A 144,179-nucleotide genomic window follows, 5' to 3' on the forward strand; every position below is an offset into this window, starting at 1 on the left:
GAATTCAACTCTCGTTGAATATCTTATATATAGTCCTAATATCTCACCATGTGATTACCACATGTTCGGTCCATTAAAAGATGTACTAGGCGAAGCGCGTTTTGATGAGGATAATCAAGTGGAGAAATTCATGTGCAATTGGTTAGATATCTATCCTCATTCTCTTTATGAAAATAGAATGCAGAAACTCCTTAGCCGCTGGGAAAAATGCGTACAGAAGGAATGAATGTATATAGAAAAATGAGGTATTGTTTAATTTTTATAATTATAATTCAATAGAAGGTTATTAGCAAAGTTCGGTTCATATTTTATTCACCTCTCGTAATATAATATACTATTTAAAGGGATCTCATCCTGGTAATTTTTTGGTGGCTCAGCTAGCATGTTTATTTTTTAACACTGATAACGATTGTGTAAGAAATCGAAAACGTTCTTAGAGCTTAAAGGAATTTACTAAAAAGTTTTATGCCTTTTACAAAGGATTTTTCAATAAATTTCAATAAAGTGTTGCCGTTGTCAGATATTGTCATGCAAAAAAACTTTGTCGCTGTTAGATATTAGTTTACTATATCGTAAAATATAATTTACTTATATACTGTACCATAATTTTCCAACATTTATTGCAGGAAGACTTTATTTACAAAAAGCCTTGAAATTTACGACACGCGTCCGTTCCCCAATTATAACTTCATTTAACCGCCTTTTGGAAGGTTTCATTAGCTTATCATCGGGGAGAAAATTAATCGTCCTTTAAAATTATGCAACCACTTGGCCTCTTTCCTATTAGACAAGGCGAAAACGGCGGTTAGTTGGGAAAAATATTCCCATGAGATTTATTTGCATAATTACATTCGTGAGACATCCCAGAATAAGGCTCAAGAAGTCGCCCACGTGAAAAGTGGGCCAAATTTTTTGTAAAAATTTTTTTAATCAAATTGCAAAAATCAATATTTTTGACCCGGACAATTTTTTTTGTAGGTTTTTTGGACCATTGTGGATAAAAGAGGTCTCTTATGACTTTTCTCTAAAGTTGATAATTTTCGAGTTATAAGCAATTTAAAATTGAAAAAAAAAAAACGAAAAATGGCGATTTTCAAGGCTTAATAACTCGGTTAAAAGTTATCATTATGAAAGTCAGAAAGTGACTAAATCAAAGTTTAATGCCTTCTCTACAAGAATTTGAAGAAATTTTTGTCATTATTTTATTACTAAGCTGTTATTTTTAAGTAATAATATTGAGCGTCATGCACGTGGTAGGCGGCCGTAAATGTGAGAGCAAGTAATATGCACAATTGGACTGCCGGAGTGGCATCTCTCTCGCACGCAGCATTTACGGCCGGCTACCACGTGCATGGCGCTCCATATTATTACTTAAAAATAACAGCTTAGCAATAAAATAATGACAAAAATTTCTTCGACCGCATACTGCTGTCCTAACCCAAGAAAAACTAGTCGAAATGAATTAAACGCTCGTTGAACATCTTGCATACAGCCCTGATCCTTCACCATGTGATTACCACATGTTCGGTCCATTAAAAGATATACTAGGCGAAGCGCATTTTGATGATGATAATCAAGTGGAGCAATTCATGAGCAATTGGTTAGATATCCACCCTCATTCTCTTTATGAAATCAGAATGCAGAAACTCCTTAGCCGCTGGGAAAAAGGCGTACAGAAGGAATGAATGTATATAGAAAAATGAGGTATTGTTTAATTTTTGTAATTATAATTCAATAGAAAATTATTAGCAAAGTTCGGTTCATATTTGATTCACCTCTCGTAATATAATATACTATTTAAATGGTTCTCACCCTGGTAATTCTTTGGTGGATCGGCTAGCATTTAGCCTGTTTATTTTTTAACACTGATGATGTTTGCGTAAGAAATCGAAACGGTCTCTGATGTAGACCTTAAAGGGATTGAATAAAAAGTTTTATGCCTTTGACAAAGGATTTTTCAATTATATTCAATAAGTCTTGCCGTTGTCAGATATTGTCTTGCAAAAAACATTTTGTCGCTGTTAGACATTAGTTTACTATATCGTAAAATATAATTTATTTATATACGTCTAACAATTTTACAACATTTATAGCAGGAAGACTTTATTTACAAAAAGACTTAAAATTTACGACACGCGTCCATTCCCCAATTATAACTTCATTTAACCGCCTTTTAGAAGGTTTTATTAGCTTATCATCGGGGAGAAAATTAATCGTCCTTTAAAATGATGCAACCACTTGGCCCCCTACTATTTAAAATTGTACGGATAACATTTATTCTTTAAAGAAAAAAATATTCGTTGAAATTACTTTGAAAAAAAAAAGTGACCGGTTTTTTTATATTATATACGGCACTGAAAATTATTATGGGGGATATTGAAGGAGGATTATTATTTTTAATCTGTATTTATAATAAATATTAGTTCCTTACCTGTAGATGCAAAAAGTGAAATTAAAGCAACTTTCAGGAGTAATCCTTCCAATGACACCATCTCCCTTTGTTTTCTGTATTCTTTATCACTTTTAGTTTTCAGTACACTTCACTTCACTTTAAAAACAGCTGCGGATAGATTTTTGTTAACGTAGCACATCGTAAACGTATACGCTTAACCTGGAAATAAAAAATACAGAAATAAGCAAAAATGTGAAAACTAAAATTATTTGAACAAAATACGTATACAGTGTATAATATAATTTAACCCTTAGGTTAAAAAAATAGATTTATTATTTATTTGAAGTTTTATCATTTTAGTGACATTAAATTAAGTGTGTTTTTTATTGGTATTTTTTATTGGTACCCCACTTTGCTTATTCAACGTATGCCTCAGCGTGTTTTAATTCAACTTTTAAAAACGCGCCTATTTTAACATTACCATCACAATATCAACAGTTTTAAATATTGAATAGACGTAACAGAAGTACATACCTTGTAACGTCAAATAAATAAAATATGAATAAATTATTGCTAAAAAATATTTCAAAAGCTTTTTTCAAATATTCGAAAATCTTTAAAATAAATGTGAAAATTACAGCTGGTATTGTTTGAAATATTTATGTAGATCAAACCGGCAAACAGGCGTATGTTCTCAAACAAATTTTGATAGTGTGTAAACATTTTTTTTATGATCAGCTAAGTACTTTCAACAAATTACGTGCCATCTTTACGAGCTTTGTCCTATTATAAAACCTTTATTGAAGGGCAATTGCTAAACAACACAATAAAAAACATACTGGGCAAAAGCCACAGATCTTGGGTACCTATAAAAACCCCATAAATTTAATAAACTCACATCTAATTTTTTTAATTTAAAAAGACAACATGGCTGAGTCAAACCATTGTGAGTTAACGTGAACAGCTGAGGAGGACTCAGGTAGTCCTGAGTAGTAGGTCAGGTAGTAGTACATTTTTACACACTATCAAAATTTTTTTGAGAACATACACCTGTTTGCCGGTTTGACCTCCTTAGAAGTGTGTACAAGTCATACAACCTTTTTCATTTTTCAATTTGAAATATTTATACCTTCGTTTTTTAAATCAGAGGAAATGCTGTTTAAGTTATATACCCTATTCCACGAATCTACGACTGTTTTGGATTATCTCGACAACGAATATTTTACTGTGCAAAATATGAAGAACGAAAGTAAATTGCAAATTGCATTGTTGCTTATTGGAATAATTATTAGAGTCATTTACTTTCGTATTTCTTATGTTGTACACTAAAATATTCGTTGTCGCGATAATTCAAAACAGTCGTGTATTCGTGGAATGGCCTATTGGGACCGTGCAAGTTCGAAAAAGCGACACCTGATTTCATAGCTTTTTTCGCACTTTTAATTATATTGGCCAATCATATTGGTCCTGGTTACTGGACAATTATCAAGGCCATAGCCCAAAAAAATTTTATGAAGAAAAAGTAATATTAAGGTTATGTTATCAAAAGGTAAACAATTCTATGTAGTAAATAAAATTAATTATTAAAATGCACTAGAAGAAACTAACCAAATATGGAATGTGCCCTAATATGGAATTCCTTGATTTCTCCGAAAATATAAGTTGGAAGCGCACTACAAGACCATCCTCTATTTCAGTCGCTCTCTTTATTATCGTATTCACACCTCTGTGTCAGATGCGCGAACGATACGTGTCTGACAGTTGAGTTTTGTTTTATCGACTCGCAGAAAATTTCAAAGGGAAATATATTCAACGAGTATTATTGGTAATTATGCATGAATACAGACTTGTTATACTATGGCGTATATCGATAGTACCTTTATTTTGATATTTTATGACCTTCTGTAATTAAAACATTATGACTTGAAAAATGTTGATAATAGTTTGAACTAATTTACAAATCCAAATATGGACAGTCGTTGGTGCCTAAGTATGGAATAGTGGATTAAGTGTAAGTGGGCTCATTATGATTGTGCTGGTCCAGAGTTTCATACATGGATCTGTTTTGTCTGCAAGTGAATTAAGCTACTTCTTTTATTTTTCACAATTTTCTTATTTAAATTTATTTGATCTCAGATGTTTATGTCTATTTTTGTTATTGATACGTTGGTTTATGCCTATATTCCATATATGGGTACCTATTCCATATTTGGTTACTCATTTGGGATTTTGTTTTTTTGTTCGATTTTTTTTTTGTTAATTAAGATATTTAGTAGAAGGCTTTTAATTACTACATAAAAATGTATGACTGATGTGTCATAACATTAAATTATTTTCATTTTTATAAAGGTATTATTTTATATCCCCAAAACAAAATGGTATTCCATAATTGGCGACTTTCCTCTACTACAAACAAGCAAAATACAACTAATAAATTTACTTTTATATAATAATTGCATATCATATCAATATTGTGGAGCAACATATAATTTTTTTTCTTCATTGACAGTATATATGAAATATAGGTCAATTTAACAATTTAATTGGCAATGAATTATTTAGTGGCAAGATTTCTCCGCTATTTTCTCGTATCTCTTCCAAGTATGTACTTGCACACGGCGAATAGCAACACATGATTTCAAAGTGTACCAATAAAAAAAATGGCGCAAAATATTTGCTGATAAGTGATCTTCAAAACACTTGCTCTATTTCAAAAGATCGCGCGTGTTTTAAAGACCTCAATATCCGCTTATACTTTAATATACTATTATTGCTATAATGCAAGATGCAAGTACTGCAAGGGAGGTGGTTTTAGTTCAAGATGGTCGTAGCCAATATTATGCATATGAAATGTTAGGTGTTAGTCGATCTGTGATTCAAAGAGCAGATCGGCGTTATAATGACACCAGTAACTTCACAAGAACACCAGAATCAGGTCGTCCTTCACAAGGGCAACACCCGAACGAGATTATCGATTTATGGTATCATCATGTTTGAAAAATCGGCACCTAACTTCAGTTGAACTGACAAATCTTCTGAGCGAAGTAAGAAATGTGGATGTAAGCAGATGGATATTTCTTTGATCATTTGTAGATGGTAATTCATTATCCAAAATACCAGCCCTATTAGTATTTTTTAGATAGAATTGATTCAAAAAATGACATAACCCAGACATCCAAAGTGAAAGTTATCCTCCAACACCAAATTGTTCTATATGGTCCATATAATGTTCAGAAAAAAGTCACACCTTTTTGAGCGTCGGGTTTGGGGGGACAGGGGGGAGAAGTCGGTAAATTCGTAGTTTTTTAGGTTTTTCGTCCATATTTCTAGAACTATGAGGTTTAGTATGAACAAGCCTCTATACAAAAATGTTTTACATTAAATTTGAAATAAAAAAGGTCCTATATATAATCCTTATAAAATGAAGGGTTCCAAAGTTACGGAGGCAGTATAGTATAATTGGTCCAAAAAAAGGCCTAACCCAGACATCCAAAGTAAAAGTTTTCCTACAACACCAAATTGTTCTATATGGTCCACATATTGTTCAGTAAAAAGTTACACCATTTTAAGCGTGCGGTTTGAGGGGAGATGGGGGAGAAGTCGGTAAATTAGTAGTTTCTTTACGTTTTTCGTCAATATTTTTAAAACCATGTTTAAGCGTAAACAATGTTCTATACAAAAACCTTCTACATAAAATTTAAAACAAAAATGATCTTAACGATAATTGTTATAAAATCAATGGTTCCAGAGTTACGGAGGGTGAAATGTGGAGGTTTTCGATACTTTTTATATTTTTTGGGCAATTGGTGATGATTTTGGGTGGTGAGGTTGACGTTTCTTCAAAGGCTTATCACTAACATACCATCGGCCACTAAAATAGCAAATCCTGTTAAAAAAATTTCTTTCAATCAGTAAAAATATTATAAATTGCTCAAAAAATATAAAAAGTATCGAAAACCTCCACTTTTCACCCTCTGCAACTCGGGAATCGTTGATTTTATAACAATTATGTATAGGACCTTTTTTTGTTTTAAATTTGATGTAGAACATTTTTGTATAGAACACTGTTTACGCTAAAGCATATTTTTTAGAAATATTGACGAAAAACATAAAAAACTACTAGTTTACCGATTTCTCCCCCATCTCCCCCCAAACCGGACGTTCAAAATTGTGTGACTTTTTACTGAACAATATCTGGACCATATAGAACAATTTGGTGTTGGAGGAAAACTTTTACTTTTAATGTCTGTGTTAGGCCTTTTTTGGACCAATTATACTATACTACTTTCGTAACTTTGGAACCGTTCATTTTAGAAGGATTATGCATAGTGCCTTTTTTGTTTCAAATTTAATGTAGAACATTTTTATATAGAAGGTTGTTCGTGGTATACAGCATATATTTAGAAATATTGACGAAAAACTTCAAAACTACGAATTTACCAATTTATCCCCCCTCTCCCCACCAAACCCGACGCTCAAAATGGTGCGACTTTTTTCTGAACATTATGTGGACCATATAGAAAAATTTGGTGTTGGAGGATAACTTTCACTTTGGATGTCTGGGTTTGGATCTAGTTATACCATACTATATCTCCACTACTCTCCGCATAACATCGCAGAATTCGCCTAGCCTTTGCAAGAGAACACGAAAACTGAATTATTGCAGATTGGAGGAATATATTGTCCTTAGATGAGTCCAGATTTTTTCTACAGTCTTAAAAACAAAGACTATCATGATTTGCTCACGTTGGACGTACAAATAAAAACTATAAGCGACGAAGGATACAGCTGATAGAAGTTGTTGATAGAAGGAGAGGTAGAGAAAACCCGAGGAGAAGATTTAAGGACTGTGTGGTAGAGTACTTGAGAGAGAAAGGTTTATGTGAAGAAAATACGATACGAGTGGCAAAGAAGGAAGAGCAACAGTGACCGCAAAAAATAAGGGAAAAATCTGAGAAAAAAGAAGACACTATCAAGTTAAGGAAAGCTCGAAACAAAAGTAGACGATCGTGGGAATAAAGCCAACAGAGCCACATAATGTTCACATAATGTCTGAATAAAATAATATGGAAACAGGGAAGTCTCTGAACAAAAGAGTCAGACTAATAATTAGCCAGGTTTCTTTGTGGATTCCTATTCCAAAATGTTCCGTTTAAACAAATCTGAAGGGTACCGGGCGGAATTTTTGGGCATCAATTGTTTAAACAATTTTTTTAAACAAATACAAAAGATCATGTTTTTTTGCTCTGGGCATATATTTTCGATTTTTTGAGTCAATATAAACAAGAAAGGTATCTTGTAATTTTTCTCAGAAATTGACAGTTTTGGAGTTATAGGCGATTTAAAATCTGAAAAATGCGAAAATACTCATTTTCGAGGCTTAAAAACTCATATTTAAATTAGTATATTTGAGGTTTCCAGATACTTGATTGAAGACTCAACATTCAGCTTCAAGATTCTGAAGAGTGATCGCGACTACCTTTAATTTATACCGTTGTTTTTTAATTGTTAAATATGCGTGTTTATCCGATTTTTTTGCCGGTGCGGCGCGCTCCATTTCAAAAATCTCCTATTTTCCTCCGAGTAATATTTTTTCTAAATTTTTTGTGATATTCTAAATAAAATAAGTTTCTTGCCATTTTTCTCAAAAGTTAATAGTTTTTAAGTTATAAGCGATTTAAAATCCGAAAAATGACAAAAAAAAACGCATTTTCACTCTTTAGAATCTTGAAGCTGAATGTTTAGTCTTCAATCTAAGTATCGGGCAACCTCAAAAATACTAATTTAAATATGAGTTTTAAGCCTCGAAAATGCGTATTTTCGCATTTTTCAGATTTTAAATCGCCTATAACTCAAAAACCATCAATTTCTAAGAAAATTTACAGGATACCTTTCTTGTTCAGAATGACCCACAAAACTCAAACATATTATGTTCTGGAGCAAAAAAAATCCGTTATCTTTTGTATTTGTTTAAAAAAATTCTTTAAACAATTTCTGCCCAAAAATTCCGCGTGGCACCCTTCAGATTTGTTTAAAGGGGACATTTTTGAATAGGAATCCACAAAGAAACCGAATCAGAAATTTTTCCAGACGGGAGCGGTCTCACCACATGGACTAAATAATATGAATTGACGACCAGTGTGAAAACCACCAAAACGATGGAAAAACAACTGACCCGAAAGACATTGAAAAAGAGACCGACACATATCAATTATAGTTTTAACCTGTTTTAAATTCTCTACTGTGTATACTTCTTTCGCATACATTTGGGATTAAGCCGCTTTTAATTTGCATAAATTATTCAATTCTATATCAAAATAAATGTATGCCTGAACTTCAAGTCGTCTATCTATATTTTTACAGTAGATTAATTTGTATTGATCGTTCTACCACAACATGATGCTTTTTATAATTAGGCCAGTAATGAACGTGAAATACGTGAAACTTTTGATTTAGGTTCCTTTTGCCCTCTACTTCATTATTGAACTTGAGCACAAGGTTGCATTTACTTAGGGGTGAAATGCATCCATTCTCGGGAGTAAAAAATATAGATTTAAGATAAGCCAGGAAATGAATAAATCGACTAAGTCAAAGCAATGTATGTTCTCCAGGGGTGGCCAAACTGCGGCTCGCGAGCCACATGCGGCTCTTTGAAGGATTACTTGTGGCTATCGATTGTACCCGAGTTATTTTTCAATTTTGTATTAGATATGATTTAAAAAAATTATTATCGTTCCATAATATGTGTTTCAAAATGTCTTTTAATTTACTGACAACAAACATGAAAGACTTTATAACAAATTCCATTTCCATCCAAGATAAGAATGATATGACACATCGAAAACTGCACTAACGAACATTACATAAGAGTGGCGCAATGTAAAAGTCAGTAATCAACCGAATCCAGACCGATTTTTGTATAACTCTTGCTACAAATGTAATTTGTAATTTGTATTAGGTACACATTTTGCATTTAAATCATTTTACTCGACTTAGAAAAAATTTTTACCATATTATACTAGAAAAACTTAACGAGTAGGTATATAAAAATGCCGGAAGGAATATTGACCTAACTCCAAAATAGATTTGAAGACTTAAAATATGTTAAACCGTCTCTTCATTTTTTTCCGAATTAATTTGAAATGAATATATTTCATAAGGTGAATTTTTTATTATTACTAATATATGACCCAAACAACATCTCGAGAATTAAAATTAATAGAGACGCAAGAAAATCAAGCTCGAAAATAAAACTATACGCCGAATACCGAATTTTGGATTCTTGTACCAGAATCCAAGAAGGTACCCTAAAAAAGAATGCTTGTCGAATTATTTCCATATTAGGAACAACGTACTTGTGTGGACCCTTTTATTCCATTTTATAATTCGTGAAATCCTAACACCGATCAATATTACCTAACCAGCATCTAAAAGAATTACTGGGAAGTCACATATTAATCACCAAATTCTAAAGAATTATCAAAAGAAGGAAAACAAAAATGTAATTAAGTTTAAATATTTCGTAATTGTATTTCGGTTTTTAGTAAGTAAAAGTTCTGTTAAAAAAATTGTAAATACCTTCTATACATAGATACTTTTTGAATAAGTATTTTATTGCGGCTCGCGAAAAACTTTAACTTGTGAAAAGTGGCTCGGACTTTTAAGAAGCTTGGCCACCCCTCTATTCTATATATTTTTTTTTCGTTAAGTCAATTCTTTTCGAGTTAATTGCGAGTGAAAACTTTTCAGGCACTTTCTCGCAAATAACTCAAAAAGTAAGTATTTTATCGAAATATATGTTCCTAGCAAAAATGTAGATTATAAAAAAAATCGGTGTCCTTAGGAAGTCTGTAGACCCAAGTTGTATATCTTACAATGCTCCAGTATACGCGTTAGGATATTTCCTGAAATACAAAGGTATGCTAATGGTTTTCTACTCATAGCCCGGTTAGCTTTTAAGCTATGAAATACCGATGGCTTAGTGTGAAAACCTCGTATCTCATTTTTTTTTTTCGAAAATGACATTTCGGTGGTTTTAGTTTGAAAACCTCACGATTTACAACTGTTAAAAAAATCCAAATGCACTAGACTATTTTCTACAGCGGAAAAAAGAAATAACGTATATCAATTGCTCTGTTGATTTAGTGTGAATACCACGTATATTTATAACCAAGAATTTGGTACTTAATTTGGAGTGTTTGTCTGAGTGATTCGACTTGCAGAAATGTTTTTTGTGAACAAAAAAAAGTAGTCCGGCATATAGAAACATTTTATGAACTTTAAATCAAAAGATTTGTATTGTATCGACCTAGTATTTGGAGGTGTGCAATAAGCTATGAAAAATGAAAACCTCGTAAATAATAATTAACAACCTCATTTGAGATGAAAAACACATATATCAAGATATACGAGGTTATCATAGTTACTTGGGCAAAGGCTCTATATACTTCAGGTATATTTACGTGTTTTTCATAGTTACTATTTGTATTTCCAATTTAATAGCAACATTTGACACTTTTAGCTCTGGGCTAATATCAAATATTTGTCTCAATGTGCTCGAATTAAAAATACGTAACGTAATTTTTGTTTTTAGGTTATGTTATGCAAAAATTCAGTTTTTTGCCTCTCCTGTAAAATTGTAATTTAATGAGATAGGTACGAGATTTTCACACTAAGCCATCGATACATACTTAAAAACCATTTGGTCTTTTTTTCAGAATTTTTTCGGTTTTTTTTAGGTTTTTTAAGAGTAATAATGTCATAGTTTTTTAAGGGCGATACGATCATTCTAATTATTTTTTAAACTTTTATTTTTGATGACGTTGTAGTTGAAACGGCTTGAATGAGTCACTAATCACAACTGTTTTCAAATTTTAACAGCCACATCTGAACCAATTATTCTTAGATACAGAAAAAAACTACATCCAAAATATTCAAAAAAGCAGAATCTACATTTTCTTACTCTTCAAGATTATTCGAATCGCCAATAATTTTTTAGTTATTTTAAAAAAATGTATATTTGCAATTAATTTTTTATGCACTTTGAATCAGTTACACAAAGTTACACAAAGTTGAATCACATTTTACCTTAAAATAAAAAAAAAACTTCACGTTTTTTGCGTTTAGCTCACTACAATTAAAGTTCAATTTTAATTTTTTTTCTTAAATTTTTTATAGCATATACTTTTCATCTTTCTGAAGACTATCGTCCTGCTGCAACCCTTAAACGTATTCTAATAAAAGTTATGATCTTTTTAAAGAAAGGGTGCACATTCGTTAATTATTTTGGGGTGTACCGCTCGCCTATTATACAAAACTATATCCATAAAGTAAATTTTAAAGCGGTAATGATTAAGGTGATTTGGATTGCTAATGTGAGCAAGATTTTTTCACAAAAAACAATGGGACTAACTTTATTTTGAGCGTTTCGATAAAAAAAGGGACCAACTCGTTAGTTTTGATGTTAAAAACGCTTTTTGTGTAAAAAATAAAAATTAATTTTTTTAAATGCTTTAAAAAATCTTGAGGAGTCTTCCCCGAAAACTGCTTAATCTTTTGGTTATTACTCGTGGAAATATTCAATTTGAAATTTGACGAATAAAAACCTATTTTTCTTGAGCAACTTTGCCTCTACTGAATCCACAATTAAAATATTTTTTTCATTTTTTATAGGTTAAATTTTTTCTATAAATTTTGAGTTATTTGCGTAAAACCGTCGAAAAACGTGGTTTTTTGTTGAAAAATTAACAAATTCATCATTGACTTTGTGAATTTGAAATTTTATTTATTTCCGCAATTACCTTGAACATATACAGTAAAACCAGCTTATTAGAATACCTGCTATAGGAATATCCCCGTTTAAGGGATATAAATTTGAGGTCTCAAAACGTTTTTACTAGCTACCAATAATCGGTTATATTATATAAGAATATTTTGGTTCTAGTAATACTTTTGCTTGACAAGAAGGCTATTCCAATAAGCGGGTTCGACTGTATTATATTTTTGTTCATCCCCGAAAAGAAGTGGCTTTCACCCCCGAAATAAAAACAACTCTGGGTACAAGTCATTTAATGAAGTAGACTGTAAGAGGAACCTATTTAAACAAATCTGTTGTGACGCTGGAGTATACTCCAAAACGGTCATTTACTGGACTAAATTTACCATCTACTGACAGGAATAATTTATTAATTTTCAAAAATAAAATATCCCGGTTGTATCCGTTTGAAATCGATAACGCAGAGTTTTGTATGCATTTACAGGGAACATGTGGGATTATCTTCTAAATTCACTTATGAAATCCGGCGATGCATAGAATAAATTAAAAACAACATTGGGGTAAATAATTACGTTACAAGTTTGAGGAATTTATAGTAAAGTTTGCATACATTTTGTGGTTCTCCAATAGAATAGGGATAGAGAGTTATTTTCTTTTTTATGTACCTTTATGATTTATGATCAATTACTAGTTTCATATAGGTGGGTATATAACAATCGTCTGGACTTATATTACGGGATCCGAATATAGGTCGACCTGCACCATTGATTAATAACTATACCCTATTCCACGAACATAGGGGAAAGGCGGGCAAAACGGGGTAGCTGCCTAAAACGGGGTACCCCTTTTTTTTTCAATATCACTCGCTCGATCTATATGACGTTAATGAAATTATATTATAGACGCCTGTTTACGCCTTCTCTCATAAAGCAGATATAATTAACTGTTAGTCGATTGTTGTGAAGAGTACATGTGCATTTTTAGTTAACCAAGTTATAATATCGGCCGAAAAATAATCCATCGTTATTATTACTAAAACAATTTATTATTTAATATTATTACTTCCAATTAACAGTGAATGTGTTCTAGAGTATTCGTTTGTCATTATGTTAAAAAATAAAAACTTGTAATAATTTAAACTGGTCATAATCTCAAAATTTGCTCTTTGGGCAAAACGGGGTACCAATAGGTAGGGTAAAATGGGGTACCCTTTTTACCACACCTATTGGTAGTCTTTACCCTTTTTACCATACCAAGTAAGATAGCCGATGATCAAACCAAACCACAGACGAGTAAGAAATCTAAATTGAATAAAACTAAAAAAGTAGAGTCAGATTCAGAAGGCGAAGATGGTGACACTGACTGGTTCTGCGGAAACTTTTATTTAAGTTCCACAGAAGGATGGATAAGCTGATCCAGTTGCCTTAAATGGGCTAAAAATTAATGTGCAGGTGTAGAAGATGAGGATGACGAAGCAGTACTTGTATGCGAATTTTGTCAATAACTTTTTCTTGGTTTTAATTTGGTACCCAATTTTACCCTATATGACGGGCATAATGGGGTACTTTACATTATTTTTTGTTTTTTTATATGATAAGAAAATCTTTTACTTTTTTAACTTTAAGTTATATTAATAAATAGTTACTACTATCACAATGGTATTTGGCTTATTTCCAGACCTTAAAAGTTACAGATGTGTTTTAAATCCTAATTTAAACCTTAAGTACCCCATTTTGCCCGGGTTTCCCCTACGCCTGTTTTGGATTACTTCGACAACGAATATTTTACTGTGCAACATAAGAAGAACGAAAGTAAATTGCAAATTACATTGTTGTTTATTGGAATAATTATTAGCGCCATTTACTTTCGTACTTCTTATGTTGCACAGTAAAATATTAGTTGTCGAAGTAATCCAAAACAGGCGTATGTTCGTGGAATGGCCCATACATAGATACCTCACCTTTAGGTAAAACCGAATTCAGTGTTAAACTCCGCCCACTTACACCTCTTTGCCCCTCAAGTCTAAGTACTAACTGGCTGGACGGTGGCGACATTTATTAAAATTTTTGCCAAGATTGAAAAATAAATTTGAGTTGCTTGGCTGGCGTAATAGACAACGATATAAGGGTAGTATTCAGCATTTTAACAAATAATTTTAACGCGATTGTAATCTCTTATTCTGAAATTCCTATTTTGCTTCAGATAAAACGCTAAAAACTAATTAATAAAAATAGTGAAGAGGTTTCTTAAAAATTATTTAATTATTAATACACTACAAAAAAACAACAAAATAGAAAATACATAATAAAATTAGCAGTGATAATTCACATGTAAATTATTTTTTGCAATTTGTAAAAGAATGATATTTTCAGAACTAATGCGAAATAAACTACTTGAAGTTGATATACAGAATTTCTTTCCAGATCTAACCCATTCACTCGTAAAATATTGCAAAACCTCCGAATTTTAAAGAATCCATTGGATTGGCATGAAATTTGGTATACATATATCTTGATAAAATGACAGGGAATTTCCAACATATAAATAGTTGAGGGCCATCTGCCTAGGAACAATAGGTAAAAGCTGATAAACGGACAGGATTAGAAAGCTTAAAACATCACTAATTAGATCATATTTCAAAACAAAGTAAATAAGTATATTTGAATGTTAATTCTTTTCCAACTAAAATAGTAAAATTAAAATTTTAGGAAAAAAAGATATTTATTATTTCTTGTTCTCAAGAAGTACTTTCATTATTGACAATATCGAAACATTTTATTATTAAAAGTCGAGAAAAATTAAAAACCATATTCATGTTTATATGAAAGTGCTTTAAAAATGAAGGTATATTACTCTTGGGAAGAATTAATATTTTTTAACAAACTTGCTATACGACTCATAATATTTGACATCTGATTCTTTCATTTTGAGTTTTAGGACATGCAAGTTTTTATCAATAATACATTTTTCCCTAAACTGAATAAAAAAGTTTCCATATGATTCCAAGGTTTTAAGACATACTGATATTGTTTCCTGATATTATAAAATACTTGTTAATATCTACTGTATATATAAACTAAAGCTAATAGTGTAGTTTAACATTCAGTTGAGTCCACGATTATTTACCCGTGGGTCGTTAATACCTGACGAGATAAAACACATACTTTTGATCTACAGTATTTCTCATGATCATCTTTCAGTGCGTCACAGTTCTTCGATTTCTTTCTAACGCATTAAATTGTATGTGACAGAAAAAAAGGCACGTCGGTGATTACACTTCTTCGGTGTTATTTTTATAACATTTATTCTAGTTATTCTAGTTGTCGATAGATGGCGCCATAATAAAAAAATATTTTTTTTTTAATTAGATAATAATATTACAAATATAATCTGTATAATTTATAAGACTATACAAATCAAAGAAAATACCATTTTATAAATGCAAGAAACACTTTTGATTTGTTTTTATTCCAAATTGAAAATAAAATGTGACAACTGTCAGATTTAACTAAAAGGTCATGTTAGAATAAATGTCATAAATGTGTATTATCACGGACTTACCCTTTTTCCTATCATTTGTTACGCACTGAAAAATGATCATGAGAAATACTGTAGCATCATTCTCTTCCACGCATGAAACTAAAGACAAACCAGCTACCACCTCTTATTAAGTAAAAACACATGTTTTTTATGAACGCACTAGACTAACTCTATTGCGCACAATAGAGAAAAAAATTTCTAGAGGATTTTGGTTTAGAAAAGATGTTAAAAGATATGACACATTATATTATTTTTGAAGTTCCTCCCACAAACATAAAACTGACAAAATGGTCCACTGAAAGCCGTGTAGACAGTGAATATTATTTCTCTCTTTCTGATTTTAAAAAACTTTAATTTTCTTAAAATATTCTAAACCTGCTTTTAAGTTTTCAGTTGACTTGCTTAAAGTTGACATTGGCTTTCTGTTTGGTCCTCGTCCCGGTCGTCGAAGAGTAAGGTCACTGCTAGCACACCCCACTCTTACCGACGAACAGCGAGAAGCCTGAGAGCACCAAGTGCTGAAGAAGCGGCGCACGGTTAGTCCTAAGCGATTAGTTTGGACTCAGTGTGAAAAACCAACGACGCTTGGCCGTGTAAACCAAAAAGGTAGACGGATTGCGGGGTTTCAGAGGAATACTCTGGCCCTGGGCTCGAGCGAGTTCGCCCGCCCCGAACTCTACCTAGTGTTCACATACGGCTCCAAGAACAAGTGCGAGTAAGGGGGCCAAACTAACCGCGAAAAAGGCTTACAACGAGGGACCCACCAGCAGCAGGGTAAACTGCACCCATCAGGTAGATATAGTCACTGTCTAAACGCCGGAAAAGCACGGAGGGGTGAACAAGCCACCTTTATCCCTGGGGTTTACCCCCCAGAACACCTTGAGGCTGAGGTGCCCTCCGATCGCTAGACTTGCATCCTCCCAATTGTCATGCCTTCATCAGTAAGGTCCGTCAGTTCCACCCGGTCGCTTCGTCCTCGGACGACGACCTCGACAAGCGTTGCCACCACCACTACCACCACTACAGCCACCACTACAGCCAACCAGTTTGCTTCCTTGCAACAGGATGGCACTGTACCCCCATCCAGAGGCTACAACCGTGTCACGGCGGAGCTGGACCTCGAGACGCTTAGCGCGGAGATGCAAATCGTCCGCGATAAGTATCGCGAGGCCTACCTCCGCATCGAGCGGGACGACGCCTCCAACCCTCTTCTGCAGCGATATGCAAACGATTTTCCGCCTTTAACACCAGCACAGGCTGGTCCTCAGCGTCAGAGCGTTCGGAATAGGCATGGTGCTATACCAAAAATTCCAACCCAACCGTCTAAACAAGCACCCCAACTATCTCAACAACAACCCACACAACAGCCACCCTCTCAACAACAAGCATCCATCAGCGCTTCCAACAATCCTGAACCCAACGATTTCGTCTTCCAAAGAAGACAACTAAGACAAATGTCTTATGCCAATGCCGCAGCCAATCCACGCCCCAAAACTCAAGCCAGAAACCAAAACGTCATTAACGCCATAAACGATCCTACACTGTCCGAATATCTCATCAAAGATCTCCCAAAAGATCTGTGTAACAAACGCACCTTCTTTCGGCAAATAAATGCCACCACTCTCTTAGCCAACAAAATCCATTCTTGTAAAGTACTCTCTCATGGCATCGCACACCTTCGACTTTTCAATCCGATAAATGCAGGGGATATAAAAAAAGCTATCCACACAGCAACTGGCCAAACCATGGTTACGGTTCACAGCCGTAGCAGAACTACTACTTCCACTTCCACTAAAGAGCCCACCTACCTCCTCTGCATTACTGGTATCGACGTAGATTACTCCGAGCAGGAGGTCACCGACTTCGGCCCTGACACTACTCCTACCTCCTCACAAGTCAGAGAGAGAATGAGAAATCTCGATACGGTTTTCGAGTAGCGCCATCTAGTTGTTGATACGTCTTTCGGTTACCAAGAGGTGAGCTATCTAGTGGAATATTTATAATCAATGCCTGCACCCATCTGCGTTCCGGATGAAATTTTTTTTATTAAATTTCATACATAGACAAACACGACCAGCATTGGTTGCCTATCAAGTTCGTGTCATAGCTATCCTTAAGAGGGACCGTAGCGGTTAAAATCAATATTTCAGTTACATTTTTGTTTTAAGTAGTATGGTAGAAATATTTTATTTTTAACACGGGAGCAGTCGCGCCGCGGATAAAATGTGAGATTTTTCTCACGGTGCGCCGTGAGAAAAAAGCTCACACTCTATCCTTTTCCGTGATAACTTGATGAAAAATTTTTCAACATTGCTTTCCACTCGTAAGTGCCTCGAGGAAGATCGTAGTCATGCGGAGAATTTTTTTTAAATTTTATTTTTAAATTATGTTTTAATTTTTTTTTATTTTTTTATTTTTTTTTGTTGAATTTACGGCTTTGGTGAGAACTAATTAGCTTTAAAATTGTTAGAAATAGATATTTTTAACACAAGTAAATAAAAATATTACAAAATAGAAATTCGATTTAAATTCGTACTAAAATCTATATTGTAGTGATACGCGAGACTGGTCTTGGTCTTGCGGTCTTGGTCTTGGTCTTGCAGCAAGACCAAGACGAAGACCAAGCTTGCAAGAACAAGACCAAGACCAAGACCGAACCTTGCAAGACCACGCAAGACCAAGACCAACCTGCAAGACTCTTGCACTTTTTTGAGAAAAATTGGTTTTTATTATTTAACTTTATTTTTTAGTTTAATAATATATACTGACATTGTAAGAAACCTTAAACAATATCGAATTTTTAAAATACAGAATATTTTGGTTATATTTTAAGTCGTTTTGATTAAGTCAAACGGTTTGCATTTTCTCAACCTTCAAAGTGTCCAGAAGGCAAGTTTTCAAACGGCGACAGTTCAGGGACAATTAAAATTAGTTGTAAGACAAAAAAATGTAATTATAGATAGGGTAATCCATTTAAAAAAAAATGCAATTAAAACCGTTTTTATGTACCAGTAGTTTTCGCTTTTTTGTCTAATAAAAATACTGACACTTATTTCAATTCTTTTCGCATAATCGAGGAAAAATTTAGGTCGTTAAATTTAAAATTAATACAAAAAATATCATAATAAATTTTGAAAAGGGATTCACAATGCTGTGAAAGCATTGTGGCCTGAATAAAAAATAACTGGTTGTCGATTATAATGTGTCAAGCTTGGTATCGCAAAATCCAAAGCTTAGGTTCAGTTTCTGAATACAATGACAAAAATTCCGATACTGGGAAATTTTTAAAATTATTTTTTGGATTAATTTTTTACAATCAACGGAAGTTGGAAGTTGAATTATTTGTGAAAATCCCGGATGACAAACGCGTAAAGAAGTTTACTGATTTCATAGTTGAAAACTATTTGGAAGAATCTAGGTTTTCCCCAGAAAGGGCCAGTACTACAAATAGTATGTGCCGCACTTGAAATGCATGCGCATCATTTCAGTGTGCTTTAAATTCTAGTTCTAGTTTTTACTACCCACATCCGAATATTTTCAACTTTTTATATGTCATAATCGGTATTCAATCCAAAAATATGTGAAAATAAAAAGTGCGAATAACTCGTATTACGAGAGCAATGTAGTTTAAATAAAATTAAAGAACTGCAAGATAACAAATTACAGAATTTAGCGTTTATAACTCCCCATTAGGTATAGTTATTATGTTATAGTTTTAGGTCTATAAATAGGTATGGTAAATATGAACGTATTTACTAAAAAGTATGTTTTAGTTAGTTTATAAAAAAAGTTAATTATATTAAATAATGATTAAATAGAGTAAAAAATATTTGATTTTTGTGTTCTCTTAAAAAAATTTAATTTATATCCTTAAATTTGACCCTCGTAGGATAAATACTACAGTGTTCGAGTGAAAGGAGCAGATCATTATCTGTTAACAATTATAAACCGTTTATCCCTTTTCGTAAAATCCGTGAATTGAAGGTCCCCGACTATTTGTGGCACCTTTAAGAAGCTCTTTTTCTTTAACATTTTATTAAAATACAGGGGCAATAAACAATAATCCAGACTCAAGACGTGGTCTGAAGGCAGGCGGCAGGTATCGACAGCATGCAAAACACAACGTGACACAACCGAAGGCCGCCAATTGCAACAAGGCTTTTAAATGCAGGTTTTTCCTACTGATATAATCATTACCATTATAAAAATACACTCTAATCTCTTTATACAGAGAGAAATAATTAGGTCATTAGGTGAATGTATAATGTTAAAATTGGTACCCGTTTGAAACTACATTCTACATTCTGTTAAAATTTTAAAGCAAATAACATAGTTTCATTCTTCACATCTTTATTTATTTTAATGTACATTTTATTCGAAATTGTTTGGTTCAAATTATTACTACCAAAAAAGCAAGACCAGTAAGACACTTGCAGCAAGACCAAGACCAAGAACAAGACCGGCTAGTGCAAGACCAAGACCAAGACCAAGACGGCCTTTTAGCTGCAAGACCAAGACCAAGACCAAGCTTGCAAGAACAAGACCAAGACCAAGACTAGCCTGGTCTTAGTCTTGTTCTTGTTTTGCTCATCACTACTATATTGTGAGATTTTTTCTCTACGCGCGACTTCTTACGTTACAGAAGTGAGCGCGACTGCTCCCGGGTTAAATTAAATAAGCATATTGTTTAATCTCCAACATTCAATTGTCATATTCGATAGTAAACAATATTTTTATCACCCCGTATATCACATTAACGAAATTTGTTATTGTATAATTGAAGACACAAGTACATGAAGGGTTTATGTGACATTTGCAAGTTATTGCGAAAAATAAAGTTAAAAGTTTTTATACTAATTAGACTAATTAACTAATAGATTTATTAACGCTATTAAAAAGAACAAAAAATATTTATTATATATTTTTTATATTTAAAAAGTGTACATAGATCTTTTATGCACTTTCATTTTAAAATTTACTGTGTACATAGATCCTTTACACTCTAGTAACTTCGAAAATATTAATTTTAAAATGTGTTTGGCTTGTTTAAATGATTTTTAGGTTCGAACAACTTACTTTTAACATAAAAAACATGTTTTGAAAAATTTGTCACATAGACTCTTCATGCGCTTGTGTCTTCAATTACATGTATATTTACATGTGCTAATTTAGGGAGCTATTACAAATAGTAAACAATAATTTGGACAATTACATATTTATTTTGATGATCGAATATATTTCTTTGTTCTTAATATTTTGTAAATATACCAGCGCATGGGTTGACCCAAAAAATACTTATTGCTGCTAAGAAAGAGTATATATTTAGATTCATTTTTTCGAGCCAATTCAAACAGTCAAGGTGTGCATTTAAAAACATTCCTTCGAGTCAAGTCAAAGAGTCAAAATGTGGCTCTAAAGAAATTTCTTCAATTCACTTCAAACAATCAACATGTAGTCTCATAGATGATTGTTAATATCAGTTTAACCGTCAAACAAGTCGCGCAGTAAGGCTGCGTCAATCAGTAGAATTTTAAGGCCTTAAAACTAGCCTCAGTAATGGAAGGCATAGCTTTGCCGATATTATACGCATATTCAGTACAATTCATAGATTATTCAAGAAAAACTTCAAGGAAAAGTATTGAAAAATAAAATCCACGGGGAAAATAAACTTCCTGTAGGTGGCTGTATACCATAAATCACAAAAATACCAAGTTTCTTGTAAAAGGTATATATTAAAATACCCTAAATAAGGGTCACACTACAAAACGTTTTCGGATTAAGGAATCCATCATCAGTGTTTAAAAGCGCTAAAAGTAAGTATAACCTAATTAAATGAGATAAAAGTTAAACTTGACATAAGTTTTCAAGAACAAGAGGCCATACTTACAAAATTTGCATGCCTGAGCCACCAAAATGTATTGGGTAAAAACCATTTAAATGTAAATGATAAAGTTATTTACATATTTATATAAAAATCATCTGATGTTAAAGATAAACCTGGATGTTACCCAGGGCAACACAGGACTCTCCTCACGTGGTTGGAACTTTTTTTGGAGAAAACCTCACATATTGGATTTCAATGGCCAACTGACAACTGAATTCAAAAGCAACCCAAAATGACATTAAGAACTGTCAATGCAACCTAGTTGTAACATTACTTCAGCCACATGGGAAATAAGCCACAATTAAAATGAAAAAAATAATTTTATTAACGTTTCGACGCCCAAATCGGGTGCCGTTGTCAAAATACAAAATATTACTGTAATATTTTGTATTTTGACAACGGCACCCGATTTGGGCGTCGAAACGTTAATAAAATTATTTTTTTCATTTTAATTGTGGCTTATTTCCCATATAAATAATTAATCCTATGAATGAATCTTTAAAATGAGACTTTCTAAGGCTCATTTTCGTGTGTAGAAGCCGAGTTACGATCGATAAATCTTCGAAAAATATTTATTTTGCAATTTGCAATTTGCATTGTGCACTAATTTTACAATATCTTGAGTTCTAATTATTCGATTTAAGTTTAGTAAACGTTTTTCTTCGTTTTTTATCAGCGAACAAACTATATTTGAAATTTATAAACAATTAAATTGTTTATAACAATTTTTTGACAACTAGGATCGAAATCCACCCTCGAAATTCGTAATCAGCAGCCAAAAATCCATAAGAAACCGTCGAGTTTGTCCATCAGAATTGAAAAGGACACGGTAACCTCTATTTAGCGCCTAGACTAAAAGTGATTTGAGTCGCGGGGTAATTTACAAAAGAGAATGAGAACAGCTGTTAACCGTTTCTTACTATGGTAGGGGAGAAAAGTATTCTACATGTGCAGTCACTCGAGCGCTTTGGGGACCTATTGGGTTATGAAGAAAAGTTGTCCATTTTAGTGGGGCTTTCCATTTTTAATTTAAGTTTCCATTTCCAACAATAGTTTTTCCGATTATAGCACCATTTATCCACATTTCGAAAAAATGGTTCAAATAAAAGTTACTTATTTTTACTTAAGGAATCCGAATCTGCAATAAAAAATGGGGCTCCTATTTAAAATTTTAAAGTAACGCTCTACCCCATCTCCGTGGGGGATCGTGTTTGGTGCATTCGATAGATTTTTCAAACATATTGAATAAGTGTATTTTTCAATTTTTCGATCTGATGTTCATTTCGCAAAATATCGCGAGATTCGTGTTTAAAATTTTACATTTACCCCATACCCCTCTCCGTGGGGAGTCGTGATTGGTATCATTCGATACATTTTTGACAAATATTGAGCACGTATTTTTTAGTCTTTAAATCTATTGTTCACTTCGCGAAATATTTGCTTTTTCCTTGTGAAATTTTGTGACTCACCCATTTCCTTACGCCCCATCCAAATCGTCAAATTTTTGAAATATGCACTGTTTTGCATCTACTTAACTTACCTTATCTTAATCTGACGATTTCTAGTTCTTCTAAGGATAGATTTTTTTTTTCGGGTCCCCCTTAACGAACTCTCATGTGTTTAGAGCCAAGATATGGTAGAGGTACATCTACAGGGTACCAGATTTCTCCCCATACGATAATATAACGCGCTCGAGTTACTGCAAAAATCACCGCTTGGGCTTCACTACCACTACGCTCAAGCGCGCCGGCGCGAACTTATGCGACTACGAAAACGTCCCATGTGTTTTTTCGGACAGAACTTCCAATTGATTTGTTACCCTTTAGTTAAACACTTATCCAAAAATCAGACTGTTATTTATCACCTGTCATAATTCCTGTCATTTTACATATTCTACGTGTCGGACTTATTAAAATGCACAGTTGGTGATAAATAGCAATCTGATTTTTGCATGCGATTTTAATGACAGGGTAACAACTCAATTGGAAGTTCTGTCCGACAAAATACATGGAACATTTCGTAGTCTGACGTTCCAAATTTTTAACCTGTTCCACAATTAAAACTTCCCCTTTTCCAGTGTCTCCATACATCAAAGTTTGCCCGACGAGACACCTTGTTCTTCTTCTTCAGGTGCCGTGTCCGTATTAAGACGTTGGCTGTCATCATGTTTACAAGTTCCTGAAACCTCTCTCTCTCTCTCTCTATCGGCTGCTGCGAGAAATAATTCTTCTACCGTGGAACGGTACGTTCACCGTTAGATGGAGACACCGTTGGATGAGACACCGTTAAGCTATTAACAAATTTTCAGCTTGCTATTAATCAACTTTTTTTTCATACGCGGGATCCAGGACTATGTAAAAATCTTGAAAATATCAAGATATGAATATGAAACGCGAAAGATCCCCAAATATTTAGAAAAAACTCTGGGTTTTTATATTTATCCAACAAAAAATACTATATTTAAGTATAATTTAAAAAAGGCATTGTACCGGGTGTCCCAATAAGAAAGGCGCTCGGCCATATCTCAGGAACCGTTTATATTACAGCTTTGGGAAAAAAAATTATAACAAAAGTTGCCTCGAGAAAAGCCTGGAAATTATTTTCATAATTGTAAGTCCACCGCTAGAGGGCGTAATTGAATATCAAAAATTAAAAAATCGAAATTTTACAAAATTTGCCTAATGAAAGGGCACTGGAAATCCGATTATCGTATTCTTCATAAAATGCTGCGCATATTTTATTTCACAAGTTTAAGTCTACCTGTGCAAATAAGAGGTGGGGGTGAGTGGGAAACTTGTTATGAAAAAATCACTGTAAGTCCGGTTCTGCTTAATCGATTTTTGCAAACTTGGTCTTACTGAAAACAGCTCTTTTTCGTAAATGTAATAGTTATAATTTGGAAACAGCCTATTACGTAATATGCGGGCTAGGAGGCGCTATTTATTTTCTTTTTAGAAATCTAGCTTTCTTTCGAAAATATTAAATACAAGTATGTATTTTTTTCCTGTATTACAAAATTAGACCAAATTAGCAACAGAATACCGAAAACCGCATGTCTATACCTTTTTTCTATCTCGAGATATCTTAAGAAACGTGTAAATTTTAAACATAACTGTTGCTATCATATAAGTAGTCCAGGGCCCATCTGTTTTGAGATTGACGTTGAGAGGTGACTCAAGTTTTTTTGCAGAAATTGCTTGAAAATAACCCAAATAATAATATTTGAGTTATCCTCCCTCTCAAAAAGGTCCGGAACATTGTTTAAATAATTAAAATATCAAAAAATTAAGGAAAAATTCGATTTTTTTCTTCGTTTTTTGATTATAACTTTAAAAGTATTCATTTCCCAGAAAAGATGTACTGACATAAAAGTTGCGTAATTAAATTTCCTACAACACAGAATTAGTTAAAAGTTGAAAAAATAGTCACACTTGTTGCAAAATAGCAATAATTGCGAAAAAAACCATACAAAGTCAATTATTCGCATTTTACGTTTTTTAACCATTTATGCTACACTTATGACCTTCATATTTCACTCAGAAAAACTTTATGATACAGTAAAACAATACTGCAAATTTTATTAAGATCGGTTCAATAGATTTTGCAAAATAAATTTTGCAATCCAGCTTTCGCAAAAACAATTCATTTTTTCAAAATGTTACAGGACTGAAAATAAAGCAGATAGCAAGTTGAATTTTTTTTTGCTCATCGAAGTGTACTGTACCTTTCATTTGCAATTTGCAAAATTAAAATCGATTAACTACCACGGCGTCATTAACTTTTTTAAATAAACATTAATTATTGGTGCTACGCGCAGGACAGCGGTGTTCGATTCACTTGAAGTTGATTTCCACCAAAATTTCTTTAACCTTCATCTAATATATTATTTTCTTACTCTATATTTTGTTGTATTTTAATATTTTAATTCCACAAAAATCAAACTAATTTTATTATTGTTTGTGAAATATTGTTTAAACAATTGTATATGTTCAAAAATAATAAACTTTTATTCTCAAGTTAAAATATATGAACAAAGAAAGTTTTTGCTAAAAAAAGTACCTAGATAATATTTCAAAGGATAGAGTATGTGTTTTTATTTTGCAATAAACAAATTTATCTATTTATATCGAAATTTATTAAAAAAGAAAATGTATCAATAATTATCAAAGGTCATTGGAATGCCCAATCAGAGCAAACTATCCGGTGTCCTGCGCGCAACACCAATAATTAATGTTTATTTAAAAAATTCCTGACGCCGTGGTGGTTAATCGATTTTAGTTTTGCAAATTGCACATGAAATGTACAATACATTTCTATAAGCAACAAAAATTTCAACTTGCTCTCTGCTTCATTTTCAGTCCTGTAACAGTTTGAAAAAATGAATTTTTTTTGCGAAAGCTGGATTGCAAAATTTATTTTGCAAAATCTATTAAACCAATCTTAATGAAATTTACAGTATTGTTTAAGTTTATCATATAGTTTATCTGGGTGAAATTTGAAGGTCCTAAGTTTAGCATAAATGGTTAAAAAACGTAAAATGCGAATACTTGTTTTTGTATAGTTTTTTCCCAATTATTGCTATTTTGCAACAGGGGTGACTATTTTTTAAATTTTCACTCTATATTGTAGGAAATTTAATTACACAACTTTTATGTCAACACAACTTTTCTCGAAAATGAATACTCTTAAAGTTATAATAAAAAAACGAAGAAAAAAATCGAATTTTCCTTCATTTTTTGACATTTTAATTATTTAAACAATGTTCCGGACCTTTTTGAGAGGGAGGATAACTAAAATATTATCATTTGAGTTATTTTCAAGCAATTTCTGCAAAAAAATTTGAGTCACCTCTCAACGTCCAAATGTACTAATATTTTTACAGATGCGCCCTGGTCTAAAGTGGAAATATATAGAAGCAAGTAGTGTGCTATGAAAAAAAAAACAAAGAAACATTTTCCAGATGTCACCGTATATAATAAATCAAAACAAAATATGAAAAACTCTACTACTGGGGTGACGTCTTTGGGGATATTCCATTGCATATATTCTAGCCGCAATAGTTGTATTTCTTATGCATTCAAAGAATGTGGCTATCATGGCAAATGCTTCTTAGTTTGTAAGAATCATCTTGAATTTCACTCTGTATAAACTTTATATAAAATTTAATAGAAACAAACCGCAACAAACCATCATTGAACAAATTTTTATGTTTTACTGATTTGACACATAATTTGACATATGACTTTCTGAAGTTAATACTTCTAATAGTTCTATTTTTTTACACAGCACACTACTTGTTTCTACTTTGACTTCCTTAACTTAGTTTACCGGTGACAATAACAGTTATGTATTTATCTTAGTTGGGAATAGGATAATTGATATTAAAATATAATGAAATAAAAATTAAAAATTTGTGTAGAAAATCTGACGTTTTTACATTTTCTACGATTCATCGAGAGAATATCAAATGCGCGGAGGCAACAATTCATAAAATTTACATATTAACGCTATTTTTTGGTATTATTTTAAGTATTAAAATTAGTGTAATATTTAAATAAAAATAAAATTAAACTGTTTAAAATATATTTATTTCGTTAAAATCATAATAATAGAAGTATAACTTCTTACTCGCGTACGAAGTACACACATAGAACTACACACGTTGAAGTACACACATTCTTTTTTTGTTATATTTTATAGTGTTATTTGTCTTATTGTTGTTTTGATTCATTATATACGGTGACATCTGGACAATGTTCCTTTGTTTTTTTCCATAGCACACTACGTGCTTCTATATATTTCCACTTATATGACAGCAACAGTTATGTTTAAAATTTACACGTTTCTTAAGATATCTCGAGATAGAAGAAAGGTATCGACATGCGGTTTTCGGTATTCTGTTGATAATTTGGTCTTATTTTGTAATACAGGAAAAAATACATACTTGTATTTAATATTTTACAAAGAAAACTAGATTTCTAAAAAAAATAAATAGCGCCTTCTAGCCGGCATATTACGCAATAGGCTGTTTCCGAATTATATCTATTACATTGACGAAAAAGAGCTGTTTTCAACAAGACCAAGTTTGTAAAAATCGATTAAGCAGAACCGGACTTACAGCGATTTTTTCATAACAAGGTTCCCACTCACCCCCACCTCTTATTTTCAAAGATATACTTAAACTTGTGAAATAAAATATGCACAGAATTGTATGAAGAATACGATGATTGGATTTTCAGTGCCCTTTCATTAGGCAAATTTTGTAAAATTTCGATTTTTTAATTTTTGATATTCAATTACGCCCTCTAGCGGTGGAATTACAATTATGAAAATAATTTCCAGGCTTTTCTCGGGGCAACTTTTGTAATAAATTTTTTTTTTCCCAAAGCTGTAGTATAAACGGTTCTTGAGATATGGCCGAGAGCCATTCTTATTGGGACACCCGGTACAAAGAATGCTATTAAATTAAAATATGTAAAACAGCAACCTACACATCAAAATAATATACATCTCACGGTAGAAGAAAACCGGATTAAATAAAAATAAAAACTACCAAAATATGTTAAAAACCACTAAATTCTGAAATATTTTACAACTTATGCACCAAAAAGATTTTAGAGACAAAGTTAGTTACATAATATATATTTCTCATAGAAACCCACATCATAACCATTTTCCGAGCAAAACCCTAACATTTAATTATACAGTTATCGTTAACAGCGTATAATATTATCACAAAACGTAATGAATACAAAATTATTCCACACAATAAAACCAAATTATAAATTCACCAAAGGGATTTGTAATGTGATTGTAAAACTGAATGAGTTTATTTACGTCAAATAAAATGTCAAGGAAAGACAGACATGTGATGATGAATACACTCATTAGGGTTAATAACAATCTTACCCAAGATTCCCAACTTAACATCTCTATTTTTGGAGAAGGTTCTGAAGGAGAGATACTGACAGCTTATTCCTTAAACAGTTTTCTAACTCTGAAAAGTTTACAAAAAACATTTTACTGTTTCTTTGGATGTTGATTTTAAAAATTACAAATACACAAAGAAAATGATTTTTTGTAGCTGGCTGTATCGTGTACATCATATATTACAAAAAATTATAATATTTATAAAAATTATAATCCTTTATAAAAGGTATACAATTTATTAATAAAAGTCCCTTAAAGGGCTACATCACAAGTACAGAAAATTTTCGATGTATTATAGATCATGATCAGTGCTGAACAGGATGTTCACATTCTAAGATAAATGCCCTTTAAAATGTTATAGTAATGAAAAAATTCCCATTGTTGATTTTAATTAACATGGATGCTTAAAATTATCCTAGATTTAGCACTAAGCACCATCTGACTCTCCACTGAGCTAAACACGTCCTGAGTTTTTGCGTGATTGCACAACTCTGTTGTTTTCACCTGCCATCCTTTATGAGAGGATGCAGGACGTATTCAACTCACGTGGAGAGTCAGACGGTGCCTAGTGCTAAATGTAGGATAATTTTAAAAATCTATGTCATTTATCCTTACAACCGAGTTGTTACCTACCGTCCGTTATATGAGGACGCAGAACCTCAGGACGTATTTAACTAACGAGGGGAGTCATCCAGGTTATTTAAAATCAACAATGTAAATTTTCCCATTATTGTAACATGTTAAAGGGTTCAGGTTAAAGCTTTTAAAATGTGAACATCCTGTTCATCACTGATGATGATCTATAATAGATCGCAAACGTTCTGCATTTTTGATATAATATACATACCCCCAAAGCCCCCAAGATACAAGCACACATCGGCATAGGGTAGACTTTGAATTGTGAGATAAGTTAACGCTATTCGCAAAATTTCATTAAAATCCATGCAGTAGGATGCAATTCGGAGGTAATATCTTATTCTTGCTCCCATTGACTGGCGTAATACGACTACATGAAAACAGAAAAATTCAGCTTACGTCAAGGAATAAGACAAGTAGACTATGATACAACGGGAGAACAATTTTTTTTTCTCCTAAAACACTGATTTCTTTAAGCTAGCTTTCTTAAAATTTACCATATCATATTAACTTAAACACACCGCTTCACATAAAGAAACGAGTTTTTTAAACACAACTCAATAATTTCTTACAGGATAATTTCTTCAATACTAAGAAATGCATTAATGGTTACATTTTAATTTTCTTATCCTAAAGTTTCTGTTTCTTAAATTGAAAACTACACATATTTTGCAGTATAAAAAATATATGTTAAGTTAATCCATATTTATATTTGTGAACAAGAAATTTTCTTGCAATCAAATAAATATTTTAGACCACAAGAAATAATTCTTCAGAAATACCATCTGTAGTAACTGTGGATATTAAATAAAAACTTTATCATTAATTCCGAAATGCTACTTGCAAATAGATTTTCTTCCACAAAAGAATTTCGCAGTAACCATTATTCACTATTTGTGATTTAATCTCAGTGTTTGGCAAGATAAGATGGCGTGCATGGCATAAGTTCATTTTCATAGATGGATTTTGGATTTGTTATTTGTTGTTTTTTTTTTAATCTAAGGGATAGTTTGAAGGTACGTACATAGGTATATAAAAGTAAATTGATTAATTTAAGATGTAATAATAATATTGTTGCATATCCCAATATGTAGTTCTAAAAGAAACATAATAGTATCTTTATATGCATTTTACATATCTATAATGATGGACAACTCTGAAATAAAGGATCTTATTCTAACTGGGAAATAAGCCACAATTTAACTTAAAAAATGATTTCATTGACGTTTCGACTTCCACCTCGGAGAGAATAATATAATATAAAGCTTCATAACAATATTGAAAGGAGCTATTAACCAACTAGGGGCTTCCATAAATGGTAGAACTGTATACGTAAGTTCTTTTATAAAAATGTATATACTTATGTATAAACTATAATATGTTTCTTGAATGTATCGTCTTCTATATACAATCCTAAAATTCAAGGCTATATCAAACATGGCGTGTGCTTTATTTGTCATAAAGAAATATTAGTTAGTCTAAAAGAAACATCTTAACGGTTAAGAACTTTTATTGCCGAAAACCGTGAATAAGTTAATATGTATTAAATGACTTAAGCTGTAACCTAATAATACTTTCCCGTAATAAAATTTCTTAATGATTAGGTTTGCTGTATTTTTTGAAACATATAAATAAATAATATTACAATATATGTCTTCTTCAATGTTTTACATTGGTTGTATTTTTATTCTTGTTTTAGCTAAACAATGTCTATTGTGTGACTTAATATTATACAGATAAATAATTAGTATTTCATATTCAAAAAGAAAAAAATTAACAAATATGGTAGGATAAATAAAGCCACGTTTGAACTAAATATGATTGATTATTATTTGTTGAAATCCCTAGAAATGCTTTTGGATTGTAGACTGTTTTATTGATACTTACCGTTCTTATACCAAAAAATTAATAGTTTTTATATGGGTCCGTGTATTTTTTTTGTATATCCTTTTGTCAAAATAAGTATGTATTTATATCCTTATAAAATTTTTAAAGTTATACTTCTTTAGGCGCGAGTGAGAGTAAAATTTCATAATACTGCGCGCATGCGCAAACAGACAGTATGGCGTTTAGTTGCTGATTCTTTCAAGTTATGTATAAATATATCAGTGCAAGAAAAGGTGTGAAAAGAATATGTTAGTATCTCGTTGGAACTTTACCGCGATGAGCAGATGGGACGTGAATTGTAAATTGTAGAATTCCCTCAGCTTCCTTAGTCTCAGCATCCGTATGGCTTGCATATTGTAGAAGCCTCGGAGATGTAACCAGAGAAAGTTCCCATTATTTTCATTCTTGTGGGGTGTAGAATAGCATTATGTTGTTTTATATGCCATTAGAGTGAAAACTTAGTCTTGTTGTAGCCGTTGCCGCTAGGGCATCTATGCCATTTCGTTCGTTGCAATCCTTAATCAGCATATTATGTGCCTTCTGATAACAGACTAATAAGTTTCGAAACCGGTGGAGGTGCTTGCTGCGCTCTCTGATTGGACTAGAATATGATTCGGCTGTATTTTCGTTTTGCAACGAAAAATGGTTATTCATTTTTGATTTACATTTACTCGGATTGGAGTACGAAGGGAACCATTCTCGCTGAGCAGATGGGACGTGAATTGTAAATGGTAGTATTCCCTCATCTTCCTTAGTCTCAGCATCCGTATGGCTTGCATATTGTAGAAGCCTGGGAGGTGTAACCAGAGAAGGTTCCATTGTTTTCATTCTTGTGGGGTGTAGAATAGCATTATGTTGTTTTATATGCCATTAGAGTGAAAACTAAGTCTTGAATATATTAGTGTTTTTAGTAGATATATTTATTATAATTTTTTTGTCTTTGGATTTGTCTTCCTCGGGAGTAAGATGAGTATTATTAAAACATTTTATTGTATATTTATTATACTTGTCTGTTTGTTCCTGTGAAGTGGCAATAGGTACGTCCGAACCGATACAGACACAGTCCTTGTAGCGTATTTGGTATAGCATTTGGCCAGAGATCGAGAGGTCTTGAGTTCGAGTCCGGAGCAATCCTATACTTTTTTTTTATTTTTTTGAAAGCGTTAAGCATAAAATTAGTTTGGTGTTTAAAAAAGCTAAAACAAACTTTAAAGTATATTTATTTTTAAGAAATCATATAATAGAAGTATAACTTCTTACGTGCGTACAAAGTACACACACATTCTTTTTTTTTTTTTATTAAAATAAGTTTACTCTTTCTACATAACGGTTTTTTAGGAAATTACTGATAAACAAAGTGCTACTAACCAAAAGAAGGAAAATTAAGGAAGTTGATTTGCCTCACCATCCTTTTATTATTGTATGGAAGCCAGTGGTTTAAGAGTGGATAAATTATTTGTGTGTATTAATATCTAACGTTTTATATACTGTTTATATTATCTAATAAAAAATACTAGCCTAATAAAATAAAAAAAAAAGGCAAAATGTAAATTCGTACAGGTTGAAACAAATTTTATATCAAAGTTTAAGTGTATACAGAAGATATTTTCAAAAAAGTATCCAAATCATACAAGGGGATCATTGTTTAAATAATTAAAAAGCGGTCATTTTCGCAAAAAAAAATTACTTTTTTAACTGCTGAGGTCATTCAATTACTAATCAAAGTCAACAGGATTATTTTCTGTAAAGTTGAAGGGTAAATCATTCACATAAGACTTACTTAATTAAGTTTGACCCCCTCTTTATTTAAATAATTGTATATAAAACTTTAAAAACACATTTGCCAAAAATTATTTTTAGCGTTTTAAATAAACACTATAAAATATCTTTTTTTACAGAAAAAGTTGTGCTATATTATCAGTATTAATCAAAAAAAAAATTGGTCAAAAAATATTTAATATTTTTTGAGATATTGAATTTGTTTATTAAATGTTACTATATTTTCAATTGCAAAAACGCGGTTGTTGCCAAAGAAATATTCACCTGAATAAGATCTCGTTATTTTGATTTTTATCGATAATTTCGATAAATGCATTTATAAATTCAAATTTCAACGAAACTCCCCCCTAAAATGGCATTTAAAAATTATTCAAAGGCTATAGCGGGATAAGATGGTAAAATCTGCACTCGGCTGGATTCTTAGATGGGATTGGGCAATCGAAAGTACATAATTCAAAAACCCCCTAACCAAATTTTTAGCTCCCTATGTGACCCCAGGTGTCCCCTATCGAAAAAAATGTGTTTTTTGGAAAAACATTTTTTTTGAGCGATCTTTTGCGTTAAAAAATGTGAAAAAAATTGTGAGTGTACATTATTATACCCAAAATCACACTGATTTTTTTCAGATTTTTTGGATCAAAATTGACGCCAGAAAATTTTTTTGAATTTTTCAAAAAATTTTTAGGTTATATAGGTAATTTTTGGCTAGCGCCGACAAAATTTTTTTTAGTGTATATTTTTCCGTTCTTTTAAATGGCAGGGATAGTTTTGCCATTTTCTCGCCGGAAATTGCTCAAAATTCGAAAAAACCCATTTTTTTGGTTCCCCCCCTCATGTTTTTAGTGTTTACTGAGCCATCTTTTCTTTAAAAAATCTGAAAAAAATTATGAACATACATTGATGCCCAAAAATATACTGTTTTTTTTTTCAGATTTTTAGGATCAAAATTGAAAAATTTTGAATTTTTCAAAAATTTTTTAGGTTATGTAGGTAATTTTTGGCGAGCTCCGACATAATTTTTTTTAGTGTATTTTTTTCCGTTCTTTTGAATGGCTGGGATAGTTTTGCCATTTTCTCGCCGGAAATTGCTCAAAATTCGAAAAAACCCATTTTTTGGTTCCCCCCCTCATATTTTTAGTGTTTACTGAGCGATTTTTTCTTTAAAAAAACTGAAAAAACTTATGAACATACATTGATGCCCAAAAATATACTGGTTTTTTTTTTCAGATTTTTTGGATCAAAATTGAAAAATGTTGAATTTTTCAAAAAATTTTTAGGTTATGTAGGTAATTTTTGGCTAGCTCCGAAATAATTTTTTTTAGTGTATATTTTTTCGTTCTTTTGAATGGCTGGGATAGTTTTGCCATTTTCTCGCCGGAAATTGCTCAAAATTCGAAAAAACCCATTTTTTTGGTTCCCCCCTCATATTGTTAGTGTTTACTGGGCGATCTTTTCTTAAAAAAATCTGAAAAAAATTATGAACATACATTGATGCCCAAAAATATACTGTTTTTTTTTTCAGATTTTTTGGATCAAAATTGAAAAATTTTGAATTTTTCAAAAAATTTTTAGGTTATGTAGGTAACTTTTGGCTAGCTCCGACATATTTTTTTTAGTGTATTTTTTTCCGTTCTTTTGAATGGCTGCTATAGTTTTGCCATTTTCTCGCCGGAAATTGCTCAAAATTCGAAAAAACCCATTTTTTTGGTTCCCCCCCCCCTCATATTTTTAGTGTTTACTGAGCGATCTTTTCTTTAAAAAATCTGAAAAAAATTATGAACATACATTGATGCCCAAAAATATACTGTATATAGTATTATTGTATTATTATTCTATCTATGTATATTATGGATTGAAAATATTAATTTCACATACTTATTTAGTAAGCTACATTTATGGAAATAACTTGATTACGGTGCAAACGTGTTTGCTTATTTAAAATGTAACTTTTAACGAATAATTTTATTTACTTTACACCTTTGAAAAGTAAAATTAATAAAACAAAATAAGTTGAAAATAAACGTTTGCCTATAGCTGTATGGCATATTTCATGATGTGAAAACGTTTTTAATAATTACTTATTACTTATTAATTACTTATTAATTACTTATAATTACTTATTAATAACATTAGTAATGTCTATATATATATTTAGATATTTTTAATATTGATATATTTTTTAAAATAGGTACTCTAGCGTATCAAAAAATTAACTTTCAATTACCTAACTTAATTAATAAATACGCAAAAGGTAATATTAATATGGTAGTTTCAATGGAGAAATCGGAAAACACAACTAAGACGAAGAAATATCTATGAATTGATCTATACATAATGTAATTAAGGTAGCCATGTACCTATAGTTAAGGGGTTAAGGTTGTCTACTAAATACATAGCAAAAATATCAACAAAGGGAGTTTGTCGTATTTTATGCATATTCTCTTCTCAAAATGGCTACCTTCTCTTCTCAAAAAACCTGATCACGCTATTCAAAATAACGAAAAATCGTTATTTATTGACATCAAAAATCGTTATTTATTGACATGCAATTGAGTTTATGTGCACACATAGGGGGACACAAAGAAATGGCTCTTTTCGAATTGTGAGGAAGTCCCGGAGAGAAAATGGCAAATCTAACCCAGTTATTCAAAAGAACGAAAAAAAAAAATACACAAATTATTTCGAAGTCTGTCAAAAATGGCTTACATAACCGATTTTTTTGAAAAATTCAAAAAATTTCCCTGGGTAAAATTTTAATCCAAAAAATCTAAAAAAAAATCAGTATGTTTTTGGGCATAACAATGTATGTTCATAATTTTTTTCAGATTATTTTAAGAAAATATCGCTCAGTAAACACTAAAAATATGAGGGGGGAAAACCAAAAAATGGGTTTTTTCGAATTATGAGCAATTTCCGGCTAGGAAATGGCAAAACTATCCAAGCTATTCAAAAGAAGGGAAAAAATACACTAAAAAAAATTATATCGGAGCTAGCCAAAAATTACCTACATACCCTAAAAATTTTTTGAAAAATTCAATAATTTTTTCTGGCCTCAATTTTGCTCCAAAAAATCTGAAAAAAAACCAGTATGTTTTTGGGCATCAATGTATGTTCATAAGTTTTTTCAGATTTTTGAAAGAAAAAATCGTTCAGTAAACACTAAAAATATGAGGGGTGGAGACCAAAAAATGGATTTTTTCGAATTTTGAGCCATTTCCGGAGAGAAAATGGCAAAACTATCCTAGCCATTCAAAAGAACGGAAAAAATACACTAAAAAAAAATTATGTCGGAGCTATCCAAAAATTACCTACATAACCTAAAATTTTTTTGAAAAATTCAATAATTTTTTCTGTTCTCAATTTTGATCCAAAAATTCTGAAAAAAAACCAGTATGTTTTTGGGCATCAATGTATGTTCATAATTTTTTAAAGAACACATCGCTCGGTAAACACTAAAAATATGAGGAGGGGAAACCCAAAAAATGGGTTTTTTCGAATTTTGAGCAATTTCCGGCGAGAAAATGGCAAAACTATCCCAGCCATTCAAAAGAACGGAAAAATATACATAAAAAAATTATGTCCGAGCTAGACAAAAATTACCTACATAACCTTAAAAATTTTTGAGAAATTCAATAATTTTTTCTAACCTCAATTTTGATCCAAAAAATCTGAAAAAAAACAGTATGTTTTTCGGCATCAACGTATGTTCATAAGTTTTTTCAGATTTTTTAAAGAAAAAATCGCTCAGTAAACACTAAAAATATGAGGGGTGGAGACCAAAAAATGGGTTTTTTCGAATTTTGAGCAATTTCCGGCGAGAAAATGGCAAAACTATCCTAGTAATTCAAAAGAACGGAAAAAAATACACTAAAAAAATTTTGTCGGAGCTAGCCAAAAATTACCTACATAACCTAAAATTTTTTTGAGAAATTCAATAATTTTTTCTAACCTCAATTTTGATCCCAAAAATCTGAAAAAAAAACAGTATGTTTTTGGGCATCAATGTATGTTCATAATTTTTTTCAGATTTTTTAAAGAACAGATCGCTCAGTAAGCACTAAAAATATGAGGGGGGGAACCAAAAAAATGGGTTTTTTCGAACTTTGAGCAATTTCCGGCGAGAAAATGGCAAAACTATCCCAGCCATTGAAAAGAACGGAAAAATATACACTAAAAAAAATTATTTCGGAGCTAGCCAAAAATTACCTACATAACCTAAAATTTTTTTGAAAAATTCAAAATTTTTCAATTTTGATCCAAAAAATCTGAAAAAAAAACCAGTATATTTTCGGGCATCAATGTATGTTCATAAGTTTTTTCAGTTTTTTTTAAGAAAAAATCGCTCAGTAAACACTAAAAATATGAGGGGGGTAACCAAAAAATGGGTTTTTTCGAATTTTCAGCAATTTCCGGCGAGAAAATGGCAAAACTATCCCAGCCATTCAAAAGAACGGAAAAAAATACACTAAAAAAAATTATGTCGGAGCTCGCCAAAAATTACCTACATAACCTAAAAAATTTTTGAAAAATTCAAAATTTTTCAATTTTGATCCAAAAAATCTGAAAAAAAAAACAGTATATTTTTGGACATCAATGTATGTTCACAATTTTTTTCAGATTTTTTAAAGAAAAGATGACTCAGTAAACACTAAAAATATGAGGGGGGAACCAAAAAAATGGGCTTTTTCGAATTTTGAGCAATTTCCGGCGAGAAAATGGCAAAACTATCCATGCCATTCAAAAGAACGGAAAAAAATACACTAAAAAAAATTTTGTCGGCGCTAGCCAAAAATTACCTACATAACCTAAAAATTTTTTGAAAAATTCAAAAAATTTTTCTGGCGTCAATTTTGATCCAAAAAATCTGAAAAAAATCAGTGTGATTTTGGGTATAATAATGTACACTCACAATTTTTTTCACATTTTTTAAAGCAAAAGATCGCTCAAAAAATATGTTTTTCGAAAAAACACATTTTTTTCGATAGGGGACACCTGGGGTCACATAGGGAGCTAAAAATTTGGTTAGGGGGTTTTTGAATTATGTACTTTCGATTGCCCAATCCCAACTAAGAATCCAGCCGAGTGCAGATTTTACCATCTTATCCCGCTATAGCCTTTGTTTATATTTTGTTTTTTTAATAACGTCGCGGGGATTAAGTATTTTGAAATACCGTTTCGATAATTGGGTTCCTGGGAATTTTTTACTAATTAACAAAATTTTTTTGTCGTTTTTTCTTCTTCTTTTTTTTTCTTGGAGTTATATTACTACGGGCCCTTTTAGGGTTAAATTTCATTAAGAATATTGAATCTGTGAGTTGTAGATTCTAGACCTAAAAATATTAAGATTTAACTAAAATCTCTTAAATAAAATGTGGCTACTTACTGAGTTACAGGGTGTTTTATTTAAAAATTTAAGAATTATTGTTACCAAGTAATTTAAAACTATTTGACGTATCCTTATCATACTTGGCAGAAAGTGTGGCTATTATACACCCTACTAAATTGTGATTAATAGTCGTTTCTAGCTAGTGCCAGAGGCGTACGACAGGGGATAGTGAACCATTCAAAAATTCTACGCCACTAAGTGAATTACTATTTTAGCGAAATTTTTAGATTCTCCAATGCTTTGTATGTAAATAACTTTATTGGTATCGATAAAGTCATCAGTTTGCGAGATATTGGAAGTTTAAAATAAATGGATTATTAATGAATCAAAATAACTATGTTTCATTTTAAACGTCCAATATCTCGAAAACTAATGACTTAATCGTTACCAGTAAAGAGTATATTATTTACACAAAAAGTATTGGAGAATCAGAAAATTGCGCTAAAATAGTATTTCCCTCAGTGGCGTAGAATTTGGGAAGGGTTAACCATTAACTTTTCCCTGTCGTACGCCTCTGGTAGTAGATTGAAACTTTTATTTATCACAATTTAGTAGACTGTAGAGTACTCACACTTTTTGCCAAGTATGATAAGGATTCGTCAAATAGTTTGAAAGTACTTGGTAAAAATAATTTTTAAATTTTTAAATAGAACACCCTGTAACTCAGTAAGTAGCCACATTTTATTAAAGTGATTTTAGACCAATCTTAATATTTTTAGGTCTAAAATCTACAACTTGAGATTCAACATTCTTAATGAAACTTAACCCTAAAAGGGCCCGTAGTAGTATAACTTCAAGAAAAAAAAAGAAGAGGAAAAAAAGACAAAAAAATTTGTTAATTAGTGAAAAATTCCCAGGAACCCAATTATGGAAACGGCATTTCAAAATATTTAATGCCCGCGACGTTTTTAAAAAAACAAGTTATAAACAAATTTGAATAATTTTCAAATGTCATTTTAGGGGGAAGTTTAATTGAAATTTGAACGTATCTAAACATTTGTCGAAAATATACATAAAAATAAAAATAATAAGGTTTAATACAGGTGAATATTTCTTTGGCAACAACCGCGTTTTTGCAATTGAAAATAGAGTAACATTTAATAAACAAACTCAATATCTCAAAAACTATTAAATATTTTTATACCATTTTTTTTGCAATTAATACTGATAACATAGCGCAACTTCTCCAGTGAAATAATATATTTTATAGTGCTTATTTAAAACGCTAAAAATATTTTTTTGCAAATTTGTTTTTAAAGTTTTATGTATAATTTTTTAAATAAATAGGGGGTCAAATTTAATTTAGTAGTCTTATGTGAAATATTTACCCTTCAACTTTGCAGAAAATAATTCTGTAGACTTTCATTTGTAATTGAATGACTTCAGCAGTAAAAAAAGTAATTTTTTTTGAAAAAATGACCACTTTTTAATTATTTAAACAATGATCCCCTTTTATGATTTGGATACTTCTTTGAAAATATCTTTTGTACCCACCTAAACTTTGATATAAAATTTGTTTCAACCTGTACGAATTTACATTTTGATTTACATGTAGTGTAATTTTATTTTACTAGACTATAATTTTACCTTAACATAGTGATTTATTTCGCCGTATATAATATCACTTTATTTTTAAAAATGTAACTTAATTCTAAATATACAATTATATCTGTGAAATATAGTTCTTAACATTAAATAAATTAATTAATAATGGTAAGATAACAATATTCCTTACTAAGAAATATTATTGCTCAGAAATAAGAGTTTTGTAATGCCAACAAAATATATTCTTATGACAAGTATAATTTCTTTCTGACAAATGGGTTTGCAGTTTGTAGGAAAGTGATATTTCAATCATGTTTAAGATATATTTCTTTGGATATATTAAAATTAATTTGAAATATTTTAGTAAATTATATCTTATATACAAAGATATATTTCTTAGGCAATATGCCAAGTCGATCTTTCTTAAATATTAATAAAGTTTCTTTATGTCAAGAATTTTTTTCTCTCGGTGTACGTTCGCTTAAAACTCTGTCTGAGAGAGCAGGATTAAAACTAAACTTTGAGAAAACTAAACTTATGACATGGAAAATCTCGTAATGACTGGAAATATAACTAATAAAAATAATACCATACACGAGATCAAAATAAGCAGAGACAATCTAAAACATGAAATACAGAGGCGAATAGGCCTAACATGGGCATCATTGGGCAAACTAAGCCATATTCTAAAAAGTTCAATTCCCATGTGTCTCAAACGAAAGGTTTATAACCAATGTGTTTTGCTAATACAAACCTATGGAGCAGAGACTTTACCATTGACGCAAAAATCCGCGAATAAACTCAGAGTTACATAACGAGACATGAAACGTGCAATGCTGAACGTTTCGAGACCACATAACCACAACGAACCAACAAATCTGGCAAAGATCAGGAGTGTACGACGTCATCGAAAGTGTCACGACGCACAGTGGTTCCAAATGCCGAAAACGTGGTCATGAACCTTTAAAAGGTGTATATTGTTTATACATATTGGAATTACTTTCGTTCTTAAGGGTTTCTGGCATCGCTGATTACGAATCTGGCATTATTTTTTCTGAAAAACAAAATTGCGGATCCAACATGTCGGAAATGAATTGAAAATATAAATCAAAAAGGAACATTTTTTTGTCAAATTTGGTAGGTTAAGGTAGCTGATTACAAATCTAACATTACCTTTTTTATACAAAATGGCGGATCCAATATGGACGAAAGAAGTTCGAAAATTTTATTTTAGCCGCATTTTTGTTTAAAATGTTATACTATAAGGGACTTCTGAAACTGCTGATTACCAATACATTTTATTTATGAAGTACAATATTCAGAACCTATTACTTATGTACAGCTGCCCATACATACTCAACAATCGCCAGAATCATGTAATATGCGTCATTTCCCACTTTTGCATTTAAACAACTGCCAGCAACGCATAGGCAGCTATAGGCAGCTAAACCAAAGTGATTCTGTATCTCCTTACTATATATTTTAAGATTAATAAACATTAGTCGCAGAATTATGCAGAATTTTGTACTTTTGGAATGCATCTTTACAAATTTTTAATTATTTCAAGTATATTTTCACTATTTATGCATTAACAAATTTAAGGTATTTATTGTTAATAAATGTTGATTTAAGTTACGTCTTACACTACTACATACTTAAAAAAGAAAAATCTGCTTTACAGCAATAAAATTGATAAACTACAAAACGTTTTACAGCGTTTTCAAATACGAGTTCGTTTTCACTTTCTCTGCCGGCCAAAATAACCCCGGACATGGTCCACTTGTTCCTGAGTTGTGAACCAGAATACATCCAGTCTGATCCTCATACCTGCGTATTAGGACTCTACGATAGTATGAGAAAACAACTGTTAACATGAAAATCCCTAAATAGGGACTCCTTTTTTCGCCTCATGACCACGTTTTCAGCATTTGGAACCACTGTGTGACGGTTAAGTGGATCCAAGGTTCTTAGACATTACTACGGTTGCCCAGATCGACTAACCAATGAACATTAAGGGTGCGATTACGTCACGGGAGTACTGTCATTTGAATCGTAATGTGATTTTTTTCGAATCCTGAGAAAACTAATAATAGTCTAAGAGCTAGTGAACCCTCCGACTAACTGTCGTCCTGTAAGGCTAGAAATTTGTCTAGTGATAATTCATAGCACACCAAGGCTAAAAACCATGACCTGGCAGGCATCAGCCATGCACGTGTATCTACCAGGTGAATCGAAAAGTGCCAATTTAGGGGGTAAAATAAACTTTCTCCTGTAAATTTTAAATTTAAGTATGTGTTTGAGTAAGTCATTTAGAAGAAATCTGTACAATGACAGGCGATTCTGAAGAGCATAAGACCTTGCCAGGCGAGGGGAAAAATTATGGGTTTTTCCTAAAATTATTTTTTTTTTGCATAGAACAAAGTTTTTTTAGGTTTTTTGAATCATTCCAAACGGAAAAGGTCTTTGGTGATTTTTCTCTTAAGTTAATAGTTTTTGTTATATAAGCGATTAAAAATTTTGAAAATTGCGAAATCGGCCATTTTTAACCCTAAATCGGACATTTAACTAAAAATTTCAATGTTGCCAAGGTAGGTAGATATTCTTTCAACGTTGATTGATGAAATCCCGAAGAGTTTTTTGCAATACAATATCGAGAATCCCTTTGTTTTTTAATTGCTAATCAAGCGGGAGCGACACTGTAGTATAAATTGAGAACGTTTGAGTTTGCATAAATCCATTATCTCCAGAATAGGCAAATTTGAAGAGAACTCCTCAGACACGTCGATTTTTATTTTTAAATTAGGACTTTTTGGCATATATATAATATTAGTGACGCCCTCCATCTGGGCGTGATGACGTAATCGATGATTTTCTTAAATGAGAGTAGGGGTTGTGTGATAGCTCATTTGAAAGTTTATTTAATTCTCTATTCAGTAATATAAACATTACCATGATTATTTATACGGGTGTACAAAAAAAATTTTGTTTTTGTCTAAATTAATTTATTAAAATTTTTTTTTGTAGACCCTGTATAAATAATTATGTTAATGTTTATATTACTAAATAGAGAATTATATAACCTTTCAAATAAGCAATAACACAACCCCTACTCTCATTTAAAAAAATCATCGATTACGTCATCACGCCCAGATAGATGACGTCACTTGTATTATATATATGCCAAAAAGTCCTAATTTAAAAATAAAAATCCACCTGTCTGAGGATTTCTCTTTAAATTTGCCCATTCTCGAGATAATGAATTTATGCAAACTCAAACGTCCTCATTTATACAACAGTGTCGCGCCCGCTTGATTAGCAATTAAAAAACAAAGGGGTTTTCGGTATTGCATTGCAAAAAACTCTTCGGGATTTTATCAATCAATGTTTAAAGAATATCTACCTGCCTTGGTAACATTGAAATTTTTAGTTAAATGTCCGATTTAGGGTTAAAAATGGCCGATTTCGCAATTTTCAAAATTTTTAATCGCTTATATAACAAAAACTATTAACCTAACAGAAAAGTCACTTAAGACCTTTTCTATTTGGAATGATTCAAAAAACCTAAAAAACTTTGTTCGATGCAAAAAAGATAATTTTAGGAAAAACCCCTAATTTTCCCCTCGCCTGGCAAAGTCTTATGCTCTTCAGAATCGCCTGTCATTGTACACAGTTCTTCTAGATGACTTACTCAAACACATACTTAAATTTAAACTTTACAGGAGAAAGATTACTTTACCCCCTAAATTTGCACTTTTTTATTCACCTGGTAGATACACGTGCACGGCTGATGCCTGCCAGGTCATGTTTTTAGCCTTGGTGTGCTATGAATTATCACTAGACAAATTTCTAGGCGTACAGGATGACCGTTAGTCGGAGGGTTCACTAGCTCTTAGGCTATAAGTATTTTAGAAAAATTTAAACGTAGAATGAAAGATTACATTATTACCGAAGGCGGAAAGCCCCTTAGAATAAACAAGCAGTTTCTTTTGAATGAAATATTTGAAATTAAATATCACACTTCTCTTTTATTTTCAGCCCTGTAACTTATTAAAATAAACATTATAGAAGTTTTCAGGGACTTTTTGCTCTCGGTAATAATGTAGTCTTTCATTCTGAGTTTAAATTTTTCAAAAATATTTATTAGTTTTCTCAGGATTCGAAAAAAATTATTACAATTAAAACACATTGAGAATTTTGACTTGCGTCAAAATTTTAGATTTTGGTAATTCCTCTTAATCGATATTTTTATGTCTTTGATGTATGGAAAATAGTTAAGATAGTTAAGAAATAAAGATGTTTAGTGGATTATATACCTAATTATGGAAAACTGTTGATATTTATCCAAGCAATATTTACGGAAATCTAGGACTTCAATCTCCATTCTACACTAAAAATTTGTCGATGATTTTCCATTAATACTATATATTGAATACATACTATCCTTAGAGGCAGCTAGGATTACGTGAATTAGGACTACTTTTATAATTTATTGTAAGAATTTAAATAATAGGTACCTAATAAATTTGGCCACACTACAGCCTGTACCTGGCATCCTAAAAGTCATCAACATTATTATTATGTTAATACTTAATGAACTTTTAACGTTTTAACCTACCTTATAAATATATATTCTTTTTAAACTCCTACAATAGGTACGATTTACAACACCAAAATTACAAATACAAAAATATAAAGTAAACTAGGAATAGGTACCGGGTTGTGAATATGAAAACGGGCCATAGGAAACTCAATGTAAAATTCTAAACTGTAGAATTCCAGCTTCCCTAATTAAATTACATCAAAAGACATTAGAAACTATATGTAGAGGATTGAAATCTGTATTGAAAACAACTGTTAAAATTGGTCTACAAATTAAACTTATTCCAAAATTTTGTAAAATTATAATACATTTCAGTTTTTCAGCCCAAAATTAGGCCACACACAGTGCGATAATCACATGCAAATGTCACAATGAAGTTATTATTTTTACATTTTGGAACGATCAATATTTTTATTTTATCATTTATTGTTTAAAAACAATACAATTGATAAGATACCATCAGTTGCGGAGAAAGTAATAATAATAAAGATTTTTTATTCAGTCAACGGTGTGAGCACTGTCAGTTAAATAGTAACGTGTGGTCTAACTTTTATACACATACCTACTGTGGCAAATGTATCATATTTTTCAAAATTTTGGAATGCATTTAAATCGTAGAACAATTTTAACTTTTGATTTTAATACAGATTTCAATTCTCTACAAATATTCTCTCATGACTTTTGATGTAAAATAATTAGCGAAGCAGGAATTCGAAAATTTAGAATTTTACATTGAGTTTGCTATAGATCAAATGTGTATTATTTGTGTTTAATCTTATTATTTAATAATATCACAAATAATACACATGCATACACAATAACACACATTCAATGATCGAAAATCATTTAAAAATATGGGATTGTGTACTCTTGTGACATAAAGTCAAAAATATAAGTCTCCCCACCACCGTCGGTCAAGACAACCGTAATAAAGTCTAATAACCATGAAGTGGATCTGGGCAGGGCACTTAGCTAGAAAACAAGATGGACGGTGGCAAATCATGGAATTGAGGCCCAGAAACTATAAAAGTAGCCGAGAACGACCACTGACTAGATCGACAGACAACATAAAAAGAGTGGCGGGAAACTGGTTAGAAGCGGCCCAGTGTAGAGAACACTGGAAAGAACTGGGGGAGGCCTATGTTCAGCAGTGGACGCGATTGACTGATTACCGACGATGATGATGTTAATAAGTAAGTGTTGTTAGAAAATATGCATTGAATATCTGTTACTACTATCATAAGAGAATTTAATTTCTAAATTTCGTACCTCTAATACCATCTTCGGGATATACAGGGTGTCCCGGAAAATAGTGCGTCCCTTTAAGGTATGGATAGAATACACAATTTAGAACAAAAAAGTCGTTTCCAAAGTTAATCGTTTCCAAAAAAAAAGATTACATTGTTTTCCATACACTTGTACTGCCGTGCTAGGCTCAAAGACGGTAACTAACATTTGAAAAAATGGTGGCAAAATCGATTCCAAAATTGAATGCTACAATTTTGGCCCTTTAGGGATTTATGGACTAGCTAATAGATTTAATGCATGGATATATGCCCCAGTTTATTAAGGGAACCATTAATTATATTTTAAAACACAGTTTTATATAAAAAGAGGTAGATACCGCTAAAACGTTTTATCAAAACTTACTATAATACTAAGCCTATTAGCGGTATGTGGTTTACAGTTGTGATTGATATGAAATAAAAAGCTTTTCTGTGTATTAAAGTTTATTAAATTGAAAGAATTAAAGTACTATTAAATGTTATTATTTTGTTGAGCCACGATATGACAACAACAAATTGGCAATATTTAGTTGTCGTTATATCTGTTTTCTTTCAAGAGTCAATAAATACATATTTGTTCATTAATAATAATGTTCCATTTGTGATTCAATATAGACAATTAAATAGACAACTGAACAACATACCTTGTGTCTGGTACATACCGAAAAAACTATTTAGTATTACAATGGTATTACTTCATAATTAACATTTTTTATAAAATCTTTTATAGTGCGTCTAATAATTTAGGCGAAACTGTATTTATACTAGGAAAAAACAGAATCCCTTCAGATTGTTATCTGCTGATGTTAAGCGTTTTAAAGAATTCTTGAACTGTGAATGTGATTGTAAACCATACTTTTCACTTTATATTTTCAGCTATTTATATTCTTAGCGACAAAGGTTTGCTATTTATTTACGACATGTTATTATAGAGCTTTAACATTTTTATGATAGCCGACACCTACCCTAATATTATTATGCATTGTTATATTATTGGGTATTTCACAATATCATATTGGGTATTAAAATACCATTACTTAATGTAATTAGGGCAAATTTTAACATTTTATTAGTTTTATTGTACAAACTAGTTATATTTTATGATTAAAATATGATCACATTGTCTTTTACCTATTTATAATAGCATTGTATAACTAGACTACTAGATATTGTCTAGTTAAACAATGATAATAGCTTGTATTTAAACAAAAAAAAATGCAATCAACGGAACTGCTAATCCCATGTACGACCTACAAAGAGTTAATTACAGAAAACTTTAAGTATGAAACAAACCTTGCGCCTGTACAGGCTGAACATAATTTTTTTTCACCTCTTGTAATTACTTTACAATAAATTGTCCTCTTTCTATAGTATTGTCTTCAGTGGTTTCACCTAGTGTTTCAGAACTCTTACTCGACTCTACTTGATTTTCTAAAAAAACAAAATATTTTAAGTCTCTTTTTCTAAAAATGCTTCTGGACAGCGTGTGGATATATTATTAATTTTTTAAAACCTAACAAAAAAAAGGAATATTTTTAAATGTGAAAATCTCTTACTGCCTAATTCAAGATATAAATCATCCACTTGGAGCAGAGTCATATTGTTTAGGACAACATAATTGGTTAATCCTTGATACACTATAAACAAAAATGAAAATATATTTCAATAGATACAATAATCTCGAAAAATTCTCATCATCCTCGCTAATTATTTCTTTTACTAACGCAACTGTTTTAACTAACACAATAATTTATCCTTGTAAAGTTAGGCCGAATTTACTTCGTAATACTAAGGCGATTTAACGGTTTCTAAATGTAGGCGTAGCATTCTTTACAGTATATTAGCGGTAAGTGCAATATACTAAGGTATATGGACGGCAACTGTAGCAGACACCGTCAAAACGCCATCGTATTTAACATTTACCGCCAAATGGCTTAGTATTTTAACTGAAAAGTGTAGATACCGCTAACAAAATTGCAATTTTATTTAAAATATAATGCTTTTACAACTCCAAAGACTTTATAAATATATACTAAATACCCTATTCTACCTAAAAATACAAAAATCTCATTTCCGATAAAAAATCAGTTACCGCCTTTGGGCTTAGCACGGCAGTGTATGTTAATGTTTATAAATTTAAATAACCAGGCAACATCGTAGGCACTACGGAAAAATAACAGATAATAAAAACTCGTTTGTGGTTTACAGTATTTCAGATAATCCAACCTAATAATCCTTATGTACATATTTACTATTTGTTTATTAAAATTATTTTTTTATTGTATTGAAATACCTATTGCATAATTTTAAACGAATTATATATCTTTTAACAAAAAATCACATCTTTTAGCGGAACTAGTATTATGTATTTAGTAATCTTTAAATGTGTTGAATTCTTAGGGCTTTAATTGAATTACATGGTTTACACCAGATAATGTATCAATAATTTGTTTACTTGCGAACTAAAATAAGTTATACTTAGTTAAAAAATTAATATACCTAATAAATTTTTAAAATAACCCAATTTCACGAACACATATGCATTCATACGACGAGAAATACTGGCAAAACATTTTGAAAGAAATTATAGTATGCCTCTCCTTTTAGTGATTTGCCATAAATAATCAGCATAATAACAAAATAGGTAATGAACTCAAGATTCGAAAAAATTTTCGGCATTGAAACTAAACAGGTTCTTCCAAACTATCTGTTTACTAAACTTGGGACACTCTACGTTTAAATTTTCGTACCTCACATAGTTGCCAAACGGTTGCATTAAGAAAAAGGTGTTATAAGAGTTTTTTGTTCTACATGGTGCCCTCTACCTATACCTTTAAGGAACGCACTCTTTTCCTGCATACTCTCATTCGACACAGACATTATTTGTATCTTTCTTAATACCGTAAGAATTACATTAGCGGACAGGCAGATGGACGGACAGACAGGCATAATTTCGGAAGTATATCGCACTCTCAGTAATATAAGGGCTTAACTCAAAATTTGTGTTAACTGTGATTTTAAATGATAAGGGCAAAAAATGAAATTCTCTACCGGTTAGCGTTGACACAGGAAAAAAAACATGAATGGTTCGGTAAATATATGTTTGCTTCTCTCTCACTCTCCCCGGCCACCTCTGGTTTTTACTGCTACAAGGGAGCAATCAGTAACGTGTGTTTATATGACGAAAATCCTGGTTAATTTGTGTTTTAATAATTTGTATTATTTAGAATAGTTTTTAGTTGAGCCGTTATATTATGCAAAATAATTAATAAATAAATGGGTCTAATTCATAATAGATCGCTATTTTTCATAAACAGTGACAGGGCATTAATAATATAAGGGATCAAACTTAAACAATTCTTTATTTCTGTTATGTTTTTTTGTACTATATGGAACTAATTTGAAAGTATTTTTTTCAATTACATGTAATTAAAAGAATTTATTTATATTAATGTTTTTTCCCATTGCTATTTATAGTGTAATTATCAAATATCAAATTTGCCAAATTTCACATTTATAACTTAAATAATAAGCATGTTATTTAAAAGGATAGCTGTAATTTTGGAAACCAGAATCTTTAAACGCGATTTCCCAAAAATCTACTTTTTTGAATTGTGCCTCTATATTACTGAGGGTGCGATATATTTAGTCTCGTCTTGCTAAGGCTCATCAAATAATATATCCCTTTTATTATTTTGGCGACTTTAAAACAGTAGGTACTTGAGGTTGAAACTCTAAATCTCTAAATCTGAGGTCAAATTTCTCACCTTAAATAATTAAATAACATCATGGGGTTGTAAGGTTTCACTCGACACCCCATTTTTGTCATTCTATCTCTTCTAATGACGGAGGAGTTATTTTTACAGATAGACAGACAGACATGGATAATTCAACGTTTTAAATTTTTTTTCAAATTGGTGAAAATACATAATATTCTTTTTTGGAACCAGACTAAAAGTCCTGAAGGAGTTTAGTTTTTGTACATATAACATTTCAGTTGGTGTTGGTGGTCAAGTATTTGCTACACACAGAACATAAGCTAAATCGATTTAGAGTTTAGATAGTTGTGCAAAATTCGGTTTCTGGCCTGGATTTCGAATTGTTGCAATAATTAGTTCGTTAAATTGAATAATTACTGATTTATTGCTAATTACCTATCTAAAAATTAACTACGGTAGTGGAGATTGCTAAATATTGGTAATTTTCGGGAGGTGTTGTATCATTGAATATTTAATAACTAAATATCCATTCGTAAACTCATGCTATTGCGTTTTATTTTCAGCACATATTATTATAATTTATGTAACATTAACTCGTCATTGATCGGGTGATGTCTGTCACTCAATAGCTGTCACAGATTTGCATGAAAAACAAAAATAGCAACAAAAATGCGAAACAAACTCGCTATCGCTCATTCTGCAAACTTTCACATGCGTGCCTTAAACGTGTACTTTTAACACTTATATCATAAATAACTATTTTAAAACGATTTTGGCTGGAAATCGAAGCGGCAAACATTATAGTCCACAGTACATTGTTCTTTTTGGAAGATGATTATATAAGTCCTAAAAATGGTTTTAATTATTTCACTTTCTGAATAATTTTAGACTACAGGTTGGACGCGTTTCCACGTCCCGCGTCATTAACTTATTTACGTTGTCAGACTAACGAAAGGGGGCCGTAAATTTGTCGGACAAGAGATCGACAATCTTTATTAATTATATATAAGTACTTTAAATTGAAAATTAAGAGTGTTGTAATAACAAAACTACCGCGCTAGAGCGGCATCTTGCGGGTGTCGGAGTTTACGATTTTTTTTATTACAAAACTCCTAGTTTTCAATTTAAAGTACTTGTATTTAATTAATAAAGTTAGTCGATCTCTTGTCCGACAAGTTTACAGCCGCGTTTCGTTAGTCCGACAATGTAAATATGTTAATGACGCAGGACGCGGAAACGCGTCCAACCTGCACTCTGAAATTTTTCAGAAAGTGGTAGACTCGCTCAAACGAATCAGTTAAGACCATTTTTAAGACTTTTGTAATCATCTTCCAAAAAGAACTATGTTCTGTGGATTATTAGATATGAATATAATTTTCATTACAATGAACAGGGAACTTGCACATTTTTTTTATTGCATAATAATGTTCAGTTTTGTATAAAAATGAGATTTCCAAAATTTCACGCTTCAAAAACTCATAATAACTTAGAAGTACAAATTTAAAGTCTTCTGTATTTTAAAATAGTTCAAACGGCCCGTGACGTCACATGGTTTAACTATATGGTTCCGCTCATGGTTATATTTAGGTATATTCTTCCTCTTCTTCTTTAGTTTATTGGCCTCCACCTACTTGGGTATTTGGCCAGCTCGTCGTCGCGGAATAAAGGCAAAATATTTATATTCTAATTACATTCATCGTATGTCATTGTAATAATATATACCAGTTTGTTGAGATTGGAGTTTGATATAGTTATTGAAGGAAAGGAAAGAAAGTTTACTATGGAAAATAAAACCATTTTGTAAAAGTACAAGTTTTTTATGAATAGTTCAAACCATCAAAAACACTTGTAACGTCACACAACTGTATTTTCTACTGACTTTTATAATGCCTAATTTGAAATTATATACAATTTTGTTTACTTTGTTGGTACAGAACGTAAACATATTACCCGATGACGTTACGACGCGTTTTGGGCTGGCTGGTATAATTTAAATTTTTAATCGTCTTTAGGGGACAAACGAAAGACAAACAAAACTTTTTTATCTTTGATACATGTTTTAAATTATGTTCTGTTGTGATGTACGACTTTCTTTCGAATTTAAAATTTTATTCAAGTTCCCTATTGTGGCTTAATCCCATATAAACTGTATTTAATTTTTATGTTTATATTTTTAGAATTGTATAATCGTTTATATATTTATTGTATTGACAAATAGAAAGATTACTGTTTATTTACAAAATAGCTTTTGAGCCAATACTATTTATTTGGGGTATAGTAAAAAATTAATTAATAAAATAGAACTTTAAAACTACAGCGAATCAAACTTTATTTATTTACACCATAATATTTACATATAATGTATTGATAAAAAGTAATAAAATCAAAAAATATGGATTGATATTCAATAAATAGTGAAATTCGTTTATAGTCATTACTTTGAATTTGATATGTCATAGTAATATTGGATATTGAATCTAATTTGTTACTTTAAGGAAACCGTGAAGTGAACGTGTTACCTCTACCAGCTACTGTAAGTTGCCAACATTTGGCACAACTATAGTGTATAAATAAACTGTATATTAGCATCATTTCTTAACCCTAGAAGGGCCAAGAAGGGTTAAAAATGAACCACAACATTGCATTACATCATATTTTCTAAATACCTTTGTTCCTAAAAATCTCAAATAACACTGGTCAACAAAGAAAATTGAAAAAAAAATGAACAGACACTCTGATGGGTGTTCTTTACTAATTTTGGGTCGCTGAACTCGAATATGACCTCCGTTTTTTCCCATCACCCTCCATTTTTCCGCTCCCCCCTATTCTTGCCAAAATAGTGGTGAAATAGGTAAATTTCGTTTAATTTGCTCATTTCGCCGCGATAAATGCCAACTTATAGATTAAAATTACAGTAAAATAATGATTAAGATTATGCCCAACGATAAACATAATTGGGGATCCGAGGGGGCGAAAAAAGGGGAAGAAAGGGGTATTTTTCTGAAAAAAACGTAAAAAATCAGCATTTTTCAGTATTTTTTTTTTGGAAAAAAAGCGACATTACAGGCCTTTTGCCATTTTTTACACCTTCCCAATAACCCCCTTGAACCGCCTTGCATCATCATATCTCTCTTTTTCACCCTCCCCCCTTAAAACCGCCTCGTTCTTCAACAAGAAAAAAAAACATAAATATGGATGTACAAAAAAAAAGAAGTTACCTATTTATTTGAAACAAACTCTTATGTGGTTTTGATTTTATCTGAGAATTATGACAAAAATATGATTAGACAAGGTGGAGGGGGAGAAAAAGTATTGAAATTAATCATAAGGCTAAGCAATCAAAAAGTCTGAAAAAAAACATACCTGCATCTACTTGGAAATTTTTCTCCTTTTGTAAGCGTCCTCCGGTGTTTCTCGAATTTGAGTCCAACAGTAGTCCGCCAACATACTAGGGTTCCATTTTCCAGAGTATCTCTTCTCCGTTTGGGCAATCTGCTGATGAAATCTTTCACCATGCTCGTCCGAAACGGCTCCACAATTTTCCGGGAAAAAACTCAGGTGGGAGTGGAGAAAATGGACTTTCAATGACATATTGCAACCTAAAGCCTTGTAAGATTTAAGTAGCTCCTCAATTCGTTGTTGATAGTCATCTGACCTTTTGTTTCCAAGAAAATTGCGACAAACAAAAACAAAAGATTCCCACGCTCTTTTCTCTTTTCTTGACAAACTGTTGGAGAAAGCATCGTCATCAAATAACTGTTTAATCTGGGGTCCCACAAATACGCCTTCTTTGATTTTGGCATCACTTATATGCGGAAATTTTTGCTTCAGGTATAAGAATCCTTTACCATTTCTATTTAGAGCCTTAACGAATTGTTTAAAAAGGCCCAGCTTAATGTGAAGTGGAGGTATAATGATTTTTTTTTGTCTACTAAGGCACCAAAAGCGATGTTTTTACAACCGGGAATATCATTCACGCGCAAGGGTCAGTCTTTTCGCACATAATGTTGATCTTTAGCACGGCTGTCCCATTCACAAAGAAAGCAACAAAATTTAGTGTATCCAGCTTGCAATCCAGTTAATATTGCCACTACTTTGAGGTCAGCACAAACATTCCATTGATGATGATCGTAACTAATTTTTTCCAAAATTTTTCTTAGATTGTCATATGTTTCCTTCATACTGGTTGCATAGGCAACAGGGACCGATGGTAGATCATTTCCATTATTAAGTAAAACCGCTTTTAAACTAGTTTTTGAGGAATCAATGAAAAGTCTCCAGTTTTCAGATACGTTTGGTATTTTTAGCTCAGTCATTAGTCCTGCAATGTTGTTACAGCTAATTAAATCTTCATCATCATCTTCTCGCGAGAAAAAAGAAATGAAGGCGGAATTTCTTTTTCTGAAAAACGTAATATTGACATCTTTCTGCAGGAGATTTTTCTGCTGAAGTCGTGGACCAAGAAGTTCAGCTTTTATTTTAGGCAGGTCTAAATCGCGAACTAAGTCGTTCAATTCCTCCTGAGTAAAAAGTTGTGGTTCGTTCGAACCGTTAGGCGTGTAGTCTCCATCTTGGCTCCCATGTGAGGTCTCCTCTTCCAGTGGTGACGCATTCTGTTCAGTTGCTGATTCTTCATCATCTAGGGTATAGTTTACGGGTGGTATGGGAACAGGTAGCATATTACTATGTTCCACGGGTCTAATTGCCGAAGGGATATTCGGATAAGTGATGGTACGTTTCGATTTTCGCGAAAATCCAGATATTTTCGTCATACAAAAATAACAGTCCTCGGCATGAGAAGTGGGCTCACGCCAGACCATTGGTACAGCGAAGGACATCGGACGTGATATCCCACGTAACCACGAACTTAAATTAGTGTAACAACTATTGCAACATAATTTTGGGGCCCATGCCTTGTCTTGATCCCCGACTTTGCAACCGAAATAATGCTCATAAGCTTTTCGAACCATCTTATTTAAAGGTCTCCTTTGATTCTTAAAAGTTACTTCTCCACAAATATAACAGAAAGAATTCACATCATTCTTACAAAAATGCAGCATTGTAACTCCAAAAACTTTACAAAGAAATGCACTTGAAGCACAGAAAAAAAACACGTGTGCTAAACGCAAACACCTCACTTTTAAAAACTTCGAGACAGTCTGTCTCGAACAACACGCTCACTGCAACTGACAGGTGCTTGCTTGCGAATTCAAGTAGTGTAAAAGAGAGAAGGGGGGGGTGAAAAGAGAGATAGGAAGGTGCAAAGGGGTAGTGGGAAGGTGTAAAAAATGGCAAAAGGCCTGTAATGTCGCTTTTTTTCCAAAAAAAATACTGAAAAATGCTGATTTTTTACGTTTCTTTCAGAAAAATACCCCTTTCTTTCCCTTTTTTCGCCCCCTCGGATCCCCAATTATGTTTATCGTTGGGCATAATCTTAATCATTATTTTACTGTAATTTTAATCTATAAGTTGGCATTTATCGCGGCGAAATGAGCAAATTAAACGAAATTTACCTATTTCACCACTATTTTGGCAAGAATAGGGGGGAGCGGAAAAATGGAGGGTGACGGAAAAAAACGGAGGTCATATTCGAGTTCAGCGACCCAAAATTAGTTAAGAACACCCATCAGAGTGTCTGTTCATTTTTCCATGTTGACCAGTGTAATTAGTAGTTATCGGCGTACTACTGCCCTATTAGATGGCATAATTAGCATTTCGATAATTCAATTCATTTCCTCATGCTTTTATAAAAACTTAACGGTGGACTATAAATAATCCCCGTAAACACATTCAACACCATTCTAAAATGGAAAGGGACGATATCATTCATGTGTCAAATTAGCAAAATCTAAAAGAAAAAATGCCAATAAATGGGCAAAAACAACCATATGTATACGGTAAGCACAGCAAGAAGTCAAAAGTGTTTCTGTATCCTACGAAGATGCCAATTCCAGTGAAGCCAAAGACTCCGGGTAAATTACAAATTCGTATCTTTTGACTATTCCATTAACGTCTAGAAATCATATAAAAGTGTTATTTGAAAATTAGTTTAAATAAAGAAGCACGTTTTTGATTAATTTATGTGTGGACATTTATTGACCCTCCTTGGTCCTCGCTGTTTCTACCAAAAGGTTGGTCTTGCGAGGGTTAATATAATGGCATTATCATCCATCATCATCTTCAATCAGCCCTGATTTGTCTATTGTTGAGCATAGGCCTCCTACAGCTATTTCCAATTTCTTCTCCTCTGCTATCCAATTGGTCACAAGTCTTTTGAGGTCGTCGCTCTATCGCATGGGGGGTCTTCTTCGGCTTCACTTGTCTGCCCTTCAAGAAATTTTTTGTCCATCTGTCGTGTTTCATTCTTGCAACATGTCCCGCCCATCTTCATTTTTTCCGTGTAATATGTTCGATAACATTTTCGATTCCGGTTCGTCTAAGAAATTCTTCGTTTCCTACTCTATTTCTTAAGCTTATTCCAAGCATTGATCTTGTAACGGTGAGTGCCATCGTTACGATAATATTATATTTATTCCTATAAGCCACCTAACAAGTATGCAACCAGTTATGCGTTCGTGCTTAGAACGGGTTACCTAAATTTGGGACCAAATACAATATAAGGTTGGTACTAGATTGGGGAAATTCTGGTCTCAGCGTGTGGCTGTACGGCTTCCGACGGAGGGGCATATCAAATCGCCAGCGGAGCGGATGGGCACTTGAATTTCCAATCTCGTTGGATGAACCCATAACTTCTTCCATGGCCATTGTTTAAAGAATACTATTTTTTGGTTGAAATATTCGTTTATAGCAGAGCAGTTTACGTTGGAAGGAATTATTATTATTTTGTTTTGGATTTGTGGAGTGAAAAAGAAGAGTTTTGTTTCCAATATTTTTTTTGAAAAGCAATGGGTATGTATGAAAACTATCACTTAGCTGTTTTTATGTCTTTTCCCTGTTAAAAAAATAACCATCTAAATCATTTTTAATACCATATTTAGATTATATTAAAAGCATTGCTACTCTTCAATTATCACATTTTCAATTCTTAAATACTTCTAATCTACGTTTACAGGAACAAATTTGAATTCTTAGAATTACATTTTCACTCTCAAATAAGTTTGGAATCAATGATCATTTTCATTCTCTCCTTTATATAAGTCCATATAGTAATCTTTGATTACAAAGATCCACATTTACTTGTCCAAATACTTTCTTATATTCGTTTAAAAAGGCTTTTTCCAGTCAAGGTCAATGAACTTCAAGCATGTACATCAAACTTCATTTTTTCCCTAGATTTTTTCTCTGTCAAGTTCTGATAAGGTTATCCACCTTTTTATAGTGACCCTGTTTCTTGGGTACTCAAGGAAAACCAGCTGATAGGTTTTTTTTCTATTCTTTTAGCCATGGAAGAAAGAAGATAAGATAGGAAATTAAGTCAACCAATACTTTAGTTTGCCTTTATGGAATGAAACATTATTTTGGGGAATTCTTTTGGATGTAAATTGGATGGGTTTTTTTTGGTTCTTTGGAATAGCAGTTGAGTTTTTTTTTATACTGGGAAAGTACCTCCTTGTCATACCTTCCTTTGGTTGAGGATCTCCCAAGGATTGAGGGAAAACGGAGGATACCTTATTTGGCGCTCCCACCATCAGCTTCACAGGGTTTGAAGAAGCAACACGCCTAAGTTGTAGCTACAGGTTTTTATAGTAAAAAAATTGCATGTCATTTGTTCTAATAATATTTTTCAATTACTATTTTTGTGTCAATAACTTAAAAATAAGCTCTCTAATAATAATATACCTTCAATTTTCATTAAAAATATAGTTAACATAGTAATATTCAACATTGTTCAACAAATTTAATCTTTTCCCAGTTCATATCCTTATTTACAATAGTTGGGGATTATGATTTATGACGATGTTGTGCACAATATCTAGCGTAGATTCTCTTATTTATTAATATTTATTCCATTTGTCAGGTATTGTAGTCAGGTTGTCACCTCCGATCAGATTCGGGATTGTCGGCCAATATTAATCCTCATTCATAGTCAGTTTGTATATACATAGGTAGATCAATAATTAACTGTCTTTGTAATAAATTCAATACATTTTTTTTTCTTACTGTAAAAGCTGCGTTGCAGACAGGAGCGTACTAGCCTAGTACGTCAGGAATTAGCTAGTTTGTATAAAATTGTATATAGGGGTTATAGGTATTTTTTTTCATTAACTTTGTTGGTTGTACATATATGTTTTATTATCCTACCATTTTGAGTAGTATTAGTTAGGTACAGCAATATAGGTCACGTGGAGAAGAATTTATAAAATCCTTCCCTGGCGCTCAACACTACTTCTGAATATCTTCTGGGTCAGTAGTTCCTTTTTTTTTACATTTCTTTCCTTATTTTACTTTAGTTTCTTAACACTCTAGTACTTCATTAGGTACCGTCTTATTTCGGGCGTGCAAATACGGCCTGATCCTCTCCTGAGTCCACTTGATACAGTCTCTTAAATATCCAGCTAGCCTATTTCTGCAAAACTTAGTCATTTATTAAGCTACCCCATTCAAACAGAAAAATCATACGTTACAATTGACGCTCGCCAACGTGGAGCCCGATTTTCAGTAAGACAGTACCTTTCTTTATTTTGTTGCTTATTGTAAATTTTTCTAGTAAGTATCTTTCTGGTTCATTGTTGTATATTTTGTAATTATATAGAGATATTTTTTTTTTATTCATTTTGTACGTTATTTGGAAAATACACTAGTGCACTTGTATTGCTGTATTGGTACTATTTTAATTTATTTAAAATTATAATTGTAAATCTTGAGTAGGATAATATTTGAATAGGTATATTGGTTGACATTTCGGTCTGGTCGGTTTGGTGATACCTGGATATTTATTTTGAAAAATTTTGAAGGATTTATTTTTTTTGATATCTAGGTACATTACTACTTTTGATTTAGGTGCAGCCACAATATACTACAGTTAGCTAAATTTTTGCTTACCATACCTATATATAACTTATAAAGTTTCATTTTTTTTATATACATTTTCGTTTAAACATTTACTTAAATTATTTTAAATATCTACCCCAAATATATATCTCGGTTATATTTGGTTTGTCGGTTTGTTAGGTCGTTAGTTTAACAGCTCGTCGGTTGAGCAGCTTGTTTAGTAGATTGTCGGTTAATTGGGTCGTTAGTTTGTTGGGGTGGGTTCGGTTTGTCGTTGTTGGGTTGGGTTTATTGTTACTAATTCTTTCCCTATCACCATGTGTACCTTTCAGCCAGAACATTTGTTAGTTAAGGAGTTAGATTATGAGCTGAGGATAAGGGAAATAGAGGTTGAAGAAGCCGCTAAATGTGATAGAAAACGCAGTCTATTGCGTGGTGCTCTTAAACAGGAGCAAGGAAATAGGAGTTTCCGTCAGATTTCAGCTGCAGCTATTCCTTTCCTGGAACAACAACAGGGAATAAATGAGACACTAGAGGATCTTACGCAAAAGATAAATAATTTTAGAGGGACTGTCCATGATAGCATGTATTCCAGATACATTTCACGTCTTGCTCATATCTCTGGTCGTGTCCACTTATTATGTTGTTCAGATGAGGAGCAACAACTTTACAAACGCTCTATGTCCATTAGGATTCTCAGTCTAGAAGGTGAACTAGATTCTCGAGTAAATCCTCTAGCCACGTCCACTCCTGTTTCTTCAGTTCAAGCCTCTAATTCCTTGTTACATCCCAAGCCTGTGCAGGTACATAAGTGGGGAGTTTCGTTTTCTGGTGAAGGTCATTATGACCAAGTAATTTCATTTTTAGATAGGGTAGAATGTCTTCGTGTTTCGAGAGGTGTGAGTGAGGAAGATCTCTTTTCGGCTTCTGCCGAATTATTTACAGGCCATGCTTTTACGTGGTTTATGAACAACCGTGGTAGCTTTACCACTTGGACTGGTTTGGCTCAGAAACTAAAATCCGATTTTCTGCCTTATTCTTTCCAAACTGATCTCTTAGACGAGATCAAGAACCGCAAGCAGAAACCTGGAGAATCAGTGACTATGTTTATTAACACCATGTTGGGTATGTGTAGTCGTTTAGATACTCCTTTAACAGATCATGCAAAAATAAAGATAATTTTAAAATGTTTGTTACCCTTTTACCATGCCCAATTGGCACTGGTTGATATAGCCACTATCGAAGACCTGACAGATAAGTGTAAACGGTTAGAGGAAACTCTATCCTGGTCTTTTCATCCCCCTACAACATCTAATTCTGGTGCTGGATTTAACTCTCACTCCTCGAGAAATCGTTCTTGGCAATCTAGACCCCATACACCGAATGTGTCTGTGACTACTTATTCTTTGTCTTGCTGGAATTGTCAGGGTGTTGGTCACGCATTTCGTGATTGTACCAGACCCCAAACACGGATTTTCTGCCACGGTTGTGGTAGAGAAAATACGCTTAAACGTAACTGTTTTAAGTGTTCGGGAAACGAGCATGCAGAGGCTCGTACCCTGAGCGTTCCTCAAACAGCAGCCCCATCAGGGAATATGACCGCAGCTGTAGACGAAGCTTCAGGTCCAATACCCGCCAGCAGCTCAAACACACCCTCTCAGGAAGGAAGAAACACTTCCAACCGGAGACCAGCACGCAAACCGAAATCAGGGAAAAAGTAATTGTTAGTAACACTTCAGTTGACTCGTACGGTTCGATTGATCGTAGATTATCCCCTCCAGTCTTAAGCTGGAATTTTAGTAATAAGCATAATCAAGACGAGGAAACAGTTCCAAATTCTATACCAGGTTGTACGTTTGTAAATAATAATAATATGTCTATGTTAATACCAGATAATTTTGAAAATAAATCAGATATTTTGGATTTTGATATAAATTCGTTATTAGTTAGGAAACATAATGATAACCGACCTTATCTTGAAATTGAAATTTTAGGACAATCTTGTTTAGCTCTATTAGATAGTGGTTCTAACATTTCTTTAATAGGTTCGTATTCGCTGAAGTTGTTAGAAAACACCGATATTAATGTTATGCCTATTTCTTCTCTGCAAGTCTCTACTGCGGATGGTGCAATCCAGTCAATTACAGGTAAATTTGACACAGAAATCGTAGTTGCCAATATTCGGAAAATAATTACATTTTATGTTATCCCCTCAGTTAAAAATTCTATAATTCTTGGCATGGATTTCTTAAATGCATTTAATAGTACATTAAACTGTTCAGATTTTTCGTTGTTTATATCTTCCTTTAATGTCGCAACTGTAAGTGCCATTCGTGAGTTCTCTAGTTTGTCTAGCTTAGAACAAAACCAGTTAGAGAATATTATCTCTAAATTTTCTTCTATCTCTTCCAAAGGTAAATTAGGCCGTACACATTTAATATCTCATACTATCGAAGTGAACACTACAACTCCGTTTAGACAATATCAATATCCCATACCTCAGGCATGGCAAGCAGATTTGGGTAAAGAAATTGATTCGATGCTCTCTCTAAACATTATCGAACATTCAAATTCTTCATATTGTTCGCCGTTATGGATGACGAAGAAGAAGGATGGATCATTCCGAGTATGCTTCGATGGTCGCAAACTTAATAGTATCACTACTAATCGAGATGCTTATCCCATCCCTCGGATAGATATAATTCTGAGCAAACTTCAGAATGCCAAATATATCTCTTCGATCGATTTATCCAAAGCCTTCTTACAAATTCCGTTAAGCGAAGAGAGTAAGAAGTATACTGCTTTCGCTGTCAGTGGTAAAGGGTTATTTCAATTTGTCACAATGCCTTTCGGTCTAGTTTCAGCTCCGCAAACAATGTGTCGTTTGATGGACTTGGTTATTGGTCCCCAACTCGAACCATTCGTATTCTATTATTTAGACGACATCATAGTTGTTACTCCTGATTTTTCGTCACATATTGAAATATTGGAGAAATTATTTTCACGCCTTAAAGAGGCTAATCTCACTGTTAATTTAGAGAAATGTAATTTTTGTCGTCCTAATTTGAAATTTCTAGGATATGTTGTTGATCATCAAGGTTTGAGAACAGACCCTGATAAAGTAACCGCTATTAAGGACTTCCCCATTCCTAAAACTACTACACAACTACGTAGGATCTTGGGCATGTGTGGGTACTATCGTCGATTTGTGCCTTCTTATTCTACTTTATTATCACCCCTTACTGACCTCCTTAAGAATAGGAAAAAGGGCCAGACTATCACCTGGACTCCTGAAGCTGATGATGCTTTTCATCGGATTAAAGAAGCTCTTACCAGTGCTCCTGTCATGACTTCACCTGATTTCAGTGAACACTTCTACCTCATGACAGATTGTTCAAATACCGCCTCAGGTGGTGTACTCTTTCAGATGAAAGATGGTTCTGAACACCCCATAGCATATACTAGTAAGAAGCTCAATAAGGCCCAGAAAAATTATTCCACTACCGAGCGTGAACTCCTTGCTATTATTCATGGCTTGGAGGCTTTCCGCTACTATTTAGAAGGTCGTAAGTGTACCCTTATTACTGATTATAGTTCGTTACTCTGGATGCATTCTATGCGTAACCCATCCCAACGTTTGTCTCGATGGATTTGTAAGTTGTCAGTATTTGATTATAATATCGTCCATCGTAAGGCAAATGGTGTTGTAGTAGCTGATGCTTTGTCTCGAACATTTGATGTCAATCTTCTTGACTTATCCACCTTAGTTCCGGATGCATGGTATCAGAAAATGTTGGAAAAGGTTACTCAAACACCTGATCAGTATCCTGATTTTAAAGTAGAAAAGTATATCCTTTATAAGCATGTTGTTAGTTCAGTAGAAGCTTTGTCTAACATGTCTGATTGGAAAATTGTCGTCCCAACAACAAACAGGGATGAAATTCTTCGTACATTTCATGATAATGTGACATCTGGTCATTTTGGTTCTTATAAAACATTTAGTAGGATAGCAGAATTATATTATTGGCCTGGCATGCGCAACTATATCAAGAAATATATTTCTAGATGTAGAGTTTGTGCTACTTGCAAGCCAAGTACTATGCCACAAGCTGGATTAATGGGTACTTTTAGGAACATTGACTTCCCATGGCAGATGATATCCATGGATCTGATTGGACCATATCCTCGTAGCTACAATGGCTATACCTATTGTTTGGTGGTTGTGGACTACTTTACAAAATTTCCACTAGTTTTTCCTCTTCGGAATGCCACTGTCCCTGCCATTGTGAAATATTTGGAGGAACAAGTCTTTTTGTTGTTTGGTGTTCCCCAAATTGTGTCTTGTGACAATGGTCCTCAATTTGTGTCTAAGGCTTTTAAAGACCTTCTAACTAAATACAAAGTTCAGAAGATCTTTTATAATGCTGCATACCATCCGCAAGCTAATCATAGTGAGCGAGTGAACCGCAGTATTGTAACAGCCCTTAGATCATACACATATCCAGATCACAGAGCTTGGGACCAGTATATTCACTCAATAGCTCAAGCCATAAGAACTTCGGTCCATGAAGTTACTCAATGTTCTCCAGCTTATTTGAATTTTGGTAGAAATATTGCTTTGTCTGGTGATTATTTTGGTTTAATTTCAGAAAATTCCACAAATCTCCCTCAGATCTCTGAGAAGCTTCATCGTTTAGATGATATTCAGACTTTGCCTCCAATATTTGCAGACATCAGAAAGAAGTTAAAATCTTCTTACCTTAAGTCACAGAGTCAATATAATTTAAGGAAAAGAGATTTGCGATTCTTTGTGGGTGATCGGGTATTAAAACGTAATTTTGTTAAGTCTAGTAAAGGTGATGCTATTTCTGCCAAATTTTGTCAGAAATACGTTCCTTGTGTTGTCAGTAAAGTAATCTCTCCTTTAATATATGAATTAAAAGATAGTTCGTCCAACCGAAAGCTTGGTCGATTTCATATAAAGGACTTATTACCAGATAATACTGTCAACGACTTAGAAACTTCGTCGTCAGAAGAAGAAGATTAACTTAACAATATTGATCAAGTTAATTCCTCTTTCTAAATTTTAGAAATACTCGATTGTTCAATGAATAGGTTAACGATTGGATTTTGATTTTAGTCACCAGATAGGGACTCAATGTTTTATCTATTATAGTAATCTTTCTAGCTTTCCATATTCTATGTATCTGAGATTTCATTAGCTTATTATTGAGATTTAGCTTAATTTGGCTTATTATTGAACTGGTATGGAACTGTTAACACCTTGTATGTGATTATGCTTATATATGTCATCACTTGTAGATTAGTGTATCTACCAAATAGGTTTAGTTTTGTGTTTAATTTTTAGTTTCTGCTGGAGAGTTATTAAAATGCTTAGTATGATTCCTTGATACATTAGCTTCTTATGGTCTAAAGAAGTTATCGCGATATTTGTTTTGGTAAATAAAATTTGAGTATGCAGTGAGAGTCCAAAGTTATACCCCATTTGTCAAATATGTAGTTAAATTGATTAAGATAAAATTTATTATAACACGATGAAACCATTTCGTTAATTATCCTATTGAGTATTTCTTAGGAAAATGGTTTGCTAGCTTGGCTATGCAAATACGTGGGTTCGAGACTTGTTGCTTATCGACTGTGCACCTGATAGGAAGCAGATTTCATTACTCACAGTTTTGCCTATTTCCAAGCCATACCTTAATTAGTTCAGATACTGAATCTTTGTGATAAAAAGTTTAATCATCATTTTAATCATGCACTAGGCATTCTTATTCAATTTTCAGTTTATGATCACTCTGAAGAGACTTAGGTGTAAACGTGTCTGTTTATTGCATACTTATTATTCTTTCGCTTTACTATTTTGTTTGTTCTGATAATAATGGTAACTTCTTAAAGATCAGTCCTATGAAAGTATGGTAGCTTTTGCCTACACCAAGGGATTATTGTGTTCGAGCATCAGTTTTCCTGGAAACTCATTATTTTTTGTTTGTATGTAAATTAGAGTCAGGATCAACATCCTGTTGTCTGTGAGTAACTAGGGAACATTTTCTTAATCTGCAGTTTCTTTAGAAATTGATTTACTTGTTCTCTAGTATTTCCTTAGTTGGATTTATTTATAAGAGTTATTGATATGTGACTTCTTGATTTGTTTCATGTGTAATGACTTCAAAATAATGGTTAGCTTCTTCTGGCCATTCTTATCAATCTGTTGTAGCTATAGCTATAGTGAGAGAAACCCAGAGTGAGCTAACTTCTGTTTTGTCAACTATTCGATTAGTTACCCTTGGAAAGATCTTCCATTGCATCTAATACAAATCTGATGATCAGTTGAATTAGGTTCATGGTACCCAATATGTAATCCTTATTAGCACATTTAGCGCTAAGTTGTAGCATTGCTCAATTAAATCTGCCTGATTGTTCCACCTTGGATATGCTTCCCTATAAATCTGTTGTCCACTGTCGGATCAAATTAGGATAAAAGTCTTGCTACAATAAATTTTCCCCTTTCTTGTTAATGACTCTTATATTTAGGTTAGGTTATACTGTGGTCTATTTTTTTTTGGCATGTTGAGAATTGGATACGAGATTTCTACTGACTGTTCACTTTGGATATGCTCTATTTAAATCTGTTGTCCATCGATAGAACAGTTTGTACTACTCGTCCCATTCGACATTTTTTTGATTAGAATTTATCTGAATTATGAAATTTAGCAAAGGGTTATAATAAACCTTAACTATGTATGTTGGTACCATATGTGATATATTGGTCATTAAGACTACCCCATTTACATGACTCATAATTTGCGGTTAGGTATAATCGATCGAGTCAGCTGTAAGTGTGAGTAAGTTAGTCGTCATATAGGTTATATTAAGTTTTGTATTCGAATATTGTGGTTATGGTGTTCTTGTTGACTATAATTTGGGGTTTTATAGAAATCTACTAAATCAACTGGAACACAATTTGGTCTTTAGGATATATGTCACCGAGTACTGGTCCTACGAATTTGGACGATGTCCTCCGATAGGTTAGTTTAGAGTAGTGAAGTATTCTTAGGTACGTACTATATTTTTGCTATTTGGTTTGTTCACGCCTGTGTTGGATCCCACAGCGTGTGACTTTTCCTCTATGAATACTTGTATTGAGTATTTGTAAGTACATATGGAAAAATTGTTCATACGATCAATTTTTTTTCCGAGTAATGGGGGAATGTAACGGTGAGTGCCATCGTTACGATAATATTATATTTATTCCTATAAGCCACCTAACAAGTATGCAACCAGTTATGCGTTCGTGCTTAGAACGGGTTACCTAAATTTGGGACCAAATACAATATAAGGTTGGTACTAGATTGGGGAAATTCTGGTCTCAGCGTGTGGCTGTACGGCTTCCGACGGAGGGGCATATCAAATCGCCAGCGGAGCGGATGGGCACTTGAATTTCCAATCTCGTTGGATGAACCCATAACTTCTTCCATGGCCATTGTTTAAAGAATACTATTTTTTGGTTGAAATATTCGTTTATAGCAGAGCAGTTTACGTTGGAAGGAATTATTATTATTTTGTTTTGGATTTGTGGAGTGAAAAAGAAGAGTTTTGTTTCCAATATTTTTTTTTGAAAAGCAATGGGTATGTATGAAAACTATCACTTAGCTGTTTTTATGTCTTTTCCCTGTTAAAAAAATAACCATCTAAATCATTTTTAATACCATATTTAGATTATATTAAAGGCGTTGCTACTCTTCAATTATCACATTTTCAATTCTTAAATACTTCTAATCTACGTTTACAGGAACAAATTTGAATTCTTAGAATTACATTTTCACTCTCAAATAAGTTTGGAATCAATGATCATTTTCATTCTCTCCTTTATATAAGTCCATATAGTAATCTTTGATTACAAAGATCCACATTTACTTGTCCAAATACTTTCTTATATTCGTTTAAAAAGGCTTTTTCCAGTCAAGGTCAATGAACTTCAAGCATGTACATCAAACTTCATTTTTTCCCTAGATTTTTTCTCTGTCAAGTTCTGATAAGGTGATCCACCTTTTTATAGTGACCCTGTTTCTTGGGTACTCAAGGAAAACCAGCTGATAGGTTTTTTTTTCTATTCTTTTAGCCATGGAAGAAAGAAGATAAGATAGGAAATTAAGTCAACCAATACTTTAGTTTGCCTTTATGGAATGAAACATTATTTTGGGGAATTCTTTTGGATGTAAATTGGATGGGTTTTTTTTGGTTCTTTGGAATAGCAGTTGAGTTTTTTTTTTTATACTGGGAAAGTACCTCCTTGTCATACCTTCCTTTGGTTGAGGATCTCCCAAGGATTGAGGGAAAACGGAGGATACCTTATTTGGCGCTCCCACCATCAGCTTCACAGGGTTTGAAGAAGCAACACGCCTAAGTTGTAGCTACAGGTTTTTATAGTAAAAAAATTGCATGTCATTTGTTCTAATAATATTTTTCAATTACTATTTTTGTGTCAATAACTTAAAAATAAGCTCTCTAATAATAATATACCTTCAATTTTCATTAAAAATATAGTTAACATAGTAATATTCAACATTGTTCAACAAATTTAATCTTTTCCCAGTTCATATCCTTATTTACAATAGTTGGGGATTATGATTTATGACGATGTTGTGCACAATATCTAGCGTAGATTCTCTTATTTATTAATATTTATTCCATTTGTCAGGTATTGTAGTCAGGTTGTCACCTCCGATCAGATTCGGGATTGTCGGCCAATATTAATCCTCATTCATAGTCAGTTTGTATATACATAGGTAGATCAATAATTAACTGTCTTTGTAATAAATTCAATACATTTTTTTTTCTTACTGTAAAAGCTGCGTTGCAGACAGGAGCGTACTAGCCTAGTACGTCAGGAATTAGCTAGTTTGTATAAAATTGTATATAGGGGTTATAGGTATTTTTTTTTTCATTAAATTTGTTGGTTGTACATATATGTTTTATTATCCTACCATTTTGAGTAGTATTAGTTAGGTACAGCAATATAGGTCACGTGGAGAAGAATTTATAAAATCCTTCCCTGGCGCTCAACACTACTTCTGAATATCTTCTGGGTCAGTAGTTCCTTTTTTTTTACATTTCTTTCCTTATTTTACTTTAGTTTCTTAACACTCTAGTACTTCATTAGGCACCGTCTTATTTCGGGCGTGCAAATACGGCCTGATCCTCTCCTGAGTCCACTTGATACAGTCTCTTAAATATCCAGCTAGCCTATTTCTGTAAAACTTAGTCATTTATTAAGCTACCCCATTCAAACAGAAAAATCATACGTTACAATCTCTCCATCTTTCGTTGTGCCCTTCTCATTCCTTAGGTTTCTGCCTTATATGTGGGGACTGTTAAAACGCACTGGATAAAAGCTTCTTCTTCTTCTTCTTCCTCTTTATAAACAATTCTGCTTGTTCATTGGCGGATTGATACCTCTATGGAAGGTTGTCACTCCACCTTTTGCGCGGTCTGCCGATACTTCTTCTACCGATTGGTGATTTATCTCGTGCTATTTTGACCACACGTGTCTCTTCCACTCTGGTTATGTGGTTGTTCTTCATTCTTTCTTTCTATTTAGTGTCCATTCGTTTATACACTGTACGTTACATTGTCTTCTAATATCTTCGCTCCTCTTTCGATCTCTCAGTGTATTTCCTGTAATTCTTTCAGTACTCTCATCTCTGCCGTTCCAGGAGTCTTTGTGTTGTGGCTGTGTCCGGTCTTGTTTCTGATGCATATGTCATTATTGGTCTTACACTGGCTTTATAAATTCTTGACTTCATCTCAGTGTTAATATGTCGGTTTCGCCATATATTGCTATTAAGGCATCCTGCCAATCTATTTGCTTTTTATACTTAATTTCTCACTTCTTTGTCGAGGTCTCCGTAACTTGACAATGTAATTCCAAGGTATTTTACTTCCATTACTTGTTTACTACTGATACCATCAATTTCTATTTTGCATCTGATTGGTTCTTTACTGATTACTATTGTTTTGGTTTTCTGAGATGAAATTGTCATATTGAATTATTTTGCTCTTATATTAAATCTGTGGACTAATATTTGCAGACTGTCTTCATCTCGGGCTGTTAATTAATATTGCGTCGTCTGCGTAGCAGAGTATTTTTACTTCTTTGTTTCCCATTCTATATCCCCTTTCTTTGTTGACGTTTTTGATGATTTCTTCCATGATTAAATTGAAAAGCATAGGACTCAATGAGTCTCCCTGTCTTATTCCGCTGCCTATATCTATAAGTTCTGTAATTTGTCCATCTATTCTGACTTCCATTTTGTTGTTTTTTTAGATGTTCTCAATAGTTTTTATGATATCTCGAGGAACTTCTCTATTATACAGAAGATGGATTACATCTTTGAGTTTTACTCTGTCAAATGCTTTCTTTAAGTCAATCAGACCTAGAAATACTGGTCTATTATACTCTAGTGATTTCTCAGTAATTTGCTTTATGACGAATATTGCATATGTACACGATCTTCCAGTACGAAAACCCTGTTATTCATCTGCTAAACTTACCCTCTGATTCATTACGTCTTGTAAGATTTTAGTTTTAAGTTTTAGGGTAGTATTTAACAAGTTGATACTTCTGTAGTTTTCTGGCTGCTTTTTATCTCCTTTTTTGAATAGTAGAATTAGTTCGCTCGTTCTCCGTTCCTCCGGTATTTTATTGTGTTTTATGATTTTGTTAATTTATGTTGTTAATTGTTCTGTCATTGCTTCTCCACAATATTTCAGTAATTCGTTTGGTATTCCATCCTTACCTGCAGCTTTTCTGTTCTTCAGCTTTTCGAGTATTTTTCGTACTTCCTGTGCACTTATATTAACATCTTCATTTGTGGTAATTTATGGTGTTTCCGGTTCTAGCATCATTCGTTCTTCCTCTGCATAGAGCTTTTTTAGCTTAGTCAATCCATGTATCCTTTTCTATGTGTTTTGGTTCTATTAGTTCCTTCACCTCCGTTCTTTGACCTCTTATAAAGCGCCATATTTCCTTTTGGAGACCATAAAAATCATGTTCCATTTCTTTCGAAAAACGTTCCCAGTGATCATTTTTTGTTCTTCTTACTACTGAATGTGTTTTGTTTCTTCTAGTCTTATAATTATTGTATGCCTCTTGTGTTTTAGTTGACATGTATTTTAGGTAAGATTTTTTCTTCTCTTTACATTTTTCCTTGAATTCTGTACAAAACCATGGAGTTCTTCGTTTTGAAAGCGATTTATTTTTATTAATGTTTCTTTCATCAAGAACTTCCTTGGCTGAGTCTAAGATATTGGACTTAATTTTTGCCCAGCTTTCTTCGACTCCGTCATTTTCTGTAATAATATACATGTTGCTGCTTTTTCCGTTAGTCTTTTTTGCAATAGTTATTCTTGTGGAGTCGTCCTGTAAGCTTTCGACTTTAATCTCGGTGGTGTATTCTGCTGTTTTGTTATCACATACAGGGTGAGTCATGAGGAACTGTACATACTCCTACCTCGTATAGAGGCCCCTATGGGTAATAACAAATGACCATTAAAAACTGTCTGCTCCCATTGTTTAATAATATACAGGGCGAGTTTCGCATTTTGATAGAAATTTTTATTCGTCATAATTTTTGAATGGTCAGATCGATGTGTCTCTTATTTTGGTCAATCGTTACACTACTGCCACCTAATCAACTGATTTATTCAAACTAGAAAAAAATCAGGTCCGGATTTAAAAAAATAAGTTCGTTTTGGTCTTAGAAAAAATTTCACCCTGTATAAGCTTTTTGAAAACTCTAATATGAATTTTACAAATTAGACAAATAGGCAATTAAAATAACATATTTATTTTTTTCCGCACACGATTGCTTCATTTTTTATAAAAAAATCAAATTTGATTATGAATTAAAAGTTTGGTAAAGTGAACCATAGATTTAACAAAATTAACTTTTATTATCAAAATTAATTTTTTTTAACAAATATTTAATTTATGTTACCATCCAATCAACTGATTTATTCAAACTAGAAAAAAATCAGGCCCGGATTTAAAAAATAATTTCGTTTTTGTCTTAGAAAAAATTTCACCCTGTATACACTTTTTGAAAACTCTAATATGATTATTACAAATTAGACAAATAGGCAAATTAAAATTGCATATTTATTTTTTTTCTCCACACGATTACTTAATTTTTTATAAAAAAATTCAAATTTGACTATGAATAATTAAAAGTTTGGAAAGTGAACCATAGATTTAAATAAAAAATTACTTTTATTGCAAAAATGAATTTTTTTTGAATAAATATTTAATTTATGTTATCACCCAATCAACTGATTTATTCAAACTAGAAAAAAATCAGGCCCGGATTTAAAAAATTAGTTTGTTTGGGTCTTAGAAAAAATTTCACCTTGTATACGTTTTTTGAAAACTCTAATATGAATTTTACAAATAAGACAAATAGGCAATTAAAATTGCATATTTATTTTTTCCCCACACGATTACTTATTTTTTTATTAAAAAATCAAATTTGACTATGCATAAAAAGTTTGGCAAAGTTTTTGCATAGATTTAAAAAAATTAACTTTTTTTACAAAAATTAATTTACAAAAACAACGTTTTTCTTAAAATTAAAAGTTTTACCATTTTTTTTTTCTATAATACGTCTATATCTAAAACTTCCCATAACACTTCTTTTGGACTCTATAGTTTAACACAGACGTGATCAAATTGATAAATTTTAAATTTTTCCACCTAATTTTTGCGATTTACAAGTTTGCAGCTATTACAAGAAGAAAACTGAAAGTCTACAACAATTTTCATAGTCTTCACAATGGTACGAGGTATGTGCTGTAAAAATTTCAGAAAAAAAAAATTAAAATGGAACAGAGTTGTAGCGAGTTAAACCGTGAGTTCATTTTTTTTTCATTTTTAGGTTAAAATTCCGATTTTAACAAATTTGATTTTTTAATAAAAAATTAAGTAATCGTGTGAGGAAAGAAATAAATATGCCATTTTAATTACCTATTTGTTTTATTTGCAAAATTTATATTAGAGTTTTCAAAAAGCGTATACAGGGTGAAATTTGTTCTAAGACCAAAACGAACTAATTTTTTAAATCCGGACCTGATTTCTCTCTAGTTTGAATAAATCAGTTGATTGGATGGTAACATAAATTACTTATTTGTGCAAAAAAATTAATTTTTGTAATAAAAGTTATTTTTTATAAATCTATGGTTCACTTTACCAAACTTTTCATTCATAGTGAAATTTTATTTTTTTATAAAAAATTAAGTAATCGTGTGCGGAAAAAAATAAATATGCCATTTTAATTGCCTATTTGTCTAATTTGTAAAATTCATATTAGAGTTTTCAAAAAGCGTATACAGGGTGAAATTTTTTCTAAGACCAAAACGAACTAATTTTTCTAAAGCCAGACCTGATTTTTTTCTAGTTTGAATAAATTAGTTGATTAGGTGGTAATAGTGTAACGATTGGCCAAAATGAGAGACACATCGATCTGACCGTTCAAAAATTATGACGAATACAAATTTCTGTCAAAATGCGAAACTCACCCTGTATATTATTAAACAATGGGAGCAGACACTTTTTAATGGTCATTTGTTATTCCCCATAGGAGCCTCTATACGAGGTAGGAGTATGTACAGTTCCTCATGACTCACCCTGTATATGTGTTTTCATTCTGATTTTGCACAATACCAATTTATGATCGCTTCCCATTTCTGCTGTGGATATATATAGTGGATATATGCATATAGTGGATTAAAGCTGTACATTTAAAATGGATTGGTATATTTGTTTCAAACACGTCTATTATTTTTATAAATAAAGCCCAACCTAAACTTATTCTTCTGAGTAGCTTGCAGGTTGTTTCGCAATGACCTATTTTCGTTACCAAATACACATATTTTTCCACAAGTTCTATGGGCGATTTCTCGATTTCTATTAGCTCATTGGGGACGAGATGTGTCGTCATTTTCGTTTTTTCATAATTTATGTTTAAACTTGCTCCCTCTGCTACTTGCTGTAGTTCTTGTAACATAACTATAGCTTCTCCTAAGTCGTCGAAAAATGTCATCGGCATATCGAAGATGATTTCATATCTTTCAATCATTGCTAATACCCTTTGACTCCCACTTTAGTCGCTTAAATGCGTACTCCATGACTGTTACAATAATTTTGGCGACAAGGTATCTCCCTGCAGCACCCATTTGCCAATTTGTATCTTCTCAGTCATGCAATGAAGGTTAGCAGTTGCTGTCGTATTTTTGTATATAATTTTTCAAATAATATTCGTATGCCTGTAGTCTATTCTGCATTTTGATGGTGCTTTTAAGATAGCAAATGCTTCCACTGTGTCAAATATCTTGTCGAAGAAGTCAACAAAAATAACAGCAAATGGTCTATTATTCAATAGACTTTTTGATTATGGTTTTAAAGCATTGCAAATGGTCGTTTGTTCCGTCTCCCGATTGAAATTCTGCCTGTTTTTCTGACTGATATAAATCGATTTTTGTTTCTAATCTTTTTGTCTGTATTCAATAAAAGGCTTGTATAGGTGGTTTAATAAGCCAATTGGCTATAGTTTTTAAAATCTAGTTTATCTCATTTTTTTATATATTTTACAAAGGAGAATCGGAATTGCTAATGACCTTTGCTCGCTACGCTCAAGCTCGCTGGCGCGAACCTGCTGCGAAGCAAGTCGAAGTTAGGAATATTCAACATGCTATATTTTTAGTCCAGAGAAATACGATTTTTCTCGTGACACATCCCCCTCCAGGCCGAAACCAAATTTTTTGAGTAGTATGGACATCTATATTAATAACCTGTATGTTTGCTGCAGCCGATTTTGATGATATACATAGCTATAAACAAATGAAGATCAAAAAACGATAAATTTTAGCTTTTTTCGTCTATTACTAAAAAGTGAAGCATTATAACAAATTTGAGAGTAAGAAGCTGATAAATCGTATAAAAAACTTTAATATGACGTTGGCTACATATGTCTACCCTTATTTGTTGCTTAGAAAATTGCAAAATAAATGATAAATTTTTAGATTCTATAAATGTTCATAACTTATGTAAAAATTAAGTTAGAACTTTCTTGTTACACGGAATGCTGAGACTTCTGGTGCTTAAATTACATTCTAAATTTCAAAGCAATTGGTCAAATAGTTTAAAAGTTATTTAATTTGTTTATCTCAAATTCATTATTTTTGCAACACTATAAGTCAGAAAACGATAAGGTAAAAGTAATAATTCGGACAGTTTTTGAAAGAAGAAGATTTATGCTATTAACTTAATTTAAAAAAAATGACAAAAAATCATTATAAATAGTGTAAAATTATTTTGCAAAAACATGTCAATTTTTTGTTTATAAACCAGCGTTTCTCAACCTTTTACCCTTTGCGACCCAATCTTCCATAATTATTTTCGCCGCGCCCCCCCTCGTTCAATAATTTTGACAAAAAACAGTAAAATCTTACTTTTTAGTATTGAGTGCTCTTTATGATTATAACTCCTATTCAGTGTTCATGTGTATTTGTTTTTTATTTTGTCAGAGTTTTGTTTTGCTTCGATTATAGTAAATTAGTTAATGATGTTAGTGTATTTTTTATATGCTCACGCCCCCCCATTACTAAAAGCGCGCCCCCCTAGGGGGGCGCGCCCCACAGGTTGAGAAACGCTGTTATAAACAATTAGAATAACTTTTTAACCGTTACCCGCAGAAAAATTATTTTTCCATATTTAGAAAGAGTAAATTTTTATACACAATTAGAAAGAAAAACAATTGTCCTACGACAATTAGGGACAAAGTTAGCCCCTTGTTTTTTAATTCACAGCAGCTTTGTTTATAACAATTAAGAAATAAAATTAGCCGCATTTGAAAGAATATACTTCAAAGTTTTAACGTAACAAGTACAAAAAAGATTTCATTTCAAGGAAATCGTCCACAAACCTTAAAAATATGGCCCTTAAAATCGGCCGGCGTTGAAACTTGGGAGAGCGATGAGAGAGGGGAAGGAGCTGCTAACTGTATCTCTGGTTCTCGATTATTTATTTCGTTGTTTCTTTTTTTAATATGTATGTACTTTTTACGTACATTACGAATAGGCGTTATTTAAATAAACTAATTGTTATATACAGCATCAAATTTGTTTAAACAATTTTTTTCAATTTTTTTAATAATATTTGATGTAGCTTATTGTAAAACGTACATATTAGTTATACAGGGCGTAACAAAAATACAGGTCATAAATTAAATCACATATTCTGGGACCAAAAATAGATCGATTGGACCTAACTTACCTTAATACAAATGTGCACATAAAAAAAGTTATAGCCCTTTGAAGTTACAAAATGAAAATTGATTTTTTCCAATATATCGAAAACTATTGGAGATTTTTTATTGAAAATGTACATGTATCATTCTTATGACAGGAACATCTTAAAGAAAAATTATAGTGAAATTTTTGCATTCCATAAAAATTTTATGGGGATTTTGTTCCCTTAAAACCCCCAAACTTTTGTGTACAACCCAATTAAATTATTATTGTGGTACCATTAGTTAAACTTACTGTTTTTAAAACTTTTTTGGCTCTTATTATTTTTTCGATAAGGCAGTTATTATTGAGTTGCGGCTTCTTTTTTAATATGTTTGCATAAAAATTTTATGGGGGTTTGTTCCTTTACAGCCCCCAAATGTTTGTGTACGTTCCAATTAAACTATTACTGCGGTACCTTTAGTTAAACACAATGTTTCTAAAACTTTTTTGTCTCTTAGTATTTTTTCGATAAGGCACCTTTCATCAAGATGTGGCTTCTTTTTTAATATGGTTCAAAACATGCCTAAAAATGTAAATTATAAATAATAAATTTTCATACAATTGCCAAGTCTTCATAATCGTACTTAACCTTCTTCTTCTTAACGTGCCCTATCAAGTCCCCTTGACGTTGGCGATTAACATGGCGAAACTGTCTCTGTCTCGAGCTATTCTAAATAGGTGTTCTGCTTTCTTTATTCCTGTCCACTCCCGGATATTCTTCAACCAAGAGACCTGCTTTCTACCAATTCCTCTGCGTCCTTCGATTTTACCCATCATAATAAGTTGAAGAATATTATACCGGTCTCCCCTTACTACGTGTCCAAAATAGGCCATCTGTCTATATTTGATGTTATCAAGCAGCTCGCGGGTAGCATTTGCTCTGTTAAGGACTGCCACATATGTCAGCATAGCCGTCCATGGTATTTTTAGAATACGTCTGTGCAGCCACATTTCAAAGGCCTCCAAACGGTTAATGGTGGATATCTTTAATGTCCATGCTTCGACACCATACAAGAGGACTGACCAAATGTAGCATTTAATCATGCACTTTCGAAGTTGAAGTTGCAAGGTATCATTACAGAAGAATGAACTCATTTTTAAAAATGTCGTGCGGGCTATCTCGATTCTACATTTTATCTCTTTATCTGGATCTAGTTGTTCAGTAATATGGCAACCTAGATATTTAAAACTGGGTACTCTTTGAATCATATATGACCATCAACATATAACCGTGAATCTTGATGGGCCAAACGGCTAAATACCATGTATTTTGTTTTTAAACAGTTTATATTTAGGCCAAACTCTCTTCCCACTCTGTCAATGGCATTTAAAAGGTGTTGTAATCCATTCATATCATCACTTAAAATAACTGTATCGTCTGCATATCTGATTGTATTTATCAGAATTCCATTAACCTTCACACCCCATTCCAAATTATGCAGCGCTTCCTTAAATATTCTATCTGAATACAAATTGAACAACAGTGGGGACAGTATATAACCCTGTCTGACGCCTCTTTGTATTTTGCATATTTCTGTTGATTTTCCATTTATGCAAGCTGTCGCTGTTTGACGCCAGTATAATTTTTCTATGATTCGTACATCTTGACTATCAACTCCTTTATCCTTTAGTATTTTAATTAATTTGTGATGTTGTACTCGATCAAAGGCCTTCTCATAGTCAATAAATACAGCAAAGACGTCTTTCCTTTGATCTCGGCATTTCTGCAATAACACATTTAGTGCAAAGAGTGCGTCCCGGGTTCCCAGTCCATTTCTGAAGCCAAATTGTGTTTCATCCTGGTCTTCTTCACATTTATCTCTGATTCTACTGTGGATGATACGTAGAAAGATTTTCAAGGTGTGGCTCATAAGGAGGTGTGGCTCTTAAGGATTAACTTAACCTTATTAAGTATGGACTTAACCATATTATACAAATATGTGGTGGATTTGACTAATATTTAAAATATCTCAATAAAAACTGACTTTTCGAAAAAGTACTAAGAGGCAAAAAAGTTTTAAAAACATTGTGTTTAACTAATAGTACCACAAGAATAATTTAATTGGAACGAACACAAAAGTTTGGGGCGTGGGGGTTAAAGGAACAAAACCCCCATAAAATTTTTATGGGGTGTCAAAATTTTACTGTAATTTTTTTGTAAGATGCTCCTGCCATAAAAATAGCACATGTCTATTTTCAATAAAAAATCTCTTCTATATATTGGACAAAATCGATTTTCATTTTGTAACTTCAAAAGGCTGTAACTTTTTTATGTGCATATTTATACTAACGTAAGTTAGGTTCAATCGAACTATTTTTGGTCCCAGAATATGCGATTAAATTTATGACCTGTATTTTTGTTACACCCTGTAATTATTATATTACTAATCCTATTCAATTATTCCTAAATCTAAAATTGGCTTATAATATTAAATTGAAAATAAAAAATCTCAAATAAACTAGGTTTTATTTCTTGATAAATATGCTACTAGATAAACGAAAAATGAAATGTAACAAAATTAGAGAGAGGATAAAGAAAACAAAATTATTTTCAGAAATTTTCTACAATATTGTAATAATTGTATCTTACAACATTGAAAGTTATAATTTTAAGATTGCAAAAAAAACAAAAATTAAGATATTTCATAGATTTTGGTATGATAGCAAGACTATTAAAATAAAATTGAAGGAGGTTTATCTAGGAATACTTGTATTTTTATGAAAAACGTAACAATTATCAGTTACTCATTTATTATAAGTTTTTGTAAAGTCAAGTGCATATGATCCACTCCTATGATTACCAACAAAGTCATCCTAAAAATATCGTAAAAGAATTTCCAAAAATTGTTTACACAATTTACATAGTTAATTAAATAACCACTTTATTAACAAAAAACATATCCGTAACGTACGCAAAGAGTACATACAGATTAAAAAAAAGAAACTCCAAAATAGATAATTGAGAAAGATTGAGGTTTTGATAATCGAAGTCCATAAACTATTTATATCTCTGTACTAACAAGTACTCGGTGCAACCAGTTTTGCAAGAGCAGATTATAGTTTATATGAATAAAATATCTGATATACTAGTCCTGTCGCCAGGGGGGGTACAACGGCCTCCTGTATTCAGATGGACTTACCCAAGATTTTTTTATGTATTTTGACCTGTAGAACACGAATTTTTTGGGTAACAGTTGATCTGGATGTGGATAAGATTGTTATAAACCAAGAAGTTGAGGAATCACATAACAGCGATTTCTTGCAAAAGAAAACATTTTTTTGTATTTTTTGGGTCTTTCTAACCAAAAAATGTTCCTACAAATTGTTTCGAAGGATGCATAGTTTTCGAGATAAACGCGGTTGAACTTTCAAAAAATCGAAAAATTGCAATTTTTGAACCCGAATAACTTTTGATTAAAAAATAAAATAGCAATTCTGCTTACCGCATTTGAAAGTTCAAGTCAAATTATATCGGTTTTAATTATTTGTATTGCTAAAAATTTATTATTTTATTGTTAAAACAAAGCTATAAACACCTAGTGCTTGAGTGATGTTTTCAATGATTTCTCATTTAAAATCGAGTGAGTAGGTAGAGGAGGTAAAAGTGCAAGCGGCGCTATTTCTACGTAGCATGCATTAAAACGCATGTATTAGGCACGGGAAACACTATGTGTTTATAGCTTTTTTTAACAATCAAAAAATAAATTTTTAGCAATGCAAATATTCAAAACAGATAAAATTTTACTTAAACTTTTAAAGGCGGTAAGCAGAATTGCTATTTTATTTTTTAATCAAAAGTTATTCGGGTTCAAAAATTGCAATTTTTCGATTTTTTGAAAATTCAACCGCGTTTATCTCGAAAACTATGCATCCTAAGAAAAAATTTGTAGGAACATTTTTTGGTTAGAATGGCCCAAAAAATACAAAAAAAAACGTTTTGTTTTGCGAGAAATCGCTGTTATGTGATTCCTCAACTTCTTGGTTTATAACAAACTTATCGACATCCGGATCAACTGTTACCCAAAAAATTCGTGTTCTACAGGTCAAAATACATAAAAAAAACTTGGGTAAGTCCATCTGAATACAGGAGGCCGTTGTACCCCCCTTGGCGACAGGACTATAAAGAAGATCTGCTTAATTTCCAACCCCAATCAATTACGTTTATCTCTTGTTTGGTGGTTCTGTAACTTCAGTTTTTCATTCATCGAATAGTATGTTTACTAAAAAAATAAAACCTAGTTTATTTGAGATTTTCTGATTTCCATAGACCTATACTATTTTTAGAAACAATTTAATGGGATGATTTGTTTTTCATACTTTAAATTATTAAAGTTTAATAAAAAACTATGTATTATTATATTATTCATAAATATCTATGTTTGTGATTAAAATTACTTCAAATATTATTAAAAACAATTGAAAAAAAAATTGTTTAAACAAATTTGATGGTGTATATAACAATTAATTTATTTAAATAATGCATACTCGTACTGTACGCAAAAAGTACATACAAATTAAAAAAAGAAACGTCGAAATTCATAGGCGAGAACAAGAGATACAGCTAACAGTTCCTTCCCCCTTCTCATCGATCTCCCAAGTTTCGAGGCCGGCCGATTTTAAGGGTCACATTTTGAAGCTTTGTGGACGATTTGTGTGAAAGTATATATTTTGTATATTTGGTACATTAAAACTATGAAGTATGTTCTTTCCAATGTGACTAATTTGATTTCGTAATTGTTATAAAGAAAGGTGCTGTGAATTAAAAAAAGGGCGGGCGGCAACTTCGTCCCTAATTGTCCTAGGACAATTTTTTCTTTTTTTTTAATTTGTATAAAAATTTAGTCTTTCTAAATGTGAAAAAATAATTTTTCTACGGGTAATGGTTAAAAAGTTATTCTAATTGTTTATAAGCAAAAAATCGACATGTTTTTGCAATTATTTTTTGTCATATTTTTTAATTAAGTTATTAGTATAAATCTTCTTCTTTCATAAACTATCCAAATTATTATTGTAACTGTATCATTTTCTGACTTACAGTGTTGCAAAAAAATTAATTTGGGATAAACAAATTAAATAACTTTTAAACTATTTGACCAATTGTAATGAAATTTAGTGTATAATTTAATCATCAGAAATCCCAGCATTCCTTGTAACAAGAAGATTCTAAGTTCATTTTTATATAAGTTATGAATATCTATAAATATTCAAAATTATTGAATTATTTTCCGATTTTCTAAGCAACCAATAAGGATAGACATATTCAGTGGAAGCCATATTGAAGTGTTTGATACGGTTTATGAGCTTCTTACTTCCAAATTTGTTTAAAATGCTTAGTCTTTTGGCAATAGCCCAAAAAAGCGAAAATTTAGCGTTTTTTGATCTTCATTTGTTTATAACTATGTATATCATCAAAATCGGCTGCAGGAAACATATAGGGTATTATTATAGATGTCTACACTACTCAAAAAATTTGGTTTCGGCCTGGAGGGGGTTGGGTCACCAACAGGCTATTTTTTTCCTTATTTCTCTGAACTATTTCGGTATAATTATATTTGTCTTTTTTGTCAAAAATTCGGGCATAACTTTTTAACCGGAATTAAGCCCGACTTTTCAATAAGCGCTGATGGATGTACGAGATGTACTATTTCTGCAACTATAATCTGGCCCTTGCAGTTACATCTGTTTAACCGGAAGTGATATAAACTCCGAAAGTGATATAAAAACTCGAAATATATATTTATAATCGTCTTGCTCAGGTGCGTCAAGTAATATACCGCTTGTAGTATTGCAGCCACTTTTAAACAGTACTTGTAATTGCAATCTGAAACAGGAAGTCCGAAGTTTCTCTCACCTTTAATACCATTTCGTCTTGCTAAGGCGTGTCGATTAATATATCGCTTGTACTATTTCTTTGACTTTAAAACTAATTCCGGTTTTAACTCTAAAAGGTGAAATTTCTCACCTCTTATACCATCTTTGGTTTATAAGCTCTCATTCGACACCTCATTTTTGCCTTTCTGTGTTTTAGTATCGGAGGAGTTATATTCACCAACAGATGAACGGCTGGACAGACAGGCATGAAACCGGAACTATGTAATTGTGCTCGTTTTGCCATGGTAGATCTATGTATTATTTCGAATACTTTAAAACAGAAATTACGATTGCAGCTCTAAAACGGGAAGACCTGGGTCAAATTTCTCACCTTTTAGTACCATTTATTGGGTTACCAGTTTTCATTCGACACCTCATTTGTCATTATATCTGGTCTAATGACTGAGTTGTGTTTAAAAATAGTCCAATAGCTGACCGTTTTGAAGTGTAATTTTCAGGGGCAACTCCTCAATGCATGAAAATTTGGATTTAGTTTCTACTTACCCTCCATTTCAAAGTTGAATTTGTGACGTTGGTTGCTTTTACTTGGGGGGCGACATTCATCCCTTCTCGAGGGGTAAAAAACGCGTATATTATAAGCAATTTTTGTTCTATAAAGATTTTTATGTAAGTCAATACTTTTCGATTTATTCGCGATTGAAAATTTGATTTTTCGACAAAAAAACTACGTTTTCAGACGATTTTTCGCATATAACTCAAAAAGTAAATATTTTATAGAAAGTATGCTTAGTAAAAGTGAAGCTTATAAAAAAAAACGAAAAAAAAAAGGTGTATCAGTAAAGTCTATAAATTGAGTAAAAGCTGAGTTGTAACTCATAAAAAATACATTCTTATTCGTCTAATCCCAAATCGAAAAATTAAACGTGAAATCACCGAAAAATTAAGAACTTTTCGGGAGAAGCTTATTAACATTTTTAAAGTATTTGAAAAAAGCTTTACATTTGTCTTTTAATAAAGTTTCTAGATTCAAAAATAAACGAGTTACACTGAAAAACATGTAGGTCCCTTTTTTTGTTAAAAAAAATCGTGAAAATCTCACTATATTTAGCACTCTAAATAAAATTAATCGTTACCGCTTTACCATTTACTTTAAGTGTATGTGTATTGTTTATATATCTGTAAGTTTGATTGGTTTGAAGTGCTTATTTTTGAAAAAATTTGGTTTTATATTAAAAAAATTTTCTAAAAATTTTTGAAAAATTCCTTTGCTTAAAATAACTTAAAAGTATTAGCGATAACAAAAATCTTAAAGAGTGAAATAATGTAGGTTTTGCTATTATAAATAATGCTAGTTTTATTTTGTTTTTACGTAAGACAAGAATTGGTTGAGATATCGCTGTTCAAAATTTGCATACACTCGTGATTAGTGACCCGTTCAAGTTTTTCCAACTATACCCCTTTCAAAAATAAGCATATAAAAAATAGAAAAGTAAGTAAATTGTTTGTAAAGCGTTAACGATAAATTTCATTTTAGGGATCTAAACAAGGGGAGATTTTCATGATTTTTTACAAAAAAAGGGGGACAACTTTCTTTTGAGCGTAACTTTTTTAAACAAATAAAATAACGCTTTTCTTAAACACTATAAAAAAGTTTAAATAGGTTTTTCCCAAAAAGTGCTTAATTTTTCGGTGATTTCACCTTGAAATATTCGATTTGAAATTAGACGAATAAGAACGTATTTTTCATGAGCTACAACTTTATTTTTACACGAATTATAGACTTTACTGATACACTATTTTTTTCGGTTTTTTATAAGCTATAATTTTGCTAAAGACATTTTTTTCGATAAAATATTTTTGATTTATTTGCGAAAACCCGTCTGAAAACGTAGATTTTTTGTTGAAAAATAAACATGTTCAATTGGAAATAACTCAAAAAGTATTGATTTACATGAAAAACTTTATAGATCGAAAGTTACTTAAAATCAGTCAATTTTTTCACTTCCGGTCTTATCTTGAACGTATGTTTTTTCACTCCCGAGAAGGGGTGACTGTCACCCCCAAGAAAATGCAACCAACGGCATAGTTTTAACTTTGAAGTGGAGGGTAAGTGGAACCTAAATCCAAATTTTTATGCAATTCGGAGTTGCTCCTAAAAACTACACGGTATCGCCGTATTTCCCGTTCATGTACTGAGCTAAAAGTCCCTGGGACAGACGGACATGTATAATTGAAGGGATTCATATTTTATCTAATCTAAGTAAAAATTCAGCATGAGGATAATGAGTATAAATAATATGTTTCTTTTAGGATCGTATCTAAGACTAAAAGATAACCATTACTATAAACAGTTTATATTTATTACGTTTTTCTTGTCAACAAAAAGCTCGTAAAAGTTTTTATCCAGGTCCCATAAATATTTGAAGGTATACTGTTTTAGTTTGTGGTCCCATCCCAAAACAATAACGTACGTTACAAAAACGGTTAATGTAAGCAGAATATCAGGGAAATAAATGACCGGATTTTTTTCGTTGGAAAATTAAATTTGTAGGTTTTCGGAGCACGTTAGTGTTCATTCGCCATTTTTTTAAGTATTTTATTTTCGTACATAAATTATAAGGAATAAATAAAATTTATGAAGAAGAATTTAAACAAACGCTTATGTGAGTATGTAATGTTTGAATTATTTTCGAATTTATTTTATATCGGGTTCACCTTTACACTGCAGTTTATTATACAGCATTATGTTGCATTATATATTATATACATAACAATCTGTAACGTTAGGACCAGTTACCTAGTTATAATTTTATGACTTTCTTGAAATAGGACATGTAGGTAAGACTGCCAATGAAAACTTTTCTTTATGAATTACCAAGTAATGTAATAGATAGTACTTAATAAAATAAATGAACATTTACAATAGCTATAATTTTTATAAATCTAATTGATAGCTCAGTTGGCTTATAACGCTTCAGTCTGCAGTCTGCGAACTTTACCGTCTTTGTTTAACAATTCACTCGCGAAATCATTTGGATGTTTAAGCCTTTCTTTAAAATTTTTGCTATATTTGTCGATCTTTTCTTTGATGCTAGAAACGCTTAGGTCTCTCTCTATTATTGCGTTGGAAATGTACCAAGCAGCGGTCACTATAGTTGTCGATGTCTTATTTTGAAAATGTTGTATGATTTCTAAGTTAGAGTTTTTTGTCGACTTCATTACTAGAGGCCATATGATAGGTACATTATGAATTTAATATTATAGCTTTGTACATTACTCATTTACTTTCAATTGACAGCTTGATGATTACCCAGGGTCCAGTAAATTTGTTTGAAGTTTGAGTCCAAGTTGCTTTCTGTTGGTGAACATGTGTTTGTTTCATGTAAGCCTTTTACCTGGGTAGATACCTAGGTATTTGGTTTTATCTAGTCCTACTAATTGCCTGAAATCCTAAAAAGCGAAATAGAATATGCTATAAGGAACACTAAAGGGGGTAAAGCTGCAGGACAAGATGAAATTGCTGTAGAATTGTTGAAACTTATAGACGACGACACACTTGAAATAATGGTGAACCTCTTTAACACAATTTATGGAACAGGCATCATACCAAAGAAATGGCTCTCCTCTACTATTGTCACAATCCCGAAGACGAATAACGTCAGAGAATGTTCCGATCACAGAAATATAGCATTGATGAGCCACACACTAAAAGTATTTTTAAAAATAATTCACAGAAGAATATTTAATAAACTAGAAGAGGACATAAGCACCACACAGTTTGGATTCAGAAGTGTACTGGGAACACGGGAAGCTTTGTTTGGTCTGAGAGTGTTAATGCAAAGAAGTTTGGATGTAAACCAAGACCTCTACGTAGGTTCCATAGATTTTGAGAGGGCCTTCGATAAAGTCAGACACCAAAAGCTGTATGAAATCCTAAGAAGTAAAAACATAGAAAGTCGCGATATTAACATCCTATCCAGGTTGTACTGGGGACAAATAGCAAAAAATCAAGGTTGATAATGAGTTAACCGAAGAAATTGAGATTCGTCGAGGAGTGCGTCAGGGTTGTGTGCCTTCTCCACTACTGTTCATTATATATAGCAAAACAATATGTCAGGAAGCGCTCCTAGAGGAAAACATTGGTATGGACATTAACAGAGAGTTAATTAACAACATACGATACGCTGATAACACGCTAATAGTAGCAGATAACCTAGCAAATTTACAGTATTTGATGGAAAACATAAAAACTCATACCAATAAGCATGGTCTAAAACTGAACACCAAAAAGACTAAATTCATAATTGTAACGAAGAAGCTATACACCAATGTGAATTTAACCATAAATAATCAGCCAGTTGAAAGAGTTACGTCCTACAAATATTTAGGGGTTTGCTTCACTGACACTAATGACCAGACAAGAGAAATCAAGAGGCTAATAGAGATAGCGAGATAATCGTTTGTCAAAATGAAAAAGTTCTTATGCAGCCGGGACATAAATATAAACTTAAGAACAAGAATGTTAAGGTGCTAGGTTTGCTCCATTCTGCTGTACGGTATGGAAGCTTGGACATTGAAAAAGATAAACATCAAAAACCTTGAGGCATTCGAGATGTGGTGTTACAGGAAAATGTGGAAAATACCATGGACAGATAAAGTAACAAATCAAGATATTTTGCTGAAGATGGGGAAGGAATGCGTAGTTATAAAAACCATACAAACGAAAAAACCGGAATATCTAGGCCACATAATGAGAGGAGAAAGGTACTCTCTACTAAGACTCGTAATCCAAGGAAAAATATCGGGAAAGAAAAATGTGGGACTTAGGAGGAGTTCCTGGTTGCGAAATTTAAGGGAGTGGTAGGGTGCAGTTCAATACAGTTGTTTAGAGCTGCAGCCAACAAAGTTAAGATTGCTGTGATGGTAGCCAGCCTCCAATATGAGACGGTACTGCAAGAAGAAAACTAATTTTCTGCTGTATATGTTTGCTGGTGGAGAGCTCTCTCTTCGCGTGGTAAACGAAATGTTGGTCAATTTTTCTCATTACCTTTTAGTTTCCATTTTTTATCCATTATTCTATTTTATTTAAGTGGGCTTGTAATTTCTGCGAAGCTATTTTTAGATCTGTATGAGATGCGGTAATACCTGTGTCATCTGCCAATGTTCAACTGTTGTTAGTCTAGTTGTAGGTAGGTCAACAGTATGTAATAAGAGACCGAGTAGACTAGTGTGTGGGATACAGTATTCTATTTTAAATAGTTCTGAATGAGTATTTTGTTTTTTCAATAGTGAATAGCGATCTGATGGATATGATTTTATAATTAAATATTATTGATATGAAACAGTTTTCGTTAGCTTATGGAGGAGTTCTCTATGCCAAACTTTGTTGAACGCTTGGCTGATGTATAGAAAAGCTGCACTACAGTACCTTTTGTTTTCTAGGTTATTAATGACATTAACGTATATTATAAAAACGGTTAATGTAAGCAGAATATCAGGGAAATAAATGACCGGATTTTTTTCGTTGGAAAATTAAATTTGTAGGTGTTGGAAATGCGTAAGCTTCATTCGCCATTCTTTAAAGTATTTTATTTTCGATCAAGTAATAAATAAATTTTATGAAACGGCAGAATTTAATAGTTATTTATGATATAAGTTTTAAAAGTACACGTTTAAGGCACGCATGTGAAAGTTTGCAGAATCAGCGATAGCGAGTTCGGCAATTCACATGAGTGCCTTAAAAATGTACTTTTTAACACGCATATCATACAATATTTTTTCTACAAACGTCATTACATGACAATATCTACAAAAACTTTTATTTGAACTTGACTGACATTCCATTTTTATATTTTTTTGACATTACATCAAAATTGCCTATACGCTCTGAGCTTCGCTGGTGTCGCTCCTAGCGGATTAGTAATGCAACTTTCACCGGTAATTTTTAAATTTATTATTTAATTGGTATCGCTTAATATTTACAACGCAAAAAAGTAATTAAATTGTAATCGATTTTTTTAAGATTTTGCTATAATCATTTTGACGTTCTATTGGTGAGATATTAATTTCTTACTTCGGATACTTTCACAATTATCGTGTAGATGGCGCTAAGATTAATAGATTAATTTATAATTACATATTACGGAACATTAAAAAACTTAAATTCAGTATTTAAAACGTAAGTATATTTAAGATAAAAATATATACCACAGCTTTGACCAACTAATATTTTTTATAATTATTGTTTTTATTTTTAATTTTAAATTAATCACTTTGATATTTATGTCAAATTTCCAGTAAACGTTTACAGACTTGTTACTACTGGTGCTCGCGAATTTTTAAATATCCCCTCTACGTACGAGCTCACAGCGTATACGGTCAATACAAACTGCAGTGCCTTAAAAATTTTAAAGCACTAGTGCTTTAAAGTAGCATTTTTAACGCTCGTATGGAGTTCTAAAAATTGCATTTTTAACACGGTTGTAGAAAAACAAATTAATGCTTATGTAAATATTGGTTGGTTAGCCCAAGCGGGGATTTTTGCAGTTACTCAAGAGCGTCAGATTATCATATGGGGAGAAACCTGTTACCCTGCAGATGTACCTCTACCATATTTTATTGGCTCTTAACGCAGGGAAGGTCGCTTTCCCTCAATTTTGCAAAGCTTGCCTGTCAAGTATCGTACTAAATGATGTTTCATTCAAAAAAGAACTCAAAAATTTAATTCAAATGATATGACGTCTTAAAAAATGTATTTTTTAAAATATTCATAGTTTTATAGAATTACCACCATTTTAAGACGGTATTACTCAAGTTTGAAGAGATCAATTACAGTTTTATAAGTGCTTTTTTAAAGCTTAGGATGTAAGTTTTAAAATGCATGAAATTATTTTACTTTAGAAATGAAATAGACTATTTCTATTTGAGAAAATTAAGAAAGATAACAAAAATGTAATACAAAAACCGAAAATTACCAGCTAAAAAAATGTTTATAATATAAAGTGATCAAAACTTTTTTCTGGAAAACTTACCTAAATTAAATTTAATAATAAAATTTAACAATAATAAATGTTCAGCAAAAAAATGAGATAAAAAATTTTTTTAGCTCTTATACAGTATGTCTGCATAATTTGGAACCTATTAATAACCTTTTTATTATCAGTTTTACGAAAAAAAGTTATTCCTTATAAAATACTCTGCATCGTATATAATCTAAGATGCAATCATCAAATATCAAATTTAATGAATTTTATACGAGGTATGTCAAAAAATATGAATTTCACTCAAGAGTAAAGTATTGTTAAATTTAACAATATCGAAAACTGTTAAAAAAAAGTTGTTTGGAATTAAAAAATTTGTTTTAATGTTCAATTACATCCTTCTAATTAAAATATTGTGAATAAAAAAGGCACTTAACTCTTAAGAAAAATTCATATATTTTACATACCTCGTATAAAATTAAAAAGTTTAATATCTGATGGTTGTATCTTAGATTTTAGACCAGGGAGAGCATTTTATAAAGAATAACTTTTTTTCGTCAAAGTGATAATAAAATAGTTATCATAATTGTAATAAAATGATGATGAGTATCCTTAATTTGAGAAAAGATTGAAAAAAAATTTCGATTAGAATGATGTAATTGTGTATTTAAACAAAGTTTTTACTCTTCACTCTTTAACGAAATTCATATTTTTGACATAACTCGTATAAAATTGATAACATTTTATATCTGATGGTTGAGTTTTAGATTTTTGACTCTCCAGAGCATTTTATGAAGAATAACTTTTTTTCGTAAAATTGATAATAAAAAAGTTTTCCATGTGGTTCCTAGCTACGCATACATACTGTATAAGAGATTATGTATAAGAATTTTCAAATTGCAATGCCATATTCGGATTCGGTATAATCAAAAACAAAATACAAACATACAAATCAAAGTAAAATGATGAATTTAACGATATTTTTAAAATTATTAATACAAAACAATTGTCAATGCTTAATAGTCTGGGCTGATTATCGGAGAATAGGCCATTTTTGGGAAAAGTTATTTACCAGCAATTTTATTGCTGGAATCGAAGCTTATGATTATATTTATTAATAATATAGATATGCAAAGTCCGCAGATAGTGTGCTACTTTTTTTATAAACAAAATCTCGCCCGAAAATCGTGTTTTTTTCAATTATTGCTCTATAACTCCGAAGATATTAACTTTACAACAAAAACACTTAAATAAAAATTCACCGCAATTAAATTCTGCATAGAGATGTGTTTTTCCTCATCTGCTCCGACGAAAATTTTCCTCGGAAAATGCGGGTTTTCCCAACAAAATCTTTAATTTTCAATTAAAGTTTTAGATAAGTAATTTTCCACCAATAATTAAAAAATTTGGTGTCTTAAAAGCCTTCTTGGTTTAAATTATAGTTCCAGACGCGCTGGTAAAAATTGAACGAATATTTTAGCAACAATTAAATTGTTAATTAATAATTTACAGTCGCAATAATAACCAAAATAATTATGATACACTGATCAAACTTTAAAACCTTATAAAAATGAGATGCCTATTTAACATTTTGTCGACAAAATATGAATTTTTTATTTTTTTGCATAATCTTTAAATGTTAAAAAAAATAGTTATAAACAAATTAACGCTTCTCAGAAAGTTTTTATTATATTCTAATTCTAAAAAACAGTTAAAATGCGTGTTTCAAATATCTTGAAATGAATGCTTTATAACTTTTTTGCAACTATTTGCAAAAAAGTTATGAAACAGCAAAGTAAACATACGATTACTACGATGTTTATAATTTTTTTAATTCTTTCAAAGCGTAGAAGTGAGTCTAAAGTACAAGCTAATTATTTACAAAAAACGTCGATTATTAGTTTAATGGTTATATTTTAATTAAAGATTATAATTTTTTTTTTTGTAATTTACACGCGCGAATGTAGACTAATACAATACTGTAGCTAAAATTTTCACTCGAAGCGACGACCGCCGCGCGACGTACACTTAATAAATAAAATTGTAGTATTATATATGCTGCGTGTCAGTCGCTTCGAGTGAACATTTTAGCTCCGGCTCTCTATCAAGCCTACTTTCGCGCTAAAAATTAAAAAAAAATAATTTTAATCTTTGATTAAAATATAACCATTAAACTAATATTTGATATCCTTTGTAAATAATTATATTGTACCACAGACTCACTTTTAAGCTTTGAAACAATTAAAACAAATTATAAACAACGGAGTTATCGTATATTCACCTTGCTGTTTCATAACTTTTTTGCAAATGGTTGGAAAAAAATTTTAAAGCATTCATTTTCAAGACCATTGAAATACTCATTTTAAGTATTTTTTAAAATTAGAATATAATAAACAATTTCTGAGAAATGTTAATTTGTTTATAACTATTTTTTTAAACATTCAAAAATTATGCAAAAAAATTAAAAAATTTTATTTTGTCGAAAAAATATTAAAAAGCCATCACATCTTTATAATCTTTCTAAATTTGATCAATGTCTCATGATTATTTTGGTTGTTATTGTGACTGTAATTTGTTAATTAACAATTTAATTGTTGCTAAAATATTCGTTTAATTTTCACCGGCTTCCGTAGTTATAATCTATACCAAGAAAGCTTTTATTTCGCCAAGTTATTTAATTATTTATAAATAATTACTTGCCCAAAAAATTTATTTGAAAATTCGAGATTTTGTTGGGAAAACCCACATTTTCCGAGGAAAATTTTCGTCGGAGCAAATCGGGAAAAACACGCCTCTATGTAGAATTAAATTGCGGTGAATCTTTATTTGAGTTTTTTGGTGTAAAGTTAAAATCTTCGGAGTTATAGACCAAGAATTGAAAAAAACACGATTTGGGGCGCCATTTTGTTAAAATAAAAAAAGTAACACATTATCTGCGGACTTTGCATACCTATATTATTAATATATGGGATCATAATATTCGATTCCAGTAATAAAATTGCTGATAAATAACCTTTCTTTGTACTTTACTAATTAGACCAACGTATTATATCTATTTTTTTTTTTTCAAAATTTATAGATTATGCAAAAAAACGAAAAATTTATATTTTGTCAATTAAATATTAAATAAGCATCTCATGATTATTTTGGTTATTATTGCGATCGTAAATTGTTAATTAACAATTGAATTGTTGCTAAAATATTTGTTTAATTTTCACCGGCTTCTGGAATTACAATATATACCAAGAAAGCTTTGATGTCACGAAGTTACTTATTTATTGATTAATAATTACTTACCTAAAACTTTATTTGAAAATGAGAGTTTTTGTTGGGAAAACCCGAATTTTCCGAGGAAAATTTTCGTCGAAGCAAATCGGCAAAAACATATCTCTATGCAGAATTTAATTGCGGTGAATTTTTATTTGAGTGTTTTTGTTGTAAAGTTAAAATCTTCGAAGTTATAGAGCAATAATTGAAAAAAAAAATACGATTTGTCGGCACCATTTTGTTTATAAAAAAAGTAGCACACTACCTGCGGACTTTGCATACCTATATTATTAATATATAGGATCTTATAATTCGATTCCAGCAATAAAATTGCTGGTAAATAACTTTTCCATGAATTTTGCTAATTAGCCCAGAGTATAAACAATTAATAAACAATTGGCGGCCAAATCCGCGAGTAGAACTTTTTACGTTAACATGTATATATACTAACAAAAAAAGTTTTAGAAAAATATAAGCTTGTTTGAATTTTTCCGAAACAATGCATATGCATATTTCCGTTCTAATTGCACTCCCCTATATTGGAAATTCGCGTATTGTTTATTATGTTATATATTATAATTCACGTATATGACATTGAAATAAATCACGAAAGATACTTTTTCCAAACTTGTATTTTAGTCTTCTTCTTCTTATACTTGTTAACTCCGACGTTGAAGTATTTCTTAAAAGGTAGACTGCCAGCTAGCTCTCCATCTTTTTGGTGGTCTCGCCGGTGGACACTTGCCAGCTGGTTTTCCTTCTAGCTTAATTCTTGGTAGTCTGTGCTTGTCCATTCCTTTTACCTTAATGAACTCTTCGTCTTTGGCTAACCCATCTTATTACATTTTACACGACATTATTCCCTAATGATGTTGTTTCGTATTTTATTCCTTCTTGTCTTTCCTGAAATTGCTCTTGGTGTCTTTATTTCGGCTCTTAGTAGTATACTATTACTATTACGCGAATTGACTTTTATCTATTATTGAATAAAGAAAGACTTACTTGATATTGTTTTATTTACAACACTTGCAGTTAACATTTAATGTTACTACAATATCTCATTTACTTTACACAAACTTGTTTAATTTAATTTAATATTTACAGATATGGTTTATCTGCCCATAAAAATATATACACATAATAATTACATATTATTGACAACAATTTTATATTTCAAATACCAGGCCGCGACGTTACAATTCACGCGTCGATAAAATATTAACTGAATACGTTCCCACGCAAAACGTGAATTTATATCATTTGTGTCAGCCTTCCCGATAATTCGTGTATATTGGAGAAGCTTCGAGACCGTGATCTCACTCCTTGTTGACTGCTCAGCGGGTCAGGGCTGAACTCAGTTCGAAATGCGTAACATTAGCATGCTTTTGGTTTTATTGGTATTTTCTCTTAATTCAATACCATAGCCATAGGCCATAACAGGTCTGATGAAAGTTTTATAAATTCTAACATTGCTGTCCATTCTCAAAATTATATGGGTTATTCCAGACCACTTCTCTCAAACATCCGGATATTACTGCGGCCTTGTTTATTTGTCCTCTGGGGTCTCTGGTTGGGCCAGGATAACTTGAAAATCTACACCTAAATATTTGAGCTGGTTTAGCTGTTCTATGGGTTTACCGTCTACCAAGAGCTTGCAACTAGGTAATTAGTTATTTCCCCAATGGTAATGTATTTTGTTTTTTTCGTGGATAGTAGATATGTTCATGTTCAGTCGTCGACATGCTTGGTAGAATCCATAAAGTTGTCTTTTTAGGTCATCCTCATCCTCTGCAATCAGGGCTGCATCATCTGAATAACACACTATACCACTTCTACTGTGACCTGGGTCTGTATCCTGTTGTAGCGATTCCATATCTCCTATTATTTCATCCATCAGCATATTGAACAGAAATGGGTTAAGGCTGTCTCCCTGCCTGATTCCTCCTGGTGTTGGTATGTTGGCCGTAGTGGTGTCGTTTGTTTCAATTGTTTGTGCTGTTATTGTTCATCTGTTTTATAACTTCCACAATGTTTGCCGGTATCCTTTTTTGCTTCATTATCTGTAATATGTCTGACTCTTATATTCTATTAGCGACTTCCCTTTCACCTGTTTCATGACAAACATTGCGTCCGTTGTTGACCTGCCTTTTTTGAATCCTTGTTGTTCTTCTCATTTATTTATCTGTGATTTCCATTTATCCTTGAGTATGACTTTGAATGACTTCATTGTTGTATTTTAGAGAGGTATTTCTCTGTAGTTGTCGGGATATGTTCTTTGTCCTTTCTTCTAATTTAGTAATTAAATTTAACCTCAATACACTTTTGGTCCATTGTTTTCTAACAATATTAGTGTAAAGTTTCATCGTTAATATTTACCTACTTCTCAGTGGCTATTAATCAAAGTAACAATTTTAGTCATAGTCGCCAATATCGAACAATAATCTCCTCATAAATTCTCTCTTGAATTTCAAGTTATATACCTTTGAATTGAATAGAGAACATTAATGAATTACCCAAACTATTAGTATTGGTTTTCAACACAAAACGACTATCAACACAAAATTTATGTTAAAATCGTTTTGCGGTATATCAAAGTTGTTAAACTGTCTTAAATTGAAAGAGAATAATTACCCAGAAATAATATGCTTAAGAGCATAGTATAACCAGGCAATATTTAGTAATAGAGTTCAGTTATCAAAATAATTTTTTTTCGTAAAATAGATAATAAAAAACTTTGGCATATGGTCTCAAGTAAAGCAAACATATTGTATAAGAGCTCATTTTTTTTAATTTTAAATTTATAACGTCAGATTCGGATTTAGTGTGATCAAAGCAGAAACATTTTTGATCAAATTTATAAACTGACAAAAAGGTTCTAGAAAAATACAGTAAGGTCTTGTTTTATCCGGTGGATACGTTCTTCAGAAAACCGTATAAAAAAGACTTTACTTGCATTGAAAAAGTATGGATACGTTCCGTGATTTTCTAAAATCACATAAAATGGTGGACGTTAGTAAAAGTTGTGTCTCTGATATTTTTGTTTTCTCCATTGGGCCAAATAAATTCTTAAAGAAGAAACTAAAAACGCAGACTAACGATATTGTTGTTGAAAAAACCTCTTCTAATGGAACATAAAACTTTAGGCCGCACATCAAAGAAACATGAAACGTACAACATGCAAAATAAAACGTGAAACACTTTTCATGAAAATAAAACAATTCTAAACAAATAGAAGTCCGCATACCAATGAAACGGTGTGATTCATGCGTGTGAAATATTTTTATCTTCCGAAGGCGCACACCCAAGAAGACATGAAACGTGAAGCACGTTTCATGGAAATAAAACACTGCTAAACAAATAGATGTCCGCATATCTATGAAATGAGTGTGATTCATGTCCATGGAACATTTTTATCTTCTTGAAACGTGTTTCATGAAATAGGTTGTGTTCTATTTTTCGACAACAAGAATTTAATATTGCATTAGTTTCTGTGCTATAGCAAAACGAAGAGTTGTACAATTATAACCTGGAGTACTCGAATAGAGAATAACAAGAAAATATCGTTCTTTTAAACCAGGACCGACAATAAAACAATGTAAATGTTTGAATACACATTCTATAAAATTATTGAAATTTAGCAAGATGATTATTTAATTCGTTTGCAACCAAATATTATGTGGTTACCACCAGTGGTTATAGCCATAGTGGTTATAACTTTTGGACAGTAATAAAAGAGTTTCCACAGGAGCAACGACCTCGTCATCATCACTTTCTATTATTTACCATACAAATTTTATTTTGGTTTCTTTGATTAGTATATTATAGATGGAGAGCTAGAGGCGAGAAATCATCGTCATAAGTAATATGGAGTTTGGCATGTGAAATGTGTCTATTGTATATTGATAACTATGACCCCTTTCAGGCTGACACTTCAGTGGATACAGGAAGTAGCAATAAGGGATGAAAGGGGAAAGTTGGTGCAGTCATTAAATGTTTTCACCTTCTATTTTGTTAAACCTCCATCGATTTGGATGAAAATTGGTGAGTAGTTAGAGCATAACTCAAGAAACAAAACTGATATGGTGCCAACGTGCGCTTGTACCCTGAGGATGGACGCAACCCCTTCTCGAGGGTGAAAACTATTTTATTAAAAATGACCCCATTAATCGATAGAGGGACAAATTTTAAGCAAAATTTGTTACTTCTAATTATTAAAATAAACCAATACTTTTTGAGTTATTAAAGATCAAATATTTGAATTTTTCGTGAAATAAATGCATGATGTAAAGCGGTTTTTCGTGAATAATTCAAAAACTATAAGTCTTATCAAAATAGTTATAATTACCAAAATTGAAGATAATAAAAGACAAAAGAGATTTATTATTCGAAAAACCTTTGAGAATTATTAAAAAGTGAGTTACAGGTGATGGAATGTATATTTTTTTCGGCTAGTACCCAAATCTAAGTATATAATAACGGGAAAACGGTGCATTTTATAAAATTGATATATATTTACTGAACACTTGTCAAAGTACTCAAGAATACCTATCAAGTGAGCTCCAGGTGAGGTTTATAACATCAAAGCTAAGCAAGTGATGATGAAAATAAGAGAAACTCTTCGAGTTTTTAGGAAAAAGTGAACATTAAAACATACGCTATTTATATATTTATTTTGAAATTTGTTAACAGAATAATTTTTAAAGGAATTTCGGGAAAAAAGTTAGGATTATAATTTATTATCAAGTTCGTTTTATTACAATTTAAATACAACAAGTTAAAAATGCGAGCATTATTATAACGAAATTTTTTTTTGTATGTATTTAAATTCCTAATATGGAAAATTGCTATTATGAAAAGTTGTTTAGAATTAAAAATTTTGTTTAATGTGCAATTATATCCTACTATTTAAATATTGTGAGCTATAAAGGCACTTTACTGAGCGAATTTCTTGAGCGAAATTCATATTTTTTACACATCGACTAAAATCGATACTATTTTATATAATCTTATGTTTATGATTGCGTCTTGGATTTTAGACCGTGCAGATCTTTTTATGAAGAATAATTTTTGTTCGTAAAATTAATAATAAAAGAGTTATAAATGAAAATGATGATTGGTAGGTATCTCTAATTTGAGAAAAAAATGAAATATTTTCTTTTTATTAGAAGAATGTTGATAATAGTTACATTATTATAATAATTATTAATTATTTAATTATAATAATAACAACTATTGCATATATTAGAACACAGTTTTAATTCCAAACAATTTTTCGTAGTAACAGTAATTTACAACCGTGTGAAAAAAAAGTACTTTAATCTTGAGCGAAATTCACATTTTTTAAAATACCTCCTATAATATAGATAAAATTTGGTATCTGATGATTGAATCGTAGGTTTTAGACGATGCAGAACTTTTTATGAATTATAACTTTATTTCGTAAAATTAAAAATAAAAAAGTGTCCCGTAATATATGTGTCCAACTTAAGTAGACACAGTGTATATTATAAAATATATTCATAATACATAAATCATTGGGTAGACAGCACCAAAAATTTGTAACCTGCCATTTAACATTACTTACATTAAAATTAATAAGTAATATTTATTTATTTGATATTTCAATTATTTTACAGTTTATATCAAGTAATATATTTTTGAAATAATATGAAATTTTCATTAACATTTTTACGTACAGTTATATTAAAAAAAAGGGTACAAGTATTAGAAAGAGAAGATAACGTCATCCTATTTGTGTAAAACCAGCTGGTATTTTTGGAGGTTATCAAATGTCACAGGTTATTAAAAATATAAATCATTGGCGTTGAGCTTTAATTAGACGAAACCATTTATTCAACAATTATATAAAGAATAATTTTAATGACTGTTACAAATAGAATTTAGTATTTGGTGATAGAACCGTCTGCTTCTATAACTTTATTTAGTCTATTTGGCATACTTTAATTTATATTAGATATCATACTTGGATCAAGATCTTCCCAGCACTCTAAGATTGTATCTCACAATTGATCTGAATTTTGTGGCATAAAATTTCTTTTATATATTTTTTTAACAATTATGCCCCAAATGTTTTCAATTGGATTTATATCTGGACTGTGCGCAGGCCATGGCAATACTTCCAGGTTTTGCGTTTGAAACCAATTCCTTACGGCATGGGCAGTGTGGACTGAACAATTATCTTGTTGATATATAAAAGTATTATTAGGATACAATTGCTCAATAGAAGGGAGCATTACGTGTTCCAAAACGTTAATGTAATAGTCGGCAGTAAATCTTCCCTCTAATCGCCAACAAACACCAGGTCCATGTATACTAATCCAACCCCATACATTTACAGAAAAACGTCCAGATTTATTATGAGAGTGAATATATCGTTCTTCAAACCTAGTATTGGCTGGACGATAAACACGGATTTGACCGTTATAGGTTGACTGAAAAGTCTTTTCATCAGTAAAAATGACGTTGTTCCAAAATTGTGGGTTGCGGTAAATATAGTTTAGTGCAAATATTACTCTTGCTTGCCGATGTTCAACAGTTACTAATGGTTTTTTAGCAGCTGGTCGGTTTTTTAATTCAGATTCATTGATCCTTCTGCTTACAGTAGGTTGGGCACCAGGAAATCCCGTATGAATCCTTGAATCCTTCGACGTCGCAAATGGATTATCTCTTAAGAATTGAACTAAAACAGCATCTTTTTGAGGAGTGGATACTTTGGAACGCCCTGAACCAACTTTTCTTTTTAATGATTGTTGTTGGACCCATCGTTGCTTAATTCTGAAGATTGTTTTCAAATTTCTATTATAGAAATTTGCTAGCGCACGAATTGACCATCCTTCTTCCATTTTCGTAATTATTTGAGCCTTTTCAATCTCACTTAAATGACGAGGCATATTAATTTTTTATTGTACGTAACGTTAAACCTTCTATCAAATTAAACGTCTTTGACGTCTATGAGTTGCATTTTTGATCACTTATGACATTTGATAACCTCCAAAAATCCCAGCCGGTTGTACACAAATAGGATGACGTTAACTTCCCTTTCTAATACTTGTACCCTTTTTTTAATATAACTGTACAGTGTCTCCATTGTAGAATTATCTCACTATCTAAAATTGCTAAAAATCATAAATTGCTGTCCCGAGATGCAACTTGTTTTTGAGGTCGGTTATCTCGAAGATGGTTTGAGATATCGAAATGCCGTTTTCAGATTTGGATTCAGGAGACAAAACTACATTGACATCGGTACATAAGCTCCAGATATTGCAGGGGTGGCAATGCAGGAACGAACGAACGGACTTTGCGAATTTATAAACGAAATCAAAATTTTCGTTGAAAATACTATTTATTTTTCACTTTCGCTGTCACATTCACTAAAATCGCTATCATAATTATTTTCATCACTTTCGCTATTATGAATGTCATCATCAGCTTGCTCATCATCCATCTCATCGTCTGTTTCATTCTCAAAAATAATATCTCTAACAATCTCTGGCATTTGAAGCCCTTCAAACCATTTGAATTTATATGTGTTATCTTCAGCAAGTTCCCCAACCATTTTGTTCAATAACCAGATCTGTTGGATTTTTTTATAGGCGTTCAACCAAATACTTGTAATGTATCGTGCTCGTAAAAGATGTTGATATAGCTCAGATTGAGATGGTGGTAAAGTTGATGCATCAAAATTTTTCAGATATTTTTAAAATTTTTGGAGCCTAAACTTTGAAAAATGTTTGTAGCATAATGTTTAATGGTATCAACTTTTCCGGGAGCTCATTTGATACATATTTCTAAGTACTTTGACAAGTGTTCAGTAAATATATTTTATAAAATGCACCGTTTTCCCGTTATTTGAGCTTGAATACATAGATTTGGGTACTAGCCGAAAAAAATATATATTCCACCACCTATAACTCACTTTTTATTAATTCTCAAAGGTTTTTCGAATAAGAAATCTCTTTTATTTTTTATTATCTTCAATTTTGGTAATCATAACTATTTTGATAAATCTTACAGTTTTTGAATTATTTACGAAAAACCGCTTTACATCATGCATTTATTTCACGAAAAATTCAAATCATTCATCTTTAATAACTCAAAAAGTATTGATTTATTTTAATAATAAGAGGTAATAAATTTTGCTTAAAATTTGTCCCTCTATCGATTAGTGGGGTTATTTTTAATAAAATAGTTTTAACCTCTGAAAAGGGGTGGCATCCACCCCCAGGGTAAAAGCGCACGTTGGCACCATATCAGTTTTATTTCTTGAGGTATGCTCTAACTACTCACCAATTTTCATGTAAATCGATGGAGGTTTAACAAAATAGGAGGTGAAAACCTTTAATGACTGCGTTAACTTTCCCCTTTCATCCCTTATTGCTACTCCCTGTATCCACTGAGGTGTCAGCCTGAAAGGGGTCATAATTATCAACATACAATAGACACATTTCACATGCCAAACTCCAAACTATTAGTGTAGGCAACAGAGTTTAAACTTCGCAAACTCGACAGTCGAAGTCCGGTTTTACTTTTTTTATGGTATTTCAAGGGGTGCTTATTATGAGACTAACATTTTCTTAAAAGATTTGCCCCGGAACACCCATTTTCATTCCTTTAAAGGGGGTAGGGAAAAATCCTACTCCATCAGTAGGGTTTTTTTATAAATATATATTATGGTTATTGCAACATCCCTGCGGAAACTACCCTTATCCCTGAAAATAACTTTGTTGGGCAAACATCAAAAATGCTTTGGCGGGCTCCAGTTTTGGTTTTTTTTCGTCACCTATTCATTTTATTAATAACATACTTATGACAAATAAAAGGACACACTGTCTGCTACATATTATGACCTATACATATTTTACTTTCTTTGCACCCTAAAGCCACAGTGGTAGTCACATTTTGCATATTTTTTATTCATTTTCCCTTTTTTGTGGGGTGGTTTCGGAGAAAATATGGGGGTGAATTATACAAATTTGTAAATAACACTTGTACATGGGTAATCGCTGAAAGTTTTTTAGGCTAGCATTAGCGGTTCAGATGGTATAAAAAGGGGCGGGCTTCTTAAAATTTAACACCCTGTAATTAAAAAATGGACAATGCCCTTAAATGAAACATATACCAAAAAATCAGACATTTATTTGTGATTAATTGCCGCTGGGTTGCTTCTTGATTCCTACGGTAGATATCCAAAAAGAAAAAGAAAATAACATCACAGTGCAAATAGATGGAGAAAAACCGTACTCGTTAAAAAGCGTCAAAGAAATTAATTAGGCTGCACCTACATTGGATCCGTATTTCTCCGATTCGATTCGATCCGATCTGACGTCGGTGTTGGATTGAAAACAAAATCAAGGCATTAAAGCGTAGTGCGTAGTATTCTATAAAGCGAAAGTAAAGGTCAGTGGAGAAGGAGAACCAATAAATAATTGAAAGAACTATATAAAGAGCCAACGAGCATGGCGACGATCTAAGCACAGAGAATACGATATAATTTGGGGAACATCAAGAAAATGGGAAGTAAAAGAATGCCGTAGATGGTACTTTCACGAAAACCAACACAAAGGGAAGGAACGTTAGACTAAGAAAATGATGGAAGAACAATGTGTACGAAGACCTGAAAAAAATAACATTGAGAGTTGGTAACAATTAGCATTGGACAGAAGGAAATAGATGGAGGTGGTGAAGAAGTGTATAAATAGACTGAACTGTGATTAAATCAAATTTATAAGACTAGAATAAAATGTAATCAGACATGTATATATTTTAGCCATAGGCCTACAAGGCCTGTTAAGCTTAATAAATAAATATTTTAGACATAAATTATAGTCCAAGTAATGAAGCTTAAAATAGAATAAAACCTCGCAATTTTTACAGAATAGATCGATTGGCTTGACAATTTGATAATAGGTAGTGAATACACCAGGCATCAAAATCTATATGATTCCGAAAGGCGCTTTTACCATGGGGGTGGGTGCCACCCAATCTCGAGGGTGGATATTATATTTTTATTAATTTTTTTTTATTTTACTATATTTTTACCGCAAAAGTTGGTAATAACATTCATTCTAAGCAAAAAACGTTCTATACATTTTTTTGATAAATTAATAGCTGTCGATTTATTCGCTATCGCAAGTGTTAATTTTATATCGAAAAAATCAATGTTTTTATTCAGTTTTCTGCTAATAACTCAAAAAGTTTTCGTTTTATTAAAACAACTTGGCTTAACAAAAATGTACCTTTTTAAAAATAATCAAAATCATTTTTTTAGTTTTCTTTAAGACCAAAGTAATCGAGCTATACTTTATTATATGTTGGCTATTCTTCGTCTAATGATAAATATTGTAGTTTCAAAGTCAAAATACTGGAAAGCTATGCATTTTTCGAGGACAACTTGTTCAAAATAATTAAAAGTACTTAAAAATATCTATCTCCAGAAATAAAAAAGTGTCTAGCTCAAAAATTTAGTGACTTATAATGAAAAGAATGTCAGTCCCAATTTTTTTCAGAGAAAAAGATAGCAAGCAACCCCCTAATCACCACCCTAATTACAACTAACATTAACCTTAATTCGTCTTTTTATTTATGTATTATTATTAAAATATTAAAGGATAAAGGAGTTGATAGTCAAGATGTACGAATCATAGAAAAATTACACTAGCGTCAAATAGCGACAGCTTGCATAACAGGAAAATCAACAGAAATATGCAAAATAGAAAGACGTGTCAGACAGGGTTGTATACTGTCCCCACTGTTATTCAATTTATATTCAAATAGAATATTGAAGGAAGCGCTGCATAATTTGGAATGGGATGTGAAAGTTAAAGGAATTCTGATAAATACAATATGCAGACGATACGGTTATTTTAAGTGATGATATTAATGGATTATAACACCTTTTAAATGCCATTTACACAGTGGGAAAAGAGTTTGGACTAAACATAAACTGTTCAAAAACAAAATACATGGTATTTATCCGTTTGGCTCATCAAGATTCACGGTTATATGTTGATGGTCACATAATTCAGAGAGTACCCAGTTTTAAATATCTTGGTTGCCATATTACTGAACAACTAGATCCACATAAAGAGAAAAAATGTAGAATCGAGATAGCCTGCACGACATTTTTAAAATGAGGTCATTCTTCTGTAATGATAACTTACAACTTCAACTTCGGAAGCGCATGATTAAATGTTACATTTGGTCAGTCCTCTTGTATGGTGCCGAAGCAAGGACATTAAAAATATCCACCATTAATCGTTTGGAGGCCTTTGTAATGTGGCTGCACAGACGTAAACTGAAAATACCATGGACGGCTATGCTGACTAATGTGGCAGACCTTAAGAGAGCAAATGCTGCCCGCGAACTGCTTGATAATATCAAATATAGAAAGATGGCCTATTTTGGGCACATAGTAAGGGGAGACTGGTATAATATTCTTCAACTTATTATGATGCGTAAAATCGAAGGACGCAGAGGAATTGGTAGAAAGCAGGCTCCTTGCTTGAAGAATATCCGGGAATGGAGAGGAATAAAGAAAGCAGAACACCTATTTAGAATAGCTCGAGACAGATACAGTTTCGCCATGTTAATCGCCAACGTCAAGGGGACTTAATAGGGCACGTTAAGTAGAAGAATTATTAATAGGTTCTAGAAGTTTGACTGGCTTAGAATACTTAATAATTAAAAAAAAATGGAGTTAAAAGCGAATGACGAATTTTTGTAGTTTGGAAATAATTGCATTTTCTTCAGAATAGCAATACTAGCATCAGAGATACGAAGAAATTTTTAAATATGAAATTGTAGATTATTTAATTCCCAAGAACATGGTTTGCCAAATTTTTTTACGGCGAAAAGTAAGTAAGCTATTGATAATTAAAACTTGTAATAACATGCAAAAACCACCTTTACCAACCCTTTCAACGTCACCTCTTTTTGTGACTAATGATTTTAAAAAGATTTAATATTAATAGGCTTATAGATCTAGTAAAAACCTACAAAATTATTTTTAACATACTTTCTAAGATAAAAAATAAAAAAATTACGGATAAAAAATTTATATTTTTTTTGAAAATAAAAAAGGAGAAATCCAATTGGAAGCATAATAATGTAAGTTAGCGGTGTTTTTAATCATTGGCCTTATTCATTCTTATTTATATATGCATAATTAATAGATTCCCGAAGTTTGACTGGCTTAGAATGATTAGTTTTTCAAAAACTGGAGTTAAAAGCGAATAACGAATTTTTGTAGTTTGGTAAAAAATGCCATTTTCTTCAGAATAGAAAGATTAGCATCAGAGAGACGAAAAAATGTTTCAATATAAAATTGTAGGTTATTTAGTTCCCCAGAAAGTGGTTTGAAAATAAATTTTTCTACGAAAAAACATTGATTTTTTCTATACAAAACTAACACTTCCGATAGCGAATAAATCGAAAACTATTAATTTTATCAAAAAAATATATAGACCATGTCTTGCTTAGAATGAATGCTTTTATCAACTTTTGCGGTCAAAATAGAATAAAAAATTTCCACTCCCGAGATGGGGCGGCAACCACCCCCATAGTAAAAGCGCCTTTTATAACCATATAGATTTTGATCCTTGGACTATCCACTACTTATTCTCAAATTTTCAAGCAAATCGATTCATTCTGTAAAAATTGCCAGGTGAAAAGCTTCGGTTCCTGCCCTATTAAGGTTTCATTTTTTTTCAAAAAGAAACAAAATGTTAAATAGTATCTTTTTAGAATAGACGTTGCATATGCCTCATTGAAGGCTTTATCATGTATAAAGCGAGCTATAAAATTTTATTTTTTCTTGGCTGGTAGGTACAGCAGTATGAATTATCTTTTAAGTAGTTTAGCCCGGTTTCTGCAGCATTTTTAAAACCAATAGAGTATTAACGTTAATGCTAGTTTTCATAGCTTTTCTGCTAAAACTCTTAATAAAATATTAAGACTCTTTCCCTTCACGTTTCAACGTGATTGTTATTCAAATTTATTCGGAAACGTTGTATACCTTGCTTATTTCAATAACTTAAGCCGACCTCAGAATTTTACCTTTGCTTGTACAAGAGAAATTCATTAAAGTAAAGCTCTCGAATTTCAAAAAATAATTTTAGTTAAAACAGCATGTAGTAGAAAAACTATTCTACATCTATGCTCTCTTCATCGACTTTCATCAGGCCTATGACACAGTAGACAGACAGCAGATTTTCGAACTGATGAAAGCGTTGGGGACACCAAGTAAAATTGTCAGAATGGTGAAGATGGTGATAGAAAACACAACATACTAAATAGCATAGAAAGGGTATACATACATCCAAAAATTTGAAACCAAGGAAGGATTACAACAAGGAGACCATCTACCAACAACTGCATTCAATCTGATGTTGAAAGGAATAATCAGGAAAAGCAGAATAAACATGGAAGGAACGATATTTAAAAACGGCCACCAATGCATAGCATTTGCAGATGATCTGCCACTATTAGTAACAAGCAAGAAAGAACTACAATAGTTGGTTAAAAACATAATAGCAGAATCCAAAAATTGGGATTTAAAATAAATGAAGGAAAGAAAAATATATACGCATGAAAATGGGAGAGATCCAAAAAGAAAAAGAAAATAACATCATAGTACAAATAGATGGAGAAAACCGTACTCGTTGAAAAGCGCCAAAGAAATTTAGGCTGCACCTACATTGGATCCGTATTTGTCCGATTTGATTCGATCCGATCTGAGGTCGGCGTTGTATAGAAAACAAAATCAAGGTATTAAAGCGTAGTGCGTAGTATTAAAGCTTAAATCGCCTAATATCGGATCGGGTTTCCCTGCAGTGTAGGCACTACGCTTTAATACCTTGAGTTTGTTTTCAATCCACCGTCGGATCGGATGGAATCGAAGAAATATGGATCCAATGTTGGTACTCGCTTACTTAGGAACCAAAAGAGATGAAAATGGTCATGAGGAAGGGGAGATAAAGTCAAGAATAGCTGAAGGAAATAATAAGTATGGATCATTACGCACATTGATGTCATCCACATACGTATCAAGAAAAACAAAATTCAGAATTTATTAGACTGTTATCAGACCTTCCGTAACATACGCATGCGAAACATGGATGCTGAAAAGTCGGAAACAGACCTGTTAGAAAGATGGGAGAGCAAAATGCAAAGAGCAATATATGGAGATGGGAAAGTAAAAGGTTAGTGGAGAAGGAGAACCAATAAAGAATTGGAAGAACGATATAAAGAACCAACGATCACGGTCATGATCTAAGCACAGAGAATACGATATTTGGGGCACATCAAAAAAATGGGAAGTAGAAGAATGCCAAAAATAGTACTCGCACGAAGACCAACACAAAGAGAAGGAACGGTAGACCAAGAAAAAGATGGAAGAACAATGTGTACGAAGATCTGAAGAAAAATAACATTGAGACTTGGTAACAACTAGCATTGAAAAGAAGGAAATGGATGGAGGTGGTAAAGGAATGTATAAATAGACTGAAGTGTGATTAAATCCAATTTATAAGACCAGAATAAAATCTAATCAGACATGTAAATATTTTAGCCCTAGGCCTGCAAGGTCTGTTAAGCTTAATAAATAAATAGTTTAAACTTAAATTAAGGTTTCATTTTTTTTTCAAAAGAAACAAAATATGAAATAGTATAATAATATATATATATATATATATATATATATATATATATAAATATATATATACATCCCGCTATCATTATGTCATCTTTTCATGTTGCAGTCATTTGGCATCACTAAGAAATACTATCATTTTCGAATTTTAATTCGTGTATGTTTGTTGAGCGCATTTTTTAATGCCCTGTATCGTTCTCAGTTTTCTAAAATTTTGATTTTAAAAATTTAAATTATATACAAAAATTTTTACACTTCACAGCCATTTTGACTTCCACCACATAAAAATGTGTATTTGCGGTCTAATTGCCGTCAATCGAGGTTGCCACGAGTTAAAAATATCGAGCGTTTGAGGCCAGGTAGAAAAGGTATAATATAAAAGGTGGGTTCTTTACCTGTTCGGCTGGTAAGGGTCCAAATATTTTACGAGTTGAATTGTGTTTATTTTATTTCATCTGTTAAATTATAATTTTCTCATAACGACTTAAAATATTTGTTTGAAAAATTAATTTTGTGTCATTCCATTTCAAATTACTCAATTTTGGAGCAAAAAAAATTTGGACCTCCGATTTGTCTGAAAATTGGTATATAGCTTCTGCGGGACGTAAAAATAAGATATTTAAGGTCAAAAAATCTTCTTCTTCTTTTTTTCTCAAAATGTTATTTTATTCGATTTTACAGTGATTTGGTGTTTATTTATACAAATTTCCTAAAAATCACCTCCACTACTTGGTTCCTCTGTTCACAAAACTATAACGATAGGCGATAGATTTTCGATTCACCCACCGATATCAGTTCGAAGTTAGAGAGTTGATCTCTCAGTCGTTGTCGTCGTTAGGGCTCCCGCGTAAAGTTTTATTCATTAACCACTGATTTTCATAATGTAAGAAATTATATTATATACGAATTAAAGTATAATATACTTATACATATACTATATATTACGTAAAACTATGAAGACGCTGTTTCACAACACATAACACAGAGTCCGACCGCCTCATCGGGCCATTTAGAGCATCAATGCATAAGCCCATCCAATGGATTATTATGTGCCCCTTTGACATAGGCGCACAACATTTTAATCTACCACCCTGAGGATTCCTGCTCCTGGAGTTTTTCTGAAGTGCCGAAACAGTCTATGTTCCTGATTCCTCGATCAGATGAGGAGTTTTCGGAGCCATCAACCCCAGAGAGCTACTGGAGCTCCACGTTGCAGCCAGTCACTCCTTGGTAAGTGAACGCCAAAGAGGAAGCATTCAGACTCTGCTGCTACCACCGTCTGGACATAGCCTATCGATCCCTGATGGCCTAGAGGACAAACTCACCGAGAATGATGGACAAAACCACCAGCCAGGACAACTGGTATCCAAACATTGGTATTATTTACGTTTTTTATTACATTTACATATTTTTTCATGCTCTTTGATATATATTTCTTATTCTTTCTGGTATATTTTTCATACATTTTTCAATCTTATGGGTGTTTGGTAAAAAATGGGCCATAGCTTAACCTTGGATTACTGAGCTTAAAATAGGTCGATTTAAGCTAACTTACTTTAGTACGAAAGATGATAATAACCGAAATACAGGGTGTCAAATTTAAACTTTTATTTTATTCTTGATTATTTCCTGGGCAATACATCATTTTTGGTGTTGAATTTAGATTTCTTGTCCCAAAAAAACCCCGCTTACCAAATTTCGTGATATTATCCCATGCCTGTTAGGAAATATTCAAGAATAAATAAAATAAAAATTTAAATTTGACACCTTGTATTTCGGTTATTATCAACTTTAGTACTAACGAAAGTTAACTTAAATCGACCTATTTTACCCTCCGAAATCTAAGGTTAATCTATGGCCTATTCTTTACCAAACACACTGTATAAGTACATATTTGTATTCTAGCCAATCTTTTTGATTTTCTATAAAGTATAGATTTCCTTGAATTTTGAATTACAATTGTTAAAGGAAAGTTTCGCTACCGCAGTCGCCTTTTGTTCGTCTTAACTTATTACCTCTACCCATAACGGTTCTTTTGTCAAACAGATTGGGTTGGTTATTGTACCTAGTAAGCAAAAAGTATTTATCGCAGTATTTTATAATCTATTTATAATATTAGGCGAATGAAAAAAGTGAAAGCGAAGGCGGATGAAAAAAAATTAGACAAAAGTTGAATGATTATTATAATATTACAATATAATATTACACTAAATAATAAGTATACATAGATAGAATATCTTCTTTTTAAGAAATTGTCCATTATCTCCAAATGAGCAAGGTGTCGATTTGAAATATATGTATAATATACAGCCCATTACGCACCACCTTAAAAATTGAGCATTTTTGATGTCTCGAATTTCCTAAACCAGTTGTCCCATCTAAGTGATTTTTTTTATAATATTATAGCCTAGGCTATAGGTTACCTCCTTAAGCTTGTCATGCACGGGGAGCTATATACTGTAATATATATTATATCACATCGCTCTCTATAGTAATGAGTGAGCCTGCACACACGGAACCATTAGTTCCGTGTCTCCAGGCTCACTCATTACTATAGGGAGTGATATGATATAATATACATAATATATTACAGTATAGCTCCCCGTTCATGACAAGCTTAAGGAGGTAACCTGTAGCCTAGGCTATAATATTATAAAAAAAATCACTGAGATTGGACAACAGGTTTAGGAAATTCGAGACATCAAAAATGCATCCTTTTTAAGGTGGTGCGTTAATTTCTTGGAGAAGTGTAATTGTAATTTAATGTAAATAATGTAATATCCAATAATTGTAATTATATAAGATGTAATATAAGTTCCTTAAAAAATGTATTTTTTATTTCCCACAATACATTCTCCACAGGTCTAAATATCGTCGCTAGACGTCCACCGAACGTCCTCTCAGGACGTTAGATGGACGTTCGGCAGCACGACATTGGACCAAACTGGGACGTCCTATGAAGGTCCAACTGACGTCCACCGAACGTCCCCTCGGACTTTAGGTGGACGTCCATTGGACGTTAGATGGACGTCCATTGGACGTTTGGCAACGAGGCATTTGGACCAAACTAGGACGTCCTGTTAAGGTCCAATTTACGTCCGATTAAGGTCCAATTTACGTTCGATTAACGTCCAATTTACGTCCGATTAAGGTCCAATTTAGGCCCCTTCGGACGTTAGGTGGACGTCCATTGGACATTTGGCAATGTGGCTTTGGACCAAACTAGGACGTCCTGTTAAGGTCCAATTTACGTCCCCTAGGACGTCCGATTAAGGTCCAATTTACGTCCGATTAAGGTCCAATTTACGTCCCCTCGGACCTTAGATGGACGTCCAATGGACGTTCGGTAGCGCGACATTTGGACCAAAATAGGACGTATAAAGGACGTTCCTCGGACAAAAACCGACGTCCAAGGGACGTCCTTAAAGTCCGTGAAGGACGTCCTTGTGCTATTAGGGTAAAAAGACAGATTCACACCCAAGAAAGTCACTAGAAATATCTTCAGATACATCTTCTTTTTTGGTTGATCATATCGGCCTTTGACGGTAATATTGACTAAAAATCTAAAAATAAAAGGAATAACGCAGAAAATGCAAAAATCGCTGATAAAATAAATAAACTAACCAATGAAATGCCAATAGTGTTAAAATTTTATAAATGTAATTATTGTCAAAATTTGATATGAGTTGCCTGAAATTGCCTGAGGTTGTACAAATTACAAACAAGGTTTACGGCGCGGGAAATTTGAATTACTCCTCTTGGTTTAAAAACAGACTATAGTGAAAAATAAGCTCTTATATGTCAAATTCCAAATCGAATATTTTAACGTGAAATAAAAAAAATGAAACACTTTTCTGGGAAAACTTATTACAACTTTTTTAAAGTGTTTAAGAAAACGTTTATTTTTATTTTTTTTAAAAGTTTCTAGCAGCAAGAGTAAGCAAGTTACGCTCAAAATAGAGTTGTTCCTTATTTTTTGGTTAAAAATATCCTAAAAATCTCCCTCTAATTAACAGCCCAAAAGGAATTAATCGTTACCACTTCACAAGTAACTTTATGCATTGTTTGTGTTTGTAAGTTTCATCAGTTCAAAGTGCTTATTTGTGAAAAAATTTGGTTTTAAAGTAAATTTTAAATCTTTAATTTTGAAAAAAGACTTTTTTCAAAATAACTTAAAAATTATTAGTGATACCAAATATCTTAAAGAGTAAAAAATGTAGGTTTTGCTTTTTTAAATATTTGGGATTTTTTGATTTTCTGGAAGACAAAAATTGGTTAAGATATGGCTGTTTAAAATTTGCATATACATACTCGTGACTAGTGATTCGTTCGAGCCCTTTCAACAAAACCCCTTTCAAAAATAAGCATTTTTAACCAATGCAACTTACAGATCATATACAGGGTGTCCCCGAAAATAGTGCGTTCCTTAAAGGTATAGATAGAAAGCACAATGTAGAGCAAAAAATTCTTATAACATTTTCAGCCGTTTAAAACTTTTATAGAACAAAATTTGCTTAGAATTAGAATTAGTCAGTTTATCCACTCCCGGACTTATTTTGAACGTATATTTTTTCACCCCCAAGAAGGGGTGAAAATCACATCCAGGACAAGAGAACATATCGGCATAATCTCACTTTTTTCTTTTTCATTTTAGCTACGTGTGTGCCAAATTTCATATCAATCCAAGCGGTTCTTTAAAATCTGGAGGTTTTGCGATATTTTACCGTGAGTGAATGGAATAATTGCCGTTGTCACTTTTAGATAAGAAGTCATTATCACAATGACATAGTCAGGTTAACTGAATTATATAATTATTGTTTTTATCATTAAATGTGAAAACCTAGAATTATCCATGTCTGTCCGTCAATAAACACAACTCCTCTGTTAGTAGGACAGAAAGAATGACAAATAAGGTGTCAAATGAAAGCCTTTAACCAAAATATGATATTACATGTGAGAAGTTTGACCTCGAACTGCCTGTTCCAGAGTTGCAACCGAAAGTACTGTTTTAAATTCGTCGAAATAATACAAACTATTATTCAACGCGACTAAGAAAGACCAGAACAAATACATACTTCCGGTTTCATGCCTGTCTATTCGTCCATGTCTGTCGGTGAACAAAATTCATCCGTCATATCAACTGACAAAAAGTTACATGAAAGAGTTCAAATATCGACTGCCGGTTCAACTTCCGGTCACTTTGGGTGAAAAATTAGAACTTACGATGTCCAATTGCTTGTTACAATTTTTTTATAAGTGTTCCTCTATCGATTCTGACTTTTTCTATAACTTACTTAGATCACATATAATTTAATAGTTTTGATGTCAGGGTCTTCAAAATTTATGTGGTGAGTTCCGGTATTTGATGAATGAAAAACGACTCTATAAGCAGAAGAAAAAAGTGTTCTTTAAAGTGTTCTCAAGACCTAAGACTCACAAGAGCGTTGTGACAGTAGCAAAAATTCGAGTTGGTGTTCGAATTACTTTCTCATGCGGCTTACTCTCCTGACTTGGCCCCCTCCGATTATTAAGTGTTCCCAAATCTGAAGAAATGACTCGTAAATAAAAAAATCAGCTGAGATAATTGAAGAAAAAAATAACTTTTTTCAGAGCTTTCAGAATCGTATTATGCGCACGGCATCGACATCCGCGACACGGCATAAATCCGACAAAAGAATTGAGAGGGAACTCTGGACCAAATATCAAAAACCAGTGTAACCTAACACTTCCAGCTTCATATTAATAATAGAAAATCACCGAAAGACAAATATGTAATGTAAAGAATTAATATCTCAATATTCCGGTCTACTAAACAATAACGACTGGCAAAACATTAAAGTCTTTATTCAAGTCGTATATTCAAAAAATAAGACAAGTAGAGTAATAAATGGATAATTAAAAATTGCGAGAAACAGTGCAAGAAAATTATTTAATAGACCCGAAGACAAAACAAAAATGAATGTGCTAAATAAAAGTATTGATTCGTTACTGCAGAACTAGAACTGCTATATGGAGCTATACTAGTCTGGATCGGTGTAAATTAAATGAGAAAGAAAATAATATAATAAACACACTTTAAGAGCAGATAGAGAAAATATATGGATTATCAGAAGGTTCAAACGGCAGAATTATCAACGATAAACAAGAAAAAGTCAACGAGATAATGATTCTGGACCAACTGTTTTATTATAATTAGGGGTACGAAATTTTCGTTTTTACGAAATAGATGCGAATTTCGGCGAAATTTTGAACATAAATGCGATAAATATGAAATATGGAGTTTTTGTTTATTTCCGCGAAATACCTGCAGGTGCCCAACTCGCCCGTAAATAAGTAGGTAGTTACGTAGTAAATAAGGCATGGAAAGATTTTACGGAAAGTTTTCTATTGTACATAATTTTTGAAAGGTTGTTTATTTTTCTAACACGCGTTGAAACAGAAGGAACTTTCATTATTCATCATTAAATAGATAAAGATAAGATAAGGAATTGATATTTTTCAATGGTGATTCTTTGAGAAATATAAATAATCCGACTGTTGTTATCTGCATTTCGGTCTTTTGTATTGGTAAAAATCTAAGTAGGAATAAAAGTCGGCTAATTCTTATTTTCTAAACATATAAATTAGTCAAACAGGACAATCAGTGCTTATTCCGTCAATTTTTATTAAGAACATGGTATATCAAAAAAGTTTTCATAGTAACATAAAGTTACTTAAAGTATCCCCTAAAATGGGACGCCCTAAAACAATTCTGAGTGATCGAGTCAAAGAATTTGCAACAGATGACCTATATCTGTGTGACACAAGACACAATTGCTACACAGTGCAGTTTTCCGTCATTTGCTAAAGCAGCATTACAGAGCATTTGGAGTCCAACGAACAGCGTAGACGCAGAACGATCCTTCAGCACATATAATATTGTAGTGACAGATCGAAGAACAGCTCTTAAAGAGTCGAATGTCGAAATTACAACGATGTTAGCTTTTAATTAATGTTTTCTGTTGTTTTACTCGTAGTTAAAAATAAATGCGAAATTTTGTAATTATAAAAAAAGTAACTGCGAAATTCATGTTTTTTATTTGCGAAAATTCCGTACCCCTAATTATAATTAGTCATAAAATAGCTTCAATGGGGAAAAGCTGTAAGCTTAGACCAAACACCAGTAGGGGGCATCCAATTAATTGAGGAAAAAATTAAATGTATAACAATATTCACTTCATTTACTGAAAAGGCATTGTCCCGCAAGAATGGTTGAAATCACAATTAATAGCCCTACAAAAAGACAAGCGCTTAAAAGTGATAAGACCATTCAACAATAAGCATGTAAGCTACCTTTTAAACACATTCCCAAAAATAATCCATAACACAAGGATTGTTAGGAAATTCTTTTATAGACTTCAGGCAACAAATTCTCCTGATCATGTTTAAAAAACGTACGGAATGTACTAAATAAAAAAACATATTTATCATTTAAAAATATATACCCTTATACTATAACATAGTTTTAACGTTGAATATATAATGCTTTCCTGTGGAGTATACAAAGGATGGTCCTGTTTTTCCCGCACGCTGCCTTGTTTAGTCTTCTTTGTCGTTTAATTCGTTAAATTCTATCCTCTTATGTCACGGCTTCAGGAAGTAGTGGATATATGCAGTGAACGGGAGGCCTATGTCGAACAGTGAACGAAGGGAGCCTTTTCGCGTTTATCATGTAGAGAAGTCACTTGTCAAAAACTGGATGTATGTAATCGTATTCAATTTGTTAAACACTGTCACATAATATGTCATACACCTCTGTGCGTTAATCCATTTTATTTCTACAATTTTAAGGTGCTATTACATGCCGCCATTTTGATTTGTCTACAGTCGCATTCTGCCCGTTAAATCCCATCGTTTGAGGCGCTGTACGTCACGATTGGATCAATTGTAGCGAAGCTGCATGACTAAGGCCCTTTTAACATGTTGCTGTATTTGATTTTTCTGTGCCATTTTATATTATTTGTCAAATACTGTTATTTGAGGTGCTGTACATCACGATTGGACCAATAGGACCGTAGATACAAGACTAAGGCCCTTTTGACATGCTGCTGTATTTGATTTTTCTATGTCATTGTATTCTATTTGACAAATCCAGTTATTTGAGGTTCTGTACTCCACGATTGGACCAATAGGAGCGAAGAAGAAATAAGGCCCTTTTGGCATGTTGCTGTATTTGATTATTCTGTGTCATTGTATTCTGTTCGTTAAACCCTATCATTTGAGTTGCTGTTTGTCACGATTGGACCAATAGGACCGAAGATACATAACAAAGGCCCTTTTGACTTGTTGCTGTATTTGATTTGTTTGTGTCAAATTTGATTCTATTGGTCAAGTCCTATTATTTAAGATGCCGTACGTCACGATGGGACTAATAGGACCGAAGATACGCTACTAAGGCCCTTTTGACATGCTGTTGTATTTGATTTTTCTATGTCATTGTATTCTGTTTGTCAAATCCTATCATTTGAGGTGCTATACATCACGATTGGACTAACAGGACCGAAGATACATAACTAAGGCCTTTTTGACATGCTGCTGTGTTTTGATTTTTCTGTGTCATTGTCTTCTATGATGCATAAGACATGTCTATGGTATGCCTTATTTTTAAACAAAACAAGTAATTGGACTTCGTAAGTCCTAGGTTTTCACCCAAAGTAATCGAAAGCAGAACTGGAAGACGATATTTGAATTTTACGTGTAACTTTGCGTGGATTGATATACGAATTTACTAATTTTGAGACATTTTTACTAAACTTTGACATTTGTCACCTCATTTGTAATTCTACCCGGTATAATGGTGGAGGAGTTATATTGGCGGTCGTACGAACCGACAGAAAGATTGCCTAGGTCAAATATCTCAGCTTTAGTACCATCCTTGGATTATAAGCTTTCATTTGACACCTCATTTATCCTTCTAGCTGGTATAATGATGGAGGAGTTATATTCGCGGTCGTACGAACAGACGCGACGGAAAGACAGCCTAGGTCAAATATCTCACCTTTAGTACCATCCTTGGATTATAAGCTTTCATTTGACACCTCATTTGTCATTCTACCTGGTATAATGATCGAGTAGTTATATTCGCGGTCGGACAGACCGACGGACAGACCGCCAAGGTCAAATATCTCACCTTTAGTACCATCCTTGGATTATCAGATTTCATTTGACACCTCATTTGTCATTCTACCTGGTATAATGACGGAGAAGTTATATTCCCGGTCGTACGGACCGACGGAAGGACAGCCTGGGTCAAATATCTCACCTTTAGTACCATCGTTGGATTATAATCTTTTATTTGACACCTTATTTATCATTCAAGCTGGTATAATAATGGAGGAGTTATATTTGCGGTCGGAGGGGACGACGCACAGATCGCCTAAGTCAAATATGTCACCTTTAGTACCATCCTTGGATTATGAGTTTTCATTTGACACCTCATTTGTCATTCTACCTGGTATAATGATCTAGGAGGTATATTCACTGTCGGACAGACCGACGGACAGACCGCCAAGGTCAAATATTTCACCTTTAGTACCATCCTTGGATTATTAGCTTTCATTTGACACCTCATTTGTGATTCTACCTGGTATAATGACAAAGAAGTTATATTCGCGGTCGTACGGACCGACGGAAAGACAGCCTAGGTAAAATATCTCACCTTTAGTACTATCCTTGGATTATAAGCTTTCATTTGACACCTCATTTGTCATTCTACCTGGTATAATGATCGAGGAGTTATATTCGCGGTCGGACAGACCGACGGACAGACCGCCAAGGTCAAATATCTCACCTTTAGTACCATCCTTGGATTATCAGCTTTCATTTGACACCTCATTTGTCATTCTACCTGGTATAATGACGGAGAAGTTATATTCGCGGTCGGACGGACAGACAGCGTATGTCAAATTTCTCACCTTTAGTACCATCCTTGGATTATAAGCTTTCATTTGACACCTCAAATGTCATTCTACCTGGTATAATGATCGAGGAGTTATATTCGCGGTCGTATGGACCGACGGACAGACAGCCTAGGTCAAATATCTCACCTTTAGTACCATCCTTGGATTATCAACTTTCATTTGACACCTCATTTGTCATTCTACCTGGTATAATGAGTGAGGAGTTATATTCGCGTTCGTACGGACCGACGGAAAGACAGCCTAGGTCAAATATCTAACCTTTAGTATCATCCTTGGATTATAATCTTTTATTTGACACCTTATTTATCATTCAAGCTGGTATAATAATGGAGGAGTTATATTCGCGGTCGGAGGGGCCGACGCACAGACCGCCTAAGTCAAATATGTCACCTTTAGTACCATCCTTGGATTATAAGCTTTCATTTGACACCTCATTTGTCATTCTACCTGGTATAATGATCGAGGAGTTATATTCGCGGTCGGACAGACCGGGGGTCAGACCGCCAAGGTCAAATATGTCACCTTTAGTACCATCCTTGGATTATAAGCTTTCATTTGACACCTCATTTGTCATTCTACCTGGTATAATGATCTAGGAGGTATATTCACTGTCGGACAGACCGACGGACAGACCGCCAAGCTCAAATATCTCACCTTTAGTACCATCCTTGGATTATCAGCTTTCATTTGACACCTCATTTGTGATTCTACCTGGTATAATGACAAAGAAGTTATATTCGCGGTCGTACGGACCGACGGAAAGACAGCCTAGGTCAAATATCTCACCTTTAGTACTATCCTTGGATTATAGGCTTTCATTTGACACCTCATTTGTCATTCTACCTGGTATAATGATCGAGGAGTTATATTCGCGGTCGGACAGACCGACGGACAGACCGCCAAGGTCAAACATCTCACCTTTAGTACCATCCTTGGATTATCAGCTTTCATTTGACACCTCATTTGTCATTCTACCTGGTATAATGACGGAGAAGTTATATTCGCGGTCGGACGGACAGACAGCGTATGTCAAATTTCTCACCTTTAGTACCATCCTTGGATTATAAGCTTTCATTTGACACCTCAAATGTCATTCTACCTGGTATAATGATCGAGGAGTTATATTCGCGGTCGTATGGACCGACGGACAGACAGCCTAGGTCAAATATCTCACCTTTAGTACCATCCTTGGATTATCAACTTTCATTTGACACCTCATTTGTCATTCTACCTGGTATAATGACGGAGAAGTTATATTCGCGGTCGTACGGACCGACGGAAAGACAGCCTAGGTCAAATATCTAACCTTTAGTACCATCCTTGGATTATAATCTTTTATTTGACACCTCATTTATCATTCAAGCTGGTATAATAATGGAGGAGTTATATTCGCGGTCGGAGGGACCGACGCACAGACCGCCTAAGTCAAATATGTCACCTTTAGTACCATCCTTGGATTATAAGCTTTGATTTGACACCTCATTTTTCATTCTACCTGGTATAATGATCGAGGAGTTATATTCGCGGTCGGACAGACCGACGGACAGACCGCCAATGTCAAATATCTCACCTTTAGTACCATCTTTAGATTATCAGCTTTCATTTGACACCTCATTTGTCATCTACCTGGTATAATGACGGAGCAGTTATATTCCCGGTCGTACGGACCGACGGACAGACCGCCTAGGTCAAGCATCTCACCTTCAGTACCATCCTTGGATTATCAGCTTTCATTTGACACCTCATTTGTCATTCTACCTGGTATAATGACAAAGAAGTTATATTCCCGGTCGTACGGACCGACGGAAAGACAGCCTAGGTCAAATATCTCACCTTTAGTACCATCCTTGGATCATAAGCTTTCATTTGACACCTCATTTATCATTCAAGCTGGTATAATGATGAAGGAGTTATATTCGCGGTCGTACGAACCGACGGAAAGACAGCCTAGGTCAAATATCTCACCTTTAGTATCATCGTTGGATTATCAGCTTTCATTTGACACCTTATTTGTCATTCTACCTGGTATAATGACGGAGGAGTTATATTCCCGGTCATACGGACCGACGGAAGGATAGCCTGAGTCAAATATCTCACCTTTAGTACCATCGTTGGATTATCAGCTTTCATTTGATACCTCATTTGTCATTCTACCTGGTATAATGACGGAGTAGTTATATTCGCGGTCGTACGGACCGACGGAAAGACAGCCTAGGTCAAATATCTCACCTTTAGTACCATCCTTGGATTATAATCTTTTATTTGACACCTCATTTATCATTCAAGCTGGTATAATAATGGAGGAGTTATATTCGCGGTCGGAGGGGCCGACGCACAGACCGCCTAAGTCAAATATGTCAACTTTAGTACCATCCTTGGATTATAAGCTTTCATTTGACACCTCATTTGTCATTCTACCTGGTATAATGACGGAGGAGTTATATTCGCGGTCGTACGGACCGACGGAAAGACAGCCTAGGTCAAATATCTCACCTTTAGTACCATTCTTGGATTATAAGCTTTCATTTGACACCTCATTTGTCATTCTACCTGGTATAATGACGGAGAAGTTATATTCGCGGTCGTACGGACCGACGGAAAGACAGCCTAGGTCAAATATCTCACCTTTAGTACCATCCTTGGATTATAAGCTTTCATTTGACACCTTATTTGTTATTCTACCTGGTATAATGACGAAGGAGTTATATTCGCGGTCGTACGGACCGACGGAAACACAGCCTAGGTCAAATATCTCACCTTTAGTACCATCCTTGGATTATAAGCTTTCATGTGACACCTCATTTGTCATTCTACCTGGTATAATGATGGAGGAGTTATATTCGCGGTCGGACAGACCGACAAACAGACCGCCAAGATCAAATATCTCACCTTTAGTACCATTCTTGGATTATCAGCTTTCAATTGACACCTCATTTGTCATTCTAGCTGGTATGTTGACGGAGGAGTTGTGATTACAGACAGACGGACGGACAGACGGACGTGGATAATACAAAGTTTTCACATTTTTTCAAAATTGGGTGAAAACAACATGATGCCAGAATGATTTCTTGATGAAAATAATATATACATTCTCAAATTGCCTATTATTCGGTGTGGATAATATTATATTCAACAGTGATGCCAAATTTCTGATGCCAAAATGATTGATAATGAAAGTGGGATATACGTTTTCATGTATATAGCGGCAGCGACAAAATGGTAAAACACTGAACTAAATGTATATAATATTTTCACTGTACCATCATTTTGGACTCAAACATTTTATGGAATAAACTTATATAACTTAGTAAGGGATAAACAAGGAAAGCTGATATATTAAAGTAACATCAAGAAATCAAATCTCTAACTACCGAGTTCATTAGACTTCTGGTAACAAGTGCAGAAAAAAAGTTATTAAGGTAATGTAAAGTGGCATCGATATACAGATGCCACTTTGCAAGACGATGCCAAATCGATGGTAAATGCATAATGTATCGATGCCAAATTGATAGTAGGATGTATATATATATATATATATATATATATATATATATATATATATATATATATATATATATATATATATATATATATATATATATATATATATATATATATATATATATATATATATATATATATATATATATATATATATATATATTTATTTTTAGCATCTCATGACGTCCCCCCATGTTAAACCGTAGTCTCTCGTGGCTTCCAGGTCTTCGTGAACTCCGATATACGGTTGCCACGAAGACTTTCCCTAAAATGTATAGCAAATGAAAGGTACCACTTCCTACAATGCTTACACAAAATATTGGCCGGACGTCCTCAGTCACGTTATCTGTATAATAATATACACATTACTTGGAGCAATTGCCGTCAGGCGCGCCATGTTCGCTTGCTGTATATCTAAAATCACTTTAACGGTTTTGATGGCATCCAAATATATATTTATTCAGTTTGCGGTTGTGGTGGTCTCCGTATATTTGAGTTTATGTCTTCATGGCTTCCACTGCGCTGTTGCCACCTCATATGTTGGAATTTAGACTTCGGATATTTTTATAATTGATTATTGTAGTATGTTGAAAAAAAAATTGTGATATATTAATGATATTTTTTTGTATAATTAACAATGTATTTTTTTTCACTGCAAAAATAAAAAATTAAAAAGTATGTTCATTAAAATTGATGAATTTATCATAACCAGTTGCCGAATCTGCTGGTCTAATTGCTCAATTGTAACATATTACAGAAGTGTTAAAATTGAATTCTTAATTTTTTATTACAAAATTTTTACCTCGACAGCGTAGGGTACAAGAGGACGGCTTAAGTAAAGTAAGTACAAAATTTTTAATATAATTTGTTCAACTAATAGGTGCAAAGGTGTCTGGAAAATAATAAAAATGTTTAAAACATTGCTTACTTATTTCATACACTCAATGTATTTTTTTATATAAGGATATAGAAAATAATATTTTGAAAAATATTTAAAATATAGTAGTAAGTCTTAAATTTCACATTACATAAAGCAGTTAAGTCTGCTAGTCTACAAAATTAAAAACAAATAGAATACTTAAAAAAAAAATAAAGCACTCATGCCATACCAAACGAACTACATTCTTACATATTTTAAAAAGAAAAATATTTAATTTTGCCCAACCCGACTAAACTATCGGCAGGTAAAAAGTCTGCAGTATGCGGGGGCCCTACTGTTGAAATAAATTAGAAAATTAAAATAAACTTATCTACCATTATGGAATTCTAATTTGACACAAAAAACTGTATCCTGGATTAAGAACAAGTGTGTAGAATACTCTCGTGAATTAAGAAGCGTTTCTACTGTAGGGCGACCATATCATAAATTTGAAAAAAACGGGACACATCCAAGCAGCAGTAGCGCACCTATAATTTTTCTCTGGGGGAAGGGGGTTGGCTTGGGCGTCGACATTTTTTTCTATATTTTGTGAAAGACAAGTTACATGTTCCTGCTATTATTTATATATTTTTCATATGCCCTGGGGGAAAGGGGGTTTAACTCCCAAACCCCCCCCCCTGGGTGCGCTACTGCCAAGAAGGGTTTGGAGCTATACCCAAACAGGGATTGAAACACCGTCTTTTAGCTAATTTGGAACCTATAAATCCTTTTCAATTTTAAATGTGTAATTTACGTACGATCAAGACTGCGAAACACGCAGAAAACTAAAAAACTACGCTAGAATGACGTGGATAAACAACCAATCCGTCAAAACAAAACAGGGAAGAATAAAAAATAGCGAGAAACAGAGCAAACTCAACAAATAAAAAGAAGAAAAATGACGGGTTTCGCTGGAGGATATCAAAAAAGACAGAGAAAACAATCAAATATACCAATTTTACAAAAAAGTCAGATAAAAAATACCTCCAGCATTAAAACAAGAGTACTAAAAAACAAAAAAAAAAGAGAAACCCTGTTTGAAGACAAACAGATCAGCAGAATATGAGAAGAATATTACGAAAAAATGCTATTCCGTATGAAGGAAACAGATGAAGAAGAACAAGATAACAACGAAGTAGAAATTTTCACAGAAGAAAACGTACAAAAACAAATATTAAAAACATAGAAAACGGAAAAGCAGCAGAAGAAAATGAAATAACAGTGGAATAAAATACAGAGGAAGAGAATTACATAAGGAAATAAACCAGCTAATACAACAAAAAATATGAACAAAACACTACCAGCCGATTGGAACGCAGATATTATAGTAGGTACCTATATACAGTAAAACCCCGCAAATCCTAACTAATTGGGGGGACAGCCTGTTCGGATTCCGAAAAGTTCGGATTATCCGAAAGTTAGCCTAACTAATAATTGAACGTTTACTTTGTCGTTGATTTTGAGTCGCTGTGCCTGTCTCTCTCCCTCTTCCACCCATCTCAGATTGATGTCACTGATGCAGAGCCAGTGTCATCATTTGTGCTTAGTCGTTAACTCCATGGCTTTATTTCTAATCTGAATAAGCTCCATTTTTCCCCGTTCCCCTATACAAGATGGATGAGAAAACTAAGAAGAAAGTGTAATTACAGAATGGATTGAAGCTGACGACAAAGGGAGCGAAGAATTTACGGATGAATACATTGTAGACTTGGTTCAACATCAAGGCAACCCTAATGCCTAATGAAGATGAAGAAAGCGAGGAAGAAGTTTCCCTGTCATATTGGGTGTCACACGCAGATGCCACTAAAGCTCTGGGTGTAGCTCTACGTTACGTGGAGCATAACTCTGCTGAGTTACCAGTAGATGTAATGTTTATGTGTAAATAGTTTATCATCACTGCGTCAATTCGCTACACTTCTATGCGTCAGAAGAAAGTTACGGAGTCAAAGACCTGTTAAACGTAGATTGTGCAATTTTCTGGTTTTACTCTGTATAATAAACATGTTTCTAAGTTTTTGTCTTGAATTTTTTTCACTTGCCGTTGGTCCGGATTTGCCGAACGTTAGGATTAGCGGGGTTCTGATTTGCGGGGTTCTACTGTATATAAAAAAGGAGATCGGAAGGAGTGCAAGAATTACAGAGCAAGCACTTTATTTAACACCACATATAACATTCTAGCAAACATACTAAACATAAGACTTGAATCATGCGCTAAACGAATATTAGCAGAATACCAGAACGGGTTCAGACCGGGAAGGTCGATGATTAGTTCCATACATACAGTGGAGCAAATAGGTAATTAAAAAATCGAGAGAATAAAACAGAGAAATACACCTAATATTCATGTATTTCAAAGGCACTTTGATACAATAAATCGGAAGAAAATGATGGGGGAGCTAGAGAATGTTGGAATCCCAGAAAAATTAAGACATATGCTAACAGTGAGTCTAAAGAACACCAGAGCAAGGATCAGTTTCAACGGAACAACTTCTAAGAAGATTAATGAAAACAAAGGTGTGAAACAAGATGACTCTATCTCGCTACGACATGATTTAATCTTATATTGAAAGTAATCATGAGAAGGACAAACTGTGCAAAAAAAACATTACAGATCAACTTTAACTAGTAGCATAATGCAGATGATGTAGTCATAATTGAGAAAGCCAAGATGACACTTTCAAAAGCACTTGGAAAATCACATAAGGAAGCGAAGAGAATAGGACTAGAGATAAACAAGCAAAAACAAAATACATGACGGTAGGGAAGGATGACACAATAACTCAGAAATATCTAATAACACAGAATGAGAATAATACTGGGCCACAAAGTAGCAACAGAGAGAGAAATACGAATGAAAACAAATGCCGCAATTGAAGAAAAATTAAAGAGAGAAAATATGGTCAGTTACAAAAAATCAACCAAAAGCAAACATTTGGGACATTTAGGCGTCCCGAGAGACTTTTTTGGGACCCCGGGACAAATCGTTAAAAAACGGGACAATCCTGTTTTTACGGGATGTTTGGTCACCCTATTCTACTGTTATAACGTCCTTCACTTAATCGTAATTGAAAATATTTGAAAAAGTTATTTAAAGTGGGTCCTTGTTTTGGTTCTTTATTTAAATTTGGTTCTATTCTTGTAAGGTTTTCTAAATTGTTAGTGAGAAGTTTATAACTTTATTAGATAATACCAAATAATAAAATAAAGTGAAGGCTGATAATGTGATTGTACGAGGTTGTTACCTTTTCTTAACAAAAAAAAATGGTGACAAGTGAGTAGATTTTGACTTTATGAACCTAATATCATCTTCAATCTTCAAATATTTTTTTTCTCAAAATCATATTCGCACCGTTAATCATAAATCATCGTAGACTAAACAACTAAATTCTTAATTATGTCACCAACTCTGTGTCGGCATGTGTTAAAGATATAATGTGTTCTCGATTCCTCAGCGGTGCGATGTCGACGCCCTGGTCAAATTATTTATCTACAATCTACAGACACGTCTTCAAATCAGTATTTGAATTGAAATTGTTTATGATAATGAAAACATTTTATATTTATTCGTATGTTTACTACTTAAACAATTAAATATTAATTATTATTTTTATGTAATATTTTATGTATAAATGGAGACTAGTTGCAAAACTAAACAACATAGTAGATAGAAACGCAGAAGCGATATACGAGGAGGTAAAGAAAGCCATTCATGGAGCAGCAGAAGAAGGGCTAGAAAAAAAGGAAAACATAAAAAGAGAATACCCAGAATAGTGGTCACAAGATTTAGAATCCTTGATAGAAAACAAAAAGAAAGTTTACCAGACATGGTTAGTTTCACAAGACGGTGAAGATGAAAAGATATATTATGCCCGGTTAAACAGAGAAGTGAAAAGGAAAGTTGCGGAAAGAAAAAACGAAATGTGGTAAATGAAATGCGCTGAATTGAATAGATATATATGGGAGGAACGAAAGTATCTGAAGTTTGGCAAACCCTTAGAAAAACAGACGAAAAGCATAATACTAACGTACATTTAATTAAAATGGATCAATGGAAAGAGCATTATAAAATGTTACTAACAGGGGATAGACCGGAATTTATAGAAAACACTGAGTCTGATCAAGAAGAAATAACTACAAATATAGAAATGATCACTAAAGAAGAAGTTAGGAAAGCTATGAAACTATGAAAAATGGGAAAACAACGGGATCTAGAGGCATACCTATAGAACTGGTGAAATATTGCTCAGATTTGCTAATAGAGAAAATTACAGATATTTTCAATAACTGTCTTATAAAGGGATATAATATCCCGAAAGATTGGGAAAGGGCTTTTATAAGCTCAGTACATAAGAAGGGATGTAAAAGAACATGTAGCAATTATAGGGGTATTAGTGTAACCAGTTCTGGGGGAAAGCTGTATGGTAGAGTGTTAAAAATAAGAATCGAGATGTTTTTGCCAGACATCGAAGAGCAAAGTCGATTTCGCGCATGATGATCCTATTTAGGCAATACCTTTGTATTACAGCAATTGGTAGAAAAGATAATGAAAAGAAATTTGACAACTCATCTAATGTTTGTAGATTTGGAAAATGCTTACGACAGTGTGCCAATAAACAGGATGTTTAAAGTGCTCCAAGAATCTGGTTTAGGTAACACGTACGTAAATGCTCTTTATAACATATACAAAAATTCGATTAGTAGGATAAAAATACGAGACAATTTATCAAAACCCTTTAAAACATCTAAAGGTCTACGACAGGGATGTTGCCTCTCTCCTACGCTGTTCAAAATTTACATCTTACATCCAAAAAGCGCCACAACTACGGATGAAAAAGTGCTCAAGAATGGGAATAGAAATTGGAGAGGACTGCCTGTATACTTTGCTATTTGCAGATGACCAAGTACTAGTGGCAAATGATGCAGAAGTCATAACATTCATGACAAGAAAGCTAATCGAAGAATACGCTAAATGGGGATTAAAATTAAACATAAATAAAACGGAACATCATATAGTTGGAGGAAAACCAGAAAATATTCCAGTTGAAGACGGTATTATAAAGAGCTGTAAAGAATATAAATATTTAGGAACCGTTATTGCCGAAGATGGTAGCACAGAAAAGGATATCTATAAAAGAATAATTCAAAGACGAACGGCTATCCAAAAATTAAATTCTGTATTATGGTCAAAAAATATCAGGATGACAACAAAGATAAATCTCTATCACAGTATAGTAGAACCAATCACAACATATGGCGCAGAATGTTGGCAGATATCACAAAGAAACAGAGACAAACTGAAAGCACTAGAAATGGACTTTCTACGAAGATCGTGCAGAATCTCTCGATTAGACCACATAAGAAACGAAGTAGTTAGGGAACGAGCAAAGGTTAAGAGTAGCATTGACAACAGAATTGAATTCCGGCAACTGATTTGTTATTGATACGTTAAACGAACGAACAATAAACGATGGCCAAGAAAGATCCAAGCTTAGACTACTCCAACAACTAGACGAAGACGAGGCAGACCTCGTAAATCTTGGAAACAAGGAATAATGGATGTCATGCGAAAAAGAGAAATAGAAGAAGAGGATTGGCAGCAGAGACAAAACTGGAGATTGAAGTGCAGGAAGCAACCAGAGCTGTAGGGCCCTCGCTATATATAATATATTAATATTTTTGCACGGCGTGCGGGCCTCATAGCTAGGCGCGCCCACCTAGTCCGACTAATAGTTAATCCGGCACTGTATATTATATAACTAAAGCTGTTTAAAATTTAGAGACACGCAAGAAATAGCTACTTGGCATTACCTAGTAGTTACCTACCAACTAAAATTTTAATAACCTTAAAAGTTTACCATAAATAGAAAATAATTAATAAGGTGTAATAACAATATAAGCAATAACATAATAACCACTATAAAAATCTGATACTGATAGAGCAAAGACCAGAATTCAGCATTGATGGAAACGAACAAAAAATAATTACCACAGAGGAAGAAAAAATAGTCATAACAGACAAAGAGATGAAACAAGCAATAAATTCCATGAAAAACAATAAAGCGGAAGGACCAGGAGGAATTGTAGCGGAACTCATAGGCGTAACCAGGGTGGGTTTGGGGGCTATAACCCCCCCACTTGGATGGACTTTGAGCTCTATACGCTAAACACCATACCCCTCAGAGACCTTCCAGTAGTTGTAACCCCCCCGTTTCCAGTAGTTTTAACCCCCCTTAGCATCATCCCGATTACGCCTATGGTGGAACAAATCAAATATGGAACAGAGAAATTAAGAAGAATGATATGCCGGAATCATGGAAAGAGCAATAAATGGAGAGGACATCCCTAAACAATGATAAGAATCCTACATAACATCAATATACAAAAAGGGAACAGAAAAGATTGCGAAAATTACAGGAGGATAAGCGTCATCACTACAATGGGAAGACTGTATGGCAGGATCCTCTGGAACCAAATAGATAAAAATATAGAACGTAAAATCGGAGAAGAACAAGCAGGTTTCACAGCAGGGAAATCATGTCTAGATCATATCCATACATATAATACAACAGACAATAGGGAAAAAAAGAAGAGCTAAGAACAAAGATTTACACATGGTGTTTATAGACCTTAGGAAGGCATACGACACTGTGCCAAGGAACAAACTGTACAAAGCAATGACTAAAATAGGGATACCACCTAACCTAACACAAGCATCAAGAACATGTACAGTGGAAATGAAGTAAATATAAAAATAGGAAACAAGGTAGTTGCTATCTTCAAAACAACAATAGGATTACTACAGGGATGCCCAATTCCCAACGTCACTACCTGTATTTAAAATATTTTTAGAACACGCACTAACAACTTGGAAAGCAAAATGTAGGGGTGTGGGAATGGGAATACCGATAAGAGACGATTACCTCTACACATTGTGTTTCGCAGACGATCAGGTGGTTATGTCTCAAGATGAAGAGGATATCAGTTGCATGTTGCAGAGGATATCAGTTGCAGAAAACTAAAAGAGGAATACAAAAGGTGGGCCTGGAAATTTATGTGAAGAAAACGGAATACTTAGCAATATCGGAAGAAGACGTCAAAAACTTAGAAATAGAAGAACAAGTAGAAATAAAAGGAATGAAGAATTTTAAATATTTGGGCTTTATAATGTCGAAAAACGGAACAACAGAAGCAGAAATAAAAAATAGATTGGGACAAACAAGATCTTGCATCAGACAACTCCATAAGGTAATCTGAAATAAGAACATTAAGGGAAATAAAAAAAATGATATACCAAACAATATTAAGAAGCATCATGACATATGCCGCAGAAATTTGGGTCATAAACAAAAAAGCCCAAAAGAGCATTCTGGCAACCGAAATGAAATACTGGAGAAGATGCTGTGGTCTCACCAGAAGAGACAGAATAAAAAATGAGGAGATAAGGAGAAGAATGCAAGTGGAAAAAGATGCCCTGCAATATATAGAAGAGAGAAGACTAAAATAGTACGGCCACGTACAGTAGGGCCACGTACAGTACGGCCACGTACGCAGAGTAGAAAATACTTGGATAAACAAGGTTGCAGAAGCTATTATAAGAAGACCTTAGGATAGAAGAAGATTTTTTGACCTTAAATACAGTCGGAAAAATGAAACAATACCCATGAACGATCACATCAATAACTTATTTTGTATTTGCTATCTTTTTCTATAACTAACGTTTGTTATTTATAGAAAAAGACAGCAAATACAAAATAAGTGATTGAGGTGATCGCTCATGGGTATTCTTTAATTTTTCCGACTGTATTTAAGGTAAAAAAATATTCTTCTTCTTTTTTCTCAAAATGTTATTTTATGCGATTTTAGAGTGATTTGGTGTTTATTTAACCAAATTTGCATTTTCTATCGTAAATTATCAATGGAAAACATTGTTAAAAAGAAATTGTAATATGTAACTGTAAATAGTTTCAATAGTAATTGTAAATAGTAAATAGTAAATAGTAAAATAAATAGGAACAATTTCAGTTTCTACCATTTTTGTCGAAAAGTTAAAAATTGAGATATTGAGCAAAACAGGTTCTCGTTTAAAATCAAGATGGCGGCTAACGTAAAGAAGGAATTCATTCGTGATTTTAAATTTAGGCTACTACTGACTCCCCTAAAGGTTAGAAAAATAAAATTTTGGGCAGCTCGGCATGCAAGGTCAAATGCTATTCCGACTGGACTAATATACTTTTGAGTCTGATATTACTGCATGTAACTTTTTTGGTATTGCAATATACTTCAAATCCTTCCAACTACTTAAAGTCCTATATCTTGGCTATCTGTGGGCAAATTTTCAGCCAAATCGATGATGATGTATTTTGGGAATGGAGAAAAATGTAAAAAAACGGTATTTTAACGTTTTCTACACTATAAAATTTATCAAAACCTTGTTTTGAATCAAAATAACTTGTTATAATGCCATATGATGACATTTTTGAGTCCCTTCTATTCAAATATTATGTTTGTCGTTGATACTTTGCCACAGAAATTTGTATTTGCAAATTTGTTTAAATAAACACCAAATCACTGTAAAAACGCATAAAATAACATTTTGAGAAAAAAAGAAGAAGATTTTTTGACCTTAAATATCTCATTTTTACGTCACGCAAAAGCTATATACCAATTTTCAGACAAATCGGAGATCCAAAATTTTTTGACTGAGTGATTTGATATGGAATGTACCTTACATAATCTTCTATTCTCCATATTATTTGTTTTTAGTGTAACGTTGGCCATTACCATTAAAAATCTAATTCTATTAAACCGTTTGATGATGCAAAGACAAACTTTGTGAAACCGGTCAAGCAAAATACAACTACCTAATTATAAAATTATAATTTTTCCTGTTCATTCTAGAGAGCAAGTGTTTAAAGAATAAATTTAGGATTCTAAAAGATTTTTATATAGGGTGTCCCAAAAGTAGTGGAACGGTCGAATATTTCGCGAACTAAACATCGGATCGAAAAACTGAAAAATAGGTGTTCAATCATTTTCAAAAATCTATCCAATGACACCAAACACCAACCCCCACTACACCCCCTGGAGGTGGGGTGGGGGGTAACTTTAAAATCTCAAATGGAAACCCCTAGATTTTCTTGCAGATTTGGATTCGTTACGTAAAAGTAAGCAACTTTTATTCAAGACATTTTTTCGAACTGTGGATAGATGGCGCTATAATTGGGAAAAACGATTTATCCTGATACCATAGGTAAATTATAGAAACGGTCTAATATCTCGAGAAATACACTTCCAAAGGAGAAACCAAAAAAACAGGTTTTTAATATTTTTCGAAAACCTATCGATAAACACCAAAAATGACCCTCCAACCCACCCCCTGGAGACGGGGTGGGGGTAAATTTAAAATCTTAAATAGCAACCCCCACTTTTTATTGCAGATTCAAATTCGTCATGAAAAATTAAGCTACATTTATTCGAAACATTTTTTAAAATTGCTGATAGATGGCGCTAATAAATCGTATTTTCCAATTAAAGCGCCATCTATCAACAATTCTAAAAAATGTTTCGAATAAATGTTGCTTAGTTTTTCATGACGAATCCGAATCTGTAATAAAAAGTGGGGGTTGCTATTTAAGATTTTAAAGTTACCCCCCACCCCACCTCCAGGGGGTGGGTTGGAGGGTCATGTTTAGCGTTATTCGATAGGTTTTCGAAAAGTATTAAAAACCTTTTTTTTTGGTTTCTCATTTGGAAGTGTATTTCTCGAGATATTAGACCGTTTCTATAATTTACCTATGGTATCAGGATAAATCGTTTTTCTCAATTATAGCGCCATCTATCCACAGTTCGAAAAAATTTCTTGAATAAAAGTTGCTTACTTTTACGTAACGAATCCAAATCTGCAAGAAAACCTAGGGGTTTCCATTTGAGATTTTAAAGTTACCCTCCACCCCACCTCCAGGGTGTGTAGTGGGGGCTGGTGTTTGGTGTCATTGGATAGATTTTTGAAAATGATTGAACACCTATTTTTCAGTTTTTTGATCCGATGTTTAGTTCGCGAGATATTCGACCGTTCCACTACTTTTGGGACACTCTGTATATAAAACCGATTTTCTATGACAAAACGCCAAAATAGCAAAAGATATAAATAGAATTTGTCTGGGTTCTTTAACTAAATTCTCACGTAAACACGACCAAGGTTAAATATTTTACCGGATAACATAAGTTCATTGTTGCCAGTATAACGGATGCCAAAACGAGCGCGAAGTGTATAGTATTATTCTTTGTATTCTGTCTTCATGCATTCTTTGTACGTGACCAAACCATCGTAGTTGTATTTTGTTAATTTCGTCATTTATTGTATGTGTGACGTTCATTATTTCTCGTATCCGTTAATTGGTGACATGTTCTCTTCTTGATCTTCCTGCAGCCCTTCTCCAGAAATCCATTTCGGTGACCTCTAACATTCATTTTGATTTTTCTTTCATATGGCATACTTCGCAGCTGTATGTTATAATGCTTTTCACTACTGCGTTATAGATCTTTTTCTTGTTTTGGTTGTTTATCTGCTTGTCCCAGAGTACTGAGTTTAGGAGCCTAATTGCTTTCCTGCCTGAGTGTTTCGTTCTTTAACGGCTCCGTCCAGTGTTCCATCATTCGTGATTTTCATATTCATACCCAGGTATTTAGATTCGTTACATTTAATGATTGTTTCTTCTCCTTCTATAGTCGAGGAAATGAAGCATTTTGACTCGCAATTTTTTCGTCCAGCATGGATTTACTTGAAATTTTCACAGAAGGTAGGGAATAGTCCAAGGATCATGCCAAGGATTCTATATCATGCCGCTGTATAAAAAAATTTAATACATTCCTCACTTAAAGAACTAAACTAATGTTATATCAAAGTGACTTTTTGGCAATTTAATGTGTATTTTTTTCGACGAGTACTCAAATCTAAGTATCCAAGCTTAAATAACGGGAAAACGATGAAATCTATAAAATATACCTGCTAAACATTTGTCAAAGTACTTCAGAATACCTATCAAATGAGCTTCGAAGCAAGTTAAAAGCGTTAAAATTAAGCAAGTTATGATGAAAATAAGAGAACCCTTTGGAATTTTTTAAGAAAAAGTGAAAAATCAATCATACGCGATTTCCACAAAAAATAAAATTTATAATAATCCTTATAAGAACTTCTTCATATTAGCATAAGTAATGATTTCAATAATTTTGACCGGTTTAAAATGCATATTTTTGAAAAAAAGGTATAATTTAAAAAAATTATAATTTTTAAAATTATTGTAATTTTTATATTCTTTTGATAATAACTCCAAAAATACTCAATATACGTAAAAATAATATATTACAAAATTTTAGATTTTTTTGTGACAAATACTTCACCTGTTTTATTATTTCTACAGGGTAAAAAATAACCGAGAAAAATAACGTTTAAATCTTAAATTTTACTGTGAGAACCATGCAACAGGGGTCATTTAACGTTTTATTTTTAAAAAAGTAAGGGGTTTAAGAGATTAAGTTTAACTTGGTTAAATAGCTCTTGAAATTAGCTTTTAAATGGTTTTCCGATGAACCTGACACCGTAAAAATGAACGGAGTTATTAAAAAAAAAATAACATTTTTTGGAGACATTTTTAAAAGATAAATTTTGAAAACATTTTGGAGCATAAATTTTAATGATATCAACATGTTCGGGGTCTCATTTGATAGATATTTTTAAGTACTTTGACAAATTTTTAATAAGTTCATGTTATAAAATGCATCATTTTCCCGTGATTTCAGTTTGAATACGTAGATTTTTTTACTCGCCGAAAAAAATATACATTCAATTACCTATAACTCACTTTTATTTAACACTAAAAGGTTTTTCTAGTAAGGAGTTTATTTCATTTTTTATAGCTTCAATTTTAGTAATAATAACTTTTTTGTAAAACCTTATAGTTTTTGAGTTATTGATGAAGAATCGGTTTAAAACATGCATTTTTCTCAAGAAATATTAAAATCTTTGATCTTTAATAACTCAAAAAGTTTTGATTTATTTTAATAACTTTATATAATAAATTTTGCTTAGAATTTGCTTCTCTATCGAATTATGGGGTTATTTTTAATAAAATAATTTTCACCCCCGAGAAGGGGTGGCATCCACCCCCAGGGTAAAAGCGCAAGTTGGCACCATGTCACCTTTGTTCCTTGAGATAGCCTCTAACCACTCACCAATTTTCATACAAATCGATGGAGGTTCAATGAAATCGGAGGTAATAGCTCATATCCAACTTCAGTGACTCCACTATAGAGGGTTTTTTGAGAATACCTCGAAAAATATGCATTTAATCAAAAAAAAAACTGTAGATATCAAAAATTAATCTTTTAGTAACACAAATTAAATTAAACTTAAATAATCTTTTTTCGAGTATACTGTTAGACCTTTCAAAAAATAATAATATGAAGCTGCTAGCATGAAAGTTAAGAGACTTATGATCAAAAAAAGGTCGGTACCTGCTATTCTCTATGAAAAAATCAGTGAAAACAGCCCCCCAACTACCCGTCTAATTAAAAATTGATCTTCACCTTTCTGTAAGTAGTTCCTTTTATATTCGTATTATCAATACACCCAAGAAGTTTGACCTATTTAAAAGGCCCAATTTTAGAAAAAGTGGAGTTTAAAGAAAAATTGACTTTTTGCAATTTCCTATTTGTCACCTTTTACTTCAAAATATCTCCGAAAATACTGGAGATACAAAAAAAATATGGACTACTAAATTGTAGCTTATTATTTAATAAGTAAAATTCCCTTGTGCATAGATTTTCATTACAGTGAACAGTTAGCGAGATAAAGCTATTTAGTAGATCAGATGTAGAAAAAAGGATAGTAAAGGCACAATATGCACTCAATATATAATCATAATGCATTAAGGGAAAACTGGAACACACGCGATATATCAGAATTAACCAAAATCAAAATATTTACAGGAAGAGACAGGAGGAAACAACTAGCAAAAAATTACAAACCTTTATAAAAAATCGTTGAGGAAAATCCTAAAAATATACTGGCCAGATAAAATAAAAAACATAGATCTACGGAGAAGAACAAAACAAGAGAAAATAACAGTCACGATTAAAAATAGGAAATGGAAATGGATTATACGGACTCTGAGGAAGGATCGAAATAATATAACCAAACAAGCACTCGAATACCAACCAGATGAAAGAAGAAGAAGAGGAAGACCTGATAATAGCTGAAGAAGAACTGTAATAAGAGATCATAAAAGAATTGGCCTGAGATGGAGAGAAGTCCAACAGAAAGCGAGAAACAGAGAGCAATGGAAAATACATGTATAGCAAATTTCGAAAGAATAAAACAGAAAAGGATGCGCTGGGAAGGGATTACAGGAAGAGATAGAGAGAGAGAGAGAGAGAGAGAGAGAGAGAGAGAGAGAGAGAGAGAGAGAGAGAGAAACAATACCGATTATTTATCAAAATAAAATTTAATAATAAACCTAACCTAACCTATCGAAAGACTCATCAAACAATTATTAACTTTAAAAAATAAACAGTTGTCAAGGGTATTATAGTGGTATTGTTAAGTATATTACATTATAACTTATTCCATCGAAATCTTCCGAAATCCATAATCTTCTTCCATCGAAATAAAATAGAAAATTTAAAAGTTTAGAAAATACATCTTTCATAACTACACCCAAGAAATACGTTTTTCTAACCTGATTTAAGAGTATAAAAGAAACGAAAACAAACAATTTACAGCAAATCCTTATCGTATATCCGAGCAAAACCACCTAATTGGCAAAAGTTATAAATAGAATTTGTCTGGGTTCTACAACTAAATTTGCACATAAACACGACCAAGGTTAAATATTTTACTTGATATTATAAGTACATTGTTGCCAGTATAACGGATGCCAAAGCGAGCGCTAACTGTATGAAATTATTCTTGTTAATATACACGCTGTATATTGATCGGAAGTCACGAAGAGTCAAAACTATACAGAAGCCACGAGGGACGCAAATGCAATATATATATATATATATATACGCGAGCAACGCACCATGCGAGTCCCGATATATCCAGCAGACCACCCGAGACATGGTGCGTTGCTCGCGTATATATATATATATATATATATATATATATATATATATATATATATATATATATATATATATATATATATATATATATATATATATATATATATATATCCTACTATCAATTTGGCATCGATACATTATGCATTTACCATCGATTTGGCATCGTCTTGCAAAGTGGCATCTGTATATCGATGCCACTTTACACTACCTTAATAATTTTATTCCTGTACTTGCTACCAGAAGTCTAATCAGCTCGGTAGTTAGAGATTTGATTCCTTGATGTTACTTTAATATATCAGCTTTCCTTGTTTACCTCTTACTAAGTTATATAAGTTTATTCCATAAAATGTTTGAGTCCAAAATGATCGTACAGTGAAAATGTTATATACATTTAGTTCAGAGTTTTACCGTTTTGTCGCTGCCGTTATATACATGAAAACGTATATCCCACTTTCATTATCAATCATTTTGGCATCAGAAATTTGGCATCACTGTTGAATACAATATTATTCACAACGAAAAATAGACAATTTGAGAATGTATATATTATTTTCATAAAGAAATCAGTCTGGCATCATGTTTTATTGTTTTCACCCAATTTTGAAAAAATGTGAAAACTTTGTATTATCCACGTCCGTCTGTCCGTCTGTCTGTAACCACAACTCCTCCGTCAATATACCAGCTAGAATGACAAATGAGGTATCAAATGAAAGCTGATAATCCAAGGATGGTACTAAAGGTGAGATATTTGACCTTGGCGGTCTGTCCGTCGGTCTTTACGACTGCGAATATAACTCCTCCATCATTATACCAGGTAGAATGACAAATGAGGTGTCAAATGAAAGCATATAATCCAAGGATGGTACTAACGGTGAGATATTTGACCTAGGCTGTCTTTCCGTCGGTCCCTCCGACCGCAAATATAACTCCTCCGTCATTATACCAGGTAGAATGACAAATGAGGTGTCAAAAGAAAGCTTATAATACAAGGATGGTACTAAAGGTGAGATATTTGACTTAGGCGGTCTGTGACTCTGTCCCTCCGACCGCGAATATAACTTATCCGTCATTATACCAGGTAGAATGACAAATGAGGTGTCAAATGAAAGCTGATAATCCTAGGATGGTACTAAAGGTGAGATATTTGACATAGGCTGTCTTTCCGTCGGTCCCTCCGACCGCGAATATAACTCCTCCGTCATTATACCAGGTAGAATGACAAATGAGGTGTCAAAAGAAAGCTTATAATACAAGGATGGTACTAAAGGTGAGATATTTAACTTAGGCGATCTGTGCGCCGGTCCCTCCGACCGCCAATATAACTCCTCCATCATTATACCAGGTAGAATGACAAATGAGGTGTCAAATGAAAGCTTATATTCCAAGGATGGTAATAAAGGTGAGATATTTGACCTAGGCTGTCTTTCCGACGGTCCGTACGACCGGGAATATAACTCCTCCGTCATTATACCATGTAGAATGAGAAATGAGGTGTCAAATGAAGGCTGATATTCCAAGGATGGTACTAAAGGTGAGATATTTGACCTACATGGTCTGTCCGTCGGTCCGTCCGACCGCGAGTATAACTCCTCAATCATTATACCAGGTAGAATGATAAATGAGGTGTCAAATGAAAGCTTATAATCCAAGGATGGTACTAAAGGTGAGATATTTGGCCTAGGCAATCTTTCTGTCGGTCCGTACGACCGCGAATATAACTTCTCCGTCATTATACCAGGTAGAATGACAAATGAGGTGTCAAATGAAAGCTTATATTCCAAGGATGGTACTAAAGGTGAGATATTTGACCCAGGCTGTCTTTCCGTCGGTCCGTACGACCGCGCATATAACCCCTCTGTCGTTATACCAGGTAGAATGACAAATGAGGTGTCAAATGAAAGCTGATAATCCAATGATAGTACTACAAGTGAGCGATTTGACCTAGGCTGTCTTTCCGCCGGTCCGTACGACCGCGACTATAACTTCTGCGTCTTTATACCAAGTAGAATGACAAATGAGGTGTCAAATGAAAGCTGATAATCCAATGATGGTACTACAGGTGAGCGATTTGACCTAAGCTGTCTTTCCACCGGTCCGTACGACCGCGACTATAACTTCTGCGTCTTTATACCAAGTAGAATGATAAATAAGGTGTCAAATGAAAGCTTATAATCCAAGGATGGTACTAAAAGTGAGATATTTGGCCTAGACAATCTTTCTGTCGGTCCGTACGACCGCGAATATAACTTCTCCGTCATTATACCAGGTAGAACGACAAATAAGGTGTCAAATGTAAGCTGGTAATACAAGGATGGTACTAAAGGTGAGATATTTGACCTAGGCGGTCTGTCGGTGGGTCCGTCCGACCGCGAATGTAACTCCTCTATCATTATACCAGCTATAATAATAAATGAGGTGTCAAATGAAAGCTTATAATCCAAGGATGGTACTAAAGGTGAGATATTTGAGCTGGGTACTCTTTCTGTCGGTCCGTACGACCGCCAATATAACTCCTCCGCCATTATACCGGGTAAAATGACAAATGAGGTGTCAAATAAAAGCTTGTGGGTGAAAACCTAGGACTTACGAAGTCCAATTTAAAAATAGGGCATATCAGAGATATGCCTTAGACATCATAGAAGACAATGACACAGAAAAATCAAACAAGCAATATGTCAAAAGGGCCTTAGTTATGTATCTTCGGTCCTGTTGGTCCAATCGTGATGTATAGCACCTCAAATGATAGGATTTGACAAACAGGATACAATGAGAGAAAAATCAAATACAACCTCATGTCAAAAGGGCCTTAGTCGCGTATCTTCGGTCCTATAAGACCAATCGTGACGTACGGCATCTCAAATAATAGGACTTGACAAATAAAATACAATGACACAGAAAAATCAAATACAGCAACAAGTCAAAAGGGCCCTAGTTATGTATATCTAGTCCTATTGGTCCAATTGTGACGTACAGCAGCTCAAATGGTAGGGTTTAATGAACAGAATACAATGACACAGAAAAATCAAATACAGCAATATGTCAAAAGGGCCTTATTTACGTATCTTCGCTCCTATTGGTCCAATCGTGGCGTACAGCACCTAAAATAACTGGATTTGACTAATATAATACAATGACGTATGAAAATCAATTACAGCATCATGTCAAAAGGGCCTTAGTCTTGTATCTACGGTTCTATTGGTTCAATCGTGACGTACAGCGTCTGAAATGATGGGATTTAACTGGCAGAATAAGATGGTGTAGACAAATGAAAATGACGGCATGTAATAACACTTTAAAATTGTAGAAATAAAATGGATTAACACACATGGTATGACATATTAGGTGAGAGTATTTAACAAATAGAATACGATTACATACGTCCAGTTTTTGACAAGCGACTTCTCTACATATGATAAACGCGAAAGGGCCCCAACGTTCACTGCTCGACATAGGCCTCCCGTTCACTGCATATACCCACTGCTTTCTGACGCTGTGACTTGAGAGGATAGGATTTAACGAATAGAACGACAAAGAAGACTAAACAAGGCAGCTCACGGGAAAAACACAACTGTCCGTTTTATACTCTACAGGGAAGCATCAAATATTCAACGTAAGAATATATTAGAGTATAACGGTATGATAAATCTTTTTCTTCTTTTTTTCATTTAGTGCATTCCGTACGTTTTTTAAACATAATCAGGAGAAGTTGTTGAATTTCTGAAGTCGATAAAAGAATTTCTTAACAAACCTTTTTTTAATTGTGTTATGGATTATTTTTAAGAATATGTTTAAAAGGCAGTTCGCAGGCTTATTGTTCAATGGTCTTATCACTTTCAAGCGCCTGTCTTTTTTGTAGGACTATTAATTGTTACTTGTGATTTCAACCATTATAGCGGGGCAATGCCTTTTCTATAACTGAAATGAATATTGTTATCCATTTAATTTTTTTCCTCAATTAATTGAATGCCTGCTACTGGTGTTTGGTCTAAGCTTACCGCTTTTCCCCATTTAAGCTAAACTGCTCGTCAAAAGTTAGGGATATAGAAAATTATGCTCATTTTCATAGCTAATTTTTTCGAGAACAGATTAACGGATTCCACTATTTTTTTTTAATATTTTAGATTTTTCTTTAGTATTTACACAGTTGTGCAAAGGTTTACACAAACTTCTTTTTTGTACTTATACCGAGTGGTAGGTATAAGTACAGAAAAGAAGTTTGAGTAAACCTCTTGATAGGTATTAGTTACGTATCTTCACTCCCATTGGTCCCAACGTGTCGTACGGCGGCTCAAATCATTGGAATCAGCCAACAGAATACAATGACTAGGGAGCGGATTTATATGCGATCAATTTTGATGAAATATTCGCATATATATGCGGTAAAAAATTACGAAATATGCGCAAGATATGCACAAAAATTCAAAAAATGCGCATTTCGGGAAACCACAAATTTTCTGTCTTATTTAGTAATCTTATTTATTATTTTTCAAATAAAATCATTTTTTATATATGCAATTTATTCACAGTTTTTACAAAAACTGCTACCAATAGTTACCTATTTAAAATAAAACAACAATATCACTATAAATATATCTTCGATTATAATTCACTACAATGTGTTTTTCCAAATTCTTTACGAGGAAACATATTCTTTGATCCGACAAAATATTTTTATAACTTGAAAAACTCCTTTCAACATCGATAATTGGTGCGTATTTAAAATAACTTGTTAATTTCCGTTAGAAAATCGTAAAACTTTGGCTAAAGGTGTAAATTCTCTTAACAATAGAGGATTTAAAAAATCACCAGAATTATAGGTAGGTACCTACCCTAATAGCACAAGGACGTCCAATGGACGTCCTTCACGGACTTTAGGGACGTCCATTGGACGTCCGTTTTCGTCCGAGGAACGTCCTTTATACGTCCTATTTTGGTCCAAATGTCGCGCTACCGAACGTCCATTGGACGTCCATCTAATGTCCGAGGGGACATATATTGGATCTTAATCGGACGTAAATTGGACCTTAATCGGACGTCCTAGGGGACGTAAATTGGACCCTAATCGGACGTAAATTGGACCTTAATCGGACGTAAATTGAACCTTAATCGGACGTAAATTGGACCTTAATCGGACGTAAATTGAACCTTAATCGGACGTAAATTGGAGTTTAATCGGACGTAAATTGGACCTTAATCGGACGTAAATGGGACCTTAATTGGACGTAAATTGGACCTTAATCGGAGTAAATTGGATCTTAATCGGACGTCTTAGGGGACGTGAATTGGACCTTAACAGGACGTCCAATTTTGGTCCAAATTCCACGTTGCCAAACGCCCAATGGAGGTCCACCTAACGTCCGAAGGGACGTTCGGTGGACGTCAATTGGGCCTTCATAGGACGTCCCAGTTTGGTCCAATGTATTGCTGCCGATCATCCATCTAACGTCCTGGGAGGACGTTCGGTGGACGTCTAGAGACGATATTTATACCTGTGGAGAATGTATTGTGGGAAATAAAAAATATATTTTTTAAGGAACTTATATTACATCTTATATTAATTTACAATTATTGGATATTAGATTATTTACATTAAATTATAATTACATTTCTCCAAGAAATTAACGCACCACCTTAAAAATGGGCCATTTTTGATGTCTCGAATTTCCTAAAGCCATTGTCCCATCTAAGTGATTTTTTTAATAATATTATAGCCTAGGCTATATGGGCTACCTCCATAAGCTTGTCATGCACGGGGAGCTATACTGTAATAATATTATATCACATCGCTGAGGGAACTCTACATTACATATACTTTTCGAATCAAAACTTTTATTCTCTTAATATTATTACTTAAAAAATATATACTACATTCGTCTCGCTAAACTCGAAAAATAACTTATAAACCATAAAAATCTCCAAAAATATAAATGACATAAATGAGAATTGGCACAATTATTATTATGGTTTTAAGTTGATTTTTCGGATTTAACTACAATATTATGCAAAAAATTATGTTATATCGCAGATTTAAAATGGGTTTATCTCGAAAACAGTTATATTAAGTTTAGCGAGATGATTGTAGTACACTTTTTTTAAGTAAAAATATTAAGAGAATAAAAGTAGACTGGTACGCAGTCTGATTTTTGCATAAGAGTTTAATGAAATGGTAACAAATCAATTGGAAGTTCTGTCCGACAAAATACATGGAACGTTTTCGGTAGTCTGATGTTCCAAGTTTTTAACCTGTTCCACAATTAAAACTTCCCCGGTTCCAGTATTCCCGTACATCAAAGTTTGTCCGACTAGACACCGTGAAGCTATTAACAAATTTTCAGCTTGCTGTTAATCAACTTTTTTTATTACGCGGGATCCAGGTCTATAAATGAATACAATAAATAAGTAGGTAGGTACATATTATACACTTATTTATACGAGTACAATTAATAGTAGAGCTGGTTTTTGGGATGTTACAAGCAGCATTTGCATTTCCACAGAGATACTTATGACAGAAATAATAAAATACCGAGACGGACTATTATTATAATAATTTACAATAGGACCCGACGGCCGACGCTATAGGGACAGGTAAAATTTATGACTGAACAATGCACCGAGCATCGATACAAGCAATATGTACCGGTCGAAGGTTATTTTTTATTGTGCCAAATGGACGTATATAGTACCTACCTTTAAAAATCGAATACACAAATTAAAAGATATTTAACAACCATAAAGATTTGTCAAACTCTATCACCGACTTCATGAAAACAAGTATTACTACATTCTTTGATGGTTTTTGCTGTAAATTTTAAAGGATTGACATGAAATTTGGCATACGCATAGCTAACATGCCAAAGAAAAAAGTGATATTGTGCCAATGTGTGCTATTGCCCTGGGGTGAATTTCACTCTTTCTCTGGGGTGAAAAACGTTCAAAATAAGTCCGGACTTCGATAAACTGATTAATATTAAGCAACCTTTATTCCATACTTACAAAGTATGTGTACTTACAAATTAGTATGTGAATTTGGGGGGTGAGTTTCACCCCGAGGAGGGGTGATATACAAAATATAGATAGATACACAAAAGATATACAAAAATGTTTCAAAACATCGAAAAAATGTGGTAAAATGCAAATATACATATCATATTATGATAAAATTGCGATTTTGGCGATTTGCCTTTTTGGATAGAATGATGATGATGTTGATTAGGATAAAACTGCGAAGAATTTTTTTATAGAAATATAGTAAAAAATATGAAAAATATACCAAAAAGCTTGAAAAAATATGTAAGTATGTAAGGAAAAACATAAATAATTAAATAAACTTTTGACAACACAACACAAAAGTTTGAAACACTCACTATTTGGATTGGTTGTCCTGGCTTGTGATTTTCTTCTTTGCAGATGACGCTCACGGATCGATGTCAATGTCCAACGGACGTCCGAGCACGGACGTCCAATGGACGTCCAAAGGACGTTCATATTTATTCAACACGTAAGTACGTCCAACGTCGGACGTCCGAAGGACGTTCATTTATAGTCCATCCGCATTAGGACTAAAACTGGACCTATTTTGGGCACACGTACGCTCAACTTCAAAAAGATGCTCTCAATATTCATCTGTAGTAAGGATACATTGATAAAAATTATATTTTTGCTTATTAGAATTAACCACCAAACTTCTATCATCTTGGTAACGGGAATAATAAAACATTATAAAGTCCACTTTACATCAACAATAATTGAACAAGAAATTGACAACAAGTTATTCAAGGTCAAATTTGGCTTTTACAAAACACAATTCTACTTCCAATTTTGCCGTGAATAAACAGAAAATAAAGAAATTTGACAAAATAAAACATATCCAATTGTTCTATTTCATCAAATTCCTTCATTTTCTTTTACAAATCATACATTTTGTACTCGTCAAATTTGGCCTTGAATAACTTAGTCAATTTCTTGTTCAATTTATTGTTAATAATAATAATAATAATAATAATAGCTTTATTGCCCAACAGTTTCCCATTTATAGGACAAATACAGAAAAAAAATCACATAATTCATTAGTATAACATCATCTACAAAGTAATAGTAGAGACCTAATCTAAGTAAAGAGAAGCCATATTTAACAAATCATTAAGTGAGCACGAGTTGTTGATGTAGAGTGGACATAACGAATAATTTACCGATCAGATTTTCACACTTTACATAAAAACAAAAACATGTATTAGATATTAAACTACATATACAGTTTTGAATTAAATATGATTTATAATCTTTTCCATTTAAACTATTTTATTAACATAATTAAGTTAATATTTTATTAAATAATTTTGCTGTTTAATCCCCTTATTGGTAGAATATGTCCAATATGGACGATTGGAAAAGGTCCGTATTTCGTCCGAGTACGGACGTCCAAAGGACGTTCATATTTATTCCACCCGAAGGACGTCCAACACCGGACGTCCGAAGGACGTGCATATTTAGTCCACCCGAAGGACGTCCAACGCCGGACGTCCAAAGGACGTACATATTTAGTCCACCTGAAGGACGTCCAACGCCGGACGTCCAAAGGACGTACATATTTAGTACACCCGAAGTACGTCCAGCGTCGGACGTCCAAAGGACGTCCGTTTATGGTCCATGGACGTTAGGACCAAAAATTGACCTATTTTGGACGTCCAAAGGACGTCGTGTGCTATTAGGTTATTAAATATAACAAAAGTATATAAAATTCGGATTTCCGGGTAAAACATCCTTCGTCATTTTAACATCCTACAATCATTTCATAACGGCGGCGTATTATCCTATAAGTACTTTGTGTAGAGATCGTTTATTTTCTAAGAAAAAATGAAAGGCGGTTAATGAGCTGTCTCTCTTGGTTCTCGAATTAATACAGACCACAGCCTGTGCGTGGAAATATTTTGTCGAATTAAAAAATTTAAATTTTGTTTTGGACTAATGAAATAAAACATTTTAGTAGTTCCAAAATGACACAAAATCTAGGCATCGGATAAAAAAGTTTATTTGAAGAAAGTGTATTTTTTTGTTCTTCTTAATGGCGGTACAGGCTCGTTTTTTTAATATTGTATTTAATTACAGAATAATTTTCAAATATTACCTACTATATTTTTCAAATTGGGCTCTGTACCGCCATTCTTTATTATATTACGGATACGTGTGCCAAATATCTTGAAAAAATATTCAAAATTACAGCCGCAATCTTGGAACGCGTTTTGGCTACCTGTTGATCGCTACTGTATCACCTTAAACAATTTTTTAAACAAATTCACAAAAATAATTTTTTCATTACGAACGATTTTTTAGATAAGTTGGGTTATTCTGAGCAAAAAAGGTATCTTGAGATTTTTCTCTAAAATTGATTTTTGTCGAGTTATATGGCCATTTTCGCATTTTTCAGGTTTTAAATCGCGTATAACTCGACAACAATCAATTTTAGAGAAAATTGACAAGAGACATTTTTTGTTCAGAATGTCCAAAATTATCTAAAAAAAAATTGTTCAAAGTGAAAAAATTATTTTTGTGGATTTGTTTAAAAAATTGTTTAAACAATTTTTCGACCACGGCACCTTGTGAATATGTTATAAGGACCTCTTTTTGAGTAAGTTTGTGCAAAAAAATCGAATCGGAATAATTTCACTAACAGGGGCGACGATAAATCCGGGACTATAGCGCTAATTATTAATAATTAAAAATAACAGCTTTGTAATAAAATAATGACAAAAATCTCTTAAGGACCTTGAAGCAAGGGTTTGAAACTTGATCTGCTCACTTTTTAATTTCATAATAATAACTTTTAATCGAGTTATTAAGACTTAAAAATGGCCATTTTCGCATTTTTCAAATTTTTAATCGCATATAACTCGACAACAATCAATTTTAAACAAAAATGGCAAGACACCTTTTTTGCCCAAAATGACACAAGTTATCTAAAAAAAATTGTTCGAAATGAAAAAATTGTTTTTGTGAATTTGTTTCAAAAAAATTTTTTAAACAATTTTTCGACCAATGCACCGCCCGGCACCCTTTGGATATGTTATAAAGACCTCTTTTTGAGTAAGTTTGTGCAAAAAAATCGAATCGGAATAATTTCGCTAGCGGGGGCGACGATACTGCCCGGTCTACTTTTGATGCTGATGGTGATAGAATAGATACTTTTTATATAACAAAAATAAAACTTTTTTTAAACTCTTTAAAAAATTTGTGGCGGGTTTTCCCCGAAATGTGCGTTA

The sequence above is a fragment of the Diabrotica virgifera genome, chromosome 4 (genome assembly GCF_917563875.1).
Source record: "Diabrotica virgifera virgifera chromosome 4, PGI_DIABVI_V3a".
Classification (NCBI taxonomy): domain Eukaryota; kingdom Metazoa; phylum Arthropoda; class Insecta; order Coleoptera; family Chrysomelidae; genus Diabrotica; species Diabrotica virgifera.